Below are 117,152 nucleotides of genomic sequence, written 5' to 3'. Positions count from 1 at the left end.
TTGTGCAAACTTTTTTTTTGCGAAAAAACAAAATATCCCAAAACGTACAAAAAAGTTGCAATCTTGAAAAAACGACTGTGAAAATTTCACATATAGCGAAATTGGGGAAATCACGTCAGATGCAACGAGACAGGTGAATACACCCCCAAAAACGCCCAATGTAAATGGAACGGGACTGTGGGGATTATTCAAAAATTTTGGAGACTCGTGCTAAAAACTCACGAAATCCTCCTCCAAAACTTTTCCCTTTTAAAAGTATTTTTTTGGGGTAGGGGGATACTATGATCCCCCCCTTTGGAACCCTTTCATTATACAACCCCACGGAAAGATTTTAGGAAGTAATCTCTCAGAGGACGAGTTAACAAGTTACTTATACTTTTAGTAGCAGTGGGAGACTTCTTAGTGGGATCCTACTTGCTGAGTATTGTCAGCAGTAGACTACCATTACAAAGGGTACCTTCTGCCTCAGCAAGTATCAGTGGCTGACCAGCAGATATTGTAATACGCTTGGGGTGATCAGCACCATAGGTTCTCAACTTCTCACTGTTTTCAATGGCTTGCTTGAGTATCTCAAGACTTGCTAATATAAACTCTCTGGTGTCAAAAGATCCAACGAGTTGGCGAGCTCGTTTGAAAGTCTCGGTCATGCTAATATTTCTTCTCTCCATTTCACTAGCATTGGCATTTTTACCCCTTCTTGAGGGACTGGAAGATTTCTTTGTGAACGGGTTACACTACAGCAAAGTAACCTTATTTACGGGCATGGTGGACAAAGACACCGTCATTACAGGATCCTACAAAGCTACAACGGGAGATACAAAAACCAACCTCTGTCATGGATTAGAATCAGACACATGGTAAGAGAAATGTTTTCAGACACTTATGGAGGAATTGAGGGGACCAAGGTAGAGTTTTATGGCAGTGACAGTGTTTGTATTTTCAAATATCTTGTCACAAAAATCAGATCGCAGTATCTTTATTCGCTTACCATACTGCTTCTTAAACTTTATATGCTTTGTTTGATTACTGAATGCTACATTGCCATCCAATATTACGTCCACAAGATCATCTCAGAGTGTACTGTCAAAACGTCAGCAACTCGCAAAAGAGACCTGAAGCTGCAAACCAAGATATCCATCATCATAGCTACTGACTTTCTCTGCTGGATTCCATTTCTGTGGTGTGCCTATTGCACTTCTTCGAGGTTATAAACGCCTCCTCGTGGTATCCCGTGTTCTCAATAATAATCCTACCCTTCAACTCTGTCATCAACCCGCTATTGTACAGTGACATCGTCACTGAAGGACTCAAAGCAGTCAGATCGGTATCAGCAAAGTGGAGTCAGACAATTAACCTTATCCAACTACAATACGAGAGTCTGTTCCAACCGCGAGAGCAACAGCGAGAGTTTCAACAACAGAAATGTAGGATGTCAAACTGGTGAATAGCTTGTCAATTCCGACTCTCGCTGTAGTCATGTTCGATTCTAGGTTAACCCTGAGGGACAGAACGGAACATTGTAGGCCTATGGAATTGGTTCCAACCGGTATTTCTAGAGCTAACCTTCCTACAGACTCTGGTGAATCTTCAATTTGTTTTGACTCTTTAATATGGCTTGGTGAAGAGGTTGCCAATCTTGATTCTCATCGTATTACTAATATGTTCAATTTCTATGTTAATCCTACCATACATCACATTTTGCTTTGAAACGTTGCACAGCATGGTTTTGTTTATAATTTCGAACTCAAGCCAATCAGTCTTAAAAACTACTTCGAGGTGAACGATCTCTTAGAGCAAAAAATGTTTTCGTTCGTATGATATAAAATTCAATTTCTAAAGCATACCTCGGATTCATTGCATAACAGCATAACGTGGGTCCAGAATCCGAAGTTTCATACATAACAGTATCTCAGAATAAGTGACAGCATGAATAATTGTATAATATTAATTATGTAAATAATATTGTTTATTAATTTTATAATATCTCCCATGTAAACCTGAACGTTAGCAAGTTGAAGGGGAACAAGAGAAGATAGCATTGTCACCCAACTCCACAATCTGCGTCGTGGTTGCTCATCAAACACTGGGTCTCCTCCCAACACCTCTGAGACGGTATAATTAATTACTCATAATTAAATATCTACATAATTACTTGTAATTATGTTATAACAGATAGATTGTATATTTATAGTTTCCTTGGCTTAGCGCACTGGAAACTTGTGTAAAAGAAAAGTTGAACACGTTCGATGACAGGATCCACTCTTTAAAAACTAAAGATTGTGATCGATTATTAAATTTGTTGCATTTAAAGTTGCCATTTCCTGTGAGGTTACGTAATATGTGGTGATGTAACCTATCAAGTATCATCTTATCATCATCATATGGTTCGTCAGTCATCATAGGGCCTGTCGTGATGTCATGGATCGCTTAGGTTCCACCAGGATCTGGTATTCCTCATAATTTTGCGGCCTCTATGTATCGTCATCTCGCACAACTCTTTAAGGAATATTGTGAGTTTTGGCATGTACAATTTTTAGCCTTCCAGACATTTATTGGGTCAACGAGTGTCGTACGGTCATCTCAAGATCGGGTGACAGGGGCAGGGCTGACTAGGCCGAAACCCAATTGATTGGGTCTGAGGTCACGTGATTATGAGCCTGAGGTCACATGATTAAGAACGTCACCAGAGCTTGTTCTCCGAGCTCAAGCTACTTGATCAGGGCCTTATATGGAATAATAAAGTTATCGCGTGTAATTGGATCCAATTATAGGATCTGGCTGCAATTAGTCGCAGCATATTGATCTGGTATCACATTCTGAAACCCAGCATGCAGCTGGCCAGAGATTAAAAAAAGAAGGATTATTTGTGTTAATGAAAAATCGAAGGTGAAATGCCAGCAGAGGTGTCTGACCAGAGTAACAGGTCACTGTTAGGATACAGTGATTATTGAACGTATGATAGATAACCAACCGATACTACCACAGCGGCGGATTCAAATGTCACCTTGTCATCCCGGATGGACTATTACATTAATTCGTCCGCAAACGGCTTCCTGGCACCATGGCAGAACCCGGTAAAGCTCGGGAAATTGGGTCAAACTTAACCCTAATTGTCATGTCCTCCTGTAGTTTTACCTTATGAAATTATAAAATTCACTACTGTTACTTATAGTATGGTGACACTTGAAAGCCACGAACTTTAGTTGCTTAAACTCTAAAAGCTATCAAGATTAGGGTTGCCAACCGATATTATCGGCAAAAATTATCCAAAAATCATTATCGATTATCGCTAAAATGTTCGAGAATTATCGCGATAATCAACAAAATTTATTATGGTATAATGTCCAACATTTAACATATTTTTCGAATCTATTTTCACAGTTTGTAAAGTTAAAACCCAGTGCTAATGCTACCATAATTTTCAGTGTGATGGTATGTGTGTATGAATTTGTGAAAATTGAAATGTTGCATTATTGCATCTAGTAGGTAACTTGAGTTGTATGTCAGACGTAGTTAGTGTTGTTTTGTTGAAGCACGGAAAGGAACTCAGACTGCAACGAGACTAAAAAACCCGTTGGAGCTCGCTGTGCATTATGTTAGAGAGATATGACCGGATAACTGATGCAGTGCACGGAATTTTAGATGACTTGGAGCTAGGCAATCTAAAACTGGAGCAGGAGAGACTGACTAAGATAAAGAAATTACCAAGACTCTCGCACCGTTAAAGACTGTAACTGAGTTTTTTGTGTAAAAAAGACAGCATGCTCGCTCAAGCAGAAGTGATCATTAAGTTTATTCACAGTTAGCTAGGGGAACTTAATCCTTGTCATGTCCAGCTGTAGGTTCCACCAGGATCTCGAATTTATAACGTTCATTAGTATAGTATTATAGATTCTGATCAAGCTCAGGGTTGAGTCTACACAGTGTCGCCACTTGCCGATGCCAGTTGATGCGAGAAGACACTGATGTAAGTGGGAAGTTATGTCTAAGAAACAGCGTGTGGTTCGGGTGCCGGTTGAACGCATGTAAAAGGGAAGGTATATCCGTATTTCGCTGCTAGTGATGCAGTCCTTGGGCCGGTAGCTAAGGCTTCCCCGTTTCTCGCTCATTTGTGCTCCGATGGGCTTGTGACCTCTGCAGGGGTCAAGTGCAGGATGAGGGACATGGCCGACCAGGAGAAGGTTGTTTTTGGGAGATAGAGTAGGGTTGGTTTGGTGTTGTGCCTTCGCAGTTTAACTGTATCTTTACCCTATGCTACTTTATGATACTGCTGGGATTGGCCAGCTACCGTGGGGTAAGGCCCACCTGATTTGAACAGATGCTACACTTGGAATTGGCTTCTGGGTTGGGTTGAGATCCGTGCCTGCAGCGGTTACTGCAATAGAGAGGTGTGATGGGGTTTTAACGAGCGGAGACCTCAGTCCACATCGGTCCTGCGCCTCCTGCCTCTCTAAGGTTCCGGGAGTTCCTATTTAGGGACGAGTTGCCCGGGTGAAAAATAAAGGCTTTGTGGACACCCACCACGTCCTGCCATGAATCAGAAAAGGACTTATACAAATAGTCGAGAGCTCTCGACCCCTGATTCTGATGTAGCAGAGGAGTTTAGCTGCGTGTGTGGTCGGCGCTTTACAAAGGAAAGGGGTAGGAACATTTATCGAGGAAGGATGAAGTGCTCTTGGGAAGGGGAGCAGCCGTTAGATGTTACATCTGTAAATTCGGTGGAGGTACCTGGCCAGGACGATAACCACAGTGCCAGGGATATCCAGACCCTTCTTTCAAAGAGTTCTTCTATTGACCCACCTGCCCCTAAGAAGCCCAAGGTGAAGTGGCTGGCCGCAAAGGATGAGAGGTGGGTAGAGTTTGATGTGAGTGTTAGTAAGAGAGTGAGACAGGAGCAGAAGGGGAAGCCATTCCAGGAGAAGATGGTGAGCCATTGCGACACGGTGTATGATGAAGGTGTGGAATGGTTTGGGCTCGTGATTGATGGTGCAGAGTCAGGTAAAGGTCTCAGGTTTGCAACAGGAGACAGGAGGAGATTGATAAGTTGGTCATTGAGAGGAGAGAGCTGAGGAGGAAAGCCAGGAAAGCTTGTTCCCAGTCTGTAAAGGAAGGTTTCAATGCTTTGCTTAGAGGCCTGGCAGAGAAGCTGTGTAAGTTGAGAAGAGCAGAGGCAAGGAGGAAGAAGCAGAGAGAAGTGAGGAGACAGAGAGGTGGGTTTACTCGAGATCCTTTCAAGGCTATTAAAGGTATTCTTGAACCAAGCCCTGTGGGAGAGTTAAAGTGTAGTAAGGAGGAGTTAGACAACCACCTGTCTAATACGTATAGTGATGCCAGTCGGGCAGTTCCTCTTGGCGTTCTGAATGAGTTACCTGAGGCAGCTCCTAGCCCAACTGTGGGGTTTGACATCAGGAATATAACCAAGAAGGAGTTCGACGAGGTTGTTAAGAAAGCCAGAGGTAAGAGTTCACCTGGTAACAACGGCATCCCGTATACGGTGTACAAGAGGTGTCCAGGAATATCTCAGAACTTGTGGCATGTGCTGAGAGGAGGCTACAAGGCTGAGGAGTACCCAGACAACTGTAGGTACTTTGAAGGGATCTACATTCCTAAGGCGGATGGAGATTTTGGATCCAGCACAGGACGGCCTATATCGCTAGGAAACATTCAGGGGAAGATATACCTCGCTGTGTTGGTGAAGAGATTAACCAACTTTGTTGTCGCTAACGGGTATGTGGATCTCTCAGTGCAGAAGGGCGGAGTTCCTGGTGTACACGGATGTACAGAGCACTTTGGAGCTATGTGGGAGGTGCTCAAAGATGCTCGAGTTAAGAGAAAGGATCTCAGTGTTGTCTGGTTAGACTTGGTGAATGCTTACGGGGCTGTTCCACATTTACTTATTGTGAAAGCACTCCGCTTCTATCATATCCCCGAGAAAGTTATCAACATCGTAATCAAATACTTCTCGGAAATTTACGGAAGATTCTCCTCTAAAACAGTGACATCAGAGTGGCAGCAGTTCGAGATAGGAATATTTATGGGCTGTGTCATCTCGGTGATCTTGTTTGTGCTATGCATGAACCTTTCTGATGAGTACTTGAAGATGAAGGTACATAGGAGTGTCGAGTACATTAAGGATGGAACAGCTATACCACCCCTTAAGCTGTTTATGGATGATAGCTGCCTTACCACGGCTAAAATGGTAGATATGCAAACCCTGCTTGATGTTTATCAGGAGTTCGTTGTGTGGTCAAGGTTCAAGCTTAAGTCGTCTAAATCTAGGGCACTAGTCTACCAGAAGGGAGTGACAATGGAGTGGGTTGTAGAGAGTTCAAAAGGTAGTCAGGCGAGGTTGCAGCTTAGCGGGGAGGTGATCCCGAATGTATCTGAGAAACCAATCAAGTTTCTAGGGAGGTGGATTCGGGCAGAAGGAAAGGACAAAGCTATAATCGAGAAAACACACGAGGATCTTATTACATACCTCAGTAGACTCGATCTTAGCTCCCTCACCGGCCTGCAGACATGTTGGGGGTATCAGTATATGGTCCTTCCAAAGATGAAGTGGCCACTTGCCATTTATGATATCCCGATCAGCACTGTTTCTCGCTGGGAGCAAACAACTAACAGTCATCTCAGAAAATGGCTAGGAGTGGGACACACGCTTAGTAGCTCTTGCCTGTTTAGTCATTCATCCAGTGTTGCTCTCCCCATCGACAGCCTAACCGACACTTGGAAAGTAGAAAAGTGCCGTCTCTTGCAGTCATATCAAACATCTCAGGATGCTTTGATCAGAGCGGTGCAACCCCAGGTGCGGTCTGGGAGAGTTTGGAAGGCAGATGCTCAGCTTCACGAAGCTGAAAGAGACTTGGTGTGTGAGTCAGTGCGAGGTATGGTGCAACCTCTTAGTAGAGCTGGAATTGGTTTCGGTGATTGGAAGAAGCCCTGGGAGAAGATGTCAGAAAAGGAGCAGCAGAGGGAGGTGTTGGATAGGGTTAAGGAGAACATCAGGAAGAAAAGAGAGGTGCAGTTGGGTACGTTGGAGATGCAGTCCAGGTGGGGTAATTGGAGAGAGCTGGTGACAAGGACTGACATGAGCTGGCACACGCTCTTCAAGTATGGGGACTCATTAATCGGTTTTCTGCTTAGTGCTGTGTATGGCACGCTTGTTACACCTGCTTTAGCATCCAAGTGGAGCGAGGATGAGGATGGGATGTGCAAGCTGTGTGGTGACAAGTTGGGAACTGTGCCGCATATCCTGGCTGGTTGTCCTGTGGCACGAAGTCAAGGGTGATACCGATGGCGCCACGATAAGGTGCTTAAACAAATAGCAGACCAGGTTAAATTCCATTGTGAGCGGAGAGTCAACAAGAGGAAGAGTTCTGGTGTCACTCGGAAAGCCATTGAGTTTGTTCCAGCAGGAGGGAGGTTTAAGGATGTGAAGAGGTCGAAAGTAAGTGAGTTTGGGATTCTGAGTGGGGCCACTGATTGGATAGTATTAGCAGACCTGGATATAAGCAGCTGAAATTCCCGTCGGATATAGCAACGACCAGATTAAAACCCGATTTGGTTCTTTTCTCGGAAGCTTCCAAGAGAGTAATCTGGTGGGAGCTTACAGTACCGTCGGAAGAGAGAATAGCTGCATCCCATGAACTGAAGCTTGATCGGTATAACAGTCTACAAGCGGAAATACAAGCTAATGGGTGGTCATGTTTCAGCTTTGCTGTTGAGGTTGGTGCTAGAGGTGTGGTCGCAGCAAGTTTGGAGTGTGCATCAAGGAAGATTGGTCTGACCGGGAGAGCCCTCAAGAAGTTGGTCAGAGATTGTGGGAAGGATGCAGCCCATTGTTCAAGATGGATTTATCTGCTGTCTTTTTTTTTTATCTCACACTTATTTTACTTCGGAGTATTCCAACAGCCACATTGTTACACAAGTGTAACTAGCCAATTACAGGAAGCCGAAGGATTTAATTAGGCCAGTGACGGTTAAGGTAGTGTGTACCATACTTTCTTCGCCCGAGACTTCGCTGCAATGGACAGCTTCTCATTTAACCCTCACACACGATTTCTCGAATATTCGGCTGAGTAGACCGGGGGGCTGCATAGACCACTCAGGATCTTTAGCTGAATGTCGACGACACTCACCCCACGACTAGGCAGGCAGTGGGTTTCGAACTCGCAATCTCACGATTACAAATCCGATGATTAACCAACTACGCTACCTGGCCGTGAAAAGAGAGTGGGAGATGAGAGCTGTTTGAGCTTTATGACTTCACCTAACAGCCAGAGGTGCCATAAGCTAACTCGTCGTAAATCGCGAGCTCTAGCAGGTATCCTCGGGTGATTGTCAGATCAGATGGTGGTCCAAGAGAGACTGCTGGGGCACCTGACAGAAAACCGTATCGCAATGAAAGCCCCGAAACGGTGTCAGGTTTGTGACTGAAGATTCTGATCAAGCTCAGGGTTGAGTCTACACAGTGTCGCCACTTGCCGATGCCAGTTGATGCGAGAAGACACTGATGTAAGCTTCCCCGTTTCTCGCTCATTTGTGCTCCGATGGGCTTGTGACCTCTGCGGGGGTCAAGTGCAGGATGAGGGACATGGCCGACCAGGAGAAGGTTGTTTTTGGGAGATAGAGTAGGGTTGGTTTGGTGTTGTGCCTTCGCAGTTTAACTGTATCTTTACCCTGACATTCGAAAACCACGAACTTTTGTTATCGAACTTTAGTACGTAAATCGTCCGATAGTTAGTGAGAAGAGGAGCAATTGATCTACAATAGCTCAAAGCTATCAAGATAAGCCCGAAGTGATTCGACTTCGAATGAAATCTACTGGAATTCCATTCATTACGGCCGTGAATCAAAATAGAATTTCTATCGTGGGAATAGCTGCAGAGGTATGGAACTATGATCATTATGGAAAACCCCGGCACCGGTCATATCCGGCGGTTTTTACATTTACGAGCCGACTAGCTCCTAGACAGCTATTGACAGCCTGACAAGGCGGCTCACTCAAATTTGAACTGTGACACGCCCAAATTCCACGTTAAATTGGGATTTTAATGTATTAACCAGATTCATTATAAATAACATTTATATCACGATAATCAATATGACCATTGCAGCTGGTTAGGTAAGCGTGTAAAAAATATAGAAATAAGTTGTTGGTATGGTGACCAGCCTCACAGAGTTAGCTCTATGAGGCTGGTCAACAAACCAGCAGGACAATAAGAAAATGTAAAACATGTCCCGTCAATAGGTCTCAGCGAACCTTAACATTAGTTGAAATATTCTCCTTAGCATCACGAGGCTATTGTTAACAAAGAATCTTAAAATTGTATGTAACAGAATAACTTGATGAACGTGTGTATGAACGCTTCACACCACTTTATATTTGCCGTACGGATGCCAATTATGGATCGCTTCCCCCTGGTTTAAAGTTCTGACTGAAGATTGATTAAAAATGGAATTGTCAACTAACACGATAAATGAAGAAGGAATTTAAACAGGCAACTAAGAATTTGCTTCATGAGTCATGTGCTGACATGCACCCTGTTAGCGTTCACGTGCACCCTCTCAGTTTCTCATTTGATCTCGTGCAGATGCAGCAGCTAGGTGCCGACCAGAGTAACAGGCCACTGTTAGAACAGTGATTATTGAACGTATGATAGATAACAACCGATACTACAGTGGTGGATTCAAATGTCACCTGGTCAAACCCGGGATGGACTATTTACATCATAATCGTCCCAACGGCTCCTGACACATGGTAAAACCCGGTAAGCTCGGGAAGTTGGATCAAACTTAACCCTAATTGTCATGTCCTCAGTCCTCCTGTAGGTTTTACCTTATGAATTTATAAAATTCACTAGTGTAGTTATAGTATGGTGACACTTGAAAGCCACGAACTTTAGTTGCTCAAAGCTATCAAGATTAGGGTTGCCAACCGATATTATCGGCAAAAATTTCCCAAAAATCATTATCGATTATCGCGAAAATTTTCGAGAATTATCGCGATAATCAACAAATTTGATTAACAAGCGTGCCATACACAGCACTAAGCAGAAAAACGATTAATGAGTCCCCATACTTGAAGAGCGTGTGCCAGCTCATGTCAGTCCTTGTCACCAGCTCTCCCCAATTACCCCACCTGGACTGCATCTCCAACGTACCCAACTGCACCTCTCTTTCCTTCCTGATGTTCTCCTTAACCCTATCCAACACCTCCCTCTGCTGCTCCTTTTCTGACATCTTCTCCCAGGGCACTGACATGAGCTGGCACACGCTCTTCAAGTATGGGGACTCATTAATCGGTTTTCTGCTTAGTGCTGTGTATGGCACGCTTGTTACACCAGCTTTAGCATCCAAGTGGAGCGAGGATGAGGATGGGATGTGCAAGCTGTGTGGTGACAAGTTGGGAACTGTGCCGCATATCCTGGCTGGTTGTCCTGTGGCACGAAGTCAAGGGAGATACCGATGGCGCCACGATAAGGTGCTTAAACAAATAGCAGACCAGGTTAAATTCCATTGTGAGCGGAGAGTCAACAAGAGGAAGAGTTCTTGTGTCACTCGGAAAGCCATTGAGTTTGTTCCAGCAGGAGGGAGGTTTAAGGAGGTGAAGAGGTCGAAAGTCAGTGAGTTTGGGATTCTGAGTGGGGCCACTGATTGGATAGTATTAGCAGACCTGGATAAGCAGCTGAAATTCCCGTCGGATATAGCAACGACCAGATTAAGACCAGATTTGGTTCTTTTCTCGGAAGCTTCCAAGAGAGTAATCTGGTGGGAGCTTACAGTACCGTCGGAAAAGAGAATAGCTGCATCCCATGAGCTGAAGCTTGATCGGTATAACAGTCTACAAGCAGAAATACAAGCTAATGGGTGGTCATGTTTCAGCTTTGCTGTTGAGGTTGGTGCTAGAGGTGTGGTCGCAGCAAGTTTGGAGTGTGCATCAAGGAAGATTGGTCTGACTGGGAGAGCCCTCAAGAAGTTGGTCAGAGATTGTGGGAAGGATGCAGCCCATTGTTCAAGATGGATTTATCTGCTGTCTAGGAAAAGAGAGTGGGAGATGAGAGCTGTTTGAGCTTTATGACTTCACCTAACAGCCAGAGGTGCCATAAGCTAACTCGTCGTAAATTGCTAGCTCTAGCAGGTATCCTCGGGTGATTGTCAGATCAGATGGTGGTCCAAGAGAGACTGCTGGGGCACCTGACAGAAAACCGTATCGCAATGAAAGCCCCGAAACGGTGTCAGGTTTGTGACTGAAGATTCTGATCAAGCTCAGGGTTGAGTCTACACAGTGTCGCCACTTGCCGATGCCAGTTGATGTGAGAAGACACTGATGTAAGTGGGAAGTTATGACCTCTGCGGGGGTCAAGTGCAGGATGAGGGACATGGCCGACCAGGAGGAGGTTGTTTTTGGGAGATAGAATAGGGTTGGTTTGGTGTTGTGCCTTCGCAGTTTAACTGTATCTTTACCCTGACATTCGAAAACCACGAACTTTCGTTATCGAACTTTAGTACGTAAATCGTCCGATAGTTAGTGAGAAGAGGAGTAATTGGTTTACAAATACAATAGCTCAAAGCTATCAAGATAAGCCCGAAGCGATTCGACTTCGAATGAAATCTACTGGAAATCCATTCATTACGGCCGTGAATCAAAATAGGATTTCTATCGTGGGAATAGCTACAGAGGTATGGAGCTATGATCATTATGAGAAACCCCGGCACCGGTCATATCAGGCGGTTTTTACATTTACGAGCCGACTAGCTCCTAGACAGCTATTGACAGCCTGACAAGGCGGCTCACTCAAATTTGAACTGTGACACGTCCAAATTCCACGTTAAATTGGGATTTTAATGTATTAACCAGATTCATTATAAATAACATTTATGTCACGATAATCAATATGACCATTGCAGCTGGTTAGGTAAGCGTGTAAAAAATATAGAAATAAATTGTTGGTATGGTGACCAGCCTCACAGAGTTAGCTCTATGAGGCTGGTCAACAAACCAGCAGGACAATAAGAAAATGTAAAACGTGTCCCGTCAATAGGTCTCAGCGAACCTTAACATTAGTTGAAATATTCTCCTTAGCATCACGAGGCTATTGTTAACAAAGAAGCTTAAAATTGTGTGTAACAGAATAACTTGATGAACGTGTGTATGAACGCTTCACACCGCTTTATATTTGCCGTACGGATGCCAATTATGGATCGCTTCCCCCTCACGATGGGACCACGTTGAATAGAGCCGCGCTATTTTCTATCCCGTTTGGCGCTGCTAGTCGCGCTTGCGTCCGCGCGTTACGCGTACGTCATGTAAAATATTGAAATCACAAATGCGACCTTATTGTTGCGCGCGCGACCATGCGCTACCCATTTCCATGTTTTGAATTAAAAAATCGACGTACGACCACAGTATATAAATTTTGAAACAATTAATTATTTGGTAATTGATGCATCTAGAGTCATTTTAATATAGCTTGTATACATTTTTATTGTTATGCATAGATAGATAGCCTGATGAATCGAGCGCTAATTCTAATGCAGAAGAAATGACTACTTATGAACAAACAAACCGCCTAGTTTGATGTTAACTTTCGTATTCTTTACTATTTAAGCAAATTGTATTGTTGGCTGATATTTTTCCAGCTTTAAATTTGATATCGTCCACAAGTTTCGGGAAATGATGTTTGTAGACTTGAGACTGTATGCTCACGACCTTTTGTAAATACATATATGAAGAATAGAACATCATATCACCTATTCTTTGATATAAAGTGAAAATCTCCAAATAAGATTTCATTGAATCCTCGATCTGACACTTTCAAAGATATTCAAATCATTGGTAACATATTGATTGTTGTAGATCACAGGTCTATGAATTCTCACATACCATCTCCATGACGAAGCACACAATTTTTCCTACTTGAGGCCGTACAGTGAGTTCTAATGGCTTGTCCCAAATGCATCAATTTTTTTCAATTTTCAATTAAACAAATAATCAAAGTTTTAGCACATTTTACAGCATAAAATTTAAACAAATGAAAACATATAATGCTCTTAGTGGTAAATGGCCGTTTGTTCTGAGCTGTATGATTTTTTGACAATCAACTAGCGGGGCAAGGAATGTACTGGCTGGTAGCTTTTGTACACACCATAACGCTAGTCTGGTTGATTAGTGACCAAATTAGAGGCGTTGATAGGAAGGCATTATAATTTGTGGGTGTAGGAGGGAATATTTGGCATGCATTATTCTAGCAGCTATTTTGTAACAAATGGTCTCATCAATGTGCTTGACTTCTATAACTTAACATTATGAGCCTTTAATCTTATGTCCCAACTCCCATCGTATAGATGATTGATATTTCTTACAAGCACACAAGCAGAATTTCTTCTATAGGCTTCTTTTGAAAATTTCTTTGTTGTCTTTTTAAACCAAGAATATATTGCTTTATGAGATAATGCCATTTTCGAAAGATTTGAAGATGAATGTTTATTAGTGGGCTACAAAATCCTGCCACTCATCATTGCCTATTGTAAAGTAAAATTATTTCTTGGAGCACTTAAATCAACCACCTGCCACAATACAAATTCTCGCATTCCAATAAATGTTATTATATGTTTATTGTTTCTTTTTACCCATATTTTGACCAATTGTAAAAATATATATGCTCAAATGGATATTCTTTTAATTAAGTACCGGGGAAAGAAGGTGGACACCAAACATGAGATCCATCTATCAGAAGTCTCCTACAATCTCATCCCTGCCCCTTTAATGGAGTCTAAATAATGGAGCAGATCATGCGTTTTGAAACTTTTATATATTAGATTGTTAAAGATTTAAAATATTGTGCTCTGCCAATTGCAACACTAAAAATTTGATTGTGCTCTGCCAATCGCATCACTTGATTTAATTGAATGTATATTAAATACATTTTGACACATTTTTCCTTTTATTTACTATCGAAACTTCTATTAGGGAAAACGAAATCTTTGACTTACTTATTCTAATCAATTCAATTTAGGTGCCTACAGTTCATGTATGATAAATCTACTGGTTAGTGGTGACGACGCAGTCTTAACATTGGAGTGAGCCAATCTAATCCAAGCAAGTGAGGGAAATAATTTTATTTTAAACCTGGCGTGCACCAAGTTGGAAATGCAGTATCCAAGACAACCCACCATTATTAAAGGCTAGTTAGACATTTAAATTGAGTACACAACAGTTTGGTTAGGAATAAGGTTAAGGTTCCTAAAGTCATAATAACTATCTGTTACCCCTACCCTTGCATTATTTTAAATTTGTTTCACTAAAAAGTTTGTTTCACTATTTCTCACTCTTATCCTAAAAGTAGTTTATTATGATCATAGTTCTATAATACATGGGAAGTATCTGTGCAGCCCCACAACAAAGTCTACTCTTGGTTTTAGGGCTGCACAGATACTGCCCCACTCAATTCCCAATCCAAAACTGGACACCTTTTAGGTTACATAACTCAATGCACTCAATGATGGAAGCCATAAAGCACATCACTCCATTTGTATCCTTTAACACACTATGATTTATTAAAACATTGTTACAGGCATTATTACTCAAATTTCTATTAAAATGAAACTGTAACCTTGCAGTGCAGAGTATGAATTAACCCCGAAATGTTGCTATTTAACAATTAACATAGCAATTAGAAAGATAGATTATTGTGTTTATCCTTAGAATTCTATTAGTTGTATAATGTAAAACCGGTATAGTGTTGGAATTGTTCTCTGAATTTTGTAAAATTGATCCAGAAGATCAGAAAGGGATGCACTTATGCATCAAAATGTTATGTATCCCAAATTTCTTGTTCCCAAGGTATTACATTTTTCACTCAGTGAGTGTTTCTGATTAAAGTATGAGTGTTGGGTGTTTGTCATGTAATGTAGGGCTGATCAGTGGTCAGTTATTTTGATTGATAATTAACTGTGACATAATGGGACTGTTGAAAAGCACTGCGCTATTTCTATTCCGTTTGGCTCTGCTAGTTGCGCTTGACCACGCGCTACATGTACGTCATATCATTGATCATGTTTTTATTTGTTTAGATACAAGCTTGTCACGTTTGGCCATCATAATTAAAGTGAAGTAAATAATTCAGTATCTTAATTAGGTGGCTGCATTTTGTTTTGAGTTTAGTAGGTCCTAGCATTTATCCCTATGCAGTCACTCAGATAAGTTTTATACCAGGACACTTCAACAAAAACACATATTCTGCCCACAATAAGGGGCCATAATTGTTTCAATTATGCAAATGTATAGGATTATTATTATCATTACCTTGATGCAGTTATCTGTGCACATATGAATAGTCCAAATATACATTTTTTAAAAATTGTGCATAAAAAGCGGCCACTTTGTTGATTTTATTTGGATTCGATCTAAGTACCACTGATCTGATATTATTTTCATTGTCGGGCTGAAATAAAACTTGTGAAAATTCCAAGAATGCACTGAGCACATTTATGCGCATTGCTAAGCATCTGGCTAATTTAATACTGCAACTGGCTAATGTATAATTGAGATGATTAACATGACCTTTATTCAGATGACGGTAAGATGATTTCGATGATGTCAAAACCGTTGGAGAGATGGATGCCTCATCTACCCCTGGTTGGCTCACAATACATATGATTATTCTGTTTGATATTTTTTCCTCCTCTCCAATCATTGTTGGTCTTCAGCTGTATGAGGTAATTTATTTCAAACAACTAAGCCTGATGCAAATGATGTTAAATATTATTAAGATCTGTCTTTCTTGTATGATCACATAATTCCGTGTTCTTGATGGAAGGCCACATGCACTGTTTTCAAACTTTAAAACAACGACCAAGCACTGTGTTGTTTTTGTTCTAATCATGATCAGTTTATAGTTATCTTCTGATCTATTTAATTTGAGGCAAGCCACGCTTATAATACTTATTGTATCTTTACTAATAAGCTTGATCATATTCTCAGTAAATGAAGGTTTTTAAATGAGCATGTGCTTCGTTACTTTTAGGATAAACTTACTTGTCGCTAGCTGCTGTAATGGCTACATTGTTATTTGTTGTGCTAATGATACCAAAATCGTAGAATAGAGAGAGAGAGAGAGAGAGATTGTGCTGACTGAAATAGTGGTGACTGGAGAACTCAGAAATACAAATCTGTGCAACATCTTAAAATTCCTAGTTTGATAGCCCTTACAACTCCCTCAGACACACACCGTTTAGTAAGTACTGTAATACTATTTTAAATACGTCCTTAGATAAAGAAATATTGGTAATATTTTACCGGGGGAGGAGGGGGGACCCCGGGATCAGGTACTGAGTACTGTTAACTGTACGTGACGTTGGGGTGGTGTGTCATATATTCTTCCAAAACACAGTTAGTACTTTTGTACTAAGTGGTGGATCTGCTGCTCATTTCCCAGAAAAACAGTTTGTACTGTATGCTACTAAATAGTGAGTCTTAGGTCTAATTTGCCCAAAAACAGTTAGTAAATTAAGATATAATTTATTAAACAGAGTGCGATTGATCTTTTGTATAATTTTAAAAAGTGGCCTTTGGCTTTGTTGACTTTTCCGTTTGAGAAGGTGCAGTGTTTAATTTATTTTAAAATGTATTTCAACTACTGGTTCTTAAATGATGTGTGATATGTATAGTACACATTACATACATGCCATGTGTGTAATTGTAATCTGTAAACATGTGGGCGTGTGTTAGTGTATGTTTTTAATTAAGCATAGATATCTCAACTGTTAGTTTCATTGTTTACATTCAATATCGGATCCTTTTAAAACTAAAAAGTCATATTTAATGAGCTGTTTAAAGCAATTTCTGGGTGGGTATCTTATTTTATAAACCAAGACATAGTACAGTGATTTCTCAACAGTTAGTACCACAAAAGCCGGTAAAAGGGGGTGGGTGTCTTAATTATTATCCTAAAAACAGTTAATACATGATCCCTTACCCCCGGCCCCCCCGGCCCCCCCCCCCCCCCCCCCCCCCCCCCCCCCCCCCCGATTTTACTGCTGCTAGGTAAAAATACTTTCATAGGTTCAATAGGTAGGTACTGCAATTGTATGGCATGAATATCTATAAAATTGTTTACACGTTTAGCGACAGTGAAAAGAAATCATAACAGCCACTTATTCTTGGAGATGGCAAAAAGATTAAATAAGCTAAAAGAAGCTTGTATTAATCCTCTTGATGTGGTATCTCCTCTATTTCAGAAGTCTTGGCCCAGATTTCTCTGGTCTACTAGACGTGGAGCACAGGTGTAAGTCTACTTCAAATGTTTGTTGAGAGTGTCGGTTGAGTGTTAGCAAATAACTCTTTCCAACGTAGATTGATGGCCATTGCAGAAATATTCTCCTGTACCGTAGCGAGTAGATCATCTTTTGCTTTCTTGGACCAAGACTGAGTGCTGTGTTGTGAGTGTGAGTAGAAATGGTGACCTTTCCTCTTCGGGGGCGGGGGAGGAGTGGTAGTGAAATGTTGATGGGGAAGCGGGAGAAGTAGAGAGGGAGTTGTGGAGTATTTTGTGGAGCGGTTTGAGGAACAAACTAAATAACCTTCGAATAGATTTCGTAATTCCTGCTAGCATTGTACAAAATTTCAGGGATTAAATCCTGAAAAGTAGCGAATAGTATTGCCGATCAGGCCAGGACCATGTAAAAGTGTAACATTCCTTCTCCGAGAACAAATGTAAGTTGAAGCAAAATTACTATTGCCAATTATTTGCCAATGCTGATGAAAAAATGTTATTAAGATTTAGAAAGTTCTGAGATTATTATCTATCATACAATTTTGACACAACTCACGACTTGCTGAGGTTATGTTTCAAATTCGTTTCACATTATTAATCTTTGACAGGGAGTTAATTCTGCCACAAAAGAAAAGAATGAACTGATGAACTCGTTCACACTACCCCTCGCTCTTCAACTGTTGGAGAAAACTTCCTTCTATCGCTGCTCGCAACACAGCAGAACTTGGTTTAATTCTGTGCGCTAAAATTTTGCAAACGAGGCCTAAAATACTGTTATGTAGGATAGACTGTTATGTAGGATAGACGGAATCGTTTCAGTAACTTTCTTGATCATCTTTAGAAACTCTTTCAACAACATTGATAAAGTCCAGTTTGCCTGCTGAAATTTCAGAATCTTGCTCTACTTTACGGAAGGCGCGAATGTAAAATCTATGAATTGTAAAAAAAGCAATCAATGTCAGTTAAGAGTTAAAATTTGAATATGCATGATATGGTCGGTCGAATATAATATAATGAATTGATCCAAAGCCAGCAGGCTTTTCGCACTGGCCAGTATTGCTTTTTGAAGGGAAACGCTACAATGCTCATCAAGGAGCAAATCCTGGTTCGCGTAACCAATATCAAACGCATCATGGAATCCATTTTCTGAGATAGGATTCACATTTAATCATCAAAACTCTTCTTACTGATCGTTCAACAGAATGAGAGTAAGTAGTGGTAGTTTTGAATTATTTTCAGACTTTCAATATCGATGGGGTTTGAGAATAATTGGGCCTTGGGAACATATTTCCAATCCGGAGTTATGGCAAATTACGTGTTAGTAATAATGTCAATGATTATATCTGTGTTCGTGTATTAATCTAACTACTGACTTTATTTGTTTATCTCAATAAGATATTGTATTTAACTTATATTTATAAATAATATAGATAAAGCAAAAGCATTCGACCAGATGTGGGTTTGAGTCTGGCCAGGTGTCGAAATCTTTGAAATCGTAGAATTTAACCCCTGGTCAGACTCGAACCCACACTGAGTTTACTTATTGCTTGTGTCAATATGTAGAATTAGTCTTTTGCTGTCATGACCGAGCCATTGTGGTAACTGGTCATTTTGATACTATGTGTTATTATATTGTGCTACAATGCACTATTCGATCAAACTGATAACATTTTCAATTGTTATATTGTTAAGATTGGCGTTCAAAATTGCACGCGAATGTATTACAATAACACAGAAACATCGTCTTTGATCATCTCTATCTCTAAACCATTCTGTCGTGCCATTCTGGAAATTTGCACACATAAAGTTAAGATGATGTCCAATATATTCTGAGTTTTCTGGGAGGGCTAATAATGAGGTTCTCTTGCAGTGGTCTGTCGAAAACTGATTACTTTACGCACATTTTATAGTCAACTTTATTACGTGTCAGTACTCAGTAATAAAGTGAATGATGGAGTATTATATTTGTGGTAGTGTTTTAATCTAACTAATAACCTAATTTGTTTATCTCAATGATATCTTATATTTATAAACTTAATGGATAAAGCAAAAACATTAAGCTGGGTGTGGGTTCGAACCTCACCGGGATTTGAAATCGAAGATTTCAACCCCCGGTGAGGTTCGAACCCACACCCAGCTCACTACTCACATTGAAAGCATCCAAACAGTCCACCGATCTCATGATCGAGCTATTGTGGTAACTAATCTTTCTAATACTATGTGTTATTATATTCTGTTACAATGCACTATTCTATCAAATCTCTAATATTTTCAATGCTTACAATCGGCGTTCAATGCTTACATCTTACAATTGGCGTTAAAAATTGCACGCGAATGTATTAAAATAACACAGAAACATCGTGTTTGATCATCTCTATCTCGAAACCATCTTGTCGAGCCATTCTGAAAATTTGCACACATAAAGTTGAGATGATTTCCAATATATTCTCAGTTTTCTGGGTAGGATAAAAATGAAGTTCTCTTGCAGTGGTCTGTCGAAAACTGATTACTTTACGCACATTTGATAGTCAACTTCATCAAAAAGTTAACTGATCAAATTTATACTGGGATGCAGAACAAAGGATTCTCTTTAAAACTGAAACATGAACTAATGATATGCCAAGTAAAGATAGAGCTGGAAGCCAATGGGAATCATGATGAAATATTTGCCTGGCAACACTCAGCGCGCGAAAAATCTCTAGTGCAATGCGCTTCCAGTGGTCCCATCGTGCCCCTGGTTTAAAGTTCTGACTAAAGATTGATTAAAAATGGAATTGTCAACTAACACGATAAATGAAGAAGGAATTTAAACAGGCAACTAAGAATTTGCTTCATGGGTCATGTGCTGACATGCACCCTGTTAGCGTTCACGTGCACCCTCTCAGTTTCTCATTTGATCTCGTGCAGATGCAGCAGCTAGGTGCCGACCAGAGTAACAGGCCACTGTTAGAACAGTGATTATTGAACGTATGATAGATAACAACCGATACTACAGCGGTGGATTCAAATGTCACCTGGTCAAACCCGGGATGGACTATTTACATCATAATCGTCCCAACGGCTCCTGGCACATGGTAAAACCCGGTAAGCTCGGGAAGTTGGGTCAAACTTAACCCTAATTGTCATGTCCTCAGTCCTCCTGTAGGTTTTACCTTATGAATTTATAAAATTCACTAGTGTAGTTATAGTATGGTGACACTTGAAAGCCACGAACTTTAGTTGCTCAAAGCTATCAAGATTAGGGTTGCCAACCGATATTATCGGCAAAAATTTCCCAAAAATCATTATCGATTATCGCGAAAATTTCGAGAATTATCGCGATAATCAACAAATTTTATTATGGTAAAATGGCCAACATTTAACATATTTTTCGAATCTATTTCTCAGTTTGTAAAGTTAAAACCCAGTGCTAATGCTAGCATAATTTTTAGTGTGATGGTATGTGTGTATGAATTTGTGGCAGTGAAAATTGAAATGTTGCATTATTGTATCTAGTAGGTAACTTGGAGGTTGTATGGTCAGACGTAGTTAGTGTTGTTTGTTGAAGCACGGAAAGGAACTCAGACTGCAACGAGACTACAAAACCCGTTGGAGCTCGCTGTGCAGGAGAGCTATGACCGGATAACTGATGCAGTGCACGGAATTTTAGATGACTTGGAGCTAGGCAATCTAAAACTGGAGCACGAGAGACTGACTTAGCTAAAGACATTACAAAGACTCTCGCACCGTTAAAGACTGTAACTGAGTTTTTTGTGTAAAAGAGACAGCATGCTAGCTCAAGCAGAAGTGATTATTAAGTTTATTCACAGTTAGCTAGGGGAACTTAATTCTTGTCATGTCCACCTGTAGGTTCCACCAGGATCTCGAATTTATAACGTTCATTAGTATAGTAGTATAGTGACATTCGAAAACCACGAACTTTCGTTATCGAACTTTAGTACGTAAATCGTCCGATAGTCAGTGAGATGAGGAGTAATTGGTTTACAAATACAATAGCTCAAAGCTATTAAGATAAGCCCGAAGCGATTCGACTTCGAATGAAATCTACTGGAAATCCATTCATTACGGCCGTGAATCAAAATAGGATTTCTATCGTGGGAATAGCTACAGAGGTATGGAACTATGATCATTATGAAAAACCCCGGCACCGGTCATATCCGGCGGTTTTTACATTTAAGAGCCGACTAGCTCCTAGACAGCTATTGACAGCCTGACAGGGCGGCTCACTCAAATTTGAACTGTGACACGTCCAAATTCCACGTTAAATTGGGATTTTAATGTATTAACCAGATTCATTATAAATAACATTTATGTCACGATAATCAATATGACCATCAGCTGGTTAGGTTAACGTGAAAATATGCGATAAATTGCTGGTATGGTGGTCAGCCTCACAGAGCTAGCTCCATGAGGCTGGTAAACAAACCAGCAGGACAATAAGAAAATGTAAAACATGTCCCGTCAATAGGTCTCAGCGAACCTTAACATTAGTTGAAATATTCTCCTTAGCATCACGAGGCTATTGCAAGCCGAGAGATGTATAAAAAACATATAACCGTTATCCAATGGTGATTATAAGGAGACAACTCGTCTCTATTGCCCACTTTAAACAAAGAAACATTCATCGTACCTTGTTTTATTACACCAATAACAGAGGCGGCTCGTGGGAGCTGGCTGGCAGTTTTGTTGGGGGTCCAATCGATGGACTGGGGGGGAGGGGGGCTTGGGAGCCGGCTCAAGCTGATCCCTCCAAACTACCGATTACATTACACACAGGGCCTTGTAAATGTAATGTGTAACACTTTACAGGCGACAGCAAACAAAAACAAAAACTTATAACATGGGCGAAACAGGACACCACACGTGTACGATCTCAGCCGCGCAGTATCACAACAGTCAATAGTTCAAAGGGTCCTGGACCCCCAAATCGAGGCAAATCATAATAGATTACCTGTAGTGGGATGCGCACGATGTGCTTTGTAACGTTTACAATTAACTATGTGTTAAAACTGCGCAGCTGAGTAGTCCAGAGGTAGGGTTGGACTCCCTACAACACAAAATTTCACGAAGATCATGCGTGCGCTTACATTAAAACGTATGATAGTAAACGAAGACCTTTATATTGCGATTTGTTATTTCCTAACACTATTACTAATTACTATTTCTATTTTAAGCACCAGCCACCAGATAATAATTTAAAGGCGTCCACGGACGCCTGGACGCCCTAAATAGCCGCCTCTGACCAATAAACATATGCCCATGTAGAGTGTAGACTATTCAAGATAGCCGTTGCAACGTTCTAAGGTTATCTCTGAAAGTTAACATTTCTTACTCCTTATAATGCAGGGTGGACTCGCTGGTTATGTGATATACCTTATCGGACCTTATTTGAACGGACATTAAATGAACGGACATAACTATGAAGGGACATAATTATGAAGGGACATTAAAATGAACGCTCGAAGGCATTCAAAACCATGAAAAATCCAAATTTTTTCATCTTTTTTTTTGTGTTTCAAAAATTTTAGCAGATAATTTGTAAATTTATTTTTCATACAATTACAATGAGCAAGAAAGGCAGTCGTTAAGCAGTAAAAAATGCCAAAAGTGTCTATGATTATGAAAGTTTTGTCAAAACAACAAATACGAAATATGACCAGATTTTATGATCATATCACAGGTCATCTTCCTCAAATAGGTTATGAGGTTATCGTGCATTAAATATTCCATGCGTGAAGCATCATATCAGAAATAATTGTAATACCTGCTTTTTGAAAAAAAAATTTTTATTTGACCTCCTGCATTTGTGTAAATTTTTGCAGTGTGTGGAGGTAAATAATAACTCCGAAGAAGTGAACGAGGGAGCCGAAGATCAAGAAAGTGATCATGCCATAATTTGATACTTAGAATATTTAAAAATTGTATAATATCTCGTTTTTCATTGATCCAATGATATAGTTTAGTCCGAATCCGATGATAGAAATTATAGTTGACTGAAATTAAAAAGTTGTCATATCCTAAACATGAGTTTGCAGTGGAATAATTTCTCTCTTGCTGCTGAAGTCAGCAAGGCTCAGATTTTTGACGTTTGCCATTATTATTCCAAATTATTCCAGTTCTCTTAGTCTGAGGATCAAACTTGCACATTCTCCTTTAAATCCGAGGGCTAAATATCACGTTCTTTATAATTATATGGAACTAATTACATCCACAGCCTTCCGAATGTAGGTACGGTCCGACAAAAATATTTTCGGCTCATAATGCTCATGGTAGCATGAAACATAAACAAAAGTAGTTTCCAGAAAAACTTTGAAAATAATTTCGATTTAGAAAATTTTCGGTCCGAGTCATTCTCGATAGGTTCAAGGAAAGTGCCTCAATATATAAGTTACTCTCCTTTTTTTTTATATAAACATAACTTTTATAATAATTCTTACGTAATAATTATAATAATTTTCTATTATCAATAGAAGCCGCACAGACTTACTATCTACACACAAACCAACTAGTAATTTTCATAACCCTAATCCTACGAACCAGTGCATCCCTAATTCATAATTCGTGTAACAACATCATGAAGAAGAGTCTGTTTAGATCTTATTAACACTCAAGATTATTAATATATATGCTATTGTTTTGCCTGACGAGCCTGTCGCTCCCTAATCTATCTATACTAACAAGCTAGTTAACGAATTTATGACATCTAACTTAGCTCTGCAAATACATTAAATCTTTCGCCGCAAAGTCACCGCGATTTTGCCTAGTTTGACTTTTGTATCAAGACACTTATTTTACTTCGGTGAATTCCAAGAGCAACAATGTTACACAAGTGCAACCAGCCAATAACAGGAAGCTGGAGGATTTATTTGGCCAGTGACGGTTAAGGTAGTGTGTACCATACTTTCTTCGCCCGAGACTTTGTTGCAATGTGCAGCGGAGTGACACGTGCTTTGCTCAAGGCGTCCATCGCACGAACACCGTGTGGAATATTTAGTTAAGTAATCTAAGTATTAAGAAAAAGGACCTCGGTCAAGAACTATAAGCCGTCGCCGAAAAATAAAGCACTATACCTGCATTGATATAGTCTATATAACAGGAGAGTTAGAATTAACCCAAATATCAGGGACACGAATGACTACTCCAGGATTTAAGAAACTAAACTTTCAACACTCTATATAACTCTCATCGTGTTCTGAATCTAAGATGCAGGCGTTTCTCTCGTTTCATATTACTGTAGACTCCTTTCGATGGGGACATGATTGATTTGAGAAGTAACTATAAATAGCAGAGCTCATTTTTAATTTTACCATTCATTTTTAACTTGCGTATCGGTTATAGTATTAAAAGGCTAGAGTTGGTTTTATCAAAATGACACGCCTCGTTGCTATCACCCTTCTGGGATTGATTTACGTGCTCTGCGCTAGTGGTAAGTTAAGTTAAAATTTAAGCTTCAAGCTTCGTTTTTTGTTCTTATCATATGTGAGTCCTTACAGTTATAGTTATACAATATATGAGTCCTTACACAATATATGAGTTCTTATACAAAAATGATTTTCGAAAAATTTGGTTATTAAGTCTAATAGTAATAAGCCCTTGCTATGGCATTCAAAAACATTTTTAATGATCTTGCGGTATATCTATTCAGAAATATGCCCAATTAAAACTTGAGCAAAATATCAATTCTCAATTCTTTCTTACAGCGCAAGGAAGCTGTTTTGTCCAGGATTTCGACTACCAAGGAGCTGATATCAAGAAAATAACAAACGTCGACTCTGCCGAATCCTGTCTTGCTATGGTTTGTACAATCTTTAAACTTTTTTCAATTTAAATAAGTTTTAATTTTTAAAAGTAAATCTGAAAATCTTATACAGAAAACATCCATAATCTGTCCTGACTATTTTCACTTTTTTTCTCAAAATTATGGCTTTAAAAACACAATCACATACTTTCAGTGCGGAAAACAAACAGGATGTCTGTCGATGACGTACTATGGCACCGACTGCTGGTTGAAGAACCTCATGTACGGTCAGAACCCCGCCCCAAAAGTTGGATGTGTCAGCGCTAACCTTGCCTGTCAAGGTAGGACTAATACATTTTTGGACACGTGACAAAAATGAAAAACCAACCAATCAGCTTTGATTAATGATTATTGCCCGATCAAATCCCAAATTACTCTAGTAGCAGAGAGGAGTTGAGTGTGCACTTCAATGTCCACAATTTTTGACCACACAGGGTCTTTCATTAGGTCATTCCAAACCAAAATCATCTAGGTAGCAATTTTGTATCGCTAGTCCCAGTCCTACAGGGCGAAATTTCTAAATTGCCCTCAGGCGCCAATTTGGGATTTTTGTATCTCGGCTTCTAAAAGACTTAGAGACTTGAATATTGGCTTAAAATAACGGCAATACCCTTATTTATATACAAGTTATGAAGCAATATAAGGTCTCAAGTGCCTAGTTTTAAAGATATTTACGAAAAACTGTTTTTTGGCTCATCGCAGCCGGAATTATCGGATTATTTTTATATCTCGAGCTAGAAATGTCGTAGAAACTTCTCCGATATTGAAAAATATTCGCAATGAGCACATTTATGTAAGACTTATGAATCATTGTATGCTCTAAAATGCTTATTTGTAGAGATATTAGCAAAAATCGGTAATTTTGGCTACACCAATACAAATTTGGTAATTCGTTTTGTCTTTTTTTTGCAAATTTTCACGTTGCAATTTTCAAGATGCGGTTTGTGGCTATCGATAGGGCTTTATATGCTATTGTATGGTTTTGATACAATCCTTCAGCACCTAGGACATAGGCAATAGGGGTCACAAACCCTGAAATGTCAGGAACTGGGCAGTGGCCGAGATAAATATTTGATAATTACTTGGACTCTTGACTCACATTCATCTTTTCAACGGTTAGTTAGACATCTTAAACCAGTATTGAACGTTGAGTAAAACTTCTAATCCATTTGTAGCTCAGGTCATGTGCCCCAGAAAAACACGCCTGAGTGACAGTGGGCCTTATCGATCATGAACCGCAAATCACAAGGGCATTCGTACTCTTGGCTTAAATTGGCTCTTCGTTAGTATCATCAATTAGGTTTCTAACTTCTATATCATCTGCCTGTCCAGTGTCCATCCGTCTCTTTGAGATTCATTATTAATTCAAGTTCAGTCATTTCGTTTCTGTTCAACTGTAGGCGTAATGAGGGACTTCAGTCCAGCAATAAAGTCAATATCTCTAGATTTAGCAATATTTGGTTTCGCTACTTTTAAGGTAATTGTGTTCAGCAAGCAAGGTTGTAAGTTTTCAGCCCTACGCCCCTACTGCCCGAAAATATTGCCCCCACCCCCGGGGCACTAGTAATACTGGAGCACTGGTAATGCACATGGTATAATGCTGATTTTTTGCTTAACATAGCTCATTTTAAAGTTCCTTTTTCAGCAGTCTTCCCTATCATAATTCATACTGGCATAAAAACAGATTCACCTCCTTTATCTCTAGATATAATATTGAACCTGGGCTCTACAGGTTATCGAATATCCACCAACCTCTTGCCCCAATTGTCAGCCTAAGGACCTCTGGCACCTGCAACTTTGGGTCCCAGAACTTCGGGCCCAATGATACCTGTCCCTCAGTGACTTTGTGCCCCACATAATTCTAATTTATGACTCAATGTAAATTGTAAATGCTGAGATGGACATTAGATAACCTGTATCTATCGCTAAATTATTTACTATTATTATTGTATTGCTGTGTAAATTTGATTCTAATTCTAATTATAATTCTGTAGAGCCCAGGTTCAAGATTATATTTAGAGATAAAGGAGGTGAATCTGTTTTTATGCCAGTATGAAATGGTACACTGCTGAAAAAGGAACTTTAAAATGAGCTATGTTAAGCAAAAAATCAGCATTGTACCATGTGCATTACCAGTGCTCCAGTATAACTAGTGCCCCGGGGGTGGGGGCAATATTTTGAGGCAGTAGGGGCGTAGGGCTGGAAACTTACAACCTTGCTTGCTGAACACAATTACCTTAAAAGTAGCGAAACCAAATATTGCTAAATCTAGAGATATTGACTTTATTGCTGGACTGAAGTCCCTCATTACGCCTACAGTTGAACAGAAACGAAATGACTGAACTTGAATTAATAATGAATCTCAAAGAGACGGATGGACACTGGACAGGCAGATGATATATAGAAGTTAGAAACCTAATTGATGATACTAACGAAGAGCCAATTTAAGCCAAGAGTACGAATGCCCTTGTGATTTGCGGCTCATGATCGATAAGGCCCACTGTCACTCAGGCGTGTTTTTCTGGGGCACATGACCTGAGCTACAAATGGATTAGAAGTTTTACTCAACGTTCAATACTGGTTTAAGATGTCTAACTAACCGTTGAAAAGATGAATGTGAGTCAAGAGTCCAAGTAATTATCAAATATTTATCTCGGCCACTGCCCAGTTCCTGACATTTCAGGGTTTGTGACCCCTATTGCCTATGTCCTAGGTACTGAAGGATTGTATCAAAACCATACAATAGCATATAAAGCCCTATCGATAGCCACAAACCGCATCTTGAAAATTGCAACGTGAAAATTTGCAAAAAAAAGACAAAACGAATTACCAAATTTGTATTGGTGTAGCCAAAATTACCGATTTTTGCTAATATCTCTACAAATAAGCATTTTAGAGCATACAATGATTCATAAGTCTTATATAAATGTGCTCATTGCGAATATTTTTCAATATCGGAGAAGTTTCTACGACCTTTCTAGCTCGAGATATAAAAATAATCCGATAATTCCGGCTGCGATGAGCCAAAAAACAGTTTTTCGTAAATATCTTTAAAACTAGGCACTTGAGACCTTATATTGCTTCATAACTTGTATATAAATAAGGGTATTGCCGTTATTTTAAGCCAATATTCAAGTCTCTAAGTCTTTTAGAAGCCGAGATACAAAAATCCCAAATTGGCGCCTGAGGGCAATTTAGAAATTTCGCCCTGTAGGACTGGGACTAGCGATACAAAATTGCTACCTAGATGATTTTGGTTTGGAATGACCTATTGAAAGACCCTGTGTGGTCAAAAATTGTGGACATTGAAGTGCACACTCAACTCCTCTCTGCTACTAGAGTAAATTCACTGTCAAAAATATGTTTCACACTCTCACCTCCCCACCAGAATCAACATCTTTTAATGAAGTTAAAATAAACTGATAATTTCAGGTGCAATGATGAACAACAACTGCGTAAAAACTAACTTCGACTTCTGGGGAGCTGACATTAAGAAGGTCTCTGGTGTTTCGTCTGTCATGGATTGTGTTGAAGAAGCCAGGTCAGATCTCTATCAGTATTTCAGCCATTGTACAATTTCAATTGTCCCATAATTGTTACACGAAAGAGAAAAAGTCATTATTTTGTATTATATTCATTATTTTTCGTACGCGAATAAATCTGAAATTCCTCTGACCCATACGTCCACCCGTAGCGTCCATTCTTAACTGCACAAAAAGTGATGTTTATTTGATATTTCATTGACGGTAAAGATATAAACCCCACAGGAAAACCCAAGATGCAAAGTCTGTGGCGTTTGTTAAGGTCAATGGAGACTGCTGGGTCAAGTATTCGGAGAACGGAGCCAGACCTGAAGATAACGATCGAGTCGATAGTGTTGCTTTATCTTGCCTCGGTATGTATTTTAACCCAAGGATTTATTTCTCTGTGTGAGATGAATATTTTAGAGCCGTGCGTTGTGTTGTAGGTTTATATATTGACGATCTTTCAATATTTCATATAAATATTTTACGGGTATCATAACAAGATTTTTCTGGAGTATCCCAGCACCTTTACTAAGCTATTCTTGTATTGTGTTCGGGCATATGTGATGTTCTTTAAAAGTCTAAACTTTAACTGAATTGAAAATAAAGCTCCCAACCGACATCATCCACTGTAAAACTCAGATTCTCGTTCATTTTTACCTCAGACGGAGTAGCAGCTCAAGTGTCGTCTGGTAATGACTGTGTTGATGAAGGAGTTGACTACCGGGGTGCTGATATTAAGAACGTTAACCCCATCTACACTATCGAGGAGTGTGAAGCGCTCTGCTACGTAGAGGACAGTTGTGTTTCACTTACTCACAGGTTACGTGGCTGCAGATCTTTTGTAGAAATGCTAAGTGTCTCAGTTTTCTGAGTTTTGCTCCCAACCAATGTTTTTAATGGCTGAAATAAAGTACCACCACTGTTGAAGGGTATTCTTCTAACAGTTTCTGACTGACTTGAATGTCCTGCACAGCGGTTTGAAGCTTCTTTAAATTATTTTTATTCTTATTGTATTGCTGTGTAAATTAAATTCTAATTCTAATAATTCTATTAATTCAGACCATCGACTCAGGACTGTTGGTTGAAGAGCAAACCTAATGGTGAAAACGGAAAATCAGCTCAAGATACTGTGAACAGTATCAACTTGAGCTGTTTCCTTGTAAACAGCGGTGAGTATAAAGTAGAGTATAAAGTAGAGTATAAAGTAGAGTATAAAGTAGAGTATAAAGTAGAGTATAATGTAGATCTTGGAGCATTTGACAAGGCTCATATTTCATGGTTGAGTGCCTTCATGGTGACAACTCAAAAATTAAAAAACTTGATCTTTCTCTATAGCATCGCCTAAGACTCTTAAAGTTAAATCGTAAGTGGACATTAGGATTGTAAGAATTTGTTTTTTGAGGCACAACATCTATCAACAATCTGAAGCTACTAGCCGGAATAAAAATCTTCTCCCATTGTGACAATCGTCCTTCTAATGATAACTATGGAATCTTTATAGTCGAAGAGGGATGTGTAAAAGAAAGCTACGATTTCCGTGGAGCTGACATCAAACGGGTATGATATATTTAATAAAATACAATTTCTGAGCGGTACTGATTTCGCGAGAAGTCTTCTACGTTTAGGCATATTACAGTGTGAGTAAAGATAAAATAAGCCAACATTTTCGAAAATAAAACCAAAAGTCTAAACATCTTCTCGACCTGAACCACATCTCAGGTTGATAACGTAGTGTCCATAGAGGACTGTTCAGCATTGTGTGCTGACCAGGCTGGCTGTGTTTCTGTGACCCAACAACCATCCACCTCCCGGTGCTGGCTGAAGAACAAAGAGTTCGGTGCTGATCCTCAGGCTATGGCAGGAGTTAACAGCAGAAATCTCAAATGTGGAGGTTAATTGCGCGTTAATTAGTTGATTGCTTATTATTTATTAATTTCATGATCGTGTAGGTTAGTTTATCAAATTATTTTAATTCTTCTTATCGACAGCTTTATTTCCTTCATTTCCATGTTGACCCTGGTGCTGAAGTTTTAATTGCTGATAATGATTATGGTAGTATGTGGTCCCATCTTTGATTTCATTATATAAATGACGATGTTTGTTAAAATTCTATATAATTATGTCACTCTCCCAGATGTTTGGTGCATGCACCTGGGTAGTTTCCTTTATTCTTACGCTTCCCGAACTAAATATGTAAACTTGGAGGATGCTCAAAAAGCTTGCGTGGAAAACGACGCCTGCAAGGGTATCACCCAGGTAACAGAGTAATTAATTAATTAATTAATCAATTACTTAATTGATTAATTAATTATCACCCAGGTAACAGAGTAACTAATTAATTAATTAATTAATTACTTAATTATTCAATTGATTAATTAATTATGACCCAAGTAACAGAGTAATTAATTAATTAATTACCACCCTAGATTCGACATTCACATGATTCAAAACATATTGCATTTGTTTGTGTTTATTGATTTCAAAGTAACTGTATCGCTATTATAGTATTATATTGCGCGAGACTTTCTTCTATCTTACTATATATAAAGCGAGACGATATATATCTGACACCACGGCATCAACTTTAACGCGACTTTCTGCAAAAACCGTAAAAGATATACAACTGAAACTTTTTTGGCTGGGTAAAATGCTTTAATGGCCTCCAAATCAGCATGAAAAAATAAAAAATTGGCCAAGGAATAATGATTTTAGAGCCGAAAATGTGTACCCCCAAGTGGTGTCAAAAACGCCAATTAAATAGGTAATAATTATTTTAGTATTTTAAGTCTTGACACCATTTAGGGTTATATTATACGGGCTCCTGCTAGTTATAATAACTAGCAGGAACCCGTCTAACCTTAAAGTTAATAAAACAATTATTACATATTTAATTCGCGTTTTTGACATCACTTGTGGTACCAAATTTTGGGCTCTAAAACTCCTATTTCTTGGCCAATTTTTTATTTCTTCATGCTGATTTGAAGGCCATTAAAGCATTTGACCCAGTCAAAAAAGTTTCAGTTGTATATCTTTGACGGTTTTTGCAGAAATTCGCGTTAAAGTTGATGCCGTGGTGTCAGTAAAATGGCACGGATAAATATATATATATCGTCTCGCTTTATATATAGTAAGATGTGTTGGTTTAACTTTAAGTTTAAGAAAACACTTAAATTTAGGCCTTTATTAACAAATCAAATTTCAGGAACCGTATAGCAGCAACAAATATACTTTGAGACAAGGACCTGTCATCCACGATTGGAGTCCTACTAACGAAACATCGTGGACCCTTTGCTAATCAACTGATCAGTCAGTTATAAGTATGCAGAACGAAATGTGAATGAATAATTTCTCGTTAATAGAACAATACGAAGCATCAAAAATAAAAAATGTTAGTAATTTTTATCTGTTTTAACCGAGAGTTGATAGGACTTAGTCGTATTGTTTTTGTAAGAGTTGGGCGGTTTTTTTAGTGAGCATCAATATTATGAGAATGTAACCAGAATTTTATTTGGTTTTACTTTGATTTTAATCAATATATGTCATATGTGGCAATTACATCGATGTTCACGTTTTTCCGTCTTAATTTTTGTTGATAAAATGTTTCATTATAAGTCCAATTTACTTGAAATTAAAACAGCATCAACATCGGCATTTTTATTCTTTCAAATATTTAATTTGTAAGGTCTGTGAGAGTGACACAAGTCGCCATCAAGTTACTGGAAGCAGTATAACCGGAGAAATGTTGATGCAATGAAAATTTTGAATATGTCCTACCGGTAGGACATTTTCGAATTTCAGCTTTCATTGACCCAAATTTCACTATTTTGACTGATTTTGTTTTTCAATGACCATCTATCGAGACATGTTTGTGGTGCTGAAAGTTCTATTCCCAAAGAAAGCTTTGATGAACGTAAAAACATCACAATATATGAGGAGAGTTTCAATAAAATATATATTAGATCATGTGTATGTGTTTTCACTAAAGACCAAACATTCACAATGATATTTCTCGACATGAAAAGTTATTCGGAAATTAATTTTGATACGATCAAGGGTTAAGTGCACGGCATGTTAACGACAATTATCAGATAAAATCAAACTAACGAGTGTAGGTCAGTCGAGAAAAGACAATGAACTAATGAAGAGCACGTGACACATCACACCTCACCTAATTCTAAGGGAAAAGGACGTTTGTTGCGTGAGTAAACCGTGTTCAATCAGGATCCTAACATTGGTCACATAAGTTGGCACGTGGCATCTGGTGATTTGACTCGAGCAAACGGATCACACAGAAAAAGGCACGAGAAACATGCTCTGGTCGTGAGGAATACCTTAATTATAATCATTCCCGACCGTTGGGAACATGATTCGAACGTCTAGGAAATAGACGATTGCTGCTGCTCAAGCAGTGATCTACAAAATTAAAATTAACGTATTTGATGACGACACAAGTTATAACAAACAATCATATCCTATCTACGTCACCTCCATTGGAAGCAGCGGCGGAGAACAGTCTCTGGGAAAGTTGGCTGACAAGTGCAAGATAGCACCACCCTATTAAGTATGAAGGAGTGGAATGACCTAGAATGTTTTGTTGTCCCAGCTGGATTGCCATTCTGGTTAGATGGAGTCGCTGACTTCACTGTCTCCAGCGATGAATCATACAAATCAGTCCGTTTTTACCAGGAGTGGACTAAGGACGACCTGGGCATGACATGGTTCATCCCGATCCACAAATATGATTAATCTTTAAATTGATCCAGGACTTAGTCATATTGTTGGTCGATAATTTTATTTTTTAGAACTATTTCTCTATAGAACGATTTGGGCGGTTTTTGAGTAAGCATCACTATCAAGTATCATAAAATGATAGCCAGAATTAAATTTGGTTCGATTTTGATTTTAATCGGTCTAAGTAGCAATTACTTCGATGTTCACATTTTTAACATCAACTGGTATTTGTTTTAACTATACTAACAATGGCATGTTTATTCTTTCAAAAATGTGATTAAATCATCTAAATTTAATCAGAGACTCAAAGCGCTAACTAGCCGGGGTATCAATATGCAACCACAATTGTGTAGAATCTATCAGATCATACAATACAGTGTTTTGAAATAGGCTTGATATCTAAAAATATACGTTTTCAAAAAATCATTCTCCAAAATATGCAACGCTGAACGCAGTCCTCCTTTACAATGCGGTCCTCCTGGTCCCTGTACAGTTATTCGGAGTGGACATCATCGATTTCTTTCAGCAAGATTATTTTCTGCAGTTGCCATATTCATCCCAGAGTTGGGTTCTAGATCTAGACTTCTGAAATTTGACCAAATAGACTGCAAATGAAGTTTCTCTTTTACGAAAACAGATCTGCCGTTGAAATAATTATTACAATATGCAATATACAATGTATACTACTGTTATCATACAATCAATCCTGGGTTTGAGCATACATTCTCTAAGGTAGCATTGTATTGACAATTATAGTATCCAATGTAGTTCCACTTCTCACATAATATATACCGTACTTTACAATCGAACAGCAGCAATCAGCAGCAGTCTGAGTTAGCAGCAGTCAGCAGCAGTTAGCAGCAGTTTTCTTTGCACTTTAGTCTCCCTGTGCCTCTACTCCTCCCCCCCCCCCCCTGTTAACAGTCGTATGATCGGTAAGATTTGTCAACAGACTAATAATTAAGCATATATTATAATTAGACGTGCATATGTGTTATTACTAAATACCAAGCGTTCACAGTGTTATTTCTCAACGAGAAAAGTAATTTGAAGATTTTGAGACTTGATTTTTAGACACGATTATGTGCATGCTAACGACAATTAACAGACATACTAATCCTGGAACGTAATTCCAAAGGAAAATGACGTTAGCATGAGTAAACCCGTGTTCAATCAGGATCTTAACCGTGATCACGTGACATCAGGAAGCAAATGGAATCAAGCTTTCACAGTGATATATCTCAACGAGAAAAGTAATTTGAAGATTTTGAGACTTGATTTTTAGACACGATTATGTGCAATGTGCATGCTAACGACAATTAACAGACATACTAATCCTGGAACGTAATTCCAAAGGAAAATGACGTTAGCATGAGTAAACCCGTGTTCAATCAGGATCCTAACCGTGATCACGTGACATCGGGAAGCAAATGGAATCAGTTGAGAGGTTTCGACTCAACCAGACGGACCCCATAGAAAAAAGTGCACGAGAAACATGCTCTGGGCGTGAGGAATACATATAACCACCCTCAACCGTTCAGAACATTATTTCAACTCTTAAATTGTCCGTTCTAATTGTTTTCTCATTTCTAGACGATGAAGTTCCTGGTTCTAACCGTAGCCCTCATTGCTGCTGCTCAAGCAGTGAGCTACAGCGTGGATATAAAAACCAAAAGTCAAGCTTATTCGGGAACAGGTGGAGGTCTCTACGCAACTCTGATTGGAAGCAACGGTGCTCAGCTGGCTCTGGGAATGTTAGCCATAGAATTCCCGCAATCCAGCACCGTCACTGTCAACAGAGACTTCGGAGTAGATTTGGGTGACCTGGCATGTTTGGTTCTCTCAGCTGGATCTGCTGATGCCGTGTTGTTGGATAGTGTCTCTGTCTCCAGCGATGGATCAGCCACCACAGTCAGCGGAGATAATGCCGGCGATATATGGATTTCAACTGATACCTCTGAGGGAGTCCTAGCCAAGATGTGGTGTGCATAATTTCTAAATCGATCCAGGACTAAGTCATATTGTTTTTGTAAGAGTTGGGCGGTTTTTTAGTGAGCATCATTATTATGAGAATGTAACCAGAATTTTATTTGGTTTTGCTTTGATTTTAATCAATATATGTCATATAATGTGGAAATTATATCGATGTTCACGTTTTTCCGTCTTAATTTTTGTTGATAAAATGTTTCATTATAAGTAAAATTTACTTGGAATTAAAACTGCCTCAACATCGGCATTTTTATTCTTTCAAAAATTTAATCTGTAAGGTCTGTGAGAGTGACAAAAGTCGCCATCAAGTTACTGGAAGCAGTATAACCGGAGAAACGTTGATGCAATGAAAATCTTGAATATGTCCTACCGGTAGGACATTTTCGAATTTCTGCTTTCTGTGACCCAAATTTCACTATTTTGACTGATTTTTTTTTCAATGACCATCTATCGAGACACGTTAGAGGTGCTGAAAGTTCTATTCCCAAAGAAAGCTTTGATGAACGTAAAAACATCACAATATATGAGGAGAGTTTCAATAAAATATATATTAGATCATGTGTATGTGTTTTCACTAAAGACCAAACATTCACAATGATATTTCTCAACATGAAAAGTTATTCGGAAATTAATTTTGATACGATCAAGGGTTAAGTGCACGGCATGTTAACGACAATTATCAGATAAAATCAAACTAACGAGTGTAAGTCAGTCGAGAAAAGACAATGAACTAATGAAGAGCACGTGACACACCAGACCTTACCTAATTCTAAGGGAAAAGGACGTTTGTAGCGTGAGTAAACCGTGTCCAATCAGGATCCTAACATTGGTCACGTAAGTTGACCGGTGACCGACAACTAGGAACCTTTCATTTCGGCCTCCCACAGGTATCACATCACATGGCCCAATCAGTGACGTATCATTTGTGATGTGATCCATATTATAACCATCCTAACAGCCGGACAACCAAGAACCTGGGTAGGGTTCACATGACAGTTTAGTAAGTAGCTGTGTATTATGAAGTATATTAAGAAGTGTTTGAGCTCTCGGTATGTGTTCACATTACGGACGTGAGCCGGGTCCGAAAGGGGCTGGTTCTCGTATCCAAGGATGTGAGCTGGGTCCGAAAGGGGCTGGTTCTCGTATCCAAGGATGTGAGCCGAGCATGCAATGGGAGTGATACGAGACATAAAATCACAAGTGCGAGAGTTGATAGCTGTTAATATACAACCGCACTTCTGGTATATATACTGAAACGTGAACATGAAGAGTATCGGTTTCAATTCAACATGCCTGCTTTCTCCATAGAGAAATTCTGATAAGAAGTTTGCTAGAGCCGCAAGGCTGGTTGTGTTTCTCGCCTTTGTCCCAGTTGCTGATGTTGAGGAGGTGTTCTACCAAATAACATACTACATCCAAGCTAACTATCCTCAGTTAATGGTTGTGGTAAATTATTTCGAGAAAACCTACCTTGGGTCAGTAACTGTCGACAGTGAGGAAAGGGTTCCTCCCAAGTTTCCTTTGACGTTCTGGAATCACTATTCCAACACGTTGGAGGATCCGGAGTTTCCCCGGACCTCTAACATGGTCGAGGGTTTTCATCGTGGATTTAAATCCAGGGTGAATCGACCCAAGCCGACCGTGCAAGAGTACTTCCGTGCTATTAGGGAGCAGCAGGTGATCACTGATTACCATATCGATCGACTGGGTGTTGCACTTTTAATTAATGAGTGCAGAAATATATACAGCACAGCTGTGAAATCGGTGGACACCTGAATGTTTAAAGTATCTCCAGAGGTTCCTAGTTGTCGGGGATATGTAATGATTGGTTCCTAGTTGTCGGAGCTGATTAGATTTCCCAAGCTTGCATGTTAATTAGTTAACTAGGTAAAATTGAAAGGTTCCTAGTTGTCCGTCAGCCAAGTTGACACGTGGCATCTGGTGATTTGACTCGAGCAAACGGATCACATAGAAAAAGGCACGAGAAACATGCTCTGGTCTTGAGGAATACCTTAATTATAAACATTCCTGACCGTTGAGAACATGATTTGAACTCTTAAATTGTTTGTTCTTGTTCTCATAATTTCTAGATGATAAAGATCCTGGTTGGAACCGCAGCTCTCATTGCTGCTGCTCAAGCGGTGATCTACAACATTGAACTTAACGTATTTGAACTCTCAAATAATGTTTAAAATAATTTGTTCAATTTTAGGGAGGGGCGCCAAAAAGGGAGCGGGCGCCAATACAAAAGGGGGGCGCTTTTCAGCGCGAGCCACTGAGTAGCACCATAAGCTGGGGGGTGGAACTGGACATCGGTTCTCAATTTTTTTTTCAATCAGCTCTCATTTAGATTACACAGAGTTGATCAAGGATTAAATACTATTTGTATTCACAAATAGTCTTGAGTGAATTAAAAATTTAATTAAAAAATTAAAAAATTTGATAGATATCAAAAATACAAACATACCTGAAACAAACCTGACACATACATGAAACATACATACCAAAATTGCAAGAAAATAATTTAAAGATTCGTGGATAAAATGGTAAACAAACCTAAAGAAGCAGAAGCAGAGACAGAAGGAACAAAGGTAGATATAGTAAGGGTGTATTGTCCTGAGTCTGAGAATTGGGCATTGTTCACTGTTAGTTCTTGTGTCTCCTGTGATGATTAATCAATTAATTAATCACATACAGGGTGTTCACGAAACATTGGTACGGTTTTAAACATCTTTTGATTATTTATGAAAGAGCAACCAGCTATTTTTAGCTCTTATTTTCTTTGTTAAATTACAAGTTTGTTACAACTGCAGTCCAGATATCAGATAATAGATGTGTTGCATAACTCTCGAAATTTGGTATTACTATATCAAACGTTTACTTCGAGAGTTAAACCTAACAGAACATAAATTCTTTTCAACTGTATATCAGAGGCAACTTGTAAGTGCGGTAATATTTTGTAAATAATGCGATTCCGTACCTTCCAAAAACCTTACGTGATCATGTAATGTGACACGTGATCGAAACATGACTGAACTTGTCAAATTCAATACAAGTTGAGTTCTTGCACAATTTCATATCTTAAATTCTACAGAAGTTTAATTAACAAAGGAACTGCACTAATGTATTTCTGCATGATCTAGTTCATGCGTTCAATTTAAGATTGAATTGTTCGCTGTTCGATGAACCCACGAGTCTCGATCAGTACTCACTGTATAGGAAGAACTCTGATATTTGTAGTTGGAGTTCAGGGTGGTACTGTCTTTAAACCACTGAACACTTGTTACTGAACCCTAAAATATAACATCGTGAAACTGAACACTTGTGACTGAACCCTAAAATATAACATCGTGAAACTGAACACTTGTTATTGAACCCTAAAATATAACATCGTGAAACTGAACATTTGTTACTGAACCCTAAAATATAACATCGTGAAACTGAACACTTGTTATTGAACCCTAAAATATAACATCGTGAAACTGAACACTTGTTACTGAACCCTAAAATATAACATCGTGAAACTGAACACTTGTTATTGAACCCTAAAATATAACATCGTGAAACTGAACACTTGTTACTGAACCCTAAGATATAACATCGTGAGAGTGTCTTGCCGGCTGCTAATGTACTAGAGTATTTTACCACATTGCTGTAAGTATTTACTCCAGTTATCGATATAACGTATAAACTAATTTAACAGTTGTTCTAGCGGATGATATTCATCATCATAAAGTCCCGTGACGTCATGATGACGTCATCTCAACAAAGATGAAAGAGAACAAACCGTGTAATATGCGCGGAATGTGGCAGTAGAGCCAGCGATCACTGTCACACTGTTTAAAACAGTTACAGTCGGCATGGTATCTGAAATAGTCGAACATATATGAGAGTTGAGGGCCTTCTTTAATCACGTGACTTGATGTCATGTGATGTGTCACATATATATGTGTTAGATATAACCACTCATTGTCCAACATGAACACAAAACAGACAGTAATACCAATTAAAGCATAAACCGGCCAAGCTGCATTATCAACAAAACGCACGTGCCACGTGTTAAAACCCACGTGTCATGTGTTAAAAAGCACTTTTCACGTGTTAAAACCCACGTGTCACGTGCCATAATCTAACAACTAACCTGGTTTGCGGAGTGTTACAGTCTGACTAACAGTGTCAGAGCCACTGTACAGTTTGCACGTGTAAGTACCCGCGTCCTGATACCGCGTGTCAGATATCGTCAACCTTCGATTCATGTTACTTAAACTGAACCGGCCTGTCGTTCAATTAAATAAATGTAGTGAGGAAAATAAAACCGTTTAATATTTACACTTTTACATCAACGATGTGAGTCAAATCAGCCTTTATATTTAAAAGTTGAATTATTACTGTCATGAAGATGTAACTAGGCGAGACCGGCGGGTCTACTTACCTGTAGACTACAGGTAAGTAGACCCGCCGCGCACGACTATCAGCTCAGTCTCACCTAGTTACATCTTCATGACAGTAAGACAGTTCTTTTCAACCTTCCTGCATAAGTTTCATACTGTAAACGAAGAAAGGACATGACTAGGATTAAATTAAAAGACTAATAAGTTAGAATCGATAGAAGAAAAAAAGAAAAAAGAAAAGAAAAAAAAGAGTCACCAGAAGACACGAAGATATCCAGTCCCCTGGGGGTTGTCCATGTGAGGTCCAGAGTTGGGTTACCTCCGGATATCGCTACTTGTAGGACTACTCGTTCTCCTTCAGATTCGATCTGTAGTGTTGTCAGTGACAAGTTGGTATTCGGATAGTAAAAGGGGAAAAACATTTATACATATCACCTTAACATCACGTGACATCATCACAACATCACGTGACGTCACTAAAACATCACGTGACTTCACTACAGTCTACAACATCACGTGACGTCACTACAGTCTACAACATCACGTGACGTCACCAGTGTGCTCACCTCAATCACGCTCTGCAGAGCTGTGATAACAGGAAGGGTAGTGACGGTAAGCTGGAAAGTAGCCGAGTCAGATCCTGCATCGTTTGTAATCTCGCACCGGTATTGAGCTGTACTGTCCGATCTCTGAGGGGCATGAGTCTAGAATTTAACCAGGTGAAAGTTATTGTTGTTAGTCGAAATTCAGTAAAAATAACAAAATGAAGAGTTTCAGAAAGATACTATATATAGTATATATGATATTATATACAATACAGTTCAATTGATTCCCTGGTAATTAATATCGAGATAACAGGTTTTTTCATTACTGCGGTTTACCCTGCAGATATTAACCAAATCAGATGTAAATACTTGCCATTTGGTAGGTTAGAATCAGGTTCAGTAATCAGTAAGTATAATTCTAGTCTATGACCGTTGGTGTTATTAAGATTGAGAAGGTTAGCGAACCTGAACGTTACGAATCTTGAGAACTGTAAGATCAGGAGATATTTCATAACGAGTGTTACTGTTCAACAGTTCATTGTATCCCTGATACCACCTTACAGTTGGAAACGGGTAACCTGTAAGATTTCCATATCAAACTTCAAGCACAAGGAAACATTTTATATTTATAAACCTTTCGTACATATGGACGGTAATTAAACCTTATCTTTTATAAGAAAATTAAACAGTGCTAGAATCACGTGTTCACGCCAATTTGGTGCCCCATGTTTTATAAACTAACCTGTAAAACTACAGACGAAACTAGCCTCCCCGAACACAGCAACAGTTTGTTGAACTTTACTTGCTCTAAAGATGTGCGGAGGTTCTGTGGGGAAGAAGTTTAGTATAAGCGTGTAACAGTGTGTAACAGTGTGTAACAGTGTGTAACAGTGTGTAACAGTGTGTAACAGTGTGTAACAGTGTGTAACATTGTGTAACAGTGTGTAATAGTGTGTAACAGTTTGTAACAGTGTGCAACAGTATGTAAGGTAGAGGCAAATATATTGAGGACAACTGGGGGTATTATTCTGGGAACATAAAAGTGATACGACTGCGAAACAAAGATTTTATTCTGCCACGCAATTCATTATTCAGGTCCATATGAAGATTTCCATTAACTCACGCTGAACAACAAGAGTCATATCAATAAGACTGTTCAGATACTGGAACCTGAAATAAATAGACATCGTTATGACCCTGTAACCTAATATCATTTCCTCGATTAAAGTTTCCAAATTAGGCAGTCGACAGCTATGGAAATTCTCCAAATCAAGATGTCCATTGCTAATCCCCATACCAATCTGAAAACCAATCTGGAAACCTGTAAACTCCAGTATGTGTGGGTTGAACATCAGAGAGAATGAGGGACATCCCATCACTGGACACGGTAGTCATGACAACCATGGAGTTGTTTCGAGTCCATCTAATCTGGGAAGGGTCCGGTCTGGGCAATGCATCTGCCACTACCTGCACAGTTTCTATTATGATACTATCATAAATTAATTACAACACTACAGATCTGTAACATTTATTGGGTATTATGTAATGGGATGCAAGTGCTTTAACCAGGTGTAGCCAGTTCACACCCTGGCCCCATAGTCCATATTATGAAGGACTTGTTTTAATTCTAAATAAAAAGTTCGAATACTAATACTGTGTTTTGTGATGAGAATTTTAGTGAACCGTAATTTTACAGATGAGAATAAGCAACAAGAACACAAGTACTCACAAGAACACAAGTACTCACAAGAACACAAGTACTCACAAGAACACAAGAACTCACAAGAACACAAGTACTCACAAGAACACAAGTACTCAAAAGAACACAAGTACTCACAAGAACACAAGTACTCACAAGAACACAAGTACTCACAAGAACACAAGTACTCAGAAGAACACAAGTACTCACAAGAACACAAGTACTCACAAGAACGCAAGTACTCACAAGAACACAAGTACTCACAAGAACACAAGTACTCACAAGAACACAAGAACACAAAATAACACAAGAACACAAGTACTCACAAGAAGACGCGCTGCGCTGCCCACAAGAGAAGTCTGTTTCATAGTAGGGGACGACAAAACTGGATTTTCTGCTTGGGATTGAAATAAACATGAAGGTGAGAAATTAGAATCAAAAGGTCATATTTGTCCGGTAACACTAATAGGGATCACAAGAAGGAGTACATCAAATAAACTCACGAGGAGGTGATTAACTGGGAGAAGTACTAAAGAACTAACTGGTTATTTTCAATAAGATGGAAGTTTCCCTGATGTTGAACTCTGGATTTGAAGCTCTAATGATGTACGTACCAGCGTCTGCCTCCTGTTATCGAGGTTGAAACTAAGTTATTTCGGCACAAAATACTAATGTAGTTATTGTTAACAGTGCGTTTGAAGATAGTCGAAATCAATCGATTTGGAGTGTTGTGCCCTCAAAGCCTAGCGCAAAAGGTAAGAAGTAGGATTAACTTACTTCAGTGTTATAGATGACAAGTTTTCTCATATTGTCTTGATAAGAAACTCGGGAGTCAATTAAATTGCCATCGCTTCTACTCCAAGTTAACTGAAATGGAGAAGCTGGACGAACCCAAATTGGCTACACGATTAAAATGTACAAAGCAAGATGGCATCTTCTAGTGCAGTGCACCGGCACCATGCATATATATATGAGCGCGCGCCATAAAAGCATTAACGCTATGACATTTTCTTATCTAAAATGATTTTGCGCGTTCCTGTTAAAATTATTAAAATTGTGAAGAGTAACGAAGCAGATCATATTTAAAATAATTTAAAAAGTCAGTTCTACTAAATTCACATAATACAAATGATGAAAAATAACCTTGGTATCTAATGGGTTCATATATGTTTCCACGTCCACGTAAACTTGAAGAGTCGCTGTTCTCCCCACATTTTCGACTAGAGGACTAACCTTCGCCGTCACACGAGGTGTGCCTGGAATGGTATTCACTATTTGAAATGATTAAAAAACAAAACTCAAATTGATAATAGAGAAAAGTCAAGTTCAGAGGTCATCTAATGAAAAATGACCCATGTTCAGATGCGAACGCCGAACACTGTAGCTATAATAAACAACAAAATAACCCTAGTAATACCAGATTAAGTACCCACACCATGAAATAATTTGACTGTTTCAGTACCTCTAATCTTCACATATCTGGTGGCACTGCCGGAGCCAATTGAGTTGGATCCTCGACATTCATAGTTCCCGCTATCACGTGACGTCACGTTAGATAACACTACCACTGAGCTGAAAAAAGTTACTTTCTACAAGAGAATCTCAGTGATAATCAATGTTCTGAATTATAAAGTCGTAACAATCATTTTTTCTTAAATCTTTTTGTCTAAATATGTGTGGCGACTGGCGAGCGTATCTCCGTAATTCACATTCTCTTCAGCTCTTCATTTCTCTCATCGTAACACTACCAAAATGAGCGGTTGGGTGAATGTTAATTAACCACATGATATTTGTTAACATATGTTAACTAATCTACATTGTTTCCTTTGACCATCCGACCTCCGTAAAACTCGTTTTACTGCCAACTTTTCGTCGCACTTACCTCGTTGTTAAGAGGGAGTTACCAAAGTACCAGGATACCTTCGGGACGGGGTTACCACCCACACTGCAATACAGGGTCACCTGAATAGTGCAAATAGTGCGAATAGTTTGAATAGTATGAATAGTTTGAATAGTATGAATAGTTTGAATAGTATGAATAGTTTGAATAGTATGAATAGTTTGAATATTTTGATATAAGTTTGTGGTTTTGGGTTTGCAGGGCTTTACTTGCAGTAGTCACTTTACTCTAACATGACAATCATCGATAAACACAACCACCTCTATTTCACTATTTTACCATTTAATTTTTAGCCAAACAAAAAATGCACCAGCAGTTTACAATCATCAGAAGCTTAGTAAATATGATAATAACGACTGTAAACTTGTAAAGCAAGATGTAAATGTGAGCTCTAACCGTTTCGCCCTGTAGCAGTGTGTCAGGAGCTACAACATTATAAACTACAGGAGCACTGCTCCTCCCGGAGAAAGTGAGGTAGAAATGTAGGGTGCTGCTACCGTTATTGTTCCTCGCTTCTACACTGTACCCTCCTTCCTCCGACTGTGGGGTCATTGGTTGATTAATCAGTAATATTACTAACATATCAACTAGTTATTTTATTGGCAGTACAACGTGTATACAACTCGGGAGGAGCAGGAGTGATGTCACCGCAAGATTTAACCTGGCAGCAGCTAGAGACTACATCTATCACTAATCCTTTCACAACATCCGTCAGAGCTATTGTGTTCTTCATTGAAGCCATCAGTAAATCCTTAAGATCCTCAACATGGGGGCCTGGGGGGGGGGGGGACATGGATATTTAATATCTCCTTGCTCCTGAACCTCGAGCTTCTCACAGACTGTTGCGGTAAAAATGGACGATGTGATGATTAGAACACTGAAACAAAGACTCACAATGCAGCTACAATTTCCGTGCAAATAAATTGCCGTGGTAAATCTTCTGCAACAGCCTCCGCAGAATCGTTTTTAACAGTTTTAGTTAATCGAATCAGCGGAGCTAGATTCTTGGTATCTCCATATTGTATCAGTGCGGTCGTATTCTTAGCATATAAGACAATAGCGGCGATGATTTGTCGAATAAACAATTTGAATAAAGTGTTGAAAATTTAAGTATTTCAATTAACACTGATGGACTTATCAGAGTTCAGTGTTTCGGAGTCCGACATTCTTTGGCTGTTCTTATATAAGTTTGTCAGCATCCGGTCGTCGTATTGCTTCTAGAATTTGATTTAGATAACTAAAACATATGAACAAAATCCGGCAGTCATGAGTTACCCCTTCATCACACTCTAAACATTAACCTATGTCCTGGTCGTTCTTGAGATCTGGGTCAAGACTTCACGGCGACTCCTTTAAGTGTCGCTAAAATCGCCACAACAATCTGACAATTATAACAATATATATATCTGACACTTTTGACGATACATCACCCGTCATCACCGTATCAGACATGTTACATTTCCAAAATCCCCACAATAACTTCACGTTATTGTACCAGGGTAATCCAAGACATGAGACTAGTTTTGCAGGGTTTATTTCTCCTCTCGCTGCAGTTGCTTTGTTCTGGTAACTCGTGTGATGTTGCTCTGGGGAGGATGAAGGACTGTCGAGAGGGGGGCTACCAGGTTATTCTTTTGTGTTTAACCTGCTTGTTCTGAACCTGATTGTTCTGAACCTGCTTGTTTGGAACGTGCTTGAACCTGCTTGTTCTAAACCTGCTTGTTCTGAACCTGCTTGTTCTGAACCTGCTTGTTTGGAAACTGCTTGTTCTAAACCTGCTTGTTCTGAACCTGCTTGTTCTGAACCGGCTTCTTCTGAACCGGCTTGTTCTGAACCTGCTTGTGCTGTGAAACATTTTAAATCCACATCATGGTCGACCCCAGTATTTGTTTTAGTGCATTTAGGTGTTTATTTGAACAAATAGGAAGGTGCTAGTAATGATAGTAAATATGTCATGGCTATAATAACACATTTCCAGCCAGTACTGCTAGAGAACTGCACGATAACAGATTCAGATAAGAGATTATCAGATAAGCAAGTGGGGAAGTGCAGGAGAGTAGAGAGGAATGCGGTAAAGTGGTGCGGATACACTTGTGAAGCAGAGCAGGGGACAGGTAAGTTGGTATCTATGACTTATCAGTAATTCGTTATCACAAATTAGCTGATAGTGAGTCATTCTCTAGCACAAAATAGCTGATGGAGTGATTTCTTGTTACAAATCAGCTGGTTGTGTTTTGAAAATCATTACCTTATAAGGACTAAATTATGATTCTGGATTCCTGAATTATAAGCATTTTAACCCATTAGGGACGACGAGTTTTAAAGTTTGCCGATTTTGATGCCGTTTAACACACTAGGTCACTTTACAGCAAAAATGAGATATCCAAAAAAGCTAATCTGTATCTCGTTTACTTTAAAAGATACAGCTATGGTCGCATACGACCCACTCGTACGGGTCGCAAACGACCCATCACGGTTTTTCGGCTTTAACTTCTGAAACAAAGACGTTAGGATAAAATAAAATAAAAAGCATAAGTTAAAAACATATGGTCAATACTGTGTGACTCTAACATTTTAAAAATAAAGAATTTGGGTCATTAACGACCCACTCGGCTCACTTGCTTATTACTACATATGTCCATGTAACTTCTTGAATTCAGCCTAAAGCATGACATCATAAGTTCAAAATCGCCTCTCAGCAAGTGATAATCATCATAAACTGCGAAAAATCGGTTAAATGGGTCATTAGCGACCCACTAAGACCACAGAATTGATTAATTAAATATAATGTTGACAGACTTTTACAAATATTAGTATAAAAACATGTTATATCTTGGTCATTACTCCTGTACGTTGATTTAAATTTTAAAATCGATCAACTGGGTCAATAACGACCCACTCGGAAGTTGAACCACGACATTAATTATCAGTATCATGTTGTTCTACCATCAAGAAAGACACTCGTAGGTCTTAATTCCACGCAAACCACGGGTGGCTGACTACTAGCCCTTCTGAGATCTGGAGTCTCACGGTAATCTGCAGATCGCGTCACCCAATGACTGACGAATAATGGGCAGAATTGGATTGATAGGTAGGTGAGTTTATCAGCTGTTAGTACATGACCGTAATGTCGTGAGACAGCAAACAACATGCCTATCTTTTCCCGATTCCTAGAACGTCCAAGAAGAACTATACATTGTATACAACTGCTGGATTCAGATTTCAGATGGCTGCATCTACTCTCTTCGCAGCTCCCTTTCTTTACTTCTTAGGGGCCGTTCATATATTACGTAATCACTTATTGGACAATTTTTACGCCCCCCCCCCCCCCCACCACATAGCTATTATGTCAAAATTACACAAGCTTAATCATTTGGAAACTCCCCTCCCTCTCAGCCGATTACGTAATACTTGTTTTCGTTTTGAAAGCTGCCTCGTTGTTGCGGGGTTTGTTACCCAAAACGAGGTAGTTGTCTGAGAGATTGCAGGTTGCAGCACCGCCAGCCAAATGGGGGGGGGGGGGAGCTTTTTCCTTGTCCTTCTTCACAGAGCTGTAGATGTAGCCATCTGAATGCAGCAGTTGTTTAGTTATTCTCGTACTTTCTAGGAATGAAAAAAACATATTGGCATGTTGGATTAGAATATGCAATTTGACCACTCGTCTTTCAGTATTTACCCAAGGTTACATGATATCTCGTATACTTCGTTCAGGGGATTTTTCTTGAGTGACATGATCTGATCACCGTGGGACCCTGGGTCTCAAGCGGTGGGTTGTAGCAGGTCGTTTACCAAGATTCGAAATTGACGAAAAAGGTAACAGAATCTAATAAGCAACAACAACAGCATGGCTATTACCTAGCAAGTTAGGAACGAAGGCCGATTCCTTTTCTTTTGCGGCACGGCCACGGTCCTTTCGGTACAGATTTCCACGCACCATAGTATTATAGTCAGGACGCAACTCCAGGCATATGCAGTAGTGTTATTCTCGCAGCTCTTTGATGAGTGATGACGGCCCTTCAGTTGGCCCTGGATCTCAGAAGGGCTAGTAGTCAGCCACCCGTGGTTTGCGTGGAATTAAGACCTACGAGTGTCTTTCTTGATGGTGGAACAGCATGATACTGATAATAATTGATGAGGTGGTTCAACTTCCGAGTGGGTCGTTATTGACCCAGTTGATCGATTTTAAAAGTTAAATCAACGTACAGGAGTAATGACCAAGATATAACATGTTTTTATACTAATATTTGTAAAAGTTTGACAACATTATATTTAATTAATCAATTTTGTGGTCCTAGTGGGTCGCTAATGACCCATTTAACCGATTTTTCGCAGTTTATGATGATTATCACTTGCTGAGAGGCGATTTTGAACTTATGATGTCATGCTTTAGGCTGAATTCAAGAAGTTACATGGACATATGTAGTAATAAGCAAGTGAGCCGAGTGGGTCGTTAATGACCCAAATTCTTTATTTTTAAAGGGTAGAGTTACACAGTATTGACCATATGTTTTTAACTTATGCTACAGTTTTTATTTTATCCTAACGTCTTTGTTTCAGAAGTTAAAGCCGAAAAACCGTGATGGGTCGTTTGCGACCCGGACGAGTGGGTCGTATGCGACCGCAGTTAGTAAACAGCGTCTAGCTCTGTTTGTGAACATCTGATTATCACGGGCTTTTCATATGTCTCAAGGAAATCGTTGCCCGCAACTATTTTGTCCTCAACCAAGGCAAGAAGTAAAGTGAAATATTTTCCAATTATGACGACTAATTAGCCTAATTATTTAGTTGTTAGTAATTAATTGGGTCTCGACTGGAAAGTCAATAATGTAGCCCAATAAATTTTGAGCTTATGTGCGAAAGATTCGTTGCGTTTAGTATTATGGTTTGTCCTCTATAGCCTCTAGAAAAGGTGGGTCGTAAACGACCCTATCGTCCCTAATGGGTCAAAGAAACAAATCACCATAATTCCTCTCATGTTCCGATACCTCAGATGAAGAAAGCAAGACTCCTCTCTACATAATAACCCCCATCTACACACGCCCCACCCAACTAGCTGAACTAACCATCCTCTCCCAATCCCTCTCCGGTATCTCCAACCTACAGTGGATAGTGGTGGAACAGTACGGGAGGACACCACGTGTCAAGGATTTCCTGGCCACATGCCACATTCCACACTACCACCTGAGCAGTGAGGGCCGGGTACGGAGTGGCAACTTGTGTAACGGACTGAGAAACACAGCTCTACAGTTCATGAGGTCTCACCCGGGCAACTTCACAGGTGGGGTTGTACACTTTGCTAACACTGACCGGGTTTACTCCGCAAGCGTTTTCGAGAAGATGAGACAAGTGAAAAGAGTGGGGATCTGGCCTACACTGCTGGCGGGAGAAGAGTTCAAGTGTAACCCCCTGATGTTAAACACCTTCAACTCCCCACATAAGTACCCTGTTAACGTGGGCTCAGCTGGCTTCTCCAGCTCTGCTTTGTTGGACTCTACTATTACTCTTCCTATTTCTATCTCAGATACGGCTGCTGTGTCTCTGCTCATAGACCAGCTCGTGGGTAGTGTAGAGGAGATTGAGGTTGTTAGTTGTGATGGACGCTTTATTTGGTTCATTCCGTTCTTTTAGAGTACATTGAGACGTTCATGTTGTGGTTTATACTACATTCTGTTTATTGCTACCTGTGTCGAATTTATGTGTCGAATTCTTTAATATGACCCGTGATAGTATAACATAAATTATTGATGCCATAACATAAATTATTGATGCCAGTTCAGTTCTATTGCTATTTGCTACATATTAAATGTTTGATGATATTTTTATCGAGTTGGACTTTATACGTCTATGATGCAACTATCAGCTAGCTATGTTAATAGGGAATTTGTAATATAGTAACATGTGAGACTAAAAAATGTAAAAGAATACGGAAAGAATAGTACATACCTGAGGACAACAACATTCTTTTATTTTCTAGAATCTTGTACCAGTGGTTCATATTATTTTTACTGTTTATACTTTATTTTATACACTAAAACTCTTCATATTTCCTGAAACTCACGACTAATCCACATGTACACGTTTACATGTAAAGCTCCCAACAAATAGTAGCATCATGATCAGTATACTCTTGTTGAAGTGGTGTTAATTAACGAACTTCATCAGATCTTGTAGGTCTAAGTTATACTGCTGAGACTATTATTATATAAAGACTATATTCAGGACTATAGAGACTATATTCAGGACTATAGAGAATATATTCAGGACTATAGAGACTATATTCAGGACTATAGAGACTATATTCATGACTATAGAGACTGTATTCAGGACTATAGAGACTATATTCACGACTATAGAGACTATATTCAGGACTATAGAGACTATATTCAGGACTATAGAGACTATATTCAGGACTATAGAGAATATATTCAGGACTATAGGGACTATATTCACAACTATAGAGACTATATTCAGGACTATAGAGACTATATTCAGGACTATAGAGAATATATTCAGGACTATAGGGACTATATTCACAACTATAGATACTATATTCAGGACTATAGAGACTATATTCACGACTATAGAGACTATATTCACGACTATAAAGACCATAATCAGGACTTTATAACCATTTCACATATTACGTTTGCCAAGTGTATAATATCGCTTTGCGGACCACTTAAAAACCGTTTTTCAGATTTGCTCCATTTAGGATAGTTTCATAGCTAAATTTTAGAACAGTTTCGTATATCAAGTTACGTGTATACGCTGCAACATAAAGTGTGAAGGTAAGTTAGCCAAACTAAATAACAATTTTAGTGTTATTTCTACACAGTAAATATTTATAAAATGGCTTACGGAGAAGTGGGGGCTTTGAAATGGTCAAAAATGGCTTACGTTATAATTTATATATGAAAGATCTCTACGAGACAGTAGACACTGCATCAGACATCCTAAGCTACTTGCCAGTGATTTAGTCTTATGGGAACCTATGCATGGTAGAGCACAGCAAGGCCGACCAAGACAAAGCTACTTGTCTATGTTACTGAAGGAAGTTGGGACAAACTCTAAAGAGGAACTGCGAACCCTGATGCGGGACATGGATATATGGAGGGGGTTATCTGGCGTAGATCGGACTTAGTTCCGACATAGTAGCAGTAGTAGATCTCTACATGACACCTTTACAGCAAGCGCAACCGATCGTGAATACGCGGATCAAGCCAAATCCCTTACATATGGTTTAAGTATGCAGCTTAGCATTGTCAATTGTCATTCAGCCGTGCTGAAGACTGTAATTAACTAATTAACTATTAATTAATCTAGCTAAATTAAATGACCACGTACCAGATCAGTACTGAGTATTTTGAGAGTTTTGCTGTTGTCCAGGAACTGGTATCTGGTGTCGTACTCTTGTATCTCATCTCCTGGGTAGAGGAAACAGTTTATATCCTGGGTAGAGGAAACAGTTTATATCCTGGGTAGAGGAAACAGTTTATATCCTGGGTAGAGGAAACAGTTTATATCCTGGGTAGAGGAAACAGTTTATATCCTGGGTAGAGGAAACAGTTGATATACTGGGTAGAGGAAACAGTTTATATCCTGGGTAGAGGAAACAGTTTATATCCTGGGTAGAGGAAACAGTTTATATCCTGGGTAGAGGAAACAGTTTATATCCTGGGTAGAGGAAACAGTTTATATCCTGGGTAGAGGAAACAGTTTATATCCTGGGTGGAGGAAACAGTTTATATCCTGGGTGGAGGAAACAGTTTATATCCTGGGTAGAGGAAACAGTTTATATCCTGGGTAGAGGAAACAGTTTATATCCTGGGTAGAGGAAACAGTTTATATCCTGGGTAGAGGAAACAGTTTATATCCTGGGTAGAGGAAACAGTTTATATCCTGGGTAGAGGAAACAGTTTATATCCTGGGTAGAGGAAACAGTTTATATCCTGGGTAGAGGAAACAGTTTATATCCTGGGTAGAGGAAACAGTTTATATCCTGGGTAGAGGAAACAGTTTATATCCTGGGCAGAGGAAACAGTTTATATCCTGGGCAGAGGAAACAGTTTATATCCTGGGTAGAGGAAACAGTTTATATCCTGGGTAGAGGAAACAGTTTATACCCTGGGTAGAGGAAACAGTTTATATCCTGGGTAGAGGAAACAGTTTATATCCTGGGTAGAGGAAACAGTTTATATCCTGGGTAGAGGAAACAGTTTATATCCTGGGTAGAGGAAACAGTTTATATCCTGGGTAGAGGAAACAGTTTATATCCTGGGTAGAGGAAACAGTTTATATCCTGGGTAGAGGAAACAGTTTATATCCTGGGTAGATGAAACAGTTTATATCCTGGGTAGAGGAAACAGTTTATATCCTGGGTAGAGGAAAAAGTTTATATCCTGGGTAGAGGAAACAGTTTATATCCTGGGTAGAGGAAACAGTTTATATCCTGGGTAGAGGAAACAGTTTATATCCTGGGTAGAGGAAACAGTTTATATCCTGGGTAGAGGAAACAGTTTATATCCTGGGAAGTATAAGGACTTGAAAACTTAACAAGTTGTAAACTACTTGAAGGAGAATAACAATTTTGTTGTAAAATGAACGCACAAATGTCGCTGCTAATAAACGGGTTTAATGCTATTTGAAAGTATTGTTAACAGCAACATTAGTGACATTACAGTACCTACTCTTAGTAGAACATGTCACTGACTAAAATAATTTTTAAACAGTATGATTATATTTAATATTACATAATTTAATTCTGGAATAATCCTCAGATTATCGGTTAAATTTTAACCGTCTCCACAACCGTCACGTACAAATCTTAGTCACGTACAATATTAAAAATAGAGGGAAGGCTGACTGGCACCTTGATACACTTAATAGTCATTTAAAAGGTTGCCAATCGCTTTGAGTCAAAGTTATAACGTGCATACTGCTGTGTAGGTTATACATCGCAATATTAGGTTAAAATGTTAATGTAGGTTAATGTAGGTTAATATAGCCTAACAGACCTTCATATAGCCTTATTTAGCTTAATTCATTCATCCATTCATTCAATTCATTCATTCATGTATGTAATTATGTCACACTAAAACGGTCGAGGTTTGCTCACACACAGAGCTATGAGTATGCTCAGTCACTATTATTATAAAGAGTTCTTCTTTGATGGGCCGCTTTGTCTGGTACAACAATATGTGTAATGGTAAATGATTATTCTCCTGTTATCAAAACCACATAATTACCCCACGTATTTTACCACATAACCCCAGGTACCTCCACGCCCATACTTAAAGTTTAAGTTAAATTAAGTAGGGGCGTAGTATAGAGGTCAAATACGTGGGGTTATGTGGTTTTAATGGGGATGATCCCACTGAGCGGCCTCACATGTGTAAAAGTTGAATGCTCATCTACCAGCTAGTCCCTAACAAGTTAGATACTGTAAATCCATGCAGTATATTCTAATACTAATATTAGATAATACTATGATATACTATAATACTATAATACTATCCCGTTATATGTTCTAATAATGTTAATCATAATGTAATATGAGGTGACCATAACCCGAGACAGATATAGTTTATGCCATATAAGGTAGTTCAATCAGCGCGCTGGCACAACAGTTTCAGGGTCACTATACGCATGTTTTATATGCAACACACTGCGTTGTACGTCGTGGAGTTACAAGTAATATTATGATTATTTTACTCTCATCTTAGATAAGCAAACTCTTGCGGAGTAAAATAATGTGTTTTTTGTAAAATGATGTGTTCTTTATGTTTAGAGTGATTGTATAACTGTTTCTAGACATAAGATGTTCTTTCTAGCTTTTATGTCATCTGAAGAAATGTGAGTAGTGTGTCTCTCATTGACTGTCTTATTCAATATGCCAGTGAACTTCCCGATCGAGAGGATTTAGAAGAATAAGACAAAAACCTGATCATAAGGACCATTTATCCGTACATTTCCAACTGACCTAAACTATATTCTAACGGATCTAAACTATATTCTAACGGATCTAAACTATATTGTAACGGATCTAAACTATATTCTAACGGATCTAAACTATATTCTAACGGATCTAAACTATATTGTAACGGATCTAAACTATACAAAGCTTCCTAGAGATCAGGTCATCCGTCATCAGGTACACACTATAAAGTGTTGATGTTACATAATTTAAGCTACAGGGTACTTTGTTAAACTGTAAATGCTCAATTTAGTTGCAATTATGTGCCCTCTATAATAATACTCACCAGGTGGCACCACAATTTTAACATGGTCGATGGTAATCCCAAATATCTGTTAGCTAACAGATATAACAGATGTGCAGTATGTGATGATAAACACCCTTAACATCACGTGAAACGTCACGTGACATTACTGTTTGCTAATTAGTAAGCAGGTGTGTACACATACAGAGGTTTTGGTACGTTATTAAACGTATATAATCTCAAATATGGTGTGATGTTAGTTTCATAATCGATATGTAAGTAAGGGGCCAGGGAGCAGATGTTGCTGATTTAATGGCTGATATAGTCAATATCATTGTTCATTTTATCAATATCATTGTTCATTTCATCAATATCATTGTTCATTTTACTATCATGGAAAGGCTGGTGAGTCTGGAGAGCAGAATTTTATAAATTAACGTATTCTGCAGTATTTTTAACTCTGATTAACTGTAATAAGCTAGTTTGGTACAATCGCTCAACATAATGATAACAGCTGTACTCATCCTCTATCTACACTATACAGCCTACTCCTTAGTTATCTGTATTGACTATTAATTAAGTATTTAGTAAAGTTATATGTTACTAAAGTTACTACCACCCATCACTACACTTACAAGGGGTAGTTTTAAAGACGCAAGCAAATATAAACGGTCGTCATGCCCTTAATTCAGTGCAAACAAACGTACAATAATACGAACATACACATACGAACAAACACACAAACAAACGAACAAAAACCACTCACCGTCTCTAGACCAGGATATGGAAAATTCCGATGATTTTCGAGGAGAAAGTAGAGTAATATCCACACTGAACCTAGCCTGCCCTCCCTGCTGGACCAACACTGCCCGTGATGTGGTGTTCTTTAGTTGTGGTATGTCTGAGGAGTTAGGGGGTTGGTTGCCAGGGCGACCTTTAACCGGAGGTTGACAGTGCTAGGTAACACGCGACTTTTGTCCGAATAAGATTACAAAAGAACTGTAGTCACCAATCACGATTCTAATATTGTAAGTTTAGAAGAATTTGCAGCAACTATTTAATTTAATAGGACAGTTAATAAATGCAGTCAGACAGCTAAAGTGCGATAAAAAATGCGATTAACCTCGCATAAAAACGTTGGCTGATCCCTGTACGTTGGATAGTTTACTCTGAGTTCTGCACTGGTACTCCCCCTGTTACGTAAAGAAAATATTATCAGAAACAATAATCTCAGAATGTGTGTGTGTGTCTGATCGTCTGTGCGTGTGTAATTTCCGAACGGTTATACAAAAAAAAACGGTAAGAGTTACGGGACTGGTTTTTTCGGTATAGTGCCGACAAAACTCTGATGAAGCCCATAAGCAAATTTTTTTAAATCGGCCGGTGGTGAGTGGTTTAATTGATGGTTTTGTACCACAAATGTTACATAAAATGGCTTGAGCAAGAAAACGGTAAGAGTTACGGGGATCGCTCTCTCTCTCTCTCTCTCTCTCATTACTGCTTAATTTTATGTAGCGTTGGTATATATTACACAGTCATGTAATACTAGGCATACAATAAGGCACCCCTCAAGCACATATTGTTCCACTCCTTTAACTCAGCAATTTGTTTCGATCATATAGTTCCTGAGAAGGTTGGTGCTACAGTCTACACCTAGAGGTTACAAGCATATTTTGACTATAACCGATTGTTGGTCGAATTATGTGGTAGCTATTCCTACTAAGACCCAGACAGCTAAGGAGAGCGTGTCTATGATTCGTAGGTTTTGGATTGATCGTTTTGGCCAACCAAGATTCATGATGGCTGATAATCATCCGGGTTTTAGAGCTCATTATTTCGAGACCATAGCTCAAGCCCTAGATTGCAAATACATTCATGGCCAACCGTACGTATCTCGAAGTACTGGAAGAGTTGAGAGAGCGAACCGTCGGTTGAATATCAATACTGCCCTGAGAACCAGCTTACCACCGGGACGATACTGGGTTCTTTGGTTATCTAGAATAGTCTTTGCACTTAACTTATTGCGAAATCGACACACGGGTTATTCTAGCAACAGATTGGTGTTTGGTCGTGAGTTAAACACACCGTTAAGCCTGCTAGCTGAGAATCGTAAGGATTTCGAGTTAGAGCCTAGGAAGGAGAATGAGTTTGATGTTGAAGCGTACGAGCTGTACAAGAATCTCAAGTTTATCACCAGGAAGGTGAGGGTCCAAGCTGAGCGGGATTTTTGCTATGCACAGAGATATCACGATAAGCACGTTAAGGGACCATTCTTTGAGGAAGGTGAGGAAGCGTTTGTTTTGATAAATTGCCCGAAACACAAGTTCGGTCCTCGTTGGGTTGGCCCGTATAAGATCTCTAAGAAGATAAACGATCACTTGTACTCTTTAGATTTGCCTGATGGAGAGAAGAAGGTGTTTAACATTGGAAAGTTAAAGAGATATGTCAGGAACAAATTTTCTGAGAAACTAGAGACTAGTTTTACATTGCCTAAAATTGTTAGCAGTGAAGCTGAGTTAAAAACGGACTCATCAAGGCGAGATGTAGTCTATTCCGATAGTGATAGTGAGGAGATGGATTTGAGGATAGGGAGAGCAGTAGTTGTAGCGAAGAGAAGAAAGATTCATCCGAAGAAGGTTCGTCTGGAAAAGGATGGTTCAGCTAGCATTTATAAACAACCTAGTTTTAGTTCAACTCCTAGGACTGTAATTAGACCTGCTCACCTAGATCTAAATCCTACTGATCCTAGTTTTCTTACTGTAACACTTCTCACACATAACATTCCCTCAGGCGATAGTTATGATAATTGATAATTCTGCAGAGTTCTTCACTCCAGCTAGAGAGAGATCGGCCACTAGAAGATCATCGAGTCCGGTTGATAGTGAAGGAACGATAGGTCCTAACAGTTCTAGGTCATGTGATACTGAGGAGCACGACATTGACACAACAGGATGGCTTTCTACTGTAGATCTAGGGAGACAGAGCCCTCCGAGGGAGGAGCGCAGATATAACACTAGGAGACCTGAGGAACGGAGACAACCTGACCGTTTAGGGTACGAGAAAGTAAGTTTGGTCAAGGATCTTTTGAAATTTCTGAACCAGTAGACGGCAGAATACATTAGTATCGTGAAGTGTAGTGACACTTAGAGCGTATATAGTTGTACTTCTACAACTAGTTAGAGTTTAGCACTGTACAGTTTTAGACTCTGTAGAGACGTACGTATATTATGCCGTTCAAAACCTTATCCTTCTTGGAATAACACGTGTGTTATCTTTCAGAACATTACTGATAGGGATAATAGGATCTTTACTCTCAACACGACTCGCTCAGGGCTGCTTTAGTGACGGAAATTTAGAAACTTTCGAATTTAGTTTGACTTCTTTGTTTGCTTGTCAAGGACGTTTTAGAGATTCAGATACATCTCTGACTCTATCTAATGATATAGACTCCACACCAAAGACTCTACAACTTGGTGCAAAAGGGGAAGTATTGGAAGGTTTTGGAAGAATTGTGAAGAAATTTAATGCACAGGGTTAGGGCCGTGTATTATATTTTAAGACGTGACTTATTTTTAAGTTTTGGAATTTTGATGCGTGGGAGCATTGAAATTTAAATTTTGAAAAGGGCGATTATTTTATTGTTTTAAAATATTCGAAAAAAATGTTTGGATAGAGATGTTGTAATATGGTATTTACTTTTAGAGATATCTTTTAGGATACCTTAGTTTTAGTATAACGCGTTTAAGGGACGGAGATTTTAGTATGTGTTTCCGGGTATATAATAACCAATGTTTTTATATATTCGTATTTGGGAGTTACACATTTAAGTGTAAGTCGGTTGGCTGGCAGACTTGCTGTCAGACCTACTGTCTCAAATGAGCCGTCCGCTCACTTTTGCACCTGACTGTCAGCCAAGCCTGTGGTTGGTCCTTGCGGTCGCAGGGTGACTGCTAGTGGAGTGCTAATTGGTGAGACTGTGAGTCACGTGCAAGCAGATGCGTTGTGCCGTCACGCAGTATGGCGTGACAAGTTTTGAGAGTATACCCGGAGAGGCGGAAGTGGCGAGCTCACTTCTTTGTTGCCCTTTAATCATTTTAAGGGATTCGAATTGACGATAGCCAGTCTGACTGAGCACTATCTTTTGTGATTAGACACGTCGAGGGATCTATATTCACGTCAATCGTTTGAAGCGAACTGAGGAACTTTTATCTGTTGACGTTCACTTTGTATTACTTAGCTATTTAATTATTTCTCCATTTTAATTTACTCGTTTCATTTCTACCATACGGTACGCCCTGCCGTTTGTGTTACTGTTACGTGACTAGAGCTTGACTAGCATACACTAAATACCAGAAACTCAGTTTTTTTCTATATAATAACAATAAACTTTAAACGGTACCTTTCATTTCCATTCTATAAGACAAGTTATTTGGAATTATCAATATTTGAAAGTTAAGCAAACTATAAATTACATCTTTACAGTATTTTCAATTCGCAAAGGCAACGACCGTCGTTTAATGATGTACAGTTTGATCATGATTCTCATGCTTCTCAGTAAAACAACACACAATCAAACTTGTATCATGAATGAGAAATTAATCACATAAATTGAAGGAATTACGCTAATCTAGTTCAACACAATATTACATGGTTGAAACAATTAAATAAAGTTCAAGATGTATTTATATAAGTATTATACATTTATGGAATATGGATAAACTAGAATTACTTGAAAATATGACAAAGGGATTGAACCAGGATGGTCCCCAGATAGGTTGAGAAGAAGACTCTCTGATTGTTATTCTCCAGTCCTTTGTGTTTTTAGTCTCCGTCTTTTCCTATCACCTTCGCTTTCATGCAGGAAATCTGGGATGTTCTGCTAAAAGTGGACAATGTTTGTGTCTCTTTGCAGTGAGAGTGTCTAACGGTCATATTAGGTCGAAAGTTTGTAGTGATATAACTCATAACTGTAAAGTGTAAGTGTAAGTCTAGAATTCTAAGCTGTCAGGGTTGATACGGAATCTAAGATACACAGTTTCAGATTATTCCTCAGCTCTAACTAAAGAAAGTTTCGGAAAGGACTTCCAGATCACTTCCTCATTTTGAAACCTGGCCTAATGTGTTGAGCACTTTTCTATCTAACCTTTTGTCCGTGTATATTTAAACCTGCTCACCTATTCAGCTTGATATTGCTACTGAACCTCTGTCATAGAAACAACAACCATAACCTGAACCACACTGACCACCACAGCAGTGATCATAACAGATGATGTGGAGGCAAATGAGACCATGGCCGACCCAGCCATCCCACCAATCAAGCCAACTGTGGTTGCGATGCTAGTTCCTACTTCAAAGTTTGACGGTCCGAAGTAATTCACGTCGTAGAGGACATAGGTGTAGCCCATAGCAATTATCCCGTCCAAAAACTTCGTTATGAAGTTAGTTAAAATCGCTACCACAAGGTTTTGTTGTGTGAGCATCAGTACAAAGTTTGCTACGTATACTAGGGAAACAAACCCCTGCAGTTTACGAAATCCAATCTTGTCTTTTATCCAGTGCATAAGGAATAAAGAGGGCATACCTGCGAAGTTAACAAGCGCCAGTAACAAGAGTTCCGGCCCTTGAGTCATGGTAACTGAGCAATGAATGTTTGGTCCTGCTTCCTTGATCTTAAGCAGCTGGATCAACGCTGGAACGAGGAGGGTGGTCAACCAGCCATTAAAAGTAACACAAGCAATGAGCAGCCCTATTTTTGTGGTTCTAGCTGCGAAGTTTGAAACAATCACTGTTTCTGGCTGTTCCGCTTCGTCTTCTGACCCTTCTATTTGTGGGCCTTTTGTATCTTTTACACAGAAGTGAACCATGATGATCGGAAGAATGAGTACGGGCAATGTCGAGAAAAGTAGAAACTTCCTCCATCCAATCCAATCAAGTAGTAGGAACCCCAACACTGATGACCACATTGACCCGGCAGTGAAAATTACGTGTGTTATCAATAAAATCCTGTCTAGAATCTCTCTATTGTAAGCTATGTCAGCGGCCCAAACATAAAGACTGTTGTATCTGAGTCCACAACAAAAGCCAAGGAGGGCTCGAGCAACAAGAAGAGCTGTAAAGTTTGCAACTATGCCAAGGATAACTAAACTGCATACACTCAGATATAGCGAGATTAAAATCGTCTTCCGTTTTCCAAACCTGAGACACAATATCATTAAATCTATTTTTCGAATTTCTGTATTACTACTAGCAAATGTTTCACTGCAGCTTGATGGTTACAGTCAAAATTGTCTAGAAAAATATTTGACCCTACCCTTTTGCCAATGGTCCTGCAATCATAACTGAAACTGCTAAAGAGAAGTACAGAATGTAATCCAATAATCCTTCTTTCCAATGAGACAGTCCAATGTCACATGAAACTTGTTGAGTTAACATTCCTGATACGTGAGGAAATATGGTTATCATGCTTCTTCGTGTGTTTTACAGATTAGGAGTGAGGTTTTCAATACAAGGAAGGCTATCTTGTAAAATGTAATATACAGAAAGAAATTAAAAATTTTCACTTCAAAAATAAATCGGGACAGAAGTAGATACAACTTTGAAAGTTACACCAACCAGGCAAATCCATCTCTGTTCCATCTGCAAAGTCGCATAGAAGACAACATATCAACAACATCTTATCATTCCTTGTCCAAGTTGTTTGTTGCTGGTCGTCTTTATCAACCAGGACGTCATTCTCACCGTTTTTCATTATTATTTGGAAGCTTCTTCTGGTTTGAGTGTGTACTATCATAACATTGAAACGATCCATAAAACAAACAATATTGCAATATGTGCCGTCAACTTCAAGATCATCCGTAGAGTTACAATACCCGTACCAATAGGCCGTCCCGCTTTGGGCTATACGATTTGTGAGTCTCACGTGACACATAGCACACACGATACCAGGTTCGTGGAGGGCGGGAGGGTGTTGTTATGTTCCATGTTATGTCTATTTAAGGGTACAGTGAAATACAATTAGATATATGATATAGAAATATCTCTCTCCAATCTCCATTGTTAAGTTGCCACTCTAGTTATTAACATCGATTGGGTTAACGAGGTGTCGTACGTCACCTCAAGATCGGGTGACAGGGGGTTGAACAGGCCAGAACCCAATTGATTGGGTCTGAGGTCACGTGATTATGAGCCTGAGGTCACGTGATTATGAGCCTGAGGTCACGTGACTATGACGTCACGCGCCAGAGCTTGCTCTCCGAGCTCGAGCTACTCGATCAGGCCTTATATGGAGTAATATAGTGTATCGTGTGTAATTGGATCCAATTATAGGAGCTGCGAAATTGTTGCTGCATATTAGCATATTGATCAGGTATCACCTTCTGAAACCCAGCAGGCAGCTAGGCCAGAGATTTGAAAATAGAAGGATTTGTTGTTAATGAATATCGTAGCGAAAATCATGTAACCCTATGTTTTAGAGGACGCCGAACACGATAAAACTGGTTATAATTATCATACTCAAGGGCAAATTGCTTAAAAATGCACTTGAATGTCATAGATGTTATCATAAGATAAGCGCCAGTCGCCAAAGCGGGTTATCGGGTGGTCGTTGATTACGTGATCAAAATTTTAATTTTTTACCGATTTTCGAAATACCAATTGGACAATTTTCGTTGATTATGTAATCAAAATTTTCGTTTTTTAAAACAATTTTCGTTTAGTAAGTGCTTTGCGATTATACAGGGTGGCCCATAAGTGACTACCCACACGCAACCTCTTAATAACTCACGTAATTCGTCTCCAAATTGCACCAAAATTTCAGAGATTATAGATATGGGTCAAACTTAGATTTCCTGAAAGTTTCGTAAGCCACGCCCAATTACAGTGGGCGTGGCGTGACACTCCCTCTTTTTCACTATTGTCTTCATAAAATGAGAACGCTTTAAGCTAAGAACTCAAAATTTTTTGCACACATTTGGCTTGATAATTGAAAACTTTTCCAAAAGTTTCAAGTTCATTGGTTTAAATATGGCTGAGTTATGACCATTTTAAAATCCATCGGATATGTGATCCGAGCACTCAGTCAGTGATATTTGCACTCAATTAGTGATCTCGTCACCCAATCTGATCAAGAGTAAGGCGTTAGCGTGTATTAATGAGGTTCATTAGGCTTTGATTGGATACCGATGATGACTTTGCTAGAAAGGGAAACACAAATTTTTAGGATAAAAACCAGATCGTGACCTTTTCAGGAAAAGCCGTTCTCTCCACCACTTCATCCGGTCTAGTAGAGCCCCAGTGAATTGCATTCTGGGAGTTGACATATCCGTTTATATGGCCTTGTCGCTGTACCAGATTTCGTCCTCAAAGTAGGGATCCACATTCTGCTTGGACAGGAATGTGTTGGCGAAATCTATCCTCGATTGGAAATCACGGTCCAAAAGTTTGTGTTTCTTTGTGATTCGGTAGGCCCGGTTAGAAAGGTCTTGCTTTAGGATTCGCTGAAGGGTTCTGCTGATGTCTAAGGCAGGAGCTCTTGATCTTGTGATGAATGTCAAAGCAGCTTTTCCGGCAAGGGGGTGGTCGGTTGAATTTCATCTGAAATTGTCGTTTAATCTGAGGGTAGAACTCCCCATTTTCTTTCTTCAGGTAGACGAACAATCGTTGTTCTGCAGTAAAGGGAGGATAGTGAACCATTTTCGATGATTCAATGGATGGTTCATTCCTTTTTATTGATTGTAAGGAACCTGTGACTAGCAGGGCTAACAAGCCCTGAAATGGTGACACCACCATAAATTCGTGTGATAGCGTTTTAGGTGCAGTCAGCTGTATAGGCCGGCCCATAAGCAGGCTGCAACCAATCAAGCGGTGCATGTGAGCCAAACAGGCCATTAACCAAGTGACGAGATCACTGACTGAGTGCTCGGATCACGTATCCGATGAGTTTTGAAATGGTCATAACTTAGCCATATTTTAACCAATGAACTTGAAACTTTGGGAAAGGTTTTCAATTATCAAGCCAAATGTGTGCAAAAAATTTTGAGTTCTTAGCTTAAAGCGTTCTCATTTTATGAAGACAATAGTGAAAAAGAGGGAGTGTCACGCCACGCCCACTGTAATTGGGCGTGGCTTACGAAACTTTCAGGAAATCTAAGTTTGACCCATATCTATAATCTCTGAAATTTTGGTGCAATTTGGAGACGAATTACGTGAGTTATTAAGAGGTTGCGTGTGGGTAGTCACTTATGGGCCACCCTGTATTATATGCTATTGTATAAAAAATGGATTTAAAGACCATTAGCTGGTATAAAAAAACGTCAAAGAAATGAAAAAAATTCGGATTTTTGATGGTTTTGAATGCCTTCTAGCGTTCATATTGGGGGTGATGCAACGTCAATTAATGTCAATTAATGTCAATTAATGTCAATTAATGTCAATTAATGTCAATGTCAGTTTTGCAAAATTTTGGAATACTGACATTAATTGATACGATAATTATTAAATTTAAATTATTAAATTATTAAATTATTAAATTATTTAAATTATTTCAGAATTATAACTATTGTGAATTCAATAAAATAATTATCACTTTTGTATCCTTGTATCCTTGTATCCTTGTATCCTACGATATTTTTCGACCAGAGATTATGTAGTTCTACCATATTTTTAGCACTTTAGAACGTTTATATCATCAATTTATTCACTACTATCACATATGGAAATGTGAAATGTGAAAAAATTCAGATCATTAAACAATAAAACTAAAATAATACGGTTTTCCGAAATTAAATTTTCTTAAATGGGCGTGGCCATCCAAGGGCGTGGTTCTCAACATCATCAGAACTTAAAACCCACATTAAACGAAATGCCTTCATGACATTTATATTTGAATAACGAATCTTAAACAGCTAACATTACTCCTTCATACTAAAAAAGCCGATTCTAGATATTTTACCTGTATAAGAAACCAATAAAATATGGGCGTGGCCGGTGGGGACCGAAGATGGAAGAGTTGGAAGCTGAAATTTTTTTTGGTGGTCTTTGAAGCTAAGGATCAACAGATAAGAACATACTCATAATTATTCAAGGACATTTTGTTTTTTTGAACCGGTCTAACTTACATAGAAGTGAATATCTTGAATATTTATCGAATAATGATAATCTCAAATTTCAAGACAAATTAATGTCAATTAATGTCAAATAATGTCAATTAATGTCGATTAATGTCAATTAATGTCAATTAATGTCAATGTCAGTTTGGGGTTTTTATGGAATACTGACATTAATTGACGTTGCATCACCCCCTTCATATTAATGTCCGATCATAATAATGCCCGTTCATTTAATGTCCGTCCAAATAAGGTCCGATAAGGTATAATAAGGGTACGATAATAAAGTGTCGTACACGGATACTTACAAACCTTTAGCTCTGCAAGCAACACGTGCTGTGATAAATGAATAATACGATAATACTCAAGTATCGGTAACTATTGTACTTTAACTCGTACAGGGTACTGAATATTACTTTCAATATGATCGAATGACTTGATCGGATCCTAAGTAAGGTATGAACACAGGAAACAGTGTATTCGAACAACAGGTTTCGAAGCGTGATAAATTACAGTCAATCAATAAACGAAACTAGTGAATCGCCGGCCACGTTACAGTGTTTTTCGGCAGCGGTAACTTATTAAACTGCACCTAACAAGCCACTCGAAGAACTGCTTGTAACGGGGCATCTATGAGAATTACCAGCACTGCGTTACGCGGCAACACGTGGCTCAGTCTGTCCAATAACATAACCTAACTAACCAACCTGACTACTGCGTGTCCTCCAAAACCATTCCTAATCTATAACACTAATATAATCTAATCTAATCCTAACGGTTTTTATTCACTAAACTACAATATCCTAACTAAAATATCACTACACTTAAACTGCTGCAACCAGCTTACCACATGACACTACTAGGGCACTAATACATTAGTACTAGAACATGACATTAGAACTGTAATTCTAGAACTTCAGATTAAGATTACTTGGCAGAATGGCAGGGTTCGAGATTCGACTCTACAACGCTCAGTTTAGGAGTGATTAGTAGATAAATACTGCATGATATGCGAAAACTCCAACTAGATCATGCTTAATCGAAGTGTTCCTCGACGTGAACTTAAGCCTTGTAACCTACTGGAGTTTGGGCCACTGAATCGAATACGACCTGATATTAATTTTAGGATGTCGGGAAATTCATTAAGATTTTTATTCTTTGGTTTTTCAATTGGGCTACGAATCCGAGTTTGAGTTGATAACACCGAATTTCCTGTTTGACTCTCAAAGAGAGAAACCAAGGCTTAAGTTCCTCTTTCTGGCTCTGAAATCCAACTTTAAGATCGGACTTCGGAGATCATGTAAGTGTAACATCAGTACCGGAGATCAGACTTTTTTGCTTGATATTGGACCTAGAACAGCACGGGATGTAACCAAGGTTAATTTAGATAAGATATACCAGTTTTCGGGGTTACAAGAACCCATGAAAGGCAGGCAGAAGGCAGGCAGGCAGAAGGCAGGCATCCTAAATCCTCATGCTATCCTCACGTTGACCATTTAGGTCCATACCCCTGCCTCTCATTAAAAAACAGCTATTAGGCCCGATATCCGTCCCTTGTCCCGTCGTGCCCCGTAAGTAAGAGATCGTTCAGATTTTGGTCATTTAGACCCCCTCCCCACTCTAAAATCCACTTTACCCAAAGCTGGAAAAATGTCACATGTGAAACGTAAATAGCTAAATCAGCATCTCGAGACCTTCTATTATAATATAAACCCCGTGATCCTACCATAAGCTTATAACTTATAAGGTATTGCATGCCGAAATTAAGATTCACCTCAACTGGTGATAGGAACCTGGATGTCCTCAGTCGTGATCCTACCATAAGCTTATAACTTATAAGGTATTGCATGCCGAAATTAAGATTCACCTCAACTGGTGATAGGAACCTGGATGTCCTCAGTCAAATCTCGAACCCTGCTAATGCTATTCTGCCAAGTAACCTTAATCTGAGGTTCTAGAATTACAGTTCTAATGTTCTAGTATTAGTGCCCATGCCCCAGATAAGATCTCGAGGCAGCTCCCAGCTGTAATAACAGAAGAACTAGCAAGTCACCACTTGATTAAAAAACGAGGGAATGACACGCATTATCATACGATAAGAAAATCTATGCGACTGAAAAAAAGAATATGGGGTCATTCTGAAGTGGGAACCAAACTACTGCAGTATTATAGGAAATTAGCTAAATTAAACTGCGGCCAACAGATCTCAATCCAGGGATTACAGATCAATTGTAAGCCGTGATTATTTGATCTAGATTATTTGATAGATTTGGATAATGGGTTAAACCTCACCTGGACAGACGAGAAATATGTTACTCTAGAGGAGAGACAATGAATTTAGGAAACCTCAGACGTAAAGCCTTTGTGTAGATAGAGAGTCAAAGATAGATGTGAGTTCTAACAAACTATGGATTCAGAGGTCATCAGACAGGAAGCTTTGGTAAAAAGATGAATAGTCGTAACACCTGGACTCGGGACAATGAAGCTTTAGTGGGAGATAAGACCAGCTGCCAAAGGTGTGAACAGGGGCACGTGAGTCTGGTTAGAGAGGTCGGGTGAAAAACCACGGACGCGGCAGTATTTATATCTGGGGGCTGGACCTGGCAAAGGAGGGATTGAGTTTGCCCGATTCGAGGAGGGCCATTGATGTAGGACACTTTGGAGCCAGGACCTGTTACGTCAGGATCCTGGAGAGAGCATTATCGTGGACTGTAGTTAGTGGAACTGTGCGGAGTTCATGAGCAGTCTGGTTTAAGCGTAGGGAGAGTCAACATTGGTTAACTCAGGAGAGCAGGAATAGGCTGTGTTGTAGCCAGGGTTAGCACGGGTTAATCCAACACGAGTGGGTTCGTGTCAACAACAATCGGGCTCAGGTAGAGCGAGAATGAACTATAGTGGATTTGGGCTGATATAAGGACGGTCAGCGAGGGCTGAAAGTGTTATGTAGGTGTAGTTTAAGGGTAAGACTCCGTTAGAGACGGTTAACGAGTGTTAACCGTGATAGGTAAGGGTAGAGTAAGGACGTGTGTTTTACAGTAGATGTAGGGCGTCATAAGTCAGAGTAATTAGGAAGTGTGTTTTGTAGTAATTGGATTGTTAATCATTTTGTTTCTTACCCTTTTTTACCATCATTATTACTTTCGTTTTTGTTGTTCGTAACCTAAATTACTACAAATAATCTACAAATCTGAAGCAAGTGATGACTGCTTACACAATATTGGTCGAGGCAGCGAAATCAATCATAATTATAAAGTGGGGTACTGGTCAGCGGTCAAGCAACAATCTGGCCCGGATCCAGTGCCGATTTATTTTAGGTTCGGTATTCTTGGTACATATATCATGGTTTCATGGCATGAATAAATAAAAAGTTTAAAGTTGAATTTTGGTCAACACATTTTATTTAAATTGGTGCCAAGGAAAAATTGTTGGAGTTGTCACAAATCATGTAGTAGTTATTTACTAATGACTCCTAAAGTGAGCTTTTTTGAGTATATGATGTGCATGAGTCGGCAATTGCGAACAATTTGCTGTTAGCAGCCGATCCTTTGACCTTAAGGAACCGTAATTTTAGAAAAATTGCCCTTTCGTAAGACACAAATATGCTGCTGTCATGGCCCATTAAGAGAGATGCCCAATAAAGTAGATCATTCTCCAATTTTTGTAGGTGTTTCTGGACAGAAAGTGAGTCATCTTACATCTTGTGACAAATGCTATGTTGCTCATGAGTCTTTAAGACCTTTCTAGTTAACAGTCCAATAGCCCATTTGTGAATACTGTCATTGTTTGCTTGGCAAAAATCCGTTTTTAAGCCACATATCCGAAAGTAAGCCTTTTAGGGTCTGTGTTGCTTCATACGTTGTATATAAATGTGGCCATTATGTACATTTTAGTGTATCAGAATAGTCTCTACGACCTTCCTAGGCGGAAATGCCAAAAATCACGGAAATTATGAACTGCGTCAAGCCAAAAACCGTTTTTCGGCCATATTTCCGAAACGAAGCATTTCCTGGGTCGAAATACAAAAATTCGAGTGACCGCAAAACCCTGAAAAAGGGTGTGGCCGAAAACGCCCTCATTGCATTTATTTCAAAATTGCAATGAAGTCCAAATGTTTTAAGAATCATCTAGAGAGGTGATAACCGTTGAGAAGTTGCTTTTAACACGAAAAGCTAACGAGATAGCCTTTTAGAACGGTTGGGATCCGACTATATATCTTACTATATATAAAGCGAGACGATATATATATTATATATATATATATCTGTTTATATATCCGTACCATTTTACTGACACCACGGCATCAACTTTTACAGGACTTTCCGCAAAAACCGTAAAATATATGTCCGTTTTTGTCCGTTCGATTTTGTCCGTTTTCAGAAAATAGGGTACCGAACGGACAAAAACGGACAAAAATTGTAACTTTTGATTTGAATTGTCTCCGCAATTTGTAACAGGCTATTTGCAGAAATGGGTAGCACGGTTAATGACCATGGTCCTTTCTCACACTTTCAATCCTCAGTTAGGTACAAAGAATAGTCTACACAATTTTTAATAAAATAAAAAGGGATGAAAATCAATTTATTTATGGAAAATATCGTGTAACAACTTTTCCATATTACTCGAGAGTAAAAGTGTGTTAAACACAAATATTCTTGAGCACATTTTGAGTCAGACTCAAATGCGTTTAAAAACATTTTAGTATATAACAATAAATTGTGTACAATAAAATAAATCAACAACACCATTTCCTTAGAGTTTGAAACATCCGAGGGTTCGTTTCAAGGTGATGCTGCATCTGGTGCATTCTTCACACTGTACTTTGCTGGAGCTTTATACCACTTCCGTGCAGTAGTGATTACCATTCGGCCTAACCCACCGTTCAACCCCGAGACCCTCATGCCTATTGAATGGGAATACGCCGACGATGGCGATTTTGCAGACGAGGATGAGGAAACTCTTAAAGAAATGCTGCCCATATGTAAGGAGATCCTTGAAGAATGGAATCTGTTTGTGAACGAGGACAAAACAGAACATGTCCACTTCTACATTGCAGATAAGGACGAGGTAGACGCCAAGGGTGAACCCGTGAAGAACAGAGAGCCCTGGCGCAACACTATTTCTCTTGGATCCAAGCTCTGCAGTAAGGCTGATATCTCTCGCCGATGCATCCTTGCTTACGTTGCCTTTGAGAAATACAGCAAGGTATGGGCAGAGAAATCCCGCATTTCTCTTCCTGTAAAAATCAAGCTGTATGAAGCATTTGTTACCCCTGTTTTATTATACAACTGTAACAGCTGGGCAGCTCCACAGAACATTATCAATAAAGTTGATGTGTGTCAACGCAAACATCTAAGGCGTATCATCAACATGACCTATCCCCGCATCATCAGCAACAAGGACTTGTATGCTCGTTGCAATGTAACTCCACTCTCAGAGAGAGTTCATAAATCCCGCTGGAAAATGTTTGGGCACATTCTTCGTAGCGACTGCAACTCACCACCACAACTAGCTCTAAATTTTGCTGTTGATAGTATGTCAAATATGAGGGGAAGGATTGGTAGACATCAATGTAATATTTTTAAAACTATTTTAGACGATTTGAATAAAAGAAATATTAATTTGAATAATAGTGACGACTTGACAGACTTAAGGTATTTAGCCTCGAACCGCCAATTGTGGAGAAATTTATTTTAAATTTGATTAGTTCGATAATTTCAGTTTTAAGTTCAATTTTTTGCATAATTTTTGATTTTGATAAGTTCAGTTTTAAGTTCCATTTTTTGTATTTATAGTAAGTTTTCAGTTCTACAAGTCTTTTAAGTAGACTTATCAGGTCTTTAGGATGTTCTTAGTAACTACTTTGGATTTGTGTAAAGTTTGATAATAATAACAATATTATAAACTTATTAGGGGAGGGAGAGCTCAAACGGTCTGTTTGGACTGCAGAGAGAGTTCATACTTCCATACGACAATGTAATGCATCTTCACAAATATGATAGGCGTACCATTGGATACGTGAGGGCACTCCGAATAGAATTGCTCACCTAATGCGGGTTTTGACTCAACGGGTAATTACTCCTACCCTTTTTAACTGCAGCAGTGACTCCACTTTTGACCTATTTGACGGCCACTTATTATTTTCATAATTGCACCGGTTTTTTCCAGGGAGTGCAATTACAAAACTAATTGCACTGTTTTGAGAGCAACCGAAAACATATTCGGTGCGATTATATATATATTCGCACTGTGTAAGATACTGTGATATATTAATAACTTTCAGAGGTGATTTAAGTTTAACGGGTGATACTTGGGTGGTCTGAAAATCCACAGCAGGCAAGCAAAACGTTCAAACAACCATCACAACTGCAGATAATAGGGACGGGCCGATTCTTGGTCCATCCCATCCTAGCGGCCAATAGCAATCAATGAGTTATGTCACGTGACTCAGATCCGACCAATCACATAACAGGAGCATTGAGCATCGGACGGCTATCCTATTTTTACTTTTCTTATCTGTATTTGACCCTCTGTTGAGGTGGTTATCAGACATTTTTGTGGAGCTACTAGATTGTACAAAATAACTACAAATCAATCGAGAGAGAGTCGGCGGATGACGTCACTTCTTTTCTCGAAGGAGGTTTCGGGTTGAAGTGGAGGGTTGGAGTGCGCTGTTCATTTGAGTTGCTCAGTGCTCTCAAAACAGTGCGATTTGTTTATAATCTCACTGTTTTTAGTCTTAGAGCAGCTAACAACACAGTCCGTGCGATTATAAACTAATCTCACCGATTATATAACACCAGAAGCGTGGAGTTATACGCGAATCTAACTGCATGTATAATACGATTACACCAGTTATTGCACTCGGCTGCGCCTCGTGAAATAACTGCAATAATCGAACTCGGCTTCGCCTCGTGCGATTATTGTATCAATTTACACTCGGCTGCGCCTCGTGCAATTAATAGTGTAATCGCATTATACGCAGTTAGATTAGCGTAATGTTATTATAATTCTAGAAATGTCTATCAAAGATGGAGCCCAGCACAAGTGTTATAGAATAATTGTAGAGATAGCTATTATACCTGATGCTTAGGTAGAAAGTTCAGTATCAGGATGTAGGAAGGGTTGGACCCGTATACTTTTACACGTGGTAGTAGCACCTTGTTTGGAAGCTCCTGGCAGGTATTTTTAGAGTACGTGGTGAACGTTTTTAAATGGAACAGATTACAGAGTAATGTATTTGTAAAATAAAAGTAATTATTCGAAAGAGACGAAATTTCGGATAAATTATACGGTAGACTGGTAATTTCAAACATGTTGAGATTTAGGGGATTTAGCACTGAACCGCTGCATGCTGTTCTGGTGCTACCTTGGTGCTACCTTGCGAGATCACTAACCATATCATTTAGATACCATTTAAGAGTGGCACGCTGAGTAACCCTGCAATATATCTGCATCTTATCACCGGGTGTCACGTGCTGGCTGAGTGGTGTTATTTCTAGCATCGGGATACCTGGGTTGCCATGGTTACTACAACACCATGGTGATGGGAATCATTTTAATGATCATATTATGTTGATATTTTTATTGGAAACAATTGGAGATATTATTATGTTTAACGTTAGATGATAAAAGTGTGAATTGATGATTTATTATGGGATTAGTCAGATTTACTAATATCGTTATAAATGCCACAAGTATAACTGAAGATAACAAGTCTAATTCCTAAGATAAGATAAGAAGTAGCTAACTGCAGTATTACTGTAATATCCGGATGTGAACATACTTTATGAGTCGCCTATAATACGGAATTATCAGACATTTCAAACTCTAAACAACTGATAAAATAAGAAATCCAGCTGATAAGAACCTGTAATTGTTATCTGTGTGGTATGTTGTCCAGTCCCGACACTGTTACTTGCTATACAAGTATACACCCCACTGTCTTCAACTTTTACCTGGTGTGTTGTTGACTAATTAGAAACCAATTATATAACTGAATTAATTGATCAATTATGTGAGATTGATATTGATAGTAAATCAAATTATAAGATGTTACCAATTGACAAAATCGTAAAATATAAGCAAAAGATATTTGCGAGCGGGCACAAGTTTTCAGAGAAGTTTCTGTTGATTAAGTAAGGTACAAAAATCCGATACAAAGAAATTAACAACAAGGTTCTTCTAACGTTGTTTATTTGAAGCTGAGTTCCATCTGAAGAGAGATTATCTACAATCTTCTTGTTGTCTTTAAACCAAGTAATCGCTTCTAGATCCACCCTGTAAGAGTAAACACATAAAGTCAGTACACAGTAAGTATTAACTTAATAATAATTAATTAAGTAACTTAATAACTTAATAACTTAATAACTTAAATAATTAGATAAGTCACTTAATAACTTGATAACTTAATAATTTAATAATTTAATAACTCAAATAATTAAGTAAGTAACTTAATAACTTAATAACTTAGTAACTTAATAACTTAATAATCTCTATATTTACCCTGTTAGCATTAACAAATAACATCAATACACAGAAAGTACACATACTATAGGTTGGATTTAGATTTAAGACTAAGATAAGGTTTTAAGTCTAACTTCGGAACAGGAACTCAAACTGTGTTATCAGTATATACAACTAACACTGGATTGAAGGTGAGTTGCAGGTAAACACTCTGTCCAACAGATCGTTCAACCAGCACCTCTCCTGTTATCTTTGGTTTACCTGTGCAGGGGTTTAGGTTTAATTTTATTACACATTTTAAGTCTTTCTGGAGGTTATTCTTATTGTTTGGTTAGTTATTTCAAGAGATTTAATTGTAAAAGTGCTACATTACGTCCAATTGTGAATATGATATAATATACTGATCGCTCTAATGTCGAATTTAAGTAAATGTAAGGTCACGTGACTATCACGTGACAGTCACGTGATAGTTGTTTTATCTCACTTCGAACAAGGAGAAGTATGGCAGCGGATCCAGAGAAGTTGTCACGTGTAACCTCAACTACATACGTCCCTGAGTCTGATTCTCTGATATCTGATATTATCAGCTCCAAGTTTTGAGAGCTTGGAAGGTATCTGTAAGATGTGATACGTTATATAGTGAATATTAGTGAAATTCTCACTTCAAACCTATCTTTAAAATACTCGAGAGAGTGTGGGGTGCTAACAAATTGTAATTGCGATTGTGTGTGTTGCCCAAATAAAGATGGTTTTAACGACATGGTTTAATTAAGTATCTATCATAGTAATCATACCACGATGATTATAATGAAAATGTGAAACACAGAACTAGCAACTGTTTTTCGTGAACCATATACGTAAGTAGTAAAATAAGCTGTAGAAACAAGTACTGTGTGTTTGAAGGTAAAAGAAAGAGAACCTGTCTGCTTTCCAGTTTGAATCCTCCCTGGTCCACTTGACATCACCAGGTTCAACATCACCTGGAACAGTATCAGAGTTAGGATGTTGTTCTGAAACACGGTGTAACAAAGACAATAACCTAATAACTACTAGTGTAACAGTGTTGTAACGTTACAGTGTAATATTGTAAAAATGTAACTACAGAAGCACAGTGTATCTCCACGGTACACCCACTTTGCAGAGACCCCCGCTAATTAGACCCCGCTAGACGGCATGTAACGTGTCACGTGATCGATAACGAGATGAGTTACATGTTGTCTAGCTGGGGTCTGATGTCGTCATATGATAAGGTGTCATGCATGCATGTAGTAGTCAGCCACAATTTCAAACGTCAATTGACCTTATAATGCAGAGGCAATGGCGGCTTTCAGTCAATTACTTACTCCCGCTCGCTCATTGAAATTTCTTTAGAACTTAATTAATTTGATAGGAACAGTCTTTAATTGTAGTTCATTTGGTTGACCCCCGCATCAAATATTCGCTGCTCAAACCTTTTGTTATACTGACCTCTATTATGACTCGATTTTAACCGCTTTTGAAAATTTCAGCACAATTTGATAGTCCGGTTTTTGCGACTGATGATCGACCCTTTTCTAAACTAAAAGGTAATGTCAACCTCGGAAAGGCTTGAACCAATTTGGATCAAATTTCACGGCTAAGCGTCTCTTAGTTTGAAGTCCCAAGTTGGTCTGGATTTAATACTCCGAAATTGTAAAATACCTTCCGTATTATATCGATAAAATACAAACATATCTCCCGTCTGCAGTAAATGGTACATGACAAGATTTTCACAAGAATATAATTCACATTTGGGACACACGGCGAGAGAAGACCCTCACTAAAGACGCGTTTACACCCTATTATTAGTGTTTTAGAGCACGTGATCATTTTAGAGCATGTGATCGTTTTACTGTCAATCTGTACGCTAAACATTACCACACCTGTCGACACTGAAGCTGGCCGGGGCCTCACTTGAACGTTTGGTAAAGTGATATCACTCAAATCTTATCAACATCACACAAACTATACAGACTGTATTGCTGTGAGTAACCAAAGATTGAGATTCAGGTTGAGAATAACGGTGGCAATTAGATTTGGACCGTTCTGTGGATATGCCACCGAGGATAACGGTTTAGCATAGGTTGCTCCTTTTGCTCTTCGGTTATTACAATATTTAATCAATTAATTGAATGTGAGCGTAACTAATAACTCCACAGTTTGTTTCCTGACATGGAAAAAATACGATTTACACATTTACTCATCAAAAAATTAAAATTTTGATTGATCAATTTGTTGTCTCACGGTTGATTGTGACAGATAAAGTAACAACAGCTCCGCAACATATCACAGACTTTACAGGGAACTCTGGTTCTATCTTTATCTGTCCTAGGAGAATATTGTCATTAATTCATCTTCTGAGGTTCTAGAAGTCGGTTTATATTTGATAAAGATATTTTCAAAATGGAAAACAAATTTTAATTTAACTCCCATTTATTGAAGACCCAACCTATCAATATCGGAGGAGCTGCAATTAAGATATTAAAAATAAAGTGATACCTCATCATTTTATCAGCTGTTATTATAAGCACATATGGGATGACCACAAACGTATTATCACGAAATAAAGATTGAAAACTCACAACAAAAAGATTATTACTGTGAGTTTCACTAAACAAACCTAATAAAGTGAGAATAATTTCAGCACTCTTGTCAATGTAACCTCCATCATTCCTCCTCCCTCTCACTGTCACACTGTACTCACCCTCATCCTCTATCTTTACTCTGGTATTGAGGTGTTCAGATAAGTTATGTTTTGGATAAGGCATAGCATATTAATGTATTCCTATTATTATGTTGTGTATGATCATCAAGTAATTATTGCGGTATTCAAGTATAGAAAGGGGTATTTAAGTATTATATATATGGTAAACAATATAATAGCTGATGCTTTGGCCTTTGGCTCCAAGTAAATGCGGTATATTTACCAATTATGACCTAACCATTAGAGAAGCAAAATCATGTGATGTGACATCTTATCAATTAAATTTTGGCAAAGTTTCTTTTATAATTTAATGTACAGCGGCATTATTAACGACTTTTCGGTGGAACTACGATATTCTTCTGAAAAGAACAACTTAGTAACTATCCCAGAAGTTTCTGTTTTCAGATAAACGACAAACCTGTTGATTATCAGTTGAGATGAGGTACCAGTGAAGATAAACTGAGCATCAGATGGCAAGCTGCCGGATGTCTGAACATGTATTATCTTTACAAAATTTAAGGAAGACATGTCAAGGTAAAAATTTCAGTGTGAATAAAAACTCTTGTAGATTACAAGTTTAATTCTAAAATTACCTTGGTCCATGAAAAATCAAACTTAGAGATGGTAACAGTGGAACTGTGGTCTAGTGTGGCTGATAGGGTGACTGTTTGTCCCTCTCTTAGAGCGACAACTTCTTCTAGGACTGGAATCACACTGAGGTACTGTCCCTCTGATTGAAGATGAAAATTAGTGATCTTCATCAGAAGTGATTATAAAATCTGTTCTAGTTTAATGGAATGTATTAAAGAGTTGCATGATGGATAAACTAAACGATAATTTTACCTGCAAAATTACAGAGCCATGGTATCAGAATGAGCAGCATCATCATTGACAGACCATAGCTAATTCTGCCACAGGGTCAACATGCCTACAAATATGAACAGATAGTATTAAAACAGAACATCTGTTATATTTACATTTCAAAGCTCGGTATTGTAATGGATAACAATTCTTGTTATATGGTGGCGATCGTTGAGTTGGAGCTAACTCATTGATCTATAATGGATCATTACAATGGTCTCAGGAAACAGGCATGATTTTCAGATAAATAATAAGCTAAAGCTGTGTTTTGTGAGGATATGATATGGCTTAGACTCTTTTGACCATTACCGGAACTTGATAGATCTTTATGAAGAATATACAATAATTGAGCATATGCTTCAGTACACCCACTTTCATGTCAGTCTCGTCATTTCTATCTCTTCTGGAGCTATATATAGTTTAAACCAACTTAGTTTTGTAATCTCCAATCTATGGAACCTTTGCTGCTCTGTCAGCCAGACTGAATAGTCTTTTTCAGTCAGCATTTCCATATCGGTTTACAGTTTGCCTAGTCAGAAAAACCGTGCTCTCATTTTTAGTAGATTGCCCTATCAAACCAAATTTGAGCATCACTAGCATGTATTTGGCTGACTGGACAACGCCAGCCTGTTCATTTTCCATATCTTCAATTGGTGTGTTTTTGGCCTGTAATGAAAACAGTGATTGTTTTAAAAATCCTCTGAGTTAAAATTACATCATCCGTTTATTGTTTAGAAAATTTAATTGAGGAGTTAGTAAGACTTAATTCACCTGGGGACCTCAGGCTATTACGTTCATAAACATATAATATAGATTCGGTGGAATGACGGGCTGAGCGCGGCCCAGTAAGACTTAATAAATAAATAAAATTAAAGATCGAGTTTATTAACTTGAGTGTTTCCTAATCTTCGAGTATTGAGTACTATTGAACTGCTACAATGCAGTTGATAACCAAACCCACGTAGTGCAGGTTTTTTTCATATAGTGATTTGATACTTTGTAGACATGTGTACGTGTTACTAAGCCGCGCTCAGCCTGTCATTCCGCATAATCTATAATATTCTAAATCTTTATGTTTATGAACACGATAGCCTGAGGTCCCCAGGTAATGGGTGATAATTGTGAAATATTTGTTTCAACTCGGCGCGCGCCCTGGTAGGTTATAAACCTACTTAAAAATTAAAACAGTTTGTTATATTTGTCTTCAATCCTTTATACTATATAATTTACAGCTAAGGCCTCAGCTAAGCGCTGCCCGGCATTATATTAATATTTAAGTTGCTAGTCTCTAGCTTTGTTTCCTTAACATAAAAAGAATTAATATAAGAAGAGAATGCAAGTTGTAGGTTTACAACCTACCAGGACGCGCGCTGAAATATATGGAACAGATATTTTACGAGTATCACCCGTTAAAATGCAAGAAGCTCGAAAAGAGTGCCGCGCATAAACTAGATAGGCGCGCTTTATAAAGTTTGTAATACTATTTTAAAACAAACTCGAAACGATACTGACATATTTTTTCGTGAAGCTAGGACAAAAGCGTAAAGAGCTTTATATTGTTAATCGAGGTGTCTCAAAAATGATTTCAACAATCCCCTGTCTAATAGTAATCGCAAAACGCCAACAATTAGTGCAAACCAAACAAATTATATGTTATAGCATAGAAATATTTTATATGCATTAGATTAAATGTGTTTTCGGTAGAAATATAATTTTAAACTTGCACCGTTGGCCGTATTACAGTACTAAAAATTTGGGAAACAATTTTGAGGGGTGCCGCGTACTTTACTGTATTTGCATTTTCATGAGCTCGTCCGTACGCAGAATGCCCGATTTCTTGATAAAAGCCTAGCTACTTCAGGATTGTTGTAATATGTTGAGTGTAATATTTAGTAGTGTGTACTCTATCTAAAATTGTTGTAAAGTGTAAATACTCCGCAAACCATGCCCTCACGTGTAAACTTGGGGGTTATGTGACCTTGAGGCACAACTCACTTCGAGATACAATAGCTAATATCATGCGGACAGTCGAATGCAAAGACGTTCAGACAGAGCCCCCCCTTCTTCCAGTCAGTGGCATGCAGTTACCACGAGGTACAGTAACTGGAGATCAAGCCCGACTAGATATACCAGCAAGATCAGTTCGGAATGCGTTTGAAAGATCATTTTTCGACGTAAGAGTGTTTCACGCTCCTGCTCCAACCAACGTAGCTTAACCAATTCATATGATGTATTTGGCTCACGAGACTGAGAAGAAAAGAGCATATAATGCAAGGGTCATAGAAGTGGAAAAAGCTTCCTTTACACCTTTAGTTTTCTCCACAACAGCAGGCATGGGAGTCGAAACTCGAAGCGCAACGGTTGATTAAAAAGCTTGCACAAAAGATGGAATCTTTCGTGCGCTTTGAGGTATTAAAGACAACATTTATTTCGATATTGAAGATTTAGATTTAAATATTGAGCCCTTTGGCTAGAGAATACTTTCTTAGATAATAATAATAATAATAATTCTATACTGTTACATAATTTAAAATTATGGCCCCTTATTGTGGGCAGAGTATGTGTCTTTATTTAAGTGTCCTGATTTAAAAATCATCTGAGTGACTGCATTGAAATAATTTAAGGAGAGTACCATAAAAACGTTAAAACAAAAGGAGTAACAACTAGAACATACTTATATTAATATCAACATTAGAACAAAATACAGTCACCTAATTCTCTTCTCCTACGGTTGAGTATAGAGGAACCATCTTTGGCGTGTATTAGGGACTTAGACCATTACAAATACCCTGCTGTAAGTTTGCAAGGTATGTGGACTAAGTGGGTCGAGAGTACTCGACTTGGAAGTGGGTGTTGAGAATTCTCAACTAAACTAGAAGATAATGATGTCCAGAAGATGAGGCAGTAGATGGAGTAGTAAAGGAGTAGTAGAGGCTGAAGGGGGAGTGATGTCATAAGGAGATGTAGGACATGAAGGGGGATGGAGGTGAAGGAGCACTATAAGTATAAGTATCAATTCTATGATAGTTCATCGATGGCGATCTGTGCTAAAGATCGGAAGGCAGTGATGCTGCCATCACTACCATCTCTTAAGATAGACCAGCATGGTTGGTCACTAGTGGAGTGCACTTGAATGGTTTCTCTGTAGGAACAGCGGTACAGTGGACAAGAGAAGATTCGATGGTAATTGTTGTCCAACATCTGACAATTCGGACACTGAGGGTCGCAGTTGTTGGCAACCCTTGCCTTGAATGCTGTGAAGGTGATGTCATGGCCATGCAAGAGAGACATTACTTTAGTGTCTGTGCTCCTGCTTGAATAGCGAGGAAACAACTTTTTGCTCCTCTTATCGATGTTATCCAGTATCTCACCCGGATTAATTCTAGGGTTCAGTAGGAGATGTTTATTCCAAGTGAAGTCCATAAAGCGGGTTATTTCGTCTTTTGAGTAGCTGACAACACCGTTGTGGACACTAGTCAGAAGGTCTATTCTGCTTCTATTGAGCTCGTTGGACCCCCTTTTCCACGTTAGGAACTTACGTATCTCATCAATATGGTGCTGATATCGATGGGCCTTTGCCTCCTCTAGCTGTAAGATGAGTCCTTGCATAAATGGGTCACTTGTAAGTGCTTTTATTATGAATTTTATGGTGATCATCTTGTAGGATATCTCAAGGGGTGGAATTCCAAGCGCGACAGATGTCAAATCTTTGGGAGGATGGTGAGTGGATCCACTTATTTTCAAGAGGACCCTGGCATAGAAGTCTTTGAAAGTGTCTAGGTTATCTTTTAGCCATATTGGAGCAGCATATAGAAGTTTTGTGAGTACTACTGTTTTGAAGAGCATTTTGAGTGAGCTTGCATTCAGGCCTCTGTGGCGGGTGGAGTTTTGAGTGATCCTGTACCAGGCAAACCAGCATTGTTTCAATTTAAATTTTGCGTGACTCTTGAAGGTAAGTTTGTCGTCTATCCTCAGTCCAAGAACAGTTGATTGACATGTATATGTTATGGGTCTATTGCCGATAATGAGTGGTCCAAAGGCTGTGACATCAGGTCCAGATGAGGATGTTGGTGTGATCATAATACACTCGGTCTTGTTTTTGTCGCAGTTTGGGATAAGTTTCCACTTACTGCACCAGACATGAAGGTACTTGCACATCAACTGCATAATTCGATGAGCACATATAGGATCTATGTGAGAGACTGCTATGCTTCCATCATCAGCATATTTGAAGAGGCTTGAGTTAGAGCTGCATTCCAGTGGCAGCTGGTCCTTGCATAACATATCCGAGATGTAGAGGATAAATAGCAGGGGTGCAAGGACAGAGCCTTGGGGAAGCCCAAACCATCCACATGAGCGTTGAAATCCGAGACTGTTGTTAACCCTCAGCCGTACTTTGCGGGATAACAGGAAGTTATTTATTATCCGCAAAATGTTCCCTTGTATTTGGTATTTGCTGAGCTTGAAAATCAGGCCTTTCACCCATACACTATCAAATGCTTTGCTAAAATCGATGCATAGTAGGAAAGTAGTGAGTTTTTTCCTCTTGCATTCATCTAGAGTAGCTACTAATTTATAAAGATACCTTGCAGTATTTCTTTGAGGTCTAAAGCCTTCTTGCTCTTCGTCGAGTAAGCCCTCTAGTTCGCAATGGAGCTTTATTCTTCGTTCCAAGATCTTTTCTAGCAGCTTTCCAACATATGATGATATCGATATTGGTCTATAAGCAGAGGGGTTCATGTAGTTATCCTTCCCATCCTTTTTGATGAAAGTGACATTGGATACCTCCCAGACCCATACACCAGTTTCAAGGACAAGGTCATATAGTTTTGTTAGAATCCGAAGAGCTGACACAGGCAGATGTTTCAGGATTTTTGGGTGAAGATTATCAGTGTCAAAACTTTTGGCATTGCTATTTTGAGCCTTCAGTGCTAAAGTAACTTCCTCTAGACCTATTTTCCCATTCAGATGATCATTAATGATGTGATCTAATTGGTCGGTAGGGAACTGAGTCGATATAATGTTGTCATAGCAGCTATTGATTTCTTGTTCGAAGACATGATCAAAACTGCATCCATTCATGTGTTCACCCGAGAAGAATGATTTGTACAAGATGTTTTCTTTCTGAGTTCTGTCAGAGTGGAGGATACCACCATCCATAAGATTTCCCATGTACTCGTTAGGCTTATTGGTCAATGTCTTCTTATAATTTTTCCAGAATATTTGAGACTGAGCAACATTGAGATTTTCCAGTTGCTGATGAATCCATTTGTTTTTTTCGGATATCAAGGTATTAGAAAACTCCTCCTTTGCTTGTTTGTGGAGGGAGACGTTATACGGTGTGTAGCTGGTTTTCATGGTTTCCTGCGCAGCTTGAAGAGTTCGTGAAAGGTCTGTAAGGAGAGAGTTCCAGAAAGGTTTTGAGTGGGTACTGACTTTCTTGAGAGGAATCCATTCATTACCAATCGCAGATAAAATGTTTTTAAAGTCTTGCCACAGCTTTAGAGGGTCTATGTAAGAGTTGATCCTGCCAGTTATGCCAAGGAGAAGGGCCCTGTTAAGTGATCCACACCAAGCATTCCAGTCTGTTTTATCAATGTCCCAGTAGAGAAGAGGAGATGCAGATTGAGCAGTTTGTGCATGACAGAATTGGTGGATGATTGGTAAGTGACCTCTATTTGGAGCACCTGTGAAGAGTTCACTTTCACTGTCAATGCTGGACGATTGGTATAGCCTACATACTTTACCCTTCAACAAAGCAAGGTCAATGATACTCCCACCATTATGGGAGACGAATGTATTGGTGTTCGGAGTGATGCATGTCAGATTATGCTGAGCGATGAATGAATCCAGCTGTCTTCCACGGTCGGTTGTGATGATATCTCCCCAGGAGATGTGCCTACTGTTGAAGTCACCAATTATTATTACATCTTTGATTTTGAACTTGGAGCAGTATTGGAGAGCTTTTGTGATGTTGGTAAGTGCTGAGCTCAGGTTGTTTGTAGAAGTTAGGGAGTGGTTTACATATACATTACCAATCATTACTACCGTTGAATTGTACCTAACAGTGATCCAGAGTGCATCAGTGGTTGTATCTTGAAGTTCACTGATTTGTTGTGGGACAAGCCTGGGGGAAACACTGGTGGACACTCCTCTGCTATTGTTTACCGAAAATGTATCCAGATTATGAAAGGTATTTAAGTGGGGTCTGGAGTTATCCAGTAGAGTTTCTTGTAGAGCCACAATGTCATTTTTGAACTTAAAGTTGAATCTATCAATTGCTGTAATAGACCTGTTTGATAGCCCACTGACATTCATTTGACAGATATGAAGACTTCCGTTGTTTTTAGTTGTTTTCTTAGATATTTTGGACAGTTTTTAATATTGGTAATGTTAATGAATTGTAATTGATTGATATGTAATATTTAGGCCCGTGGCCATTTTACACCTATAAGTGACAACATAGAAGTGCTTCGATTCCTGGTCATAAGGTGTTGTTTGATTAGAAGATTGAAATACGAATTTGACAGTGGTCAGTGACTATCCTTCCGACTTTTTTTCCTCCTGATGCAGTGGTTTTCAGATTATTTCTTGGGTGGTCTCAATCCATTTACTTGAATCTTTGCTAGTAACTAGTAAGCATAATTCTAGGATTTCTGTCAATTTGAAAAGTTTATTTAAATGCTAGTTGAATGAATTTGGTGAATATCCTTCGGCTAACGGCTTCTGTAATTGGCTGGTCACACTTGTGTACCAATCTGGCTGTTGGAATGTCTGAAGGAAAATAAGTGTTAGATTTTAAAAATCTGATTATGAATGTGTTGGATTTGCAATTTTTGTTGTCTGATTGTTTGTAATTCTGTCAGATTACTATGGATGTCACAGTCATCAAACAAGCTAGCGGGAAAGATTGTGACGAAATCTGGAACATGATAAATGAACTTGCCAAGTATGAAAAAATGGAATCATCTGTTGAAATAGATGCAGAGAGATTGAGAACTGACCTAGAAAAAGGCAAATTCGATTGCCTTATTTGTAAGCTGAAAGATGATATCATTGGATTTGCAATTTTTGTATACACATTTGACATTGAAAGTGGGAAGAAAATGTATCTAGAGGATTTATTTGTCAAAGAAAAGTACAGAAGACAAGGAATCGGAAACAAACTTTGGAGTGCTTTGACCAACAAGTGCAAAGAAAAAGGCTGCTCAACCATGGAATTCTCTGTTTTAAATTGGAATAAAAATGCGATCAAATTTTACTTACGTCACGGTTGCCAAGACTATACTCAAGCCAAAGACAAGCAATTGTTCAGATTCGTAACTGGTAATCTTTGATAGCAGGCTAGGATATTATATGTTAAACATGACATCCTCTACTTTATTGATGACAGAATTTGACTATTTACAGCATTTTCACATTATTTAAATCAGGTTTTAAGTTTTTAATTTATTCTTTATTCGTTGAAAGTTGAGTTATATCTTCATGCTTGTAGTAATTGTGTTTGAAATTGACTTCAGCATCCAGAAAATTAGATACTTGTTTAAATAATCCGAAAATTCTGTAGGAATGAGCAAAAATGCTCTGGGGTTGGGCAATGGGAAGTCTGGTCAAGTCTTGGAAAACAAGAAAATACACTTAGCAAACGTTTGGAACAGCTGGAATAGGTAAGAAGCCTCAATTTCGTTTGAGTTAGAGAACGCAAACTTCCAGTTCCAACTCCGTTACTCCATTCCATTATTGAATCTTCTTAAATATGAAAATACATTTTTAAAATGACCATGTGTTCAGGTTCACAGATACAATCCACCAAGTCTTAAAATCAGAATGTAGAAACAAACAGGAAGATTTGACGGGCTACTGCTCCTATGTTAGTCATCTCCTTGAGTTTGTCAGCATCAAACTGCTGGTCATCTCCGCTCTTCCTCTCTTAATGTACCTCACTATTTTCAAATCATATCTCTTTCTCAAAGAGGTAAATGAATTAAATTTATCATATTTTTGTGTTGCAAAATTATTTTTTATTTATATAAAATGCCAACTTTCATTAAAATTTGAAGTTTCACTCGAATTACACATTTACTAACTAAATTTCTGAACATGTGAGGTAACTTTTTTCATTTCATAATTCTCTCTTTTTCAGACGCTAAATTTACCAGAAGAACCACACACTATACTCCCTATCATTGAATACAGTATGTTTCAATGTCTTCCCCATCAAATATTGTCCAGGTTCGTAACTTTATTCTTATTTTGACTAGACTAAAACCTACAAGGAAATATTTCCTGTAGATTCTCGGTATATAAGCAACATTTGACAGAGCATCTTGTGAAGTGAGCTATGTGCCCAGCCTTTGCGAACTCAGTGAATGTCCTTGCTGTACGGTAGTGTTAAACAAGGAACTGAAACCGAGGGGTTCCGTTTAGGTCCTTCACACTTTGTTTCTGTCTGGTTCTAATATACCGTTACAATAATGACTTTAATATATTCAAAAATTATCTCCTAATGAAAAGGGCCCCCAAATTTTCTGACAGCTTTTTTCAGTTTATACCTGAAATGAATTTATCATATGTAACCTCAGATTTTCAAACATTCCCTTCGACGTGCTAGCTGGAGTCCCCTATATGTTACACTTCGCTCTGCCTGTACTGTTCATAGCATATAATGTGATCAGAAGAAGAAGAGGGGGTGTGCCTCTTATTTATCAGTACCTCTGGTGTGTCGGCTGGGTCAACATTATCGCAGGTGAGCACTCCGCATATTGATTATCTGTCAATATTCTAACGTGAGAACATGTTTCGATTAGTTTTGACGTTTTGTGCCATTTTTACCAGAGCAGTTTCCCTGTTTCGTATTAACGGAATCATCAGAAATTATGAACTCTAAAAATCATGATAATTAATCACCAGTAACATTTTACAAAATTATATCATATTATGTATCTGATTTTAGGTATCTGACTGAAAGTGTGCAAGTACATTGTACAATTTTACTGTACACAAACACTTAGTGGCTTACACAATACACATGAATATTGAATAGTATTAGTAATCATGAGAATTATAAAATTGGCTTTTTCCCATTATAGCATTCTAACATTATACATATGTTAACTTAGCAAGCAGTCTGAAGTTTATTTAATAGCCACTTACACCTATTACTACTTATTACTTACACTCATTTACATTACTAATTACTGTTCATGGCTTAAATCGCAACAGCCAGCCCTTTGTGACCTTCATCAAAACCAGTACGACTGTTATAGTTCCCAAGTTCAAAGTAATCGTGCGATAACAAAATGATTCCACTAGTTTTAATTAAACAAGATACAGTAGCTTTGAACCGAATCAATACGATGATCAGAAAATATAATTATTACTAAATTCCAAGGATACATTTTAGGTCGCTAGAAAAGGTCACGTGATGGCAGCTATGGCTCAATGATATTGTATCAGGTTTCAGTAGTGTGTACCATTAGGTTTACTCTATAAATGATACATGTTGTATTGACCACCTGTGCGCTGGTGACGGAACTTTGTGTACTACCACATTAGATTGGGAGTGTTAACTGCTCATCTTTACAGCTTTACTGCGCGGCGTAATATTTAAGTTAAATATTAGGACCTAATCGAGGTATATATCTAGCTTAATCATGACAGAAATTTGCCTTTTAACAAAGTTTGAATTATTTGTCCACCTGAAACAGAACGCACACGCCCTGTTTCCCCCCTCTTCTAGAACCAAGCTCCCCCCCCCCCCCCCCCCCCCCCCCATTTTCAGCTCTCCCAACTGTGTACAGTGTGAACTATGTGTGAACTCTGTGTGACCTATGTGGGAACTATGTGTGAACTATTAAACTGAGAGTGTACATCGCTAGATGGGAGCTACCATCTTCCTTGATGCCCTAAAAATTAGCTACTGTTAAATTTTTTGATATAATACATTTTATTTAAATCTAGGTATCAAATAGGTAAGCAAAATCCCCGGTGCAGTGGGCTCAAACAGGATTGTCAATACTTACTGTCGTAACTTAACTAAGATTGAAATCATTACGTGATGTTTTAACACTGTGAATAGTTTAACTACAGACTTGAGACTACAGCTGATGATGTCATAACCTAATGTTCTGCTAATTTCATTTGTAAAAGCTGCTTTTTCAGAGAATGAATGGTTTTCTACAGTTGCCATCTAAAATTCCTCGTTACAAAAGTAAATGTAGCGACTTTAGCGTCAGTTATTGCTTTTTACCTTCTCTAAGTAGTCAATGATACAGAAATAATGTTTGGCTTCTATTCCTATTTACACAGGAAAATAGGTTATCTTTATTGTGGCTTCCGACATGTTTTAAGAATGAGAATATGATGCGATACATTTACAAGATATGCAAGACCAGATAATACCATTTAAACTCTGTCAAAATATGTAACATAAAAATGTTACACAGTCTCTATACCGGGTTTTGTGAAGCGTCAAATTTTGGCATTATATGCACGTATTATGTCGTATTGTGATGGAGTGGGTACTCAAATCACCACCGAATGCGATATGACTTATGATAAATCACATTTCTAGCACAAAATCAGCTTATTAACTTAAATTTTGAGAAAAAGAAGGGTAATCGGTATTTCGAGCTACCCGGTATAGTGACACTATGATACCTGTTTTGGAAGAATCTATGATTATCTCGCCGGTCATTAATCAAAGTTTGGAAGGTGCGCAACGGGCTAGATTATCTCTTTAACCTGATGGCAAGGGAGTTATGCATCTTATCGACACTTCCAAAACATACGTCATGACGTATGACAATTATAGAGAGGCCTGGTATATGGGGGCTGATATTACCTACAGGAATATATAAATTGTTACTTATTCAATTATTCATAGCTTCATTTAATGTGCCAAATATATTCGAGTAGTTCTGTGTTTAAAGCTACTTAAATGCTGTCTACCCGGAAATAGGTTAATCGTGACGAAATTAATGCCATTACTGTAATTCTGTAATTAAAATCATTTGCTATTTAACATTTTTACACGGCAAGGATATTTAATGAATTTTTCAAATCGTCGTAGGTGGTACGGCACTATCTTGACAGAACAAAATTTAATTTTTCAATTAAAATGTGCGTTTTATGTACGTGTTGTACACCGTCGGGCATGTTGTCTATTTAACACATACATGTACATGAGCGGAACGAGTGGATTCATTAAACATTTAAACTTAAAGGAAAGATATATATAATAGTATATATGAAACATTTGACATGGAGTTGTAGAGTGAGTTATGTGCCTCGCCGGGCTAAGGTAGTGGATGTCCTTGCTGTACGGCAAGTTAAACAAGGAACTGAAACTACTAGGTTCCGTACAGACTCAACTCTGCACCCATGTCAATATGTTCATTATATGCAAGCCTCTTGATTTATAATCTGTTAACTTCTAGACCAAACAATCAGACCACAAGCTAGCTTTTTATAGCTAACTCAAGGTCATTCCTGCAGGAAGGTCTAAAAGGCCAAAAATAATTTGTTGAGCTATTTAATTACGTCACTAACAATGCTGTGAGCTCTCACGCTCGTGCCTGCTGGTGTACCGGGAGTAAAGCTCTAGTTAAATGCTGTTTAGATAATGTTACTATAAAACACGGCACTAGTGTTAAGTGCAGTACCGTTTACTATGTACTAATGTTATTGAGGATAGTAGTCAGATTACGGAACTGTTTACTTAGTGACTTTAAAATCGTGGAGGATATCAAGTGCGGGGCTGAGGGTTGAGGGAGGATATCAGGTGCGGGGCTGAGGGTTGAGGGAGGATATCAGGTGTGGGGCTGAGGGTTGAGGGAGGATATACTTAGTGACTTTAAAATCGTGGAGGATATCAAGTGCGGGGCTGAGGGTTGAGGGAGGATATCAGGTGTGGGGCTGAGGGTTGAGGGAAGATATCAGGTGTGGGGCTGAGGGTTGAGGGAGGATATCAGGTGTGGGGCTGAGGGTTGAGGGAGGATATCAGGTGTGGGGCTGAGGGTTGAGGGAGGATATCAGGTGCGGGGCTGAGGGTTGAGGGAGGATATCAGGTGTGGGGCTGAGGGTTGAGGGAGGATATCAGGTGTGGGGCTGAGGGTTGAGGGAGGATATCAGGTGTGGGGCTGAGGGTTGAAGGAGGATATCAGGTGTGGGGCTGAGGGTTGAGGGAGGATATCAGGTGCGGGGCTGAGGGTTGAGGGAGGATATCAGGTGTGGGGCTGAGGGTTGAGGGAGGATATCAGGTGTGGGGCTGAGGGTTGAGGGAGGATATCAGGTGTGGGGCTGAGGGTTGAGGGAGGATATCAGGTGTGGGGCTGAGGGTTGAGGGAGGATATCAGGTGTGGGGCTGAGGGTTGAGGGAGGATATCAGGTGTGGGGCTGAGGGTTGAGGGAGGATATCAGGTGCGGGGCTGAGGGTTGAGGGAGGATATCAGGTGTGGGGCTGAGGGTTGAGGGAGGATATCAGGTGTGGGGCTGAGGGTTGAGGGAGGATATCAGGTGTGGGGCTGAGGGTTGAGGGAGGATATCAGGTGTGGGGCTGAGGGAGGATATCAGGTGCGGGGCTGAGGGTTGAGGGAGGATATCAGGTGTGGGGCTGAGGGTTGAGGGAGGATATCAGGTGTGGGGCTGAGGGTTGAGGGAGGATATCAGGTGTGGGGCTGAGGGTTGAGGGAGGATATCAGGTGCGGGGCTGAGGGTTGAGGGAGGATATCAGGTGTGGGGCTGAGGGTTGAGGGAGGATATCAGGTGTGGGGCTGAGGGTTGAGGGAGGATATCAGGTGTGGGGCTGAGGGTTGAGGGAGGATATCAGGTGCGGGGCTGAGGGTTGAGGGAGGATATCAGGTGTGGGGCTGAGGGTTGAGGGAGGATATCAGGTGTGGGGCTGAGGGTTGAGGGAGGATATCAGGTGTGGGGCTGAGGGTTGAGGGAGGATATCAGGTGTGGGGCTGAGGGTTGAGGGAGGATATCAGGTGTGGGGCTGAGGGTTGAGGGAGGATATCAGGTGTGGGGCTGAGGGTTGAGGGAAGATATCAGGTGTGGGGCTGAGGGTTGAGGGAAGATATCAGGTGCGGGGCTGAGGGTTAAAGGAGGATATCAGGTGTGGGGCTGAGGGTTGAGGGAGGATATCAGGTGTGGGGCTGAGGGTTGAGGGAGGATATCAGGTGTGGGGCTGAGGGTTGAGGGAGGATATCAGGTGTGGGGCTGAGGGTTGAGGGAGGATATCAGGTGCGGGGCTGAGGGTTGAGGGAGGATATCAGGTGTGGGGCTGAGGGTTGAGGGAGGATATCAGGTGTGGGGCTGAGGGTTGAGGGAGGATATCAGGTGTGGGGCTGAGGGTTGAGGGAGGATATCAGGTGCGGGGCTGAGGGTTGAGGGAGGATATCAGGTGCGGGGCTGAGGGTTGAGGGAGGATATCAGGTGTGGGGCTGAGGGTTGAGGGAGGATATCAGGTGCGGGGCTGAGGGTTGAGGGAGGATATCAGGTGCGGGGCTGAGGGTTGAGGGAGGATATCAGGCGCGGGGCTGAGGGTTGAGGGAAGATATCAGGTGTGGGGCTGAGGGTTGAGGGAGGATATCAGGTGTGGGGCTGAGGGTTGAGGGAGGATATCAGGTGCGGGGCTGAGGGTTGAGGGAAGATATCAGGTGTGGGGCTGAGGGTTGAGGGAGGATATCAGGTGTGGGGCTGAGGGTTGAGGGAGGATATCAGGTAGATTGTAAAATGTACAGCCCAATATAATTTAAACAGTGGAGGTAATAAGCTCCAATGTTTACACCAACGGTATTACGTGAGACACGTTGTAATAGTGAGAGTCAAATATCAGGAAGTCATGTGACGTCATCACGTGACGTCATCACGTCATCCTGTGTATATACCGCGGGGACTACTGTCTCAACATTTTATAAGGTGTTCAAATTGTTTGCAAGAAGTGTTCTTATCAGGAAATGACATTTTAATTTTCGTGAGATAATTATTTTCTCACGAAAAGTCCCAGTTTTATTTTCTTTTGGGGGTCAAATAACGGGAAATAAGCGAGTTCAGCTCCTGTGTCAGGTTGAATTGCGGCTCACTGGGCTGTGTGTGTAATGTTAAGTGTTTACTGTCAATTGATTGTGAGAAAATATATTATTTTAGGTTACTCAAATCTAATTAAAAATCCGAATTAAACTCTTGGATTAATGTTAACCATTAACATTAAAGGCATTAATGATTAATTGTCTATTAAACGTGCATTAAATTCTGTTAAAGAACCATAAAAACTATCAATATAATACTAAGTCTGTATCACTTACACACAAACTCGTATATTCACTACTCAGCTCCGTATTAATCTCAATCTCTTGAACAGTCCTCCTATCCTCTAATATTAGACAAGGTCTCTTGAACAGTCCTCCTATCCTCTAATATTAGACAAGGTCTCTTGAGCAGTCCTCCTATCCTCTAATATTAGACAAGGTCTCTTGAGCAGTCCTCCTATCCTCTAATATTAGACAAGGTCTCTTGAGCAGTCCTCCTATCCTCTAATATTAGACAAGGTCTCTTGAGCAGTCCTCCTATCCTCTAATATTAGACAAGGTCTCTTGAGCAGTCCTCCTATCCTCTAATATTAGACAAGGTCTCTTGAGCAGTCCTCCTATCCTCTAATATTAGACAAGGTCTCTTGAGCAGTCCCCCTATCCTCTAATATTAGACAAGGTCTCTTGAGCAGTCCTCCTATCCTCTAATATTAGACAAGGTTTCTTGAACAGTCCTCCTATCCTCTAATATTAGACAAGGTCTCTTGAGCAGTCCTCCTATCCTCTAATATTAGACAAGGTCTCTTGAACAGTCCTCCTATCCTCTAATATTAGACAAGGTCTCTTGAACAGTCCTCCTATCCTCTAATATTAGACAAGGTCTCTTGAGCAGTCCTCCTATCCTCTAATATTAGACAAGGTCTCTTGAGCAGTCCTCCTATCCTCTAATATTAGACAAGGTCTCTTGAGCAGTCCTCCTATCCTCTAATATTAGACAAGGTCGGAAGTGGTTGGTAATTAAGAGTGTTTCAGTTTAACCTCGAGACTTCCTCTTTTTGTGTGTGATTAAATTACAGAGGCACATATTAGGTGCGGTAAAAAAATCGAAATTATGCGGTACCGCACCCGACTATAAAGGTAAAATGTGCGGTAAGGTGCGGTAATTTTTTACCAATTATGCGGCAAATGTGCGGCGATTTTTTCGAAATTTGTGCGGGAATTGTGCGGTTTTTTTTTGCATTTTCTCAAGGACTTTGGAAATTCTAAACGTATAACCGCCGCTATTATCAAAAATAGGTCTGTTTATGTGTTACTGAGGGTGTAGTTCTTTACTAAGACCATGATTGAACCTATATCGAGATTCAGTTATCTGAGAACAGTGACTTGATCTGGTAGAGATCAGGAATCAGGATACAGTTATTTGAAGACGCCTCTTGATAGAGTCGATCAGATCCCATGCGTGATCGCAAATATGTGACACGCTTCAAGTTGGCATTGATCGTCAGTACTTGTGAACCATTTAATCCAAGATCCATTAAGCCCACTATAAAGCCAACGCTACAACGAATAAAGCTCATTACCCTTTACACCTACTTCTTCTATTATCACCTACGAATGATAACTGATACACTATAATCGAAGTACAGTAACGACGAGGGTTCCATAATGGCCTGGGTCACGGTCCCGAAAAGGCCTCATGGATCACGGTCCCGAAAGGGCCTGGGTAACGGTCCCGAAAGGCCCTGGGTCACGGTCCCGAAAGGGCCTGAGTCACGTGGCCTAAGCATGAGTTCCAAAAGGGCCTGGGTCACGGTCCCGAAAGGGCCTGGGTCAGGGTCCCGAAAGGGCCTGGGTCAGGGTCCCGAAAGGGCCTGGGTCACGGTCCCGAAAGGGCCTGGGTCAGGGTCCCGAAAGGGCCTCGGTCACGTGGTAACCGGGTCACGTGACCTAAGCATGAGTTCCAAAAGGGCCTGGGTCACGGTCCCGAAAGGGCCTGGGTCAGGGTCCCGAAAGGGCCTGAGTCACGTGGTAACTGGGTCACGTTGCCTAAATATGAGTTCCAAAAGGGCCTGGGTCACGGTCCCGAAAGGGCCTGGGTCAGGGTCCCGAAAGGGCCTGAGTCACGGTCCTAAAAGGGCCCGACTTTTAACATATTTTGGTTTTTACACTCGAAAATCTTAACGCGAAAATTTTAAAATTATGCGAAATTACGCGGAAAATGCTAGATTATGCGGAAATATGCAGATAATTACAAAATGTGCGAAAATGTGCGGAAAACGGTAAATTGTGCGATCCCGCACCCATCGCACCTAATATGTGCCCATGTAATAAATTATGTATAATCGGATCATGTTGCATGGTTGAATTCCCTTGCGATTTATCACTAATTACGTGAACTAACCAGACAGCATTGGCCTAGTATCAACTCACGTAATGAAAGTAACTCAACTCATTAAGTTCAAGACTTATTAATCTAAGTTTATCATCACTGTTGCTAGCTGACTAGTGAACTATTAAATAACTTAAAATGTACTTTATTTCAGTTCTCATACAGTTCTTATTCCCAACTGCTCCGCCCTGGTTTAACGACTCAGCAGTTTATGATGAAACTACAGGTTTGTCCCTATAGTTACATAGATGCGCGTTTAATTCGTGCATGAATATGACAAATAATCGGACCTTTACTGATAGTTGAAATTCGACATATGACGTCATCTAGCGTCATCTAGCGTCATCTAGCGTGAAATATCGCCAGATGATGATAGATGACGCTAGATGACACTAGATGACGCTAGATGACGCTAGATGACGCCAATTAGCGACATTGTCGCTAAGTGCACGGCACCTTTCGAATGTCGCTATCTAGCGCTATCTAGCGCTATCTAGCGCTATCTAGCGCTATCTAGCGCTATATGACGCTATATGACGCTACATGACGCTATATGACGCTAGATGACGCTAGATGACGCTAAGCACGCAGCACTGACGCCAGGCGACAGATAGCGCTATTTTCATAAAATTTCCGCCTTTTTTTTTGCGACATCTAGCGCTATCTAGCGCTATCTAACGCTATATGTCGCAACGACATCTGACGCAGCGCTATCTAGCGCTATCTAGCGCTATCTAGCGCTATCTAGCGGAGAATGTCGGTCTGTGACAGTTTACGCTAGATAGCGCTATCTAGCGCTAGATATCGTGGCGACAGCTAGCGCTAGATAGCGCGGCGTCATCTAGCGCTATCTAGCGTAAACTAGCGCTAGCTAATGAAGAATTTCGGTTTGCGACAGTCCACGCTAGATAGCGCTATCTAGCGCTATCTAGCGTGGCGACAGCTAGCGCTAGATAGCGCGGCGCCATCTAGCGCTATCTACCCAGAAACCCTGACCGGATGGGGCTTAACTTTGAAAGTAAAAGAGTTAGAGACTTCCGGTTTTTTGTAACATGTTCCTCTTTTAAAAGTAACGTTACCTCCCCAGGAGGAAAATTCAAGACAACGTAATTGTTGAGTTATCTCAAAATCTCCAGAAAAGTCCCATTTCGGGCCGCTCAAAAGTTGGTAACTTTAACTTTGCGGATTCCTGTACTCTGGTTGGCTGAATTTTGTCACGTGGTAGCTGCTTGAACATTGGAATACGCCACGCGTGCAAATCATGCTTCATGTCGCGCGCGAGGTCGGGCCGTCTGTTTAAATTAAACCAACTCTAGTACCACCACCAGCCGGTAACTTTTCCTGGGTAGCGTAAACTAGCGCTAGCTAATGAAGAATGTCGGTTTGCGACAGTCCACGCAGTACGCGTAGACACATGGCTATCATGTCACATGTGAATCCAAACCCTCACCCCAAAGCTATCAAAGTTATCTAGCCTTAATTGACGATGTCAATTCATCGCAGCTCGGCGAGGCACAGAAGCGCATTTCGCAGATCTAGCGAGAAGCATAATTGGATGCGCGGCGCGGCACAGTAACGCTTATAGCTTAATTTGCAGAATAACTTGCAATTTAGTAACGTATAATATGTGCTAAATTTTGTACGAACAAGTAAATTATTTGATCATTGTTAATGGACTAGCCCGAAGCGACGTGCGCTACTTCGTACTTCTTGGCTTGGACTAATAGTTTGAGAAAAAGCGGCGCGTGATAGAAAATCAATGTTTTGATGGTTTGGCGAATGTTGACGATGTCATAGTCATACCTTATACCTTTCGTCTTTCCAGTTGGAGATGCACGATAAAAATAAAGTTGCTCGGATTTTCAAAATTTTTGTTCACATTTTTTGGAGAGTGTGAGCCTTTTTACAATATAAATTTTTGTCATACGTTTTTGGAATCATCAGTGACTTTCGCATAGGTGCCAAAATTGGTGATGCGTGGCTTTGCGGGAGCAAAAGTTAATCTAAAACTTGCGTACTTTATCGAAATTCGAGGATTTTTGACGTATTATTCGGATATATTTTTGGTTCCTTGAATGAGATCATTCTGAAAATTTGTGAATCAAAAAACCTTCCAATAGGGCTTTCACAACTGTCCGAAAATTTAGTGGATTTTGGAGTTGATATAATAATTGATATTGACGATGTTTCACCTAACCATGTGCTTGCTTTCGCGCCACTTCGGGCGCGCTTGTTTCAGAGTTCAAGTCCACGAACCCTAATGTGAAGGTTCGTGCGCGCGCGCGCAGTGCTGACAACAGCGTCTATGTAGCGCATGTAGTCTTGGCACTTCTCCCTCCAGTATGCAGTAACCACTTTTCAGGTTCCTATATTGCATAGTGACAGTGTATAGGGGTTAATTAGGTATAAACTACAGTACAGCTGTACTTACATTTACATTCACAAGCATGCAAGCTCACCTGGTCCAATGAGCGGGAAACGGACTACAAGGTCTGGTGACGTCATAGTCACGTGACAGCTCATACATCATAGGCTCATAATTACGTGACCTCAGACCCAATCAATGATTAATCAGGTTCGGGCATGGTCAGCCCCTGTCACCCGATCTTGAGGTGACGTATGACACCTCGTTTACGCAATCAATGTCTGAAAGGCTACACACGTTGCATATGAGGACAAAAGCGCGGGAAATTTTGGCACCCTATATGAGTGGTGCCAAAATCGTTGGGTGGGTTGCTGGCTAGAGCCCTTTTTACCGCCGTAAGGCTGGCGCGCGCTACTGCAAGCGCAAGGGCTCTGGATAGAGCAAAACGATGTCAACCCATCAAGTTCGGTGCTCTGCGAAGCAGAGCAACGATCGTTGCTCGATTCGAAGCGCAGCAAAAATGACAATTCGCGCGGCGCGTCGAAGTCCTTCAAATATAGAAATGAAAATTGGGCAAACGATGTTGCGTTGAGCATAATTGGATATGCTCTAAAATTTTCGGACAAATTCAGCTTGTAAGCCTTAGATCAGTAATGTCATCAAATTTTGTAAAAATCCTACAGTCGGCACGCGCGGCTCACTGTCGATGGCGCACTACCTATTTCCAGATCATTGCTTGGCGGTGGATATTTTACGCGGCGAAGCCCTTTAATTTTTAGTGCCGCGCACCAACTGTAAACCGGTCCAGAAAATTGGAAAACTAAATACTTACGTCGTTTTTATTTTCAATCAGTATAAAAACCAAATATTTTAAAATTTAATTACAATTCACGGTGCTTTGCTTTCACTAAAATGCTTCTCGGCATCTAATAATGCTTTTCGGCGAGATGCACCACTGAGCTGTGAAAGATTGGCATCATGAATCAACGATGTTAGTTACTTGTATAAATTTCGTCGAAATCTAGTACGTGCCGCTTTTTTCCGATCTTGTAGGTTTACAACCTACCAGGACGCGCGCCGAGTTGGACTCGTCGACGGTCCTAATATATGGAACAGAGATTTTACGAGTATCACCCGTTAATTCCGATCCCGAAATGTTAAGGGTCGACGGTCGTTTACATATAACGTAATCAGCTGAGGAGGTTGGGGTTTCCAAATGATTATTGATTACGCTAGTGTAATATTGACATAATAGCTATGGTAAAACTGATTACGGAGTATGTGAACGACCCCTCATTGTTAGTAATCAGTTCCATACATTGATTGACGATGACAATCCATCGAGATCGTTGCTCCATCGACGACGATCGATCGACGACGATCGATTCGATGCGAAGCAAAAATGCTAGTTTGCGCGGCGTGTCGAAGCGGCGAAGTCCTCCAATTCCATACATAGCTAGCTATTAAGCTATCAGTATTATGTCACAATCACACTAGTAAGCGTAATAATTTGAAAAACCCCGGCCGGCGGCATCAGGCCCCTTATATAATTATAATATGTAAACGACCCCTTGATTAAGCGATATTTAATATTTTGTTCCACTCAGCCGAATATTTAATAAATCGAGTGTAATAGTTGGGTGACTTCGACGCGCGCGCAAGCTTATAGTTATATCATTCTCACTTAAATTATAATTAATTTTCATACACAGTAAAAATTAATTTTTATACAAAATAAAAATAACAAAAAAGATTGGGTGGGGAAAGACAGGCTGCACACACACACACACACACACACACACACACACACACACACACACACACACACACACCCACACACACACACACACACACACACACACACAGGGTTAGGGTTACTGTTACTGTGATAGGATATGATATCTAGCGCTATATGACGCAACGACATCTGACGCAGCAACATATAGCGCTAGATAGCGACATCTAGCGCTAAATAGCCTGGACTGACACGACCCGAAATTCTTCGCTATTTAGCGCTATCTAACGCTATTTAGCGCTATCTAACGCCAGATAGCGCTATCTAGCGCTATATGTCGCAACAACATCTGACGCTATATAGCGCTATCTGGCGCTATATAGCGCTAGATAGCGTGAACTGTCGTAAACTGACCTATCCCGCTATCCAGCGCTTGATGTCGCCTGCGTCAGATGTCGTCGCGTCAGATGTCGTCAGATGTCGCTAGATGGCGTCAGATAGCGTCAGATAGCGTCAGATGTCGCGGCAACATATAACGCTAGATGACGCTAGATGACGCCAAATAGCGCTATCTAGCGCTATATGTCGCAACAACATCTGACGCTATATAGCGCTATCTGGCGCTATATAGCGCTAGATAGCGTGAACTGTCGTAAACTGACCTATCCCGCTATCCAGCGCTTGATGTCGCCTGCGTCAGATGTCGTCGCGTCAGATGTCGTCAGATGTCGCTAGATGGCGTCAGATAGCGTCAGATAGCGTCAGATGTCGCGGCAACATATAACGCTAGATGACGCTAGATGTCGTCCCTAGAATTTTTATGAAAATAGCGCTATCTGTCGCCTGGCGTCAGTGCTGCGTGCTTAGCGTCATCTAGCGTCATCTAGCGTCATCTAGCGTCATATAGCGTCATATAGCGTCATATAGCGCTAGATAGCGCTAGATAGCGCTAGATAGCGCTAGATAGCGCTAGATAGCGCTAGATAGCGCTAGATAGCGACATTCGAAAGGTGCCGTGCACTTAGCGACAATGTCGCTAATTGGCGTCATCTAGCGTCATCTAGCGTCATCTAGCGTCATCTATCATCATCTGGCGATATTTCACGCTAGATGACGCTAGATGACGCTAGATGACGTCATATGTCGAATTTCAACTATCAGTAAAGGTCCAAATAATCTTGATTACATTCTCTTAGAACTCCGCCTTTGTTTGAGCTTTATAATTTGTTTCAGATATGTTTTCGGTCACGTTCAACACTGCAATTGGTTCAATTAATATTTTTATTCTATGCAATAAGTAAAATAGAGTGTGACAAGTACGATGTAATTTAGAGAATGTTATTTTCCCCAATCAACTTTGTTCGAATGGAATTTTTTCAATCAATAATTCACCAAGTAAGATTTTAACTACGTGATAAGAAATTATCATACTGAAATACTGATATAATTACCATGTTAATTATTACTAATTAATATTAATTACCATCCGTTACAGGTCAGGTGATAAGTTCCATGCCAAACGAAGCAGCATTCCAAAGGATAGATGCCATGTTGGGTATACCCTGGTTCAAAAACTTATATGGGTAAGTTAATTTAAGATTAGTGTTTTGAAAGTGTTTTTAAATGTGATGTACGACTAACCTTTATTTAACCTCTCTTCCTTTTTGTCGGGTATGTTATGTGTTACCCTACATAACTGATAACGGAAGGTTTGGCTGTAATAAGATAGCAATACCATTCATGTAAAATTGGGACATGTCTACGATGAACAATAGAGTAATACAATAAGCTTCATATCACCAATCACTGGTCACATTCTTCGTGGACAATCTCCTGATTTACCAGAACCATGTTCTCGAACCATCTCTCTATCCCCTGAAGAATAACCACCCTGTCAACCAATACCAGTCACACTGAAACGCGTACGTTACGTCATCACATACTTCATGACACATTTTATTGTCTGTAAGTGGCAGTCACCCCAGCAACTGTCTCATTTGTAATTGTATTATATGCCACACCGACTTGGCGAGGTGCCAATAAGCCGGACTTGGCGAGGTGCCAATAAGCCGGACTTGGCGAGGTGCCAATAAGTCGGACTTGGACCTAGCTCAAATTCTGTATTTGTGGAATGTTGTTGGTGACTGAATGTAAGGCTTGTGGTGATCGTTCTTAATGTGGCCATGCAAAACAAAACTAGGGACTGTATCGAAAAATGTTCCGATATCGACTCGTAGAGTCGTAGAACGTTTTTAAATTTAAAATGTTGGATACAGATTTAAAAGTCATATTCTCCTCATATGAGAGGAGAATTTGTTAAATTGGGTTGGTATCAGATTGGGAGTTATAAATTCACATTCTGTGTGGTTACCAAGTATACTAGTGTGTGTAGATTGCGTGTAACTAATCTCACCGAGTTATCATTCCCTTAATCCTGCTGCACCTTAACTCCAACATTCATCCCCTGTGTAGATTGTAGAATGTAAACCTATGTAATCATCAACTTCGTGCGGAGTAATTTTATTTCCACATAATATTCAATGTTAATGTATTAATATAATATGTTTGAGATGTGCTTAGTCCTGTAGGTTTGCTTAGTCCATGTAGAATGACGATCTTAATGTTCGCTTCACTAATCCAACAGATTGGAGTTTCGAGGTATAATATTGATAGAGGACAGGGGAGAAGGTTGGGATCATCGCCATTCCATTTACATGAGCAAAAAAATAATGTAAGATTGTCTCAATTTTTTCGACTTTTCTTCCTCATTAGTTCGCCGAGATATCGGAGAAATCCCAGCCCAACCCTGGCCCAGCTTTCTTAAATTTCCCATTACTTGTGCGTTATTTGAATAATGTTTAGTGTCATTGTAGATCATTCGGAGGTACGCAATGCAGTCTTTATCGTGATTATTAAATCATTTTATATGATGTAATTGCAAAGATAAATCACTATATATTTGAAAATCATGGTGAATATGCAAATTATGCATATTTGATAATAGAGAAACGCCATTTTGAATTTTCGGACGTGAGGAGAGTTAGTTATTATGACAATAATGTAAAATATTACACGTGTGCTTACAATTATGTAACCTTTAAATGGGCCCTCTTACATTAAAAATATCTTGAACAAATTGGAAAGATCAAATATATGAACTGGACATTGTGTATTCAGCAACTTGATTTCGGCCAATGTCTGAATGTCTACCTCAGTACCTCTAGTATCCTCTAATACTACAATAGCTGCTATACTAATTATAGTTAGTAAATGATTACACCTTTAATTGAGGGTTTATTAATAAAGAGAATCCCAGACGGGAACCTACCTACATATGATATGATAATATCTACAATAGAGATATTCTCCACAGGGTCCCTCTAAGTGCATTAATATTCAAACTACAGTGCGGCAACTATACCTAAAGTACGAGAGTGTTATTAATTAATAGATGTCCATGATAATGAGGATCTACTTTGGGTCTCTGGTGCAAACACTTTAAACAATGTAGAATACTTGACACCTAATCAAACCTTCCTGTCCGTGGAAACTGGTCTAAAAGTTTCAGTTGTGAGTTATAACATGATGGATTACTGGAACAATCTAGAACAACCTAGCTTTCCGAGGATGTGGTTATCAGATCTTGTAATTCTTTGAGGACATTATACTCACGGCTGGGTGTGACCACATTATATTGTAGAGGTAGTAACACGACGTTCCTGACATACCAGTCCCCAAATATAATCGCAGTATTTACTAATCCAGCCTCAACCGCTTTGTCCTGGACACCAGATGTGACGGTTTAATCATTGTGTAAAACACGACTTTACCTACCCCACTTTTATCCATTACCAGAAATTCTAGAATCTTCACAACATTGTTACACAGTCTCACTGGTTAACAATGTTGTTAAACTGTTCGGTATGTTGCTGAATGTTATGTTGTACGCAGACAGTAGCACTATTCTTAACCAGACTCAAATAACCGACTCATTCTAAAGCTCCAAAGGGGTACTGGACCGATGTGTAACAATGTTGGAACACCAGAGGAGGATGAGAGGTTGACGACGTTCAACATGCCACCTCATATTGTGGCAGCAGAATACTTGGCTCTGTGCCAAACATGTCTCCGATATTAATAGGTATTGTGTCCCGGGGGACTGTTCTCAAGAACAGTCCTGCCCAGAAGGTGCTGGGCGGACAGTGTTATGGCCAAGTTAACACCTGCAATATCCCTTACAACTGTATCGAGATGTTATGAAATCGAGGATTTTAATAGGTCAATTTTGAGAAAGATGCCAAGTAAAGGTAGATTACTCAGAGATGTTTTAATCTACTAGTCCCCACTGACTACTGAGCGGCCTATAGTGTGAGTTCTAGATCCTCACTCAGTGAGATTTAGTGTGAGTACTATATCCTCACTCAGTGAGATTTAGTGTGAGTACTAGATCCTCATTCAGTGAGATTTAGTGTGAGTACTAGATCCTCATTCAGTGAGATGTAGTGTGAGTACTAGATCCTCACTCAGTGAGATTTAGTGTGAGTACTATATCCTCACTCAGTGAGATTTAGTGTGAGTACTAGATCCTCATTCAGTGAGATGTAGTGTGAGTACTAGATCCTCACTCAGTGAGATGTAGTATGAGTACTATATCCTCACTCAGTGAGATTTAGTGTGAGTACTAGATCCTCACTCAGTGAGATTTAGTGTGAGTACTAGATCCTCACTCAGTGAGATGTAGTGTGAGTACTAGATCCTCACTCAGTGGGATGCAGTGTGAGTACTAGATCCTCACTCAGTGGGATGTAGTGTGAGTACTAGATCCTCACTCAGTGGGATGTAGTGTGAGTAGGTACTAGATCCTCACTCAGTGAGATGTAGTGTGAGTACTAGATCCTCACTCAGTGGGATGTAGTGTGAGTAGGTACTAGATCCTCACTCAGTGAGATGTAGTGTGAGTACTAGATCCTCACTCAGTGAGATGTAGTGTGAGTACTAGATCCTCATTCAGTGAGATGTAGTGTGAGTACTAGATCCTCACTCAGTGAGATGTAGTATGAGTACTATATCCTCACTCAGTGAGATTTAGTGTGAGTACTAGATCCTCATTCAGTGAGATTTAGTGTGAGTACTAGATCCTCATTCAGTGAGATGTAGTGTGAGTACTAGATCCTCACTCAGTGAGATTTAGTGTGAGTACTATATCCTCACTCAGTGAGATTTAGTGTGAGTACTAGATCCTCATTCAGTGAGATGTAGTGTGAGTACTAGATCCTCACTCAGTGAGATGTAGTATGAGTACTATATCCTCACTCAGTGAGATTTAGTGTGAGTACTAGATCCTCACTCAGTGAGATTTAGTGTGAGTACTAGATCCTCATTCAGTGAGATTTAGTGTGAGTACTAGATCCTCATTCAGTGAGATTTAGTGTGAGTACTAGATCCTCATTCAGTGAGATTTAGTGTGAGTACTAGATCCTCATTCAGTGAGATGTAGTGTGAGTACTAGATCCTCACTCAGTGAGATGTAGTATGAGTACTATATCCTCACTCAGTGAGATTTAGTGTGAGTACTAGATCCTCATTCAGTGAGATGTAGTGTGAGTACTAGATCCTCACTCAGTGAGATGTAGTATGAGTACTAGATCCTCACTCAGTGAGATGTAGTGTGAGTACTATAGACCGTAGAGCTGTATAATATTCTTAAATATGATGTAAGTATACTGATTTGTCCTCTTTTTTAGTATAATCACACCCTACTCATGGTTATATTTGATATATTTCAGACGGTTTAAATTAGAGTATTACTTAAATTGAGACAATGTGACCTACCTATGTGACCTACCAGAGGAGGGTGATAAGTTGGGGTCATCACTGTAATCCTGCAGCCTAGCAGTGCCAGGACCCAGGGGCCTATCAAACACAAGATTATTCTCATCTCCTCAAATATTTCAGTTGATCGCTCTAGTAGGTAGTCCTGAAGTCTATTCATACCTTGTTCTCTCTGCTCAAAGGAACATTTCAATGTGATTCAAGACACCGTTTTCTCTATTGCACACTGTGCAATAAAGAAAACGGTGTGCAATGCACAGGAATGAGATTAAGGCAGTTTTACTATTGGTCAATGTACCATGATGCTATATTCCGGGTTTGGAACAGTACTGTAAGTAATGATGCTGTAAGTAAAGTACTGTAAGTAATAATGCTGCATATATAATATGAAGTTCTATGTGGTGGATAATTAAATATAGGAGCCGGTTGTTTACAGTAGAATGTACACTCTCTGTATGTGGATGTCGCCTCTTAACGTGTTTTCATCAAGTTGCTTGGCAACCCCAGCAGAGTTATTTAGCCAAGTCATCCGTCTCTGGAATCTGGCACAGCTTACTATATCAGAAAGTAGCATGTATCAATCTGCGAGCTGTGGTTTTACTGTGATCTTATATTAAAATATAATGTAAACGATAGTTGTAGAATTTGAAACCGGCACCTGGGATCTATCAGGGACAAAAGGATTTCTCGATCATTTTGGCCAAAAATCGCGATACCGCGATTTTTAACAGACTATTGTACATTAAACTATACATAAAATTTGTCGCAAATAATGGGAAAAATCGCGATTCCGTACATGCCGCGATTTCCTTTTGTCCCTGGGATCTATAGACTGGGAGTGTGAGAGAACAAGCCTGATGGTACCAGGTACGTGGTATTGATTTGTCATTGATGCGCGTCTCTTAGAAGAAAGGTGCAGAGGTACACTTTTTGGAAGGAGGTACTGGGTGTACCGCATAAAGCGTGACTTTCTTCCATTTTACAAGTTTTTGACAAAATTAAACTTTACGGTTATTTTTAACTACATTTTGTCAGAAATATAGTTGAATTGATTTTTTTTTAAATACGGTTAATAGTTAAGCATCCCTTCCCAAAAATTAAATATTGTAGTCGGAAATTGACATTATTTATGGCTGAGGTCCAAGATAGAAAAATGTATATAACGGTACTAATGGTATATTATGTATTATGGTTAGTAACAGAGACTGCATTTTAGTTGCTATTTAGAATTAGATACACTTCATAATGGTTATGTTATGTAAGTTTAATGATAATAATACGTTGGAGGCAACTACCAGAATACCAGGTTGAATACCCACTGATTGAGGGAGTTGAAGTCAGCAGTCTGAAATGATCTGTATTTTTCAACGATTAAGTTATAATAATGTGTCTTTAGCTACGTGGATATTCCAATGAGATATCAGAATTCTTTACTACAATCTTATAGTGATCGTATAATCTTTATCATATTTACTCAGCAATAGTGAAAGAATTGTTAACTCAATCTTAACATATTATGTGCATAGGCGCACCCAACTGTTCAATAGCAACCTCTTAATCTTACCACGTGACCAGTAATCCTACGACGTGACCCTGCTATCGTCCAATCAGAAGAGTTCTTATCTCTGATACGGGACTACCAATCTGATTATCTATGTTGTTAATGTTATGTAATTATCTCCTCTAATAGCACATAATATTATATTTAGTCATTATGCGTGTTTTGCGATGAGGTGTGCAACTCCGGAAAGTTTTATTTCATCCTATATTATTAGTGTTAATGTCTACTCACATCTCTCTACTAGCATCTCTCACTCCACAGCTGTTCACTGGTAATAAATTACTACAGGAAATTATAGTTGCATATAATTAAGGCGTTCGAAATTGAGGTACGTGAAATCAAGGGGTTTTGTTTCGAGCCCAGACCTTATTATATAGCTAATGAAGTTGTAATTAAGGTCCTTTTTGGGGGCCTTGATCTTAACTATATAATGAGACAAGAGAAGCGCTATCTTAGAACGCCAGGAGGATTATGACTCCTCGTACTACATTTAAACAACTCCTTCTGCAACGTCCTCAATAAATGTATTTAATTGAAGTTCTGAAAATAGTTTAAAACCATACTTTTTCTTGAGTTAGGAACAATGAATATTGCGGTATACTCGGAATAGTTATATTGCGGTCGAATAATTACACTTTATAGCTCTGTATGCCGCAGTGTGTATTGTTACTGTTGGGGTGTGCTGAGTGTAGATGTGGAATCTGTGGAATTTGTGTACTGTGTTAGGGCTGCTTCTAGAGCTATGACGGTGTTTACTCAGGTCTCAGCTGTAATAACATTAACATTGTGTACACAGCTAAAAGAGAAGGTGGACTGTAACTTGAGAGATGAGAGAGGTATGTTACCACAGTATTCTACATAATTCTAGAGATGGGAGAGGTATGTTAATAAGTATTCTACATAATTCTACAGACTTACTGTCGTCAATTCTCAATACGAAAACTTTTCAACAGTAAGAGAAAACCACTTTCTGAAAATTTCACCAAGTCGTGGCCGGGTGCCCTTTGCGAGGTATTAGACTGGAATTACTCCTTTGAAAACTTATTTTCCGGTAACCCTGTTATTACCAGACCTCAACTTACAAATCTTGCAGATCCGAGGAAAAAAGGTTATTTATTTTTCTCTTAATTTAATCTCGGATAAGTAACCTCGCGTCGGCCCGGGGCCATCTAGCTGGGCCATATTCTGTGACACCCAAACAATTACCAAATATCTGCTTGAGGCAAGGACTTATGCGATTTGCAGATTACATTTCCCAACCTATTTGTAGTAGTAGTAGCATTTCCCGTCAATTACATGTCCCGTCACCTGTAATTGTTTTATATAAATTTAAAACAATTTGGGACATCACAAAGAGATAAGGTTTGGGGGCTTTGAGCACATAAAGGCATTAAATAGCTCCATTGTATGACACTGTTCTGAAGGAAGTGATATGTCAGATCCAATAGAAATTAATTTAAATATAAGGATATTGTTCTGATAAAGACAACTCCTTCAATTTGAGAACAAAGCAGTGGTTTCAACTTGGCAACTTCCCAGGCCTCTTAGAACCATTATCTTATGTCCATTATCTTATCTTACAACATTGAGTTACTCACGACAGGGTCCATGGAATGTATCTCTCTCATATCAGCCATTCCACTTATTGTTGATAGTGGGGGTGGTTGTTGTTGTTTGTATACCGTTTTCCGGTGAGGGAAGTATTCAAACTCAACCGTGTGTAATTAATGTATATATTAATATAGTTAACTTAAAAGTTGCGCAATGAGCACTGAAACAATGTTGCCAACTTCTATCCAATACAGTTAGCAACTATACATTACACGGTCCCTAATTGTTAGTATGTGAGCTAATTTCAGCTTATTTCAGCTAATTTCAGCTAATTGTGAGCTAATTTCAGCTAATTTCAGCTAATTGTGAGCTAATTGCCCCTTACAATGTCAGCTGTACTGAACACAGTGTTTCAAAGCAGAGTCTAGACTTTCATTGCGTTTTTTATAAGACAGCGTTTACATTGAGACGCGCAATTAGGTAGACACAAGGAATTACAGAGGAGGTAATACCGGAGTGCCAGGGTGGTAATCTCTCTAATGTATCTAAACAAGTGTCTAATGGACTGAAGGTATTGTAAACAAGACAATAACAGTGTGTATCTTGGAGAGTGAGAGCGCTGAAGCTTTGGTATTGAGCTTGAGCAGTGGCGAGGGTGGAATGTTTCTCCGGAGTGTTAGATTAGATTGCGATGTTATCTCAGATAGCATAAACAAATCGGAGAGCTAAGGAACCTGATTTTGGAAGGAACCCGATCACAAGTATAAGATAAACACGTGTATCATGAATCATGATCAAGGGTTATATAGTTTCATGAATCATGACACAGTAGCTGAGAGGAAGCGTATTTAGGTGTACAGTGAGACTTGTACACATAGTGACACAACTATACTCATCTCTAGAGTCTAGACCTTTATTAGTGTTACAAGACCTTTAAACCATACCCAGACTCACGTAAAGGACCTTATAGAAGCGTCTACAGAGTGTAAACCCAGTATAATATCCTAAGTAACACTTCAGGGTATAATATAATGTTGCAATCCGTGTAGACTGTAGACTACCCTTTAAGGATCTAGTTATCCAACCTAACCCGTTAACGTTTCAGGAAATCACCCCTAAAGTTCGGTAGCTTCCCTTCACTTCACGTGGCGTGGCCTACTGTTATCTTCCTTCACAAACCCTGGTTCAGCACCAAGGTAATAATAATTCAGAGTGCCAGTTTTAAGAACTATATTTTCCTTCCTTCTTCTCATCGCAGCGCTGAGCGCTATAATGAACTTTATAAATTCTCTTTTAGTTCTCATATTGCGATTTTGTATTATCCAACAACACATGAAAAATTCCAGTTGTTAGTTCATTAAGTAGAGTAAGTTTAAAATAAGTGCATGATTCACTTTATATCTTGTTTAAAATATTATTAGTTCGTGACCGCTTTTTGTTGAAAATTCAGTGCGTTTCGTGCACTGTGCTTACCATTATGAAGCTAGACATAGGAAAGTGTGGAGATTTATCCAGCTCTGAACGCGAGCGCACTGTTTTCAGTTTTAGACCTTCATGTTTGATGCACCAAGCAATTAAAAGTAAAGTAAGTTTCGACAAGAAGTGATAAGAATATAAGAAGTGATGCCAAAAAAAGTAATAACACTTACTTGCGAAGACTTGACAACAATTAGAAAGTTTTATTCTGATACTTTTCCTCGTATTGTCGCAGACATCTTGAATTAGTCCTGTCCAAGTTATTTGAAATATAGCAGCGACTAAAATTTAGTGGCCAACAGGCCAAGAGTTAAACCAGGAAAAATTGTATAATCTTGAGGAATCAGTCATGAAACTTGGTCATGACAAAATTTCATTCTGGATTTTACCGTTACTAGGAATAATTATTAGATCTATCGTATAACCCCAGATGTTACCCCGGGTTAATTAACATATTACCCCAGGTTAATTAACATATTACCCCAGGTTAATTAACATATTACCCCAGGTTAATTAACATATTACCCCAGGTTAATTAACATATTACCCCGATTAATTAACATATACCCCAGGTTAATTAACATATTACCCCAGGTTAATTAACATATTACCCCAGGTTAATTAACATATTACCCCAGATTAATTAACATATTACCCCAGATTAATTAACATATTACCCCAGGTTGGACTACTGCACGTGTTATGGATCACGTGGGCAGCCCTGTACAGTTCTCACCACTACCTGATAGACGCTCTGGGTGGTATCAGCGTGGTAGTAGCTGTGAAACTTGGCATGAACCATGTTTGGGAACCCTTCTCTAATCACAAAAACGCGTAAGTTAACTTCTTACTCTTATATTATTGTATAATTAAGTTAATATTTAATAATTATTATTGTATTATGTTATTTAATTGTCTTAAACAGTTAAACGATTTATGTGGCATATAAGTGTTGTCTTTGTTAATGTGTGAATTGGAAAGTAATGAGGATTGCGGGGAATAATTACAAAATCTATGATAAACAGCTGAAACTTTCACAACCCTGAACATAAATATATAATTTACACTTTAATTCATAACTTCACGAATAAACAAGCATAATATAATGAGACATTTCGTAAATTATTTTCTTATTTGTCTTACATTTAACAAGTTAGACATAGTCTCCTATACACTATACTACTCCTATACTACTGCTTACTATTTTAGTAAGAAAACAAAAAAAGCTTTAAATATTTGATAATATGCCAGGTTTATTTTTACGCACGGATTAAGTTTGAATTCTAATATTATATATTATGTGGGTGTTAATTGGATTATAGAAATCTTTTGCACGCTTGATTGTACTGTAACATCCTCTACTTCGCACTAGGAAATGTTTAATATGACGCACAAATTACAATATATATTTAATTTAACGTAATATATTGTGTCATTGTGCATGCAAAATCATTACCTCGCTATTGATCAATGAAGGTTTGGAGTTGAGCCAGCAAAAAATTACAAACAATTGCGAGAATATTTTGGATGTTCTTGCTTTCGGCGTGTGTCTGAGAAATTCACAAATTTATTGGAAAAATATCAACTATCTCCTAACATGATAAATCCACCCTCTTCTGATCTAATAATGTATACAAATTCGCCCTACACGAGTTTTTAGAATTAGAGTTAAAACAAATTCGTCCCTCTCACTATATAATACCGGATCTCACTGTATACAGGATGTACCGTATAAAATGTGACTTTTTTCAATAGTTTTTGACAGAATTAAACTTCACGGTTATTTTTAACTAAATTGTGTCAGAAATATAGTTGAATTTTAAGCACCTTCAAAAAAAGCCACCCTTCCCAAAAATTAAATATTTAAGTCTGAAATTGACATTATTCATGGCTGAGGACATACATACATGTTACATGGTAAGGTCTCCTCCTAGTCGTTGGAGTGGCCTGCATCACATAAAATCCATACTTCATAAAAATAAGTTCTTATGTACATGTTACTCATGAGTCGCTTTAGATGGTTTTGAACTGAATCTTTGGGTTTTGGAGTTCTTTATGGCTATAAAGCGATGTATATATTCCTACTTATTATTATTATTATATTATAAAAAACGTTTTAAAGATCTTCCTCAAAATTCTGCCCGGAAAATCTCTCCTAAATGATCCCTAGTGACACAAGTGATGAACAGTTTTTAGTAACTGCTCCTTCATAATATTTTGTATCATTTCTCAAAAAGTCACACTTTATAGGTACACCCAGTATACACTTTCACAACTATGCTAGGTATTTCCAGCATTCCCGGTAGGTGCCCCCATACACTATTCTCACATATATATACACAGACCCATTGTTAAGGTGCCCACACAGATTCTCACTACATTCCAGTCATTACCCAGGTCCCAGCCTTAGTCCGCCCCTCGTACTGTTGTTGTGTATTGTGATGTATTGTTGTTGTTGGTTACAATGTGGGATAGTGGTAGAAATGAACATGATGTGTTGTTATGTGGTAGACTCATGTCTTGATGAGGGTGTGAGAGTTCATTTATCATTAAAGGCAAACCACGGGAAGTTTCAAATGGATCATAAACTGGTAGTTTAAACTTATGGGAATGTTTGAACACACTGGCCCCCCCCCCCCCCCCCCCTAGTCGCTATTGTTTAGAGGAATGTTGAGACCAGTGTTCAGTGTTCACTCGGGGTTCACTCATTACACACTTCTACATTTAGACACGGTTCAATAGTGCTGGTTGAGACACACAAAATGAACTTGTGAGAAGAAACATTAAAAAACTTAAGAAGTGTTTATTTTGGTGTTAATAACTAACTATATATACAACTTTGTGGTGACGAGTGTTGTATAATCAAGTATAAAAACACATCATTTAGTTAAGTTTTAAGGTGTTGCCTAAAATAGTGGTCCTATGTGACATGTCCAAATGTTTCCCCAGAAAAATTTTTCCCCACCCCAGAATGCAAAAACAACTTTAAAATGCAGGTACATTTGAATAAATAAATAAAACAAATGTCTCGCTGAATAATATTGTGTTATTTATAGCATCGCTAGATAAGCGAATATTACTTAAATATAATCTTAATAATCTTTAATAATTTTAAGAGACCTTTTTGTATCACGATATACGAAACCATAAATATCATATTTTCTCACGATATCTGGAACTGTTTCTTACTGAAACACACGACCGGCTGGCAGTAGAACACATAATCAGGAAATAATTACAGTTTCTGGCTGTGTCGTCATGGTTACAAACATAACTGGCATGGTTGTCATAGTAACAGATGCATACGAGCTTATCCAGTAACTCTGGAATAATAATGGATAGTTGTGGTAATAGCTTAAGTATATAATTACTATGGTTAAGTTGCTGAAGGGCGACAAGTGACTGTTGTTACTTGGGAAATTTACCTGAAAAAGCAGAGTTTATGTTAAACTATCATTAGATTTATTTACCGCATATCGTTTTATCTAGTGGTAAGATTATTTGGATCATAGAGCACTGGAACTTGTTTATTCATCGACAAACTTGCTTTTATTTAAGAATTAATATATATACGGATTCATGTGCGTTAGCATCCTTGATCCTTCTTAACACCAAATGAAAGAAGAAAGTTCTACAATTAAACTGTAGTTATGTTTTAAACTTTAGTGTGACTGCTCATGATCTGTTCATTTCTCCTCCGGCAAAGTGCTCAACTTAGATTATATCACATTATATCACTTTAGTGTAAACTGTAAAGTATTAAAACACTATATTTAGATAATATATATGTGTGGTGTTTTCAGTGTTTGATCTTAAAACGAATGATGATTTAAATAAGTCTAAGCAGGTGAATGTCAGACCTCACATCATAAACATCCACCAACATAATATGCATTATCAATTATGCTATTTACAGAATATGCAATATGTACAATATGGAGCTTAAATTCTAGACTTGTTGATTTATTTACACTTAACCCAACAATAAAATGGAAGGGTGACAAGGTAAGAGATTTCTTTACACTTAATCCAAAAATAAACTGGAAAGGTGACGCTTCTTTCTTTTGCATTATGATGAGGTAATCATGATTCTTTCAAGGAAATTCCTGATCTTTTCTGAATAGACTCAGTGATGAGAAAAAATCAGAAAAGCTCTTGAGCTCTTGAAAGAATCATCAAATACTAGTTACTACACGACTTAATCAGGTTATCATATTATAAAACATTCGTCCTGTATGGTAGCAGCACTGCCACTGCCCTCTCAACACTACGGACAGCTACTCCGAGAAGTTGAATAATTGAATAAACTACTAACAAAGTGCTGCCTATTTGCGCACTGAAGTGTTATAATATATACTTACAAAGAAGTTGAATAATTAATGTCAGCCCAAAGGACCAAAGGACCAAAGGTGCTGCCGGTGTTTTCGTCACTGTACAGTGTACAGTTATCGTTTCTTTGTGCACTGGGATTCTTGTAGAAAAAATAATTCCACAGGCCTCGTATTTTGTACAGGCCTCGTTTTAAAATGAAAAACAAGATGCAAATAATTCCCGCTGTGACCTCGGAATTTGGGTATTGCCATTATAGCAGTTAACACTGACAACTAGATTTTAAGTATATAAATCAATTTATAGACTTAGTGTGTTTGTGAGCTGTAAAAAGTATTATTAAAACACTCCGCAGTGCGTCGAGTCTTTAAAATAACAAATAACAAGCCCTAAAGTAAATACGTTACTTGCTTTTGTATGGGTTCAAGGTATGTAAAAACAATGTTGGTTTCTCAAACGAAAATAATATAACCAAATATATCTTCTCTTGCTAATATAGACTCAGTAAAAAATGTGAATTTTAGATCATGTCACAATACTTAAACCCTATACAAGTTATATAATTATATTACGTAAAAGAACTATGATAGAATGCCATTTTGACTCCCGATAAATGAGTGTACAAATTGAGTGTATTTGTATAACTATGCTTCAGAATACACCGGGTGCTTTTAAAAGTATGTTAATCTACCCTGCTATATATTAAATCCTCATTGAATTTTAATTCCCCACCTTTAATTAAAAAACTAAACTACAACAAAACAATGACCTTCGTGTAACCACTAACCACTTGTATCTATACATATACATTTTGTACAGTATACATTTTGTATATTTGTATCACACCGTATCATTGGATTATAAACTGATAACGATGTTTCCATTTCACAGCAAGTGCCCGTCTGTAGACTACATTGTTGGTCAATGTTGTTAGCGGTATTTTTAGACTCGTTCTCAGAGTGTAAAATTATTGATTCTTTATTTAGCAGGTGTTTTAGAAAAGTGTTTCTCCGCCATGAATAAAACCACGGACAATTGGACATAATTAAGTTAATTTTAGAGAAATTACCGGGTTTAAATTTAATTACAGTGAAAATATTTAAGGATTGTAGTCTGCTGTTGTACGAGGCACTTGTTTTTGGAACATGACCTTAAATAATATTTTGTCTTTAAATATTTAGACACAAAGCACTTTATTTAAACCCCGGAACTAGCGGCTTGTTCACAGCATCTTAAAGTGCCTTCAATTTATTATGTAGAACATTACCTAGAATAACTGTATAATTCTGGCCAGTTCCTGTTAACATTTTTCGTCAGCACCCAGGATATTCATTCCATGCAGGATTGCGTCAAAATCCATTTAAATCTAATTTGCTCTGTTATAATGCACGTTCGTGTTAATACATGTTGATTAATTGTTACAAGTATTTGACTAATTGAGATCGAGAGTTGAGACGTACCAAACATTAAATGATTCCATCCATGGATCAGGTGGCAATAGTGCGATAGTGCAATAGTGCGATAGTGCGATAGTGCGATAGTGCACGGTCTGACCACTGACTAAGGGAATGTTATAATGGTCTCTCCTACATACCTAGCTCGCACAATCTATCATAATGAACCACCGTGTATTCTCTTTCACTGCCTGGTTGTGCATTAGTGCTAGCTAATTCTTCAAATACTCGGTAAATTATCGGTTGAAAAAGCTGGTTAAAATGGTAAACATTTCAGAAACTTTAAAACCTAATCGCGCCACTCCGGATCTAATATATCGTATCCACCTTTAATTAATATAATAAGTATACCGGGTCAAAATGTGTCACGTGTATAGAAAACAGTGCACGCTGGTTCCGGCAGATAAAATAAACTGAGAATCTGAGAAAAGTGGCACATTTACACATTTTATTTTTAATTTATTACACGTGACGTTTATTGTTGTTCTTGTAGCACTGTATCCTCTTATTGTTAATTAAACATTCCTTTTTCAGGAGATCAGAAACAAAACAAACACCCTCAAACTCCCGTGAGTTCACGAGACTCAACAGTGTATCCAAGCAAGTGTGATGCGTCGCCATGGCTACATGTCACGTGACATCAACATTCCATACATTCCACTAAACTGTGGCAAGATGCTCAACGTAATCACGTGATTAAGAAATGCGTTGCCATGGACAGTTGGACACGTAAGAGAAGAATTTTAGAACTATGAACAGTGTCTGGTGGATAGATTTCATGTGAAATTTCAGTTTTTAGATTGATTGGTAAAGTTGGGGGGGGGGGGGGGCCAACCATATTAAAGTATATTAAAGTATATCCCCGGGTCAAAATCGGAAAAAATCCTACATTTTAATATACTTTAATATACCTACAATTAGTAGATTAGAAGATAAGCAAATTACTGGTCCCCTGAACTCATACTTCATATATTTTGGCTCATAAATTGGTCAAGTATCAATATCTTTGAACAAGACTAACTTTACATGTAAGGTAAATCTAATCTATACATTAAATACAACAAAATTTTTCACATAATTTTTTATAATGTAGGTATATTAAAGTATATTAAAGTATATTAAAGTATATCCCGGGTCAAAATTGGAAAAAAAAACCTACATTTTAATATACTTTAATATACCTACAATTAGTAGATTAGAAGATAAGCCAGTTGCTAGTCCCCTGAACTCATAATTCATATATTTTGGCTCATAAATTGGTCAAGTATATGGTAAGTAATATGGATTCAAAATTTTAATAGAGAAAATGTAGGAATATTAAAGTATATTAAAGTACATTAAAGTATATTAAAGTACATTAAAGTATATTAAAGTATATTAAAGTATATTAAAGTATATTAAAGTATATCCCCGGGTCAAAATTGGAAAAAATCCTACATTTTAATATACTTTAATATGGTTGGCCCCCCCCCCCCCCCAAGTTATAAGCCAATTAGTTAATCGATTAGCTGATTAGTTAATGAATGAACTTATGGTTAATGGTTAAGAAACACGGTGAAAGTTTACAGTTTGGCCTCAGAGACAAGGAGAGGGGGTTAATTTTGCTGCTCATTCTGAGCCCCCCCCCCCCCACACCTTTAGATTTAAGCAGCATTTTGCCCAATAAACAGACTTCAGCTACTCAGGCATACATTCTACTAACATAGCATACTATTACTGGTGTTGGTTTGCTGCTAGACATTATTCTATTCGGTGGAAAAAACTTTGAATTAAAGCTTTGGTGATTGATAATTGTTAATAATTCCACAATTGTGGAACAAAGTTGGATCAGTAAGCAACCTATTTTGGTCAGCCAAATTGAAGGTAACAATATGTTGTTGATAATTTGTTGGGTTAAATAAAGTTGAGATTAGCATGAATAATGTGTGAGACTTTTGTGTGTTTTAAATGATTTTAGTTGAGTTAGTTGCTTAGACTTTATATTTTGTTAGGACTATATTATTATCATAAAGGGGTCGTTCACAATTCACATATTACGTAATCACTTATTGGAGGATTTTTGACCTCCCCTCCCCCCTCCGTTATCAGTTTTACACATAGCTATTGTGCCAAGATCACACTAGCGTAATAATTTTTAAACCCCCTCCCCCTGGCCCTCGGCTGATTACGTAACAAGTGAATTGTGAACGACCCCAAAGTAGTATGTTTCTCGTGTGCGTGTGTGTGTGTATATAATATAGCAATACTTCAGTACTCCCATTACTATGCGATAATGATGCTTCATAGTTCAGAGAACGTTTTTGATTTCTTTTCTCGTTTCCATTCAGGTTATATTGATTCGATTACGATATGGACTAAGAGTTTGGACTATGTGCTTGGATCATTTGATCTGGAAGGTTGTTAACAAAAAAGTATTATTTTTGGAAATTGACTTTATTATATTATTATCAGGACGTTATCGATTATCGATTAGTTACCTTGGAAAATAAGAAAATCTCTAGATTAAGTGTCTTTTAATCAGTTATAAGTTTCTCTAATTAGCCATGCCTTCTGAAATAAATAAAGTCCACGATTTTAGTTTTTAGGTTCTTATCTGTTCAGTTTTGAACAAAATTCATCCGTTTTTTCTACATTTTGTAATTTAGTTTATTCTTGCCCAATTGTCCACCGATTGTTGTCATTCTTCACGGAGTAAGATATAGATTTGTGTATTATTAAGTTATCATATCATATTATATCAGTAGAACCTCCAGTTTTTGTTTCAGACTAAATTTTGAACATGTTTTACGAACCTGTTTTCTTTCATAGGAAGGCCGTTTTGTATGCTACAAATTGTTGGTCAGTTGATGTCGTTTAAAGTGTTTTTAGATTGGATTTGACATAGGAAATAGAAATACCTGCTTTAATAGATAGAAAACCTTTTTTAATTGTACATAGGTTTAAAGGCTATTTTCTTTCGTTTTTGTTTCTTCATAGATGGTTGAATTTTGGTTTGAAATTTTTCACAAGTTTGGATCACTGAATACATTTTGGTTGGAATTATAAAGAGTCCTTTATCCTTATTAGCTTAATTTTATATCAATAATACGAAATATAACTTATTGATATGAACATGTAAATGTTAACATGTGTTAATTAATATGAACATGTAAATATTAAAACCTATTAAAACTTCGTTCTTATTTTGAAATGGCCGCAATGTAAAACACCAATAGAAATGTAACTTTTAGTGCCTACAAGAAGACTTTACAATACAAGATTTATTGTGTGTTTGCGTTCCTTGTTGGCATGGTTTGGATTACGTAGCATGGTGCAGTGACGCCATAGCTAATTTGTATTAGATTTGGCGGGAGAATCGGTTCCGGGAGAATCGGTTCCCTTGAGCACGCGCGATAAATATTTTGTGGTGAAAATGCCATTTTCTTCCGCACGAGCGCCGCGCGCGCAATATAATAATTTTTTGCCAGTCTCCCATAGCAATAACAATCCAGCCACATGTCCATTACCTGAGGACCCCAGGCTTTAATGTTGTTAAACAACATAGATTAGGCGGAATGACAGGCTGAGCGCGGCCCTGATCTCTAACAACATTAAAGCCTGGGGTCCTCAGGTAAATCTAACAGTGATGAATGATCCGGCATTATGACCCATCTGTACTCTGTAACTTAAATGGCGAAGAGAAATAAGCGGCATGCATGTTTAATATACAAATCAATGCGTAGTTCTTCAATTCGATCCAGTAACATTTTAAAAAGTAGTACGTGCAGCGCGGCTTATATCGTATACGAAACAATTGGAGGTCGCCGCCAGGATTTGAGGTAACATGAAAATTGCCATTGGCCTAAATAAAGGAAGTAAATTAAGCTGATTGCGTATTTCTTACGAGCTTTCTTCAGAGTTTATAATAATGCTACCCTCTTTATATCACGCCGTGTATCAAACCCGGGTGTACGAACATTGTTACCTTGGCTGTTACATTGGGTCTTGCTGAACTTAGTTTTCCTCAGGTCCCTTAGTAACCCGCCAAAACCAATGAGGGACTGTTCGCATTATCATATATAACAAATGCCAGATCTGGACCATTCTAGACTTCTGACTCAGTACATTTAATATAAATGTACACTGAACAGCGCCAGGGGTGGGCCAAAAGTCAGTATATATACAGATATACGTTGGGGCTTATAACATAACCATTTTTCATATTT

General features: G+C 38.9%; 5 protein-coding genes across 5 annotated transcripts; 4 read left to right on the top strand and 1 right to left on the bottom strand.

The window, feature by feature from the left end:
* Positions 1-4,664: 4,664 nt before the first annotated feature.
* On the top strand, positions 4,665-7,288 carry LOC134821587 (uncharacterized). Its single transcript, XM_063832287.1, has 2 exons — positions 4,665-5,011; positions 5,131-7,288. Exons 1-2 carry the CDS (start codon positions 4,665-4,667, stop codon positions 7,286-7,288), a joined length of 2,505 nt encoding a protein of 834 aa, XP_063688357.1.
* A 17,293-nt stretch (positions 7,289-24,581) lies between these two features.
* Positions 24,582-32,244, top strand: LOC134822432 (uncharacterized). The gene is made up of 11 exons (XM_063833489.1): positions 24,582-24,702; positions 24,977-25,071; positions 25,229-25,355; positions 28,507-28,615; positions 28,842-28,969; positions 29,264-29,420; positions 29,661-29,770; positions 30,103-30,158; positions 30,321-30,492; positions 30,736-30,857; positions 31,804-32,244. Exons 1-11 carry the CDS (start codon positions 24,645-24,647, stop codon positions 31,894-31,896), a joined length of 1,227 nt encoding a protein of 408 aa, XP_063689559.1. The 5' UTR covers positions 24,582-24,644; the 3' UTR covers positions 31,897-32,244.
* An 8,274-nt stretch (positions 32,245-40,518) lies between these two features.
* Positions 40,519-76,291, bottom strand: LOC134822253 (hemicentin-2-like). The gene is made up of 27 exons (XM_063833161.1): positions 76,205-76,291; positions 75,955-76,091; positions 75,780-75,850; positions 75,278-75,381; positions 74,902-74,985; positions 73,559-73,619; positions 73,124-73,254; positions 72,819-72,900; positions 72,363-72,453; positions 72,044-72,131; positions 71,571-71,686; positions 71,256-71,348; positions 55,197-55,266; positions 54,840-54,974; positions 51,201-51,280; positions 44,253-44,396; positions 43,839-43,918; positions 43,419-43,528; positions 43,100-43,212; positions 42,734-42,823; positions 42,499-42,583; positions 42,283-42,353; positions 41,579-41,724; positions 41,381-41,427; positions 41,000-41,083; positions 40,723-40,835; positions 40,519-40,545 (listed from the first exon to the last, which is right to left on the bottom strand). The coding sequence occupies exons 1-27, from the start codon at positions 76,248-76,250 to the stop codon at positions 40,534-40,536; spliced, it is 2,484 nt and encodes an 827-aa protein (XP_063689231.1). The 5' UTR covers positions 76,251-76,291; the 3' UTR covers positions 40,519-40,533.
* LOC134822286 (galactosylgalactosylxylosylprotein 3-beta-glucuronosyltransferase P-like) lies at positions 45,359-49,803 on the top strand. The gene is made up of 3 exons (XM_063833201.1): positions 45,359-45,481; positions 45,835-45,970; positions 48,847-49,803. The coding sequence occupies exons 1-3, from the start codon at positions 45,368-45,370 to the stop codon at positions 49,482-49,484; spliced, it is 888 nt and encodes a 295-aa protein (XP_063689271.1). The 5' UTR covers positions 45,359-45,367; the 3' UTR covers positions 49,485-49,803.
* Positions 76,292-81,862: 5,571 nt separating the features above from the next.
* Positions 81,863-113,756, top strand: LOC134821585 (uncharacterized). Its single transcript, XM_063832286.1, has 11 exons — positions 81,863-81,885; positions 82,291-82,415; positions 83,790-83,889; positions 84,014-84,197; positions 84,366-84,454; positions 84,805-84,968; positions 92,799-92,870; positions 98,240-98,327; positions 106,794-106,884; positions 107,847-107,998; positions 113,482-113,756. The coding sequence occupies exons 1-11, from the start codon at positions 81,863-81,865 to the stop codon at positions 113,555-113,557; spliced, it is 1,164 nt and encodes a 387-aa protein (XP_063688356.1). The 3' UTR covers positions 113,558-113,756.
* The last annotated feature ends 3,396 nt before the right edge of the window (positions 113,757-117,152 follow it).

Source organism: Bolinopsis microptera, chromosome 10, assembly GCF_026151205.1.
Source record: "Bolinopsis microptera isolate Bmic1 chromosome 10, MBARI_Bmic_1.0, whole genome shotgun sequence".
In the NCBI taxonomy this organism is placed as follows: domain Eukaryota; kingdom Metazoa; phylum Ctenophora; class Tentaculata; order Lobata; family Bolinopsidae; genus Bolinopsis; species Bolinopsis microptera.
This window is presented reverse-complemented; position numbering and strand designations above follow the sequence as displayed.

Coding starts and splice junctions, on each gene's coding strand:
- LOC134821587 (XM_063832287.1), top strand. CDS start 4,665: ATGAAGTGCTCTTGGGAAGGGGAGCAGCCGTTAGATGTTACATCTGTA. Junction 5,012..5,130: donor GAGTCAGGTAAAGGTCTCAG/GTTTGCAACAGG, acceptor TGCTTTGCTTAG/AGGCCTGGCAGAGAAGCTGT.
- LOC134822432 (XM_063833489.1), top strand. CDS start 24,645: ATGACACGCCTCGTTGCTATCACCCTTCTGGGATTGATTTACGTGCTC. Junction 25,356..28,506: donor CGCTAACCTTGCCTGTCAAG/GTAGGACTAATA, acceptor TGATAATTTCAG/GTGCAATGATGAACAACAAC. Junction 28,970..29,263: donor TGTTGCTTTATCTTGCCTCG/GTATGTATTTTA, acceptor TTTTTACCTCAG/ACGGAGTAGCAGCTCAAGTG.
- LOC134822286 (XM_063833201.1), top strand. CDS start 45,368: ATGAGACTAGTTTTGCAGGGTTTATTTCTCCTCTCGCTGCAGTTGCTT. Junction 45,482..45,834: donor GTCGAGAGGGGGGCTACCAG/GTTATTCTTTTG, acceptor ACACATTTCCAG/CCAGTACTGCTAGAGAACTG. Junction 45,971..48,846: donor TGAAGCAGAGCAGGGGACAG/GTAAGTTGGTAT, acceptor CCGATACCTCAG/ATGAAGAAAGCAAGACTCCT.
- LOC134822253 (XM_063833161.1), bottom strand. CDS start 76,250: ATGATGATGCTGCTCATTCTGATACCATGGCTCTGTAATTTTGCAG. Junction 41,084..41,380: donor TATGACTCTTGTTGTTCAGC/GTGAGTTAATGG, acceptor TCTTCCCCACAG/AACCTCCGCACATCTTTAGA. Junction 40,836..40,999: donor TTTCGTCTGTAGTTTTACAG/GTTAGTTTATAA, acceptor GAAATCTTACAG/GTTACCCGTTTCCAACTGTA.
- LOC134821585 (XM_063832286.1), top strand. CDS start 81,863: ATGACAGAATTGGTGGATGATTG. Junction 81,886..82,290: donor ACAGAATTGGTGGATGATTG/GTAAGTGACCTC, acceptor TGTACCTAACAG/TGATCCAGAGTGCATCAGTG. Junction 92,871..98,239: donor AGTTTATGATGAAACTACAG/GTTTGTCCCTAT, acceptor CATCCGTTACAG/GTCAGGTGATAAGTTCCATG.